Source organism: Achroia grisella, unplaced genomic scaffold (genome assembly GCF_030625045.1).
Source record: "Achroia grisella isolate CSIRO2021 unplaced genomic scaffold, CSIRO_AGI_Agris_v1 utg1173, whole genome shotgun sequence".
NCBI classification, from domain to species: domain Eukaryota; kingdom Metazoa; phylum Arthropoda; class Insecta; order Lepidoptera; family Pyralidae; genus Achroia; species Achroia grisella.
The window spans coordinates 1,828,522-1,937,735 of record NW_026712589.1 but is presented as its reverse complement, the minus strand read 5'-3'; the positions used below and the strand labels follow the sequence as shown (position 1 = coordinate 1,937,735).

Below are 109,214 nucleotides of genomic sequence, written 5' to 3'. Positions count from 1 at the left end.
TATAAAAATTTGAAAAAACATTCTATTCTTGTTACTTTATTTCTGTACCTACATAGCTTGTTGTAAATAAAATCTATCCGCATCCACATCAGGAGATGTGAACGCAAGAAAATCCGCATCCGCATTTGCATCCGCGGATGTGAATAAACTTCCCTCCGTAACATCCCTGATTCAGATGACAGTGCAGCCAAGGAGAATTGGAGTGAGTGACCCACCGTGAAATAACGTTGATAAATATAATGACGTTAGACAGTAATTTGTCTTCATTAGTGTTAATAATCACTCGTTGAAGCACCGACGAGGGTAGCTATTGTAGTTGACCCGGATTCACACGTTGACTCGATATCTGCAAGTAATTGTAATTATATTTGGCGTTTTATTGCATTATTTATATTGTTAACCGAGTTTTAATACGAATAATTTTATGGTAAATAAAGGTATTTACCTCTCTCGACGTTTCGACTAGGTTGCACTAGCCATCGTCAGCTGATTACCGAAAATCTCTCTCGAGGTAAATATATTTATTTACCAAAAAAATATTCCTGTTAAGACACGGTTAACTAATTAAATAATGTATGAAATACCTGTGCAATCGTGTAATAACCAGCCCCTGATTTTCATATTTATCGAGATGGTGAAAAACTGAATATTACCGCACCCTTTACTTCCCCCTCTGGCCAACATTTTTCCAATATACATATAAACATACAATGTGTCGAATTAGTATTGCTGTTAGTTTTAATTTTGTTTATAAAAACTATAGTTTGAAAAAATATTTTATTAATTTACTTGACGTCTCAGTGACCAAGTTGTTACAGATGCGTTAAGATGAGTTATGCATTCATCTGCTAATTTCGATTTTGCCGCCCTCAAAACTTGCCGCCGGGTTATGGGCCAGTGTTGTCTCCCTTCAGATCCGGGGCTGGAATAATTCTCTGAATATTACTCACCAATATTTTGAGAGAATCTTTTTATTTAATTCGTGATATTTACGTCTGTACGTATTGAATAAATATAGTAAGTTGCTACGTTGGTTTTTAATGAGGAATATTCTACCCTTTTTTTTGTTAAGAGAACAACGTATCAGTCGAGATTCCAATGTGTCAATTATAAAATTTTAATACGATTAAGTTAGTAGATTTGTTATCGAATGATAATGCTTGTGTGATTTGTTTCACTTAGTGCAAAAATGTACGTAATATTATGAAATAAAACGTGTTTAAGTTAATCGTTGTTGCTACGAGCAGTATCGCTATTGTTACATGCAGTGTCATTGTATTGTATAACATGACAAAAGTTAAAACCTATTGTCACACAGTTGTTGCACGTGTCCAGGGGTGAGTTAGACGCTTGTGATATTTTATTGTCATTTACCGGAATTACTTCTCCACTCTCGTGACTACTGTGATAGTTCTAGAAACTTTCTTATAAGACAAACAACGGAAGAAGTCAAAATCAACGGTGAAATATTATTAATTAGGGTGCATTTTGATATTGGTATTAAATGTTGTTTCTACTTGGATAATATATTTTTATTTAATTACACTTTTATATATATTACGTATATATTTGCTTATTATATGTAACACTAGTTTACTCGCGATTTCGTTCGCGTGGAATAGTGAAATATTTTGCTTTCATGCAATACCACAGTATTGGAAAGAAGGCTACGTTGAATATGATGGAAAATCGGTACCTTGCCTATATATCTCTGAACAGATCACACAGCGCCATCTAGGCCCAAGCTCAGCAGAGCTTGTGTTATTGATAAAGGACAAATAATGTAAATAAATAGATACATTATTTTGTAAATACATACAGGTAAATAGAAAACATACAGACCGATACAATCGAATCAAATCGAACCCGCGACCATTGAAAATAAGGCGGTACCTACTCACCGCTAGACAACCAAGGCCGTCAAATGTCAATATATTGCGGTTAGTTATTAAGTTTTTTCGGTTGATAATATGGTCTCGAATAAACAAAGTGTTTATGTTAATTACTTTATTATTTTGCTAACACTAGAATATAATAGAAATTTCTTGATTTGAATCAAGAAATTTCGAAGCTTAATTTAAGCACTTTTGAATTACAGTTTCTTTTTAACTTACCGCTCATTCGGTAAGCTTTCTCATAACAAGTAGAACGAGCAAGAAACTTGCTTGTTGCTCTTATAAATACCTGTTGTATAGTAATAGTATAAGTACAGGAGGCAACAGATTATCAGCGCTGTAGCTGTATGCTGAGTTGATTGCCTATTCACCTTTGCGGCACATAAAGTTATCTCTATCTGTTTTAATTGTTCATGTATTTTTTCTATACCTCATGTATGCAATATGTGTGTAACTGGTGAATAAGAAAGAAAAGATGAAAGAAAAAAATATGTTATTCGATACACATAAAATACAACATAAATATTTATATATATATATACGCTCAGCTTATGCTGTATCGGGCTGCCATGATGCTGGTATTCTGCGGATACCTTTATACATATAAATGAATGTATATATAACATTAAAATAAAAAAAATATAAATTAATAACGCTATAAAAAAATATAGGTTGGTGGTAGAAGGGTGAAAATTTAGGGTTGTATGTATTTTTAATGACGCATAATAAAAAAATATAAATAAAAAAATTGCCCAAATAATAAATAAGTAATGTTAGGGGTGGACAACCCTTATCACATAGGGGTATGAAGAATGGATAGTAGCCGATTTTCAGACCTGACCTGCTGAATATGCATATAAAATTTCATTAAAATCGGTCAACTCGTTTCGGAGAAGTATGGTAACTAACATTGTGACACGAGAATTTTACATATAAGAAAATCTTTATTCTATAAAGAGATTATCTATCTACAAATATTTATACAATTGTAAAATAACTTTACTCGAGTTCGCAATTGCATTTGAACTTGAACTAATATCAACAGAATCAGCGATACGCAAAAGTGTTAATCTCGTTATCAAGTTTACTGGAGATGTAATTTATTTTCTCCATAACTTTGCAAGCTTGCTGCAACTGCATTTGAATGGTAATTGGATGAAGTTAGTTGTATCGACGGCGTAACAGCTAGGCACCTAGAAAGTTAGTTTTTTACTCCTCGCGTACCGTTCGTTACATAGTTCAGTTGTTGGACCGAAGTTTGTAAAATGTCAACCCGTGGCGCTGTCAGTGAAATAACGTCGCAGTTTTAATGAAACAATATTTACAACATTTTTTTATTTCTTTTCTATTTGCACGCTGCCCTTTCAGATGGTGTTATGGCTATTAAGTACAATGCGTAATAGAAAGAAAGAAAGAATTTCTTTCTTTTTATATGATTTTATTCAGTGCTTTTCAATAATGTTACAATATAAAACACAAACGAAAAAAAAAGATTAAATAAATTGTATATATAAACTTAATTTACCATGTAGATAATTAAAATAAACATATAATAATATTTTTTTACATCCATATAGGCACTGAAATCTCAGCTTTAATGTATGTCCTATGTGAACATGCAGCTGATTTTCAGTAGTACCAAAACGAGGAAATATATATATATATATAAAAGGGGGAGAGAGAGAGGGCACTATTTAAAATATTAATGATAATTAACACAAAATTACAACTAATGTAACTTTTGTTCTTTCTAGTATATATACTGTACATATATACTAGAAAGAACAAAATAGAATAAAATAACATGAATAAATATAAACATTAAACATATACAATAGATAAAATATATACATGTTTTTTTTAGTCGAACTCCTTTTAAATGGACAGATTTTTGTATCCAGTAGCTTAAATGTTAGCTGTTTTATGGCAGGCTAATCTGCTTTTATACAATTTTTAGTAGCTATAACGTGCTCGAGTGGATTGAGTAGACATGCTTATTAGATATGTCCAGACATGTGGCAACGTGGTGGGCCATTGTATGATTGGGCTCCCTAAACTGTGGTCGAGCACTGTGAGGGCTGGCTCATACGTGATACTCGTGAACGAGTGCTGCTTGTAGGGACTGGTCTGATCTAATGACTTCGACTGATTTACTCTTATTGTGTATTTAATATCTGATCCTAATAAATGAGTAGTAGTTGATTTTTTTTTATAACACAGGGGACAAACGAGCATGCGGCTCACCTGATGGTAAGTGATTACCGCCGCCCATGAGCACCCGCAACACCAGGGGAATTGCAAGTACGTTGTCTGCCTTTTAAAAAGGAATAAGCTCTTTTCTTGAAGGTTTCAATATCGTAACGGTTCGGTAATACCATTGCTGGAAGGTGATTCCACAATGTTGATAGTTAATTGCTAGTTGATAGTTTGTATTCACACGTTTTGAATTAAAAATGTAATGTTACAATGATTATTTAAAAGAGCAACAGACCAGTTTCTTACTCATTCTTCTTGTGATGAGACAGCTTTCCGAATGAGAGATAGATTAAAAGAATGATAACTACGATTATTGAAAACTGCTTAAATTATGTTTATTTGAATAAATGATTTTCTATTCTATTATATATCAACATCAAGCGTTCGGTATTTATGTGTATGTATAAAATGTAATAACAATACTTTTTTTTCTGTATTTGCACAAAACCAAAATACATTAGGTAGGATCTTACATGTATATGACAAGACTCCACACTGATAATGCCGTTATGTTTCGAGAAACTTTACTTGGAAACAAGAAAATTAAATAAAGGGTTTTATATGAGGAAAATCTTTAACCTACCAACTTGAAGCCAAACTTTATATCAGGTTTAAGACGAGACAAAAGAATGATATAATGTGCTATATGGAGAAATTTATTTTTTTCTCGTCAATAACTAAATTACGTTACTTTTGTACAAAAATTAAATTATTTTAAAACTTTCGTGTTTAATTGTCCAGAGTTAATTGTTTGATTTATAGAATTTAATTATTTATATGAATTTTATCAATGATTATTTATTACTGATATCTCATTAGGAGTGAAACTAGAAATAAAAAAAGGATTGAAAATCCTTTATTAAAATAAACTTAATTTAAGAATTTTTAATAGTCCTAACAATTTTTTTTAATCTACCGCTCATTCGGAAAGTTGTCTCATCACAACAAGAAAGTGCAAGAAACTTGTGATTACAATTTAATAATAATTACAAGGATATTAATAGTAATTACAAGGATTATTTCAAAGAGCAACACACAAGTTTCTTGCTCGTTCTTCTTGTGATGAGACAAACTACAATGTGAATACAAACTACCAACCAGTCTTGTAGTAATAAGAGCAGAGCATATACATAAAAGTACTGTTATTTTGCTTATTCGGTTCTAAAAACTGGCATCATATGCACTAGTTGTAATACTTACCGACCAGCGACTACGTGGAGCAACCAGACATCCAAGGAAGAAATGGAATTAAATTTATTGATTCAAGAATTTGGATTGACGACCTCGGCTGTCTAGCGGTTTAGCACCGCTTTACGTCCGATGACCGCAGCTTCGATTCCACGGATAGCAGAAACATTTGTATTCATGAGTATGATTGTTCGTATCAGTCTGGTTGTTTTATATGTATAATATGTATGTATTTACGAAAAAAGAATATCTATGTATTTGTGTCACTAATCTAGTACACACCATAACACAAGCTTTAGATAGCTTAACTTGGGTCTAGATGGCGCTGTGTGAATTGTGCTGAGATTATTTTTTTTTTATCATATATTTTGTATTCTCGAATTTATTATGATTATTATAAGAAAGTCTACCTACCCTCTTTACTGTTTTTAATTATAATAGTATTACACAGTTATGTTTCCTATATTTTTAATTCATTTATTAGGAGGGGGGGGGGCAGTGGGGAAGGGAATTGTTTGTCATGTGGACTGATGACTCCACTGCTAGCATAGTACCATGTCAACTTGACTTAAAAAAAAAATCGTTATAAATTCCTGGTGAATTTGTTACGATGGGCTAACTGACCTGATCTCATGCTCATACAATCATCCTGGTGATGACACTGGTGCCCTGCCAGCGTAAATCGTTAGCGCAGGCGGGTGAACCATACCATTATCATCCATATAAAACATTTTAATATTAAAACCATTGTAACTTAGGTATCGGACCTCTCTTCTATGTAAGAGAGGTCCGATACCTACCACCAGTACCAGTGTAGGAGGAGTTCACCACTTTAGTAATCATAGACCCCACTCCTCTTTCTCTCACATACACTCAAACACACACATAGACACGCACAAACACATACGCATAATGCTTACACATATATATATCAAATACAGGCATAGGCTCCTTTTCTTCTATACTTTTTTATAGTTTCTTTTTCTTTATCAGTTAAATTTTCTTTGTTTTGGTAAATTTAAATATTTGGTAAATTTTATTAGACAATAAGTAAATTAGTACACATGTTTTTGTTTTAAGTAAATAAATAAAAAAAAAGTTCTCGGGGTTCTTGAATTCGATGCCTCCTTTAGACGTGGAGCGATGAAGCAGAGTTTGATCGTGACACTATTCAGACACTACCACTATAACCCATCCTGGGTTATAGTGGTGGTGTCTGAATCATTAACATATACCAGTTTAAGTCAGCGGAGAGATTATGAGAACCACTCTCGGGTATACGTTCTCACGAATTGTTCCAGTTGGCCATACTACATTGTACTTCGGTCCAGTCTGATATATACATAGTTATAGGAACCCGCCCCAAATGGGTGACAACCCAGTTACCCCCGGAGTTGATCTCGGGGTAAAAGGGTTCGTCCTGGGGAGGGGTTCAGACCTCACCTCTAGGAGAGTGCAGAAAACTAGTGTCAGTCAACATACATTTCATGATGTGACATTTATGCTTTTCTTTTTGTATTAATTGCTTTTCGTTTTACTAGAATCTATCTATTTTACCTTTAAAACCGACATCAAGACATCAACACTGACGATTCCTGGCTGCGCCTTATTGTACCTCCTTAACAGATCACGTTATCTTAAGACCAATTCTAAGCTTCTCTCGTCAAGACCTTTTATTTCTTTTAAATAAAATAGTGCAATTTTAAATACATTTTTTTGTTAAATATTATTTCTATTCGTACTATAAAATTATGTACTCAGGGGTACAAATTTTTTTATTTACAAAGATGTCGTCAAGGATAAAGAAAAGAAAAACATTAGGCCAGTTCAGATATAATTTATTTAAAACAGTTTCAACCGACTTCTCAAGGCTGTTAAACACAATTCCGCTAATTTTCATTCCAGTATCATTTACAGAAATATCGAGTCCTCTAAACAATTAAAAACAACCGTCGAAATAAAGTCCAATTTGCATTATGAAACTAGTGTTGCAGTATACACTATCTTCGCGGAGCTAGTTATGAAAGTCGGTTCTCATTAGTTAAGTTTGAATATTGTAAATCATAGCTCGGTTTCATTGTGAACGTGACAATCATTTACTCAAGCCACGATATTTTGACTAGAAACTGTTTTCACCTTTCTGAAACTAGCAACTATTGTAACTAGAGTCAGAGGGGTGTACAAGTAAAACTTTTAATTGAAGGTACGCAGTAGAAGTGTAGAACCGATATTTTAGTTTCATCATGTAATTGAACCTTTACGAAATATACAAGCGTAAATAATGTATGTTGAATGTATAATTTTGTATTAGTACTCAGTTATGCACCTACTTATGCTAAAGATACTTCTTTCTTTGCTTCTGCATTATCAATATTTCCGAGTTCTGTAGTGTTTATAATTTTCATCTGATTAGACAATTCTTTAATTTGAAACATAAACTCAATTTTCGTCTTCATTTCATTTTGAATAGGTTTAATTTCACAAATACTTAATTGACAAATCCAATACATTTCCCCAGCAAGTATACCTCGGTAGCCACTGTTAGTTTTTTTTTTTTTAATATTTAACAATAATTCATTCTACTCTACTACACTATATTGAATACAATTATAGATTACAAATCAATTCCTTCTTTACAAAGAATTTGAATATCATATACATAGAACTACATACTAATCCAGAATTTAAAAATTCCATATAAAAATCTCACCCTTGCGTCGTTTGCTCGTCCAATTCACGTTTATATACTTCCACTTCTTAAAGCCACTTTCCATTGACACTTGTTTTGTATACTTTATAGTATCATTATTTGAATAAATTAATATTACAGTTAAAGAGACTTAAATAAAATATATTTATCTGACTACAATGACTTACAATCATTATTATATTTGGTATTTGTGTAGTACTTAAATTAAAATTCTTCAATATTGGTTATTTGCCTCAAATCTTTTAAATAAATGTCCACTTTTATAAATATTACAAAGTAAATCGTGTACAACATGATTTTATTATAATTATAACAAATATTAACTCAGACTTGTATATCATACTTTATATATATATATTTGACAATAGTTCTGTACCTAAATATTCTGAACCTAAAATCTGCAAGTTAAGTAAAAATAATTGATTCCAATTTGTAATAATTCATTGAAATCATTAAGGATCAAGATCATCAACTGCATTCGTTGTAAGCCTGTTACATTAAGTGGAAGCCGTACAATGCACATTCCTAGCCTGTCATGATATCAGATCTACCTGAAAACTTGGCCCAATCGAGATAGACAATTCAGTGTGGAATTGTCTAATATGGAATTACATCGATACAGATTTTAATTTCTAATATTTATTAGGATTATAAATGACAATATTAATTTAACTGCTAACATATGAACATTCAAGAGAATACATTTATTCATTATAGACACTGAAACTGGTTAGAATCGAATATTATATCCATCGAGAACAATTAGTAAACTATTAGTTAATATGATAAATGTGAATATTTAATAACTACTATATCTGAATATTTGATGAATATACGTTTAATTAGTAGACACTGAAACTTTTCTAAAGTTGAATATTATAGAGATACAGATTCTAAATTTTAATAATACATTAAATGACAATATTAAACATCAATTCTTTAACTGTAGTCTGAAACTCAGCCCAATGAAGATACATTTATATAATAGACACTGAAACTCGTCTAAAATTGATTACATCATACAGATTCTAGTAATTCATGTCTTAAACTAAGATAATCATTTAACATCAAATGTTTAACTGGAATTAGGAAGTGATAATAATGCATAATCGAGACACTTATCTAGTGGATATTGAGACTTTTTTAGAATATTACATCAATATAAATTATAAATTTTCATAATATATTTGTTGACCGACAAATATTTTTAGGAAACTTGCGAAATGTTTTCTGAATAAATTTATAATCAGCGGTATTGCGTATTGGCAATTTGGAAGGCTCTGGAAATGTCAGTATTATATTTGGTTGCATTAAGCTGAAAATTGCACGTATTTATCACATTTTTTAAACATATAGGTACTATCTAAAAGGTCATTATCTATAATAAATTTTTGTATATTTTTAGAAAAAACTTTACCCATATAAGGATGTAGATATAAAAAGATTTATAGAGAATATATTCCACACATGTCTCCATTGCATTCTGTACTTTTTGAAGTTTTTATCAGACTTTGAATGTTTTGGCCCTATATATTTTTAATTTATTCAAATTCTGGTGGAATGAAAAATTTCAGGTTAGACATAACTATTACAAGGTACATGCAGAAAGTTTCACATTAAGCAGTAATGATGTGGTCGAAAGAGTTTTTATGAGTTGCTTTCCTTACAGCTATTGGAATCAATTCTATAAAACATTAAGTTCTATTGTATATATTATATAAAAGAAATCCATCCAGTTTAGAAAGAAAGTAGACTAGATTTACTTCCATAAAGAGAACATTACATCTATTGCACATCTACGTAATATTACTTAATTATAAATATAGGACTGAAGCGGCGTTAGGTAGAAGCATCAATGAACTGTTTTAAGCTGTTAGGAGGAAATAGCTCTATTAAATTTTATGTAAGATTTCTACTAATAAACCTGTAACTGAACGTAATTTTGAACAAAACAAATTAGTTTCACTAAATTCTCATCAATTTCATGTACTTTTAAAACAATTACTGTATTGTTACGTATAAATTATTTATTCGAAAACGTACTGAGAATGTTTGCTGTAACTATTTCGATTGTTATTTTTAGAAAAAAATCAAATATCAGTTAAAACAAATCTTCAATACGACCAATAAAATACTATCAAAAATAACTTTTGTAGACCTTTACAAATCATAAAATTTCAACACAATATTGGTATCGTCCTAAAACTCATTATTTTAGTGTTTTATACTTTTGTTCACTTTGAATCTTTGTCATTCTTTTTTATACGCAAAGACTTACTGCGTGGCTCTGGTGTAAGTTCTAGTAAACTTGGAGACCTTTCAACGCTAAGGGAATGTCCACGTTCTCGAATGGGGAATGGATTGCTATGGAGAAATATTGAATTATCCTGAATTGAGCTGAGATGTATTTCGCTATAGCCTGAAGCTTCACCGCACCTCGCTGCTTCGCTTCTAAGTTCTGATGCTTCCAGGGATGTAATGTCATCCGTATCAGTTGCTTCGCCTTCGTCTTCATCCAATACTCTAAAAAAGTTATTATTTATATTAAAAAAATAAACATTAATTTGTAGGAAAATTACATTCGCGTAAGCAAATTTTATGAATTACACAATACATAATATTAGATGTCGCAATTTGCGAAATATTGCGTCTAGTAAAATATATTAATTAACGCTTTTGTTTAGTTCCTAACCTGACTTCTATTTCGTTCATCCTTTGTTTCATTTTAGCTTGTTCCTCGCCAACATCTGTCAGTATTCCCTGCAAGCGATTATGTAACAAGTCTACATGATTTTCGAGCTTTTGTACGGTTTCTTCCAAGCTTTGTTGTGTACACTGTGCACTTTCAAATACATTCTCATCAAGTAAGCCATCCTGTCAAATATTAATATAACAAAATATTAGAAGAATGTAATACAAATGTGTAATATAATCATTGAAATGAAATGTATCGAATAAAACATACCTTTCTTAATAGTTGACAGCCTCGTTCAGTAAGTGTAGTTCTCGCATCGGGATAGTCAGCGAGAGCTTCCCAAAGGTCTCTTTTGGCCAAACAAAATAGATCTGAATAGCCTAAAGCACGGACATTAGCAGTTCGTCGGTTACCAGTACGATTTCCAGCTATTTCTAAAACACTTACTTCTCCAAATACAGAACCTGCACTTAATGTTGCCAAAACTGTTTTTCCATCATCAGCGACTACTTGGAGCCTTCCTCTTTTAACAATATACATTTCTTTTCCTACATCTCCTTTGCGGCAAATATAATCTCCCGGGCTGAAAACTTGAAGCCGAAGTTTTAACACAAGTGCCTCCAATAGACCTGGTTCGCAATCTTGAAATATTCTTACTTTACGCAACGTATCCAAATGAACTCTGATTGCAATTTCTGCTTTCAATTTATCGGGAAGCGAGGACAACACATTTTCTTCATCTAATGCCCCACTTTGAGCCCACGTGTATGCAAACCATCGAATAACCCTGGCTTCTAGTTCACCGCTAACTTTTCTGAATGCCATGTATTGTTTAACACCATCCATTTTATTTTGAAACTCCACTCGGGCTACATTCATATTTGAAATCATTGAACCAATATTTCCCACAATAGTAGCAAAAATTAAAACTCCGGCTAAAAAATCTGCGACCACAAACAGGTACTCGGCATCGATTTCTGGTTGTGGCGTTTCTCCGATAGTAGTGAGAGTTAAAGTAGACCAATAAAAGCTGTAAATGTATTGATGAGCGAGCGACTCATTACGGGCGCCAGTTAAATTGTAAACCCAATTGTCCGTGCCGAATCCTATTGCGTAGCTTATAGCAAAATAGAGACATGCGTTCCAGTGTATAAGTACAAGTATTGCCATAACGACCTAAAATAGAAGAAATATTATGTTAAAGATTATTAAATCATCTGAAATATGCATAATTGAGTGATAAATTTATACGTTTATAACCTTGCATATCCTGAAAGCGTTTGGATAGCTAGTGGCGGTCTCAGTCCGATCGAACCACACCCACATTCGAGGCAAGCGAAACAGCCGATTGAGACGTACAATAACAGGGCACGGCAAACGTTTCTGAAACACAACCAATATTGACGCTTGAGTAATAACAAAGTTAAATAATGTCCCGCTGGAATAATTCTTGTTGCTCTATTGGCATATAGATGTTACAATTACGGTTCTGGAAAAACTAAGAATACTAACATAGTCGCATGTTCCAGGTTTCCACCAGTAGTACGCGATATCTGTGGGTAGTAGAGATATGAAATCATATCTCCATGCATCAGATTTAAGATAGTGTCGCCTTAGCATTTTAGAATCCTTAACCATGAGCCCTTGTTCTAAATAACCTGCGAAAATAGAAAAGTTATCACTAGTAGCTATTATATTTATGATAGTTTTATATATGCATAAATAAAATTATACACAATAGATATTTATAGATTTTTTTAACAGCATCTATATTAGTAATATCGCACTTTTTTGGATATTATAGTATCCCGCACGAAAGCCCAAATTCTCGTTGTACAGACTTGTTTAAGAGCCATATCTAAAAACCTAAACTTATAGCACATAATTGACATGGCCTATAAAGAGGTTCCTAAAAAATAGATATACATGGAAACGATCAATCACACTATTCACGAGTTGTGAAGGATCGTATCAGAGCAGAGAGCCGCAGTGCAATATTTGTACGGAAAAAGCAACTAGGCAGGGTCGAATGTTTGTCTACACGTTAGCTAAATTTGATGACGCAGGGCGCGGCTTTGTGTGTGGGTGTCAAATTGTTGATTTGTGGTGTTCGCATCGTAGCCAATACCGTAACTCACATTGCTGTGAGTAATAACAGTTCCTGAGGATATACACCAGTTGATGGTGTCAGGAAACATTATTAGATTTTTAATTACCACCTATCTAATATCAAAATGTGTTTCTGCGATGAATATAAATTTACAAATGGATATACTTGTGTGATCAAACGAACAGCTCGTGTGCGTTTGATTTTGTTTTGTATGCATATTAATTTTAACTTCATTATCGTTTGTATTACATTTGGTGGCAATGTCATAGACCTATCCATGCGGAACTCCAGGGGGAGTTTCCGAATAATCTATTTTAATGAATGACGTATACTTAATTACATGTAGACTTTCTGTCCGTAGTAATGTTGTATTTCCGGAACTTACGTGATTACACAGCTCGTAGAATTACACAGAAATAAAAATGCATTCATTATCTGTATGTTATATTGATATATTTGTTTACATTATAATTAACGGATCGCTTACTTGATAGGTTAAAAGGTATTTTGCTATGATGTTGTGGGTATGTACATGCTTACAATTTTTTTGATAGATGCATTGCCGATGTTTAAATACAGGCACTTAATCAATGATGAAGTCATATCAATCGGCTTATCGTAGTAAATTCACCAGATATAAACCAACAAAGGTGGACAACCTTAGCTAGCAACCGTGACCCCGTTACTAATAATCCCTTTTTCCCCCGTTGTAAGGTTACTGTTGGTAAAACTAATAATTACTACGATACTCAAATATTGTGGACGCCAGTCAATAGACCGAGCCACGAGTAATTTGACAACAGCTAGAATGTACCTACTCTCTTACATAGAGTATAGACAGTAATAAAATTATATTGATTCAATAAAGAAAGGCATACAATAATGTAAGAAGAATTAATGTAAGGATATGGTATTATTAGAATGTAGTTGGTTTTATAAATTTATACTTTCACTTACTCATCTAACTTTACACATCGCTCTATAAAAATATATACTTACACATAAATGTAACTGATTTTATTACAAAACTAGCTGTTCCCGCGAGTTCGCCCGCGTGGAATTTATCTTTATTTTTTCTAAAATAAAAGTAGCCAATTTATGCCTTAACCGTCTGTTGGACGGATTTTGACGGGACTTCTTTTGGCTGGTAACGGATGTAACCAGCCAAAAGAAGTCCCGTCAAAATCCGCCCAACAGACGGTCAAAAATCGTAAAAGATGTTTTTTCGATGTACCTATGTACCGTATTCATATGCATGTAGTAAAAACTGTTATTTCAATATTACAAACAGACACTCCAATTTTATTAATGTGTTTCAGAGATTTCTTACCGAAATACAGCTTACTAAGCAATGGATTTTTGGTCACTTAAATAGTTGAGACTGAGGTACTGCGGCAGATGAGTTTGTATGTTTCCTACCTCTCTAGACTGTATCGCCTATATCTAATGATCACTGCAACTTGTCAAGGTTGAAAATAATTAGATTACTTTATCAGATCCTCGCATAGATTACAAAATTTGCATTTGAAATTCAAAGACATTCGCTCACTATGCGGGTGGGTCGTGCACATTCTTCATGTTTTACATATATACCGACGCTCAGCAAATGTTAAAGGACATATAGTTAATTCCCATAAAATATCAAATTATTCATTAATCGAATCGAAAAGAGCATTATAAAGAACAATAATTGTAATAGATGAGACAGTGCCACTTGTTATGTCCACTATTCGCTGAATATTTGAATTCAACCCGGGTGTAAACCTCACCGATTAATTCTTTTGTTTCTGCATTCAATTAACGAGCATTTTGTCCTTTACTTTAATTAGTATCATCTGTGAGTTAGTCAAAAATATGTAATTTTTATGTTGGCCTAATTTTGGGCAACGGGATTTCATATTTCATAACGGGATTGGGAATTGTAAATTAGGTCACGCCGCAAGAACTTAAATATTATATGATAACCTCTTACAAACCTTCGTGGATGTGTACGACGGTGTCGACCAGGTAGATGGTATCGCATAGGTAGTCCAGGATAAACCAGAATGAAGTAAGGTTGTCCAATTCCCAGAATACAGCGCGGCCAATGACAAACACCACATTGTACAATATAGCCAAAGAGACCACCGCCAGCCACTGTGAACAAGTAACAATTGATCTAATACTAATATTTTGTTTACTCCTTCTCATGATTCAGAACGCAATAGTTTACCAAGTACCTCCTTATTTACAATATTAACACGGATTAATTTTACATACGCTTTTTATGTGGGCATTTGCAGACAATGTTAATATTGAGTTATCATAAGTGGTTTTTAAACTGATGTTATATTGAATTTATTTACGTATTATGTATCTATACTTCGCAAGGTTTCGTCGTCGTTTGAACACAAGACTATGGAGAATTCATCAGTTAGCACAAAGACAAGTAAATAGTACAACTACAGACTCCACACAATACTTGCTAATATCTAAATACTGTTACAATACAATAAATTTTATTAAAAAAAATAAAACTTGTCATATAAAAGATGGATGTAAAAATGGTACTAAGCGGACATTACAATAAAGTATTATTGCATCTGTCCCAAGACTACAATAGACATAATCGTATACAAATACGTGAAACGAGAGTGACTATATTATGTAAGAACTAGTGACCCAGTACGGGAATAATGAATGCAATCTTTTCAAAGCGCCCGTGGAAGCGTGGGCTAGTTCAAACTGCTGCATTTATTGGGGAGATTTATAATAATGAAAATATTATGAAAAATTCTATGGAGGAAAATATTTCTAAATAAATCATTAACAACATTTAAAAATGATAAATCTGTATTGAACAACTTGATAGTTACAAAATTAAAATCTATGTAAAACTATAATATAATATATGTTTTTTTATGGATGATAATGGAATTGTGCACCCGCCCGCGCTAACGGTTTACGCTGGCGGGGCACCAGTGGAGGGTGATAATACGAATATGAGTTAGCTCATCGTGATAAATTCACCAGGAATTTATCACGATGGTTCCCAAGGGACGTGAAGGACAATTTGACATGGTACATTTACTATAATATATTGATGACGTATTCGAAACGAATCGGATTAAAAAGACTTTTATTTTATTCAATTGAGTCTGCATACGACATATTACTTAATATTACATACTGCATACTAAATTGGACGGTAGAGTAAAATGTCCAATGTCCAATGAATGATTTTAGATTATATTTTTTATTGATTTGCTGAACATAGCTTAATTGTGATGCTAATAAGAATAATTTGTATTTCTAAATTTTGTTAGCATGTATTATGAGAAAAGCTGAAATATTAAAAAAGAAAGACTGTGGAAAAACAAAACAGATACTACAAAAAAGCCAAGTGCATTCAAATACAAAATGAAACGAGTCACACTAATTATTACCCATGTATTATTAACAACGGTACTCAATGGTAACTTACGTGGTAGTGGGCCGGTAGAGTAGGATCGAAAGCCAACTTGAGGCCACATAGTAGCTTGGATCGTTTGGCTTGATACAGTGGTTCTTCAGGATCCGTGAAGGTCTGAGCAGCGAACTTGTCCAGGAACCAGTCGGGGGGTTTGGCGCGACCTTCTCCGTTGAAGCGGTACCGGAGGTTGCGAGTTAGTCGCGACAATTGCCGTTGCACCCAAGTGTTACCACTGTTAGCCTCACTCACTGCCTATAAAAAAATCGACGACACTATAATAAATTTCAGAGATGATAATAAAATGGTGCACCCGCCTGCCCAAATGGTTTACATTTGCGGGGCATCAATGATGGTGAGATGAAGACGAGGTCAGGTCAGTTAGCCCATCGTCATAAATTCACCAAGAATTTATCACTATGGTTTCTAGCAGAGATGCTAGGGTGCTCCGTAACTGTAACCAAAACTATCGGACATCCGATATAAAAAAATATTCGTAACCGTAACCGAATCCGAAATAAAAGTTTCGGATAATATCGGATAGAGGCGGAGCCTAATTGAGACACGTTATGTAACCATTTTATTAGCTATTTGTATTTTACTTTTGAAATTCCTTAAAAAATAATATCCGTAACCGAAATTATCCGAAACTAATGGATAATCCGAAATAATTTCATATCCGCATCCGTATCCGGTATAATAATCATTCCTATATCCAAAACCTATCCGTATCCGAAATTTCATATCCATAACATGCATGGTTACTAGAAGCGCGTGGAGGTTCACCAGACGTGGTAGGTTGCTGATCATGAGGTCATTAGTCCACATTACTAACAATTCCTTTCCTATGTGTCCAGTATGTTGTGCCAATGGCTTATTCGTCATACTCGTAAACGGGTGCTGTTTGTGGGTCAGGTCTGTTCGGCAGACCACAGATTGCATTATTTCCTATTGACAAAAATGCAATAGCATATGCAGACAGTTAATATATTCTCCCTAATTGAATTTAAAAATGAATCAGTATTTTGTAAGCATGTACAAACTTATTTCAAAAGTACAAGAGCTGAGTTTCTTCAGTTCTTCTCAGCTCTTTAGGGTCGGCGACGCGCATGTGACACCCCTGGTGTTCAGGCGTCTATAGGCTACAGTAACCGTTTAACATCAGATGGGCCATATACTTGTTTGCCACCTACGTGGTATAATAAAAAAAAAGCTCTAATGTATACCATACTGATGGTAAATATAACACATCATAGGACTCTGTAATAGACGTACAGAAATAAAGATAATTTGATTTGATTTTGTCCATTTGACTACATATAGATCTTTTTTTCTAAAACATTAGCAATGGATAGAAAAATAATAGTATCCTTATAAGACTACAGAACTGAATGTATGTCTATCTGCTATTGAAAAACGGGAGAAATAAAAAAAAACGATAACTGTAGGTTTCATTTGAACTGCTATAGCAAATCACAAATTACAGATATATCCCTTCATTGTTGAAATCGTTTAGACTTGCATGCCCCTCACCTGATGGTACGTGATTACCGCCGCCCATGAGCACCCGCAACACCAGGGGAATTGCAAGTACGTTGTCGGCCTTTTAAAAAGGAATAAGCTCTTTTCTTGAAGGTTTCAATATCGTATCGGTTCGGAAATACCATTGCTGGAAGGTGATTCCACAATGTGGTTGTGCGAGGCAAAAAGTTTCTATAAAACCGCACTATGTAAGACCGCCATTCATCCAGATGACCAGGATGGTATTTCAGTTTCTGGCGGGTGGTACGGTGATGAAGAAATAAATATAATGTTCTTTAGATGAATCTAAAAAAACATGGCGCGTGTAATTTTGAAAGCAATTTGGTAAGAAGTACAAGAGGTGCAAGCCACTTTAGTATTCACGATATAACATTCGGTAATAGTTTCCTTATTAAACGTACGTACTTTCCGTATATGAAACTGTTTCAAATAAAGGTTAGGGTCAACAGGTAGCCAGTATGGTGATACAAGTAATCGACTAAACGATGAACGATGAATTTAAAGCAGTTTTTATTATAATTTGTGGCATTGAAATTATTTCGAAATTATATTGTTGTTGTCTAATTATATTGTTAGTCATGCTCACTAAAATGTCCAGACATGTGACGGCGTGGTGGGCCGGGTCATTGGGCTCCCTAAAATATCATGGCTGGCTCATCCGTCATACTCGTGAACGAGTGCTGCTTGTAGGGACTGGTCTGCTCTTATCACTACGACTGATTTAATCATATTGTGTTTTTATATTTGAGCCTAAATAAATTAGTGCTGGTTGGTAGTTTGTATTCACACGTTTCGACTTGTAAAATGTGAACTTACAAGGATTGTTTAAAAGAGCAACACACAAGTTTCTAGCTTATTCTTCTTGTGATGAGACAGCTTTCCAAATAAGCGGTAGATTTAAAAAATGTTGACTATTCAAAAGTGTTAAGCACTTTTGAATAGTCAACATTTTTTAAATTAAGTTTATTTGAATAAATGATTTTCTATTCTATTCTATTCCATGGTAATGATTGCTTCTTTTGCTTGCGGGATAGTAATACGATGTTGTCGGTTCAGTCGATGTTTATTTTTTTCTTTTTTGATCTACCTTCCCACCTCTTTTCATTGGGCGGTCATCGTATAGCTATACGATGCTATTCCTAGCTAGGAATAGCATAGTCCCGGACATAAATTTACAAGTTTTTTTTAATTACTAGCTGTTTCCGCAACTTCGTCTGAGTGGAATTTGACTTTATTTTTCTAAAATCAAAGTAGTCTAAGTTACTCCTTATTATATCAGCTACCTGCCAAAAACAGTCCCGTCAAAATCGGTCCAGTCATTTCAGAGATTAGCCGGAATAAACAGACAGACAGAAAAAGTAAAAAATGTTATTTTGGTGTGGAATTTCAATATTACAAACACTCCAATTTTATTTATATGTTTAGATTTACATTGCTTTTATCAATCCTACCTAATAATTTTGAATGTGTATATAACATATGGTAGTGAATTTTTATATAAAAATATCGTCTTATATACTAAACTAGCTAATCCCGAAAATAACTTTATCTTTCTAGAATAAAAGATTTTTCATAAAAAAAAGTAGCCTAAGTTACTAAGTATTATTATATCAGCTACCTGCCAAAAAAAGTCCCGTTAAAATCGGTCCAGCCATTCCAGAGATTAGCCGGAACAAAGAGACTAACAGACAGACAGACAAAAATTGTAAAAAGTGTTTTTTTGGTATATGTACCTTATTTATATTCATATGCATGTAGTTATTTCAATATTACAAACTGACACTCCAATTTTATTTATATGTATTGATAACAATAAGAAAATGTAAGGTGGGGTGACACAGTTGAGATACGGCAGTCTAAGCACTGCCGTATCTCAACTGTGTCACTAGTATTATACTTCAACAATATTTAGTTTATCTTACTAGCCATAATTAATTTAAATTAATACATTGAAGTATTTACTTGACGGTCTAGTGGTGTACCACATCGCCTTATATCCAATGGTCGCGGGTTCGATCCTCCACGGAACAAACATTTGTATTCATGGTTATAATTGTTGGTGTCTGGGTTTCTATTTATAATAAGTATGTATTTATAAAAAAAATCCAAGTTAAGCTACTAAAGCTTGTGTTACACAAGCTTTAGATAGCTTAACTTGGGTCTAGATGGCCGTGTGAATTGTCCTGAGATTATTATCATAATAAATTTTTTTTAGTTAACAGTGTCCAATAATCCTTATGGTACTTGCTCGTTTATGTTTTAAGTGTATGAAATATTCTATTTCTGATTGTTGTTGTTTATGGATCAAGTAGTTATATAGTTAAATTTAACACTCTGTTTTTATAATGACTAGTTTGATTAACGGCTGTTAAAATATTTGTTAGAATATTAAATAATCGTTTATTAGTTTAATTAGTTCCAGTTACAGATTTGGAATTATTAAAGCTATTGCTTTAATTATTAATTTACAGTATTTACTACATCTATAGCGAAGCGATTTATTATAATAGCTGTGCCCGTGACTATGATCTAACTTTAAATAACTAAAATAAAAAAAAATCCAAAATAAAAGTAGCCTAAGTTACTCCTTATTACATCAGCTACATGCAAAAGTCCCGTCAAAATCGGTCCAGCCATTTCAGAAATTAGCCAGAACAAACAGACAGACAGAGAAAAATTATAAAAAATGTTATTTTGGTGTATGAACCGTATTTATATTAATAAAAAACGGTTATTTCAATATTACAAACAGACACTCCTATTTCATTTATATGTATAGATTATAAATAGATGGGTATAAGCTGCCAGCAATACAAAGTGACATATTAAAAAACAGAAAAGAAATACATGTACAAATAATAATAATAATAATAATCATCTCAAGACAATTCACACAGCGCCATCTAGACCCAAGTTAAGCTAGCTAAAACTTGTGTTATGGGTACTAGACAACTGATACAAATACATAGATATTTTTTTTCGTAAATACATACATATTATACATAGAAAACACCCAGACCGACACAATCATACTCATGAATATAAATGTTTGTGCCGTGCGAGGAATCGAACCTGCGACCATCGGACGTAAAGCGGTGTGCTAAACCACTAGACCACCGAGGCGTCAACATATATACGCTTACTTAAAGACTAGTATTATACTTTCAACAATCATCCATATTATTATACATATAATATAAATTAAAGAGACTATTGATTGACTAATGTTATTATAGTATATCGAATTTTTTAGATGATAAATTTGACGAAATGTTTTATTAGTTTTATACTATAGTGCATATACTTAAGTTGTAGTTTTTCTGTTATTACGACATCATTATCTTTTTATTATTGTTTGACATTTAAATTTAATATTTTTTTGTAGCATTTAAATATATTGTTATCCGACAAAGGATATTGTTTGTCCGACATAGGATATTGTTTCTGACAAATTCCTTCTATATGTATATGATCTCCTTATATAATCACGCATGTTGCTCTCTTTATATAATGTATCTCCTCATGAATCTTGAATCTATTATTTTTCTCCACCTTATTATACTTTTCTAAATTGTTTCTTAGAAAAATGTTACACAAACTACTGATTACACTAGTAATGAGTGCGTAGCGATTTCTATGTTGATTATCGAATGCCTCTTACTTGTTATACTGTAATTATTTATAGAAAAAAACATCTATTAAAAAGAGCAACACACAAGTTTCTCGCTCATTCTTCTTGTGATGAATCTGCATTCCGAATGAGTGGTAGAATCAAAATATGACTATTCAAAAGTGCTTTGAGTTTATTTGAATAAAGATTTTTTCTATTTCTATTTCTGTTACAAAATTTAAGATTCTCTATTTGAATAGGTTTCGGGTTAGAAGTTATGAGATTTGACGCGATTTTCGAGAGGTATGTCAAAATGCTGTTGTTGAATACAATAGATTAATGCTGTGTAAACAAACATTTTCATTGTGGACAAAAATATCCTAAAACGTCATCGACCGCCAGTCCTTTGTTATTAAAGTCTCTATTCTTCTATATTGAAAAGGTAAATTATATCGAGTAGATGCACTTATGTAGAGCCAACGAACTCGAATATATCTATAAGTAGGTATTTTAAAAATGCTTCAAAATACTTTCTAGAAAGTAAAATGGCATATTATGTACATTTTACAATTTAAAAGTGAAAAACTAAATACTGTTACAAAATATGTATGTTCTACTTCATTTCTTCATTTTTTTATTTATTTCCGCTACAATTAGCCCAAATATAAAAACATAATAAGATTAAATCAGTCGTAGTGATAAGAGCAGACCAGTCCCTACAAACAGCACTCGTTCACAAGTATGATGGATTTAACAATCGAATGAAAGAATTGATGTATCAAACAAAAATGGTATATAAAAGAATTATAAATTTTAATAAATTTAATACCAATTTAAGATTAAAAATACATATTTGATTTGCCAGTTACAACACTTATATAAAAAAGTTATGTAGTTACGGATAACTCGCCTGCTCGGCTAGTGTAATTAGTATGTCTGTATAATGAAATTCAAGTGCAATTAGTGTATTTTTATTAATGTGCGAAGAAAATCCCTCACGAAACTTTGGCGTTCTCATGCGAGATGAGCGCGTACTGTGTAACTCATTAAAATCTCCCACAGCGCAGTGAATTTCTGACTTCCTTCCCTTAATAATTAACACGTACTAAATATATTTATATATATATATGTATATAGTAAGTCTTAATTATTAAACTACTATATTTTATGACTAAGATATTCGGTCAGTTTAATACCTTCATTACATAGTATAAAACAAACCACTGTCGCTGTTTGTCCGTCCCTATGTATGTCTTTAAAGCTACTAAACGGATTTTGAAGAGGTTTTTTAATAGATAGAGTGATTCAAGAGGAAAGTTTATATATATAATACATGTATAACCGTGCGAAGCCGGGGCGAGTAGACAGCTAGCTATTCAAAAGTGCTTCTATGTAAATTTATTTGAATAAATTATTTTCTATTCTATTCAATCGAATGTATCTTTATAAGTATAAAGCAAAGTTGCCGTAGCTGTATCTTTTAAATTACGCAACGGATTTTAATGCTGTAAGAGATAGATCAAGAGAAAGGTTTTTGGAATGCCTATATGCGAAGTCGGGACGGGTTACTATTATTTTATAATATCTTAAGTATATTAAGTATATGATTTTATATCACGCAACAAATAAACGCTATCTCAGGACAATTCACACAGCGCCATCAAGACTCAAGTTAAACTAGCTGAAGCTTGTGCTATGGGTTTGGATAACTGACACAAATGCATGGTTTGTGCGTGCGAGGAATCGAACCCGCGGCCATTTGATGTAAGGTGGTGTCTTACACGGCTAGACCACAGAGGTCGTCAAATAACATATATATAAAGACATCGTGTCTGAAATATTCCAATCGTATCGAATGTATAATATATATATATATATATAACTCAAAGGTGACTGACTGACATAGTGATCTATCAACGCACAGCCCAAACCACTGGACGGATCGGGCTAAAATTTGGCATACAAGTAGATGTTATGACGTAGGCATCCGCGTTTTGATTCCACCCCAAGGGGATAAAATAGGGGATGAAAGTTTGTATGAAACTTTGTCAATTTTAAACCGATCCGACTGAAACTTTGCATTCATATAGCTACTATGACTTAGGCATTCTCTAGGAAAGGATTTTGATAAATTCCACCCCTAAGGGGATAAATTAATGCAAGCGAAGCCGCGGGTAAAATCTAGTATATATATATTATATTATGTATAATTATAGGTCTCGGTTTAAAACTAACCCGAGACCCTCAAAAATTATCCAAACGGACACAAATTTCCTACGATGAAAATTTTCCTTCTCCGAGGGTATACACGTTTCATGAAAAAATGTTGATAGCGCGTTTCAATTTTCACCCAATGCCCTCTAGCGAGGCGCTTGTACTTATGTATTTGTATCAACCCCAACTTACGCGAATTCGTTTAAGATGGGGTATCATTATTGGATAGTATAAAATAAAGTCACTGTCGCTGTCTGTCCCTATGTATGCTTAAATCTTGAAAACTACGCAACGGATTTTGAAGCGGTTTTTTTAATAGATAGTGATTCTAGAGGAAGGTTTATATATATAATATATATGTACACCCGTGCGAAGCCGGCGTTAGTAGCTAGTTACTCTATAAATGAAATAGAAATGTATTTAGTTAGTACTAAAAAAACTTCACTCGTCCGCGCTCGCGACATCGTTCACGCGTCAGAAGGACCTCGCATATCATGTTTAATTATTTAGGCTAACTATAAAAAGCTAAAGGAAAAGTTTCATCGTTGTAGCTTTAAAAATGTCAATATTTAATACAACTTTCATCCCTTATTTTATTTTACTAACTTTGAATGTTATATTTATTTATATAATTAATCACTAGCCTAAAAAATTGTAAGCTTTAAAAATTGCGATACTTCCATACAATCATTAATTTCTTCATTCAACCCCTTACAACCCTATTTTTGCATTTAAAAGTAGTCTATATCCTTTCCCTAGATATAGACTATGTGTGTGTACTAATTTTAATTCAAATATATACATCACGAAAAAATTACACAAAAGGTACGTTTAAAAACATCATATCTGGATATTCAAATTCAAATTCAAAATATCTTTATTCATGTAGATCTATTACAGACTCTTATGATATGTCAAATCTACCGTCGAATCGTAACGTATGTATAATATACATACGATAGCTATAATTGTAGTAATAATAGGTCTTCGGTTAAATCTAACCTGAGACCTTCAAAAATTATTCAATGGACGTGAAGCTAAATTTACCCAATGAAAATTTTTTCTTTTCCGAGGTACATGTTTCATGAAAAAATGTTGATAGCGCGTTTTAATTTTCACCCAATGCCCTCTAGTGAGACGATTGTACTTATGTATTTGTATCAACCCCAACTTACGCGATTTCGTTTAAGCCCGGGGTATAACTATTGTATAGTATAAAATAAAGTCATTGTCGCTGTCTGTCCCTATGTATGCTTCAATCTTGAAAACTACGCAATGGATTTTGAAGCGGTTTTTTTAATAGATAGTGATTCTAGAGGAAGGTTTATATATATAATACATACGTACACCCGTGCGAAGCCGGCGATAGTAGCTAGTTACTCTATAATTCCCCCCGCTACCCTCGCGGTGAGTAGACGGCTTAAAGAACGCTCCCTAGTTTTTAATTTTTATTCCTATTAAAAATGTCGAAATTGTCTATTTCGGACATTGAAGAAGTAGTGAGGCGATGTCTACGACCATTGGAGACGAAAGTGAGCGAGATGTCGGACAAATTGGATGAGCTACAAGCGAAAATTTGTGTCTTAGAAATGGTACAGTGCGCCATGACACCATCTGTACTGGAGGGTATACCACCTAAGAAAAACGGAATGGAGGTACATTTAAAACATTCTTCAGCTCCATCAACGTCTCGAGGTATAACATCAACAAATCAGCGACCAATGGCAGACATTGAGCGACCAATGATGACGCGCAAGCAGCGGGCAAAGACTCCGGCTACAGCGTCACTGTTACCCCCCAACAGCGCGCAGCCACCGCGGACGTCCTCTGACTCATTGCTCGTGCGCCCCACCACAGGTACCGATCACACGGCTAATGTACAACGCGTTGGGGAAACAATATCGGCGCAACGTATACTGGCCGTAGAAGCCGCTGTAGACGTCGAGTCAAATGAGTGGAACACGGTACAACGGCGACAACGCCGAAGGCGACCGGTGATCAGAGGCACTGGAGATGTAGATATGGAAGTATCTGCCGTAGAGAGATCGAGGCAAATACATTTATGGTCAATGAGATATAGCATAACGGTTGAGCAGATCAAAAACTATATGGATAAAAAAAATAAAATGCAGGATTTAAATGAATATAGGATGGAGAAACTCGAACTGAAACACAGGGATTACGCATCGTTTGTTGTCACTGTTCCAGAAAGCAAATTCGACTTTTTCATGTCTCCAGAAAATTGGCCTCCAAACACGGATTTCAATGAGTGGTTTCGACGGCGAGAGAGTAAACGGAAGGTACAAGCGGAAATATAAAATATTTCCAAAATTAAAGAATAATACAAGATTATTATCGTTTTATTACCCGAATGTTCGAGGATTACGTACCAAACTGCATGCTATTTCGTCAACCATGGTAGCAGTGATAGCGGATGTATTCCTGATCACCGAAACTTGGTTAACACCGAGCATTCACGACTCTGAAGTTGTGCCAATTGGTTTTACGTTATTGCGAGCGGATCGTGCAGATGGGCGGCGAGGCGGCGGAGTGGCCGTCGCGGCCGGACCACGGTACCTACTACGTAGAACCAACGTGACGACATCACTAACAGACTCGGGTTGTGAACTCGTTTGCGGCGGACTGTATAATGACAATAATTTATTATTAGTAGTTTTATGTGTATACATTCCACCCAATGCAAAGGACGAAATGTATGAAATGGTATTTCAACAAATAGAATGTGTGTTACCGAAATACGATAAGTTTTTAATATGTGGGGATTTTAACTTAAATTCTGCAAGTGTTAATACACGTATTAGATTTGAATGTTTATTGTCATTCTGTGATCTTCAGCAAATAAACTGTGTGGGTAATAGTGCAGGCGGGATATTGGATTTGGTACTTGTGAGTGCATCGTTGGGTGAGGTCTCGGTGCGGAGAGAGGACGACTGGTTGGTACCACCAGATAATTACCATCCACCATTGAACATACAGGTAAGTGACACATTTGTTCATAGTAATTGTATGGGTTCGAATATGGATGTTGATGTTTTTACCGGTTGAAATTTCAAAAAGGCAGACTTCTACAAGTTGTATCATTCTTTGGAGAATATAAACTGGGATCCGATATATAAATTAAGTGACCCCGATGCAGGCGTGTCTTTTTTGTATAAAGTTATTAATAAGTGTATAAATAATTGCGTGCCGATTAAATCGCGTTTATCAGAACCACCTCGATATGTATATCTTGTGTGGTACTCTGATCGTACAAAACGCAACATTAAGTTAAAGGCTTATCATCATTGTCGTTATAAAAAAAACGGTTCTGTAGACAATAGGCAAGAGTTTATGAGGCTTAGGGCATTGGTGAAATTGAACATCAAGGAGGATTTCGAACATTATAAAATAAAAATTGAACGCGACTTAAGACGGGATCCATCGCTTTTTGGAACCATATAACATCAAAACGTCAAGTAAAAAAGTCAGAAGTTTTATTGTCTAATGGAAAACCCATATCTAATACTGATGGAGCACAATTATTAGCTGAGTACTTCCGATCTGTTTACGCAAAGTATCCACCTATATTGAATGCGGATGAAGCGATTGCGGCGGCAGGATCGGAGAGCTTACGTATTCATATTGACGCTGTTACTCTCGATGATGTGGAGCTTGCATTCAGACGTCTCAAGCCAAAATGTTCAGCCGGTCCTGACGGCATTCCTCCTTACATCATAAAAGACTGCAGGTCGATTTTCTTAAAACCTATGCGTTATATTTTTAATTTGTGCCTCAATAAATCTGTTTACCCGGAAGTGTGGAAAATTTCACGCGTGGTTCCCATCCCTAAGGGTAATTCTAAGTCGGACGTAAGCGATTTTAGACCAGTGGCAGTATTGTCTGCCTTCGGTAAATTATTCGAGAGTATATTACATTTTCGAATAAGTAAGCAACTACAGAACCGACTTACTGACTGCCAACATGGTTTCCGGCCTGGCCGTTCCACGGCTACCAACTTACTGTCCTTTTGGACATATGTCACGGATGCAGTGGATTGTAGCAGCCAGGTTGACGCAGCATATTTCGACATAAAAAAAGCATTCGATAGTGTAGACAACGACGTACTTCTTCACAAACTTTCAGCTGCCGGATTTTCTCCATTGTTAATTAAATTCTTCTCCAACTACCTTCGCAATCGAAGGCAGTTTGTGCAGTATAATGGAAGCTATTCTGAGCCATATTACACGTACTCCGGGGTGAGTCAGGGAAGTAATTTAGGGCCCCTGGAATTTTTGATATTTATCAATGATTTGCCGGAGGTAGTCACTACGGCGTCCTGTCTGTTGTTTGCACACGACTTAAAATTATTTTTTAAAATTAATAATTTCTCTGATTGCGAGCTCCTTCAGAAAGATATAAACAATATCTATGAGTGGTGTAAAACAAACCGCTTGATGTTTAGTGACGCCAAATGTTCACTAGTAACTTTTAGTCGGAATGTGGACACCTATATGCATAATTACCAGTTAGGTAATACACCGATAAATAGGGTAAGGTCTATAAGAGATTTGGGGGTTTTGATGAGTGATGATCTGACTTTCCGAAGTCATATTATTACAATATGCACTCAGGCGTTCAGGACCCTTGGGTTTGTATTACGACAGGCAAACCAGTTAGATAATATACTGAGTATCAAAATACTATATAATGTCTTCGTACGCAGTAAATTAGAAAGCAACGCAATTATATGGAACCCTCATGAGTCAAAATACATACTCATGGTGGAGAAACTCCAAAAGAAATTTATACGATATATATATCAAAGGCAGTATGGTTATAGGGTAACATACCCTAATATATATCCTACTATATTTTTGTTGGGGATGGTGGGATATGACACACTCGAAGTAAGACGGAAGATTGCATTATTGGAATATGTAGTCAAAGTCATGAGAGGTGAAAAATGTAACCAAGCGGTATTAACATCGGTGTCCATAAGAGCGCCCAATAATTACGTACAAGCACGAAGACGAAACTTGTTTGATGTTCCATGGAGAAGGACGGAGCTGGCCAAACAGGCTCCTATTTCTCTGGCATTGAGTCTACTCAACGGTGTTGTTAGTCGTTTTCCGGATCTGGACATATTTACTAGTAATTTGCTGGAGTTTCGTAGGATGGCAGTAGATTATTTAAGTAGTATGGAAAAGTAAGATTATTATTATTGTTATTATTTTTATTTTATTTTTTTCTTGTGTAATTAGTGTATGTATTAGTAACTAGTATGTGTTTTATAAGTGTGTGTATATATATACAATCTTCCTAAGTGGGCATATTGGGAAACTGTAAAGCTCACTTAGTGTGACGTAAATAAATAAAAAAAAAATAAATAAATAAATGAAATAGAAATGTATTTAGTTAGTACTAAAAAAACTTCACTCGTCCGCGCTCGCGACTTCGTTCACGCGTCAGAAGGACCTCGCATATCATGTTTAATTATTTAGGCTAACTATAAAAAGCTAAAGGAAAAGTTTCACCGTTGTAGCTTTAAAAACGTCAAATTTTAATACAACTTTCATCCCTTATTTTATTTTACTAACTTTGAATGTTATATTTATTTATATAATTAATCACTAGCCTAAAAAATTGTAAGCTTTAAAAATTGCGATACTTCCATACAATCATTAATTTCTTCTTTCAACCCCTTACAACCCTATTTTTGCATTTAAAAGTAGTCTATATCCTTTCCCTAGATATAGACTATGTGTGTGTACTAAATTTAATTCAAATATATACATCACGAAACAAAAAATAATTACACAAAAGGTACGTTTAAAGACATCATATCTGGATATTCAAATTCAAATTCAAAATATCTTTATTCATGTAGATCTATTACAGACTCTTATGATATGTCAAATCTACCGTCGAATCGTAACGTATGTATAATATACATACGATAGCTATAATTGTAGTAATAATAGGTCTTCGGTTAAATCTAACCTGAGACCTTCAAAAATTATTCAATGGAAAATTATTTAATGAATGAAATTTTTTTCTTTTCCGAGGTAATATGTTTCATGAAAAAATGTTGATAGCGCGTTTTAATTTTCACCCAATGCCCTCTAGTGAGACGCTTGTACTTATGTATTTGTATCAACCCCAACTTACGCGAATTCGTTTAAGCCCGGGGTATCATCATTGCATAGTATAAAATAAAGTCATTGTCGCTGTCTGTCCCTATGTATGCTTAAATCTTCAAAATTACGCAATGGATTTTGAAGCGATTTTTTAATAGATAGTGATTCTAGAGGAAGGCTTATATATATAATACATATATTTAAATAAATACATAAAACAGTTGGCCATCTTAACCAGTATAGAAGTTTTCAACCGGGAGAAAAAATATTAGATAGACTTGTTGCTGACTGGCCATATGACCACATTTAATTAAATATATAAAACAGTTGGTCATCTTAACCATTATAGAAGTTTTCAACCGGGAGAAAAAATATTAGATAGACTTGTTGCTGACTGGCCATATGACCACATTTAATTAAATATATAAAACAGTTGGTCATCTTAACCATTATAGAAGTTTTCAACCGGGAGAAAAAATATTAGATAGACTTGTTGCTGACTGGCCATATGACCACATTTAATTAAATATATAAAACAGTTGGTCATCTTAACCGTTATAGAAGTTTTCAACCGGGAGAAAAAATATTAGATAGACTTGTTGCTGACTGGCCATATGACCACATTTAATTAAATATATAAAACAGTGGGCCATCTTAACCATTATAGAAGTATTCAACCGGGAGAAAAAATATTAGATAGACTTGTTGCTGACTGGCCATATGACCACATTTAATTAAATATATAAAACAGTTGGCCATCTTAACCATTATAGAAGTTTTCAACTGGGAGGAAAATTGTTAGATTGACCCGTTGCTCGCCTAATAAACTGATTGAATAAAATACATAAAACTGTCCGTTTGAACGTTTCTACTCTGTTGTGCTATATTTATTAATCCTGCCATTGAAGGGGGTGAGATGCTATTATGAGGTTTCATTATTTACCCACCAGACAAAGAGAGAACGTGCGGAGGAAATTATAGGCACTGTCTAACATTGATTATTGATTGATCAATCTATACGATAGATTGGTGCCTGGATCTAGCAAGTATTGGCCTATTGCAGAATGGCCATTCTGCAATAGGTCAATCTGACCAATTACATACATATACATATGGCCATATGACCACATTTAATTAAATAAATATAACAGTTCATCATCTTAATCATTATATAAGTTTTAAACCGAGGGAAAAAATATTAGATAGACCTGTTTCTGACTGGTTATATGACCAGATTTAATTACATATATAAAACAGTTGATCACCTTAATCATTATAGAAGTTTTCAACCGGGAGAAAAGTTGTTAGATATACCTATTACTGACTGGCTATATGACCACATTTAATTAAATACATAAAACAGTTGATCACCTTAATCATTATAGAAGTTTTCAACAGGGAGAAAAGTTGTTAGATATACCTATTATTGACTGGCCATATGAACACATTTAATTAAATACATAAAACTTATTTATTACAGAAGTTTTCAACATGGAGACAAATTGTTAGATTGACCCGTTGCTCGCCTTATAAACTGATTGAATAAAATACATAAAACTGTCCGTTTGAACGTTTCTACTCTGTTGTGCTATATTTATTAATCCTGCCATTGAAGGGGGTGAGATGCTATTATGAGGTTTCATTGTTTACCCACCAGACAAAGAGAGAACGTGCGGAGGAAATTACAGGTACTGTCTAACATTGATTATTGATTGATCAATCTATACGATAGATTGGTGTCTGGATCTAGAAAGTATATCATTGTTATGTACAGTTCTATGTATCTAGCGTACACGCGACTTCGTTCGCATGGAATTTATATAATATTTTAGAAAAAATACTCAATAGTCTGCCCAAAAAAGTTTCATCGTCCAAGATTCATAAATATCGATTTTCTATACATATTTTCATTCCCTATTTTATTGTACCCCTTTAAGAGTAAAATTTTTACAAACTTTGTATGTCATATTTATTTATATTTAATCCACAGTCTAAAAAGTTTGCTGGCTCATCCGTCATACTCGCGAACGAGTGCTGCTTGTAGGGACTGGTCTGCTCTTATCGCTACGACTGATTTAATCTTATTGTGTCTTTATATGTGAGCCTAAATAAATTAGTGCTGGTTAGTAGTTTGTATTCACACGTTTCGACTTGTAAAATGTGAACTTACAAGGATTGTTTAAAAGAGCAACACACAAGTTTATTTGAATAAATGATTTTCTATTTTATCTATTTAATAGATACATTTGCACCGTAAATTATATTCGAGTAGCGCCTACGGTTAAGTATTTTTGTTGTTTTCATTTTTAAGAATTTTTGTGAATACAAACTGTGAAATAGCAAAGTCTACATAAGTAAATAACTAGTTACTTAAGTTACAAAACAAATCTGTCGTAGCCATCATGCAGCACCCGTTCATGAGTAAATCTGTTTGTTGGATTATTAATCTGTATAAAGTATAAACAAAAACAGAGAGTGGACTGTATTTTTTTAAAAGAAAATAATGGAGAAATACTATTTCGCCCGGGAAGAACGCCTTCCACACTCCGAACACTCCAAACTATGTAATATTATGTTATTTGTGGTAATACCAAACCTACATTTGCTCAGGAACGTCTCGATGTGTAGTAAAGTTTACTGGCCACTCATTCTAGAGTGTATATTAAAAAAAAAATATATATATATTATACTAGCTGTACCCGCGACTTCGTCCGCGTAAAATAGTGACCTTGAGCAAATAATAAAAAATATATATTAATAATCTAACCCAATAAAAAAGTTTCATCGTTCTAGCTTCAAAAATGAAATTTCCATACATAATTCCATACAATTCAATCAACAGTCAAAAACTAAGTTTCAAACTACTATCTTTAAAATGAAGATACTTCCATACATACCATACATACATCACATCTCCCCTTTCAACCCCTTATAACCCTTTTTCTTGTTTTTTTTTAATGCTACTTATATTAGTGTCATCATGTACCAATGATAAGATGTCGCTATACTGTAACCATTTATGGCTGAGTCCTGTGGCGGTAGGTACTGATATTTTCTCAACAGCCTAAAAAATGGGTTTCTAGTTTCTAGCTTTAAAAAATGACAATACATGCATACAACATTTTAACTCCCCTATAATAATTAATTATATTTAATCAATACGCAAAAAAATAATTATATCTTTTTTAAATTGCTTTTTTCTTCTAAATTTAAAATTTAATGAATTTATTGGTGGCCAGTATTATCAAGTGCCCTTTGCTCTAGTATGCAAGCCGGTGCTTCAACCTACTTAAACTAAGAAAAAGTTCGCAATATGTGTTTTTTTCGATACATACGCTAGTCGTAAATGTTAAATAAGTATTACCCGGGATTTCGTTACCTTTTATTTTCAACATTTATGCTCCGCTTGTTTTAGTAGCTAGCATCCAGTCATATTTCAAATATAACAGGCCATTTAAATGCAAAAAGTCACAATTATGACATCAGGATTATAAGTTATATACCTGCGTTTGTATGAGTTATAACAATGTACTTAGCTATTGAAGATACGCTGCTTGTATGTTAAGTGCTTTATTAGCTGCTCTGAAGGTGGAACCTACGCACAGACCTCTCTAAGGCCACCGACCAGTAGCCACTTGAGTTGTAAGCATAAATAGATAATGTTTTTTAATCTATATATATAAATAAAATTGGAGTGTCTGTTTGTAATATTGAAATAGCCGTTTTTTTACTACATACATATGAATATAAATAGGGTACATACACCAAAATATTATTTTTTACAAATTTTGTCTGTCTGTCTGTTTGTTTCGGCTAATCTCTGAAATGGCTGGACCGGTTTTGACGGGACTACTTTTATTTTAGAAAAATTAAGTTAAATTCCACGCGAACAAAGTCGCGGGTGCAGCTAGTAGAAATATTTATTCTACCATGTACCTGTGTGTACTGTAGACCCATAATTTCTTTCTTCTTTCTTTTTCCTACTATTTCTTCTCTACTGGATAAAGAGATGAAAGTTAAGCAGAGTTCAGTAACATATGACTTTAATTAAAATAACATTATTTTAATATTGATTAATAAACCGTTTGATTAATTAAATTATATATCTGTGTATATAAAATGCTTCAGTAAAATTCACAATGTTCCGTTATTAAACGTCTCGGAAACGCATTAATCCATTTTGATGAAATTTTATTTATATACTCGATAGGTCTGAGAATAGTTTATCTATTATTGTGCAAATGGATTTTTCTCTAGATTATTGGATAATATTTTTATTTATTTACTACCTTGCCTGAGACTTCATCCGCGTGAAATTATATTAAATTTTTCTAAGATAAAAGATTTTTTCTAAAATAAAAGCAGCCTAAGTACTTATCTCCTTATTACATGAGCTACCTGCTAATAAGTGTCCCGTCAAAATCGGTCCAGCCATTTCAGAAATTAGCCGGAACAAACAGACAGACAAAAATTGTTAAAAATATTATTTTGGTGTATGTACCGTATTTATATTTATGTGCATGTAGTAAAAAACGGTTATTTCAGTATTACAAAAAGACACTCCAATTTTGTTTATATGTATACAGTATAGATGATGTGGCCGTTAACCAGAAGGGTGGTTGAAACCTCAACTCCTATTTTTTAATAGCGATATTAATTTATATGGCAAACCAGCGTTTGCAGGATCAGCTAGTAATCATATATATTTTTGGAGCACACTATAATAAATCCAGTAGTATTGTTCAGTACCTCAGGAGAAAGAACAAGCGACGAAAGATAGTTATCATTTTGAGGAAATAGGTCCTCAAGTTGTTTAACTATACTAATATTAAAAGGAGGAAAGATTCTAGTGTTTGGTTGCATTGAACGAGCTCCACAACTATATTAGAATAGATTTGAACAAAATATCTTACTATTAATATTATCAAATCACAAAAATAAATGACTATACTAATATTAAAAAGAGGAAAGATTTGACTGTTTGGTTGCATTGAACGAGCTCCAAAACTATATTAGAATAGATTTGAACAAAATATCTTACTATCAATATTATCAAATCACAAAAATAAATGACTATACTAATTTTATAAAGAGGAAAGATTTGACTGTTTGGTTGCATTGAACGAGCTCCACAACTATATTAGAATAGATTTGAACAAAATATCTTACCATTAATATTATAATATCACAAAAATAAATCAACAAATTGACAATATTTAAATTTTCATAATATATTTTAGTAACCTCTAATTCAAAAAGAAAATGTGTACGTCAAAATTGTAATTTTAAAATTCATTGTTAAATAACCATGCGAAGCCAACTGAAGAAATAGTTAATATGTATGTTGAACCAAATATAACATCGGTATGTAAATTACTTTTAGATAATAATAATATCCCGAGACAATTCACACAGCGCCATCTAGTCCCAAGGTAAGCAGAGCCTGGTTATCGGTACTAGACAACTGATATAAATACATTTTTTTTCAAAAATACATATTAAAACACCCAGACCGATACAAACAATCATACTCATGAATATAAATGTTTGTACCGTGTGAAGAATCGAACCCGCGACCATCGGATAGTAAAGCGGTATGCTAAACCACTAGACCACTGAGGCTGTCTATATATGTCTATGATAAATAATAGTTTATTATTCGCACACCGGTAATGATCATTACTACGGAAGTAATGTCAATGTTCAACCACAATTTTGTCACGCAACGTTTGATCGGGTTTTGATTAGACTTCCAGCTTAATTAAAATCGATTAATTGGTAACTTTAATATTTTAAATAATAAAAATCTATTAATTGTTAAGTTGAATATTTTAATTAACAAAAATCGATTAATTGTTAACTTAAACATTTTAAATAATAAAAATCGATTAATTGTTAACTTTAATATTTTAAATAATAAAAATCTATTAATTGTTAAGTTGAATATTTTAATTTTAAATTATTTTAAATAATAAAAATCTATTAATTGTTAAGTTGAATATTTTAATTAACAAAAATCGATTAAATGCTAACTTTAATATTTTAAATAATAAAAATCGATTAATTGTTAGCTTTAATATTTTAAATAATAAAAATCTATTAATTGTTAAGTTGAATATTTTAATTAACAAAAATCGATTAATTGTTATTTTAATATTTTACATATATACATACATGACGTACCTACAAAACATCTGGACCGATACAAACAATCATACTCATGAATTTTTACCGTACATTGTACCGTCGAGGATTCGAACCAGAGAACATGGGAAGCAAAACGGAGTGCTTAACCGCTAGATCACCAAGGCCGTCAAGCGTCAATAATTGAAATAAAGAAAATAGATTAATATTACTCACCGGACCTGTGGTGTTCAAACCAATCTTATGAATAGTGAAAACTGGACTCATATTATCCCTATTGTAACACCCGGCTCTCTCCCAGTCTTTAGACTTCAGTACACCTTCCTTCCGTTCACTCTTTTTCATCACAGTTATGTCTTTGAATTAAAAGTCTATTATATCGTATATAGTTATATAGTCTATATTAACTTGTCGTCAAATAATATAGATCGGTATCTGAGTAATTGTACGAATGTTGGGTCACGATCACCTTAACACGAACATCAATTACAGGAATCCACTGAACACAGCTAATAGTTATGAGAAGCGATGAGCCAATTACGCCGGGTGCTACAATAAAACTAGTTTTATTTCGTCTTAAACAACTGCCAATACGTTCCAACGTCCGTAGGATCAAGTGTCGTAACAGAAATGAACGAGTCCAAATTAATAGACAGTGCGTGCTCAAGGTGGCACCATCAAAACAATAGGGTCTGATACGCAACTAGAGACATGTCCCATGATTGTGACATGTCTCTAGGCTTCCACCATAAATACTGATTGCCCGGCCGCTATTGCGAACGTAATATGTCTAATTGCTGCTTTAAAAGTTAATACATTAACTTGATCATGTTCTGAAGCCTCCAACACAATTACCCTTGTGTATGTTTGCCGACTAAACGTTTTAACAAAATTAATATACCCTCCTTTGTACGAGTAAGTATTCAACAAATATTGTTGAATATTGTGTTGAAGCTTGCATACAAAATAAATGGTGTAGTAAGGGCGCAAGATTTTATTATTAGTTATAAATATATATATATATATATATATAATATAACATATTAATTGTAATTAAAAAAAAATATTTATTAAAGCCTAAGTGAACAAACAAATTTAAAGGTTCAGATTAAAAGTTAAGATAAGTAAAATTACGGTTCAGGAGAAAAAACGAAGTAAAAAAAATCTCTATAAAGAAGAACATAACGTCAAAATATAAATATATCTATTATTGCTCACTAGCTATATGTCCCGGTCTTCATACGGGTGTACATTTATTATATATATGAACCTTCCTCTTGAATCGCTCTATCAATTAAAAAAACCGCATCAAAATCCGTTGCGTAATTGTAAAGATTTAAGCATACATAGGGACGGACAGACAGTGACAGCGACTTTGTTTTATACTATGTAATGATAATGATAATGTATTGGTGTCTATATATACGCTGGATTATGATTTATGATCAGTTTTAGAGAGTATGGCTCGTTCTTCTATGTTGATTATCGCATGCCTCTTACTTGTTATACTGTAATTATTTATATAAAAAAAACATCTATTAAAAAGAGCAACACACTAGTTTCTTGCTCATTCTTCTTGTGATGAATCTGCATTCCGAATGAGTGGTAGAATCAAAATATGACTATTCAAAAGTGCTTGTAATGAGTTTATTTGAATAAAGATTATTTCTATTTGTATTTCTATTTCTAAATACAAATAATTAGCAGTGCCTATAGAAATCCATAACATTGGTAGTAAAGAATTTTCCCATGGAAACAGTGCGTGGTTCTATTTCTGGATGTTAACGTTTAAAGGACTGTATTAGATAGATAGATATTTATCTATCTATCTATCTATCTATCTAAGATAGATAGATAGATAAATCTGACTTTCTTCTTCTTCTTAAATTCTTTATTCACAATTTCAGGCACATAACATAACGTATAAAACAGAAAAAAACGTGATTTTATAAAAGAAATGTGGAATAAGTGTGTGAATAAAAAAGAATTATTACAGCCAATGGATATCACTTCAAATAAGCTTTATATATATTTTTAATGTTAACTAACATATATTAGAGTAATAAATGTTAGATATAGGCAATAGGAAAATAAAAGTTTTTCCTTGTAACAACATTTATGGCAAGACCAGTTATATAATGAAAACACGTAGTTTCTTATATGTTATTGCATATAGAGTTGCATTGTTAAAACATATTAATTGTAATTAAAAAAAAAATATTTATTAAAGCCTAAGTGAACAAACACAAATTTAAAGGTTCAGATTAAAAGTTAAGATAAGTAAAATAAAGTTCAGGAGAAAAAACGAAGTAAAAAAAAATCTCTATAAAGAAGAACATAACGTCAAAATATAAATACTACAAAAATATATTTAATTATAAATAAAAATAATTAATTATAAATAAAAAGTAAAAAAATATTAAAGTTAGTTGTGTGAAAAGAAATCATAAATTAAAGAAACAGTTAAATTATGATTTGTTTTGTTCTTTTTATATAACTTTTGTATATTATTTTGCATGCCGTGTTCTTATAAATAATTGTAAAATTAGACCATAATCCATTGCATGTAATTAAATTAATTGTATGATTGTAACAATTGTTGGTGATCCTAAATAAATATATGTATATATATAATTACATACAAAAAGTGATCAAAAGTGGTCAGCGTGGTGTTAGGTCCCTAACTATTCTGTACTAACTAATTTTATATGTAAATAACTTCAAAGTAATTCTATATCACAACGACTTATTATTCTCTATCCAGGACTATCGATTATGAATACATCCTATATTGTATAGATTTTTAAAACTATTATCTAATCTATATAAAACTCCTATAACATTGACAAATATTGTCAAACTGCTGAGTGTGACGTAGGTGTTTCGTTTACAACCAATTAATTTGTATTCTGCCATAACTTGCTGGACGCTTGTAGTCATATTGCTAGAATACATTCATGTCATTCGTCTATCTATGCTTCTAGAATGTTCGATCGACTGTCACGTAGGGATTTCCTTTACAAGCACTTAATCTGTGTTCTGGCATAACTTGTCGGATCGCTTGCTAGAATACATCGATGTAATTCGTCTGTCTATGCTTCTAGAACGATCGATACGCTGACGGAAACCAGAGAGCCATACATAATGTCACTGAAAATGATGTGGTGCGAGAAATAGGCTGTCGTAGGAGGCTGGGAACAGTTATGAATTTGTGACATACCTCATGTTTGGTTGTATTGCAAGAACATGATATTACACTAGCTGTAATCGTTTACTGTGAATGACAGAAGAATAATGTACATCGATTCGTATCCAAGAATATTCAATTTCATATTCTCGATTATTTTAGCAAACAATTAAGTGCGTATAATATTCAAGCACTTCAGTTGAGCCACCTCTGGATTATACTTATACAGCAGCAAATATAATTTACGTTACGATTACAGTTGCAGGTTACGTATCAATTGTTACTTAGCAACATGATTCCTTATTTTAAATGTGATGGATTAGTTTTTTCTTATTTATTTATTTAAACTTTATTGCATTGTACAATAGGCGGGCGTAAAGCTAGCATTCTCTACCAGCCAACGTTAGGGAGTATAGACATAGTCGATGGCGGTTTAAATTAATTAAAAATATATTAAATAGATATAAATATCATAAATAATGAAATATAACATATAAACATATAATATATAATATAAACAAACTACACATCTATATTAATAATTTCGTCAAGGGGTAAGGTAGACTCCAACGAAACCTTATGTGAATAACAAAACATATAAAAATATTGATTTCGAGTCGACAACATATATCCGCAAAATTCGGAGTATGGAGTATTTCGTTAAATTCTAATGACACTGACAAACAAACCGCAGTCGCCATCTTTTCATTTCACTAGCATTTTCTTCGGTCATTGACGTTTCGCGAAAATATTGTTTTTGACACTTTTTTATGATAAAAGAGTATGTGTTTTTTCTTTAAACCTGTAATTGCCTGATTGCGAGACAAATTTGCCAATTTTTTTAATTAATTTGTTTTACGACCTGGATACAAGCCAATTATAGTCTAACTTAAAGTTTTACAAAAAAATAAAATCTTTTGTACTTTTTATTTACTATATTTATTAAACACAATGAACGAAGCTTTACAAATCTATGCCTTGCTTACTTTTAATATTTCATGAGAACTGATGACTACAGAAATATCTACCCACATTTCACCCGAGCGAAGCCGGGTTTTCATCTAGTATAAATAAGATGATGATGCGCCTTATCACAGTCACTAAAGATGTAATTAAAATAGGGGATCAAAGTTTGTATGAAAACTCGTTATTGGCCTTCTATTCCACGAGATGTCGCGGGCATAGCTAGTACTGTTGTAACTGGTTAATCACAAATGAAATCAACAAAGCAATAGTCATAATATTAATACTAGATTTAAAGACAAACTTGATGTCCCCAAGTATCGTTTAGAAAAAGTCAATAGGTCTTTTATGGGAATAGGTATAAAATTTTACAATAAGATACCAAAGGATATATTGGAATTACCCTTAAATAAATTCAAAACATCTGTTAAATCATATTTACTGAGCAAGGCCTATACTCACTAAACGATTACTTGAATGACGAGCGTGCATGGCAATAGTTTTCATGTTCGGGATTTTCATTTAATGTTAGACATAGACACCTATATAAATACCTATGCATTGTAAATAAACTGGATTTTTAAAAAAAAGTAATTCAATTGAGTTTCTTGCTAGTTCTTCTCAATTGGATCTATATACCGAACTGGACGGTAGGGAAAAAAATTATTATGTAAAAATTTGAGGTTCATAAGCGGCTAAAATGTCCTACATGAATAAATGATTTTTGAATTTGAATGTATTTTGTATTCAAATACTGTAGTTCCTTTTATTGTACATTCTTCTTAGTTACTTCATTTTAGTCTTTATTCTTTTTTTTATAAAACAGGGGACAAACGAGCATGCGGCTCACCTGATGGTAAGTGATTATGCATGGAGAATTGCATGTACGTTGTCGGCCATTTAAAAAGAATAAAGCTCTTTTCTTGAAGGTTTCAATATCTTAACGGTTCGGAAATACCATTGCTGGATGGTGATTCCACAGTGTGGTAGTGCGTGGCAAAAAATCTTTTTACCTATATTTACAGATATAATAAAACTAGAACAAGTGATCTATAAATATACGCTATCATCGTCCCATATGAAAATTCTCTGGTAAACTCATCCCATCGTGACTCTATACAAAATCTACGAAATATAATATAATGTTGTCGTTATTTTTTATTATCCATCTGCTACGTTTACACTCAGCCCGAGTGGACAGGGAATGTAGTAATTAACGACTATTTCAGTATTACAAACAGACACTCCAATTTTATTTATATGAATAGATTAGACACTATCTGTTAATTTTAATATAATTATTATACTCTACTTTAGATATTGAAAATGTTTAATTAGAAGTCAATAACTTTGTATTGCATCTATGTGTTTCTATATATAGGCTGATATATAATAAATACATAAGTTTTATGGTATAATAATAATAATCTCTGGACAATTCACACAGCGCCATCTAGACCCAAATTAAGCTAGCTAAAGCTTGTATTATGGGTAGTAGATAACTAATACAAAAACATAGATTTTTTTTTCGTAAATACATAATATACATAGAAAACACCCAGACCGATACAAACAATCATACTCATGAATACAAACGTTTGTGGCGTGCGAGTAATCGAACCCGCGACCATCGGACGTAAAGCGGTGTGCTAGACCGCTAGAACACCGAGGTCGTCAAAATATAGTAGGTAAGTATAAAGCGGAAAATCTATACTTTAATCTCTGTTTGAGTACCTAACTACTCTATGATACTCGTAGACTAAGCGTACCAGTAATTCAAACATAAAGTAAAATTGCAATATATCGATCAGATTACGGAACGAGGACCTGTCTACGTTGCTGTTCGTACTTGGTCACGTCTATCAGAAAATTAATTAAAAGATTTAAAAATTTATAATACTGCAGTATAGAGTCTGTCGTGTTATAATTTTTTTAATCTGATAGACGTGGCCAAGTAAGAACAGCAACGTAGACAGGTCCTCGTTCCGTTCTATTTTACTTTATTAAGCTTTACTTATCTATTTCACAATTAGGTGAGTAGGTATATCAGAAACTTGTCAACAATCATTACATAGTAGAAAATAAAGTCGCTGTCGCTGTCCCTATGTATGCTTAAATCTTTAAAACTACGCAACGGATTTTGAAGCGGCTTTTTTAATACATAGAGTGATTCTAGACCTCGGTGGTATAGCGATCTAGCTCACCGCTTTATGTCCGATGGTCGCGGGTTCGATTACTCGCACGGTACAAACATTTGACTTCATGAATAGAATTGTTTCTATCTGTTTAGTTGTTTTATGCATAATAAGTATGTATTTACGAAAAAAAATGTATTTGTATCAGTTGTCTAGTACTCATAACACAGTAATTAACTTGGGTCTAGATGGCGCTGTGTGAATTGTCCTGAAATTATTATTATTGTTATGTTATAGGCGAGTATATAAACAGGTAAACGTTTTTGTAAAAAAAACAAATGAAAAACGTGGGTATCAATGGTTGTCCCTCTATAAGCATTATTCATAACACAAACTGGCTTTTCAAAAATTAAATTGAATTTCTTGCCAGTTCTTCTCAATTGAATCTGTATACTAAACTGGACGGTGGGGTAAAAATATTAATACAAAAGATTTAACGTTCATAAGTAGCTAAAAGGTCATATATGCATAAACGATTTTATTCGAAAATAACTACTACTTACTTCTTCATAAGCTTCAATTTCGATGCCGTCTTCCAGGTGATTTTTTCTGAATTCTGTATGCATATGCAACGAATCGGGGGTCGAGGACGACAGATGTTTCTTGTACGGGTACGTGGGACTCTTGGGCATATCCCTTGAGTTTAGGCCAGATGGACCCGGATTTGAACTCGTTGAACTGGACACCGTAAATACTTTGCCATCGCGGTATCTGTAACAGATAATCTTTGTTAACTAAACTATCTTCTTAATTTTATTTGCGACTAACTATACTCGCCACTTCATCCACGTGGCATTTAACTTTATTTTTCTAAAATAAAAGTTGCCTAAGTTACTCCTTATTACACTAGTTACTTGCCAAAAAAAGTCCCGTCAAAATCGGTCCAGTCATTTCAGAGTTCAGCCGGAACAAACAGGCAGACAAAATTTGTAAAAAAATGTTATTTTGGTGTACGTACCATATTTGTATTCATATGCATGTTACAAACAGACACTCCAATTTTATTTATATGTATAGATTATGGAGTAACCATTCAGAAGCGTTATGCGAAGTGGGCGTAGTTTCTTTAATAATATTTAAAAAATCTAAACTTATAATTCGTTGGAATTGTTTAGTCAATAATAGTGATAAACCAGGTTCATCTCTTTGTAAAAACACCGATAAAGGTCAACCTGTCCTTATTGATATGAGTGTATACAATAACACCTAAGGAAGGCACCATGGAAGGCCATGCACCTTTGAAGGCCAACTATAAAAAACTACTAGTACTAGTTATTGTAAGTACATAGACGCGGTGGCGAATCGCTAGAGTCGCTATTTTGTAAGTACGGTCCATGGATTTGCTACGTTTACATTCAGCCGCGCTACCGGAAATATTGCCGGCAACAACTGAGTGAGAAGGCTGAATGTAAACACACGCTGCTACTCGCGCCACTCTCGTGCACAAAAAACCGAGAATCGAGGGAGCGCCGGGCAGCGCGAGTGGCAGCGCCAATGGCATGGGAAGTATCGTGTTTACACTCTCGCGCTGCTCACTTCCGTGCTCAGCTCCCTGCCCACTCGGGCTGAGTGTAAACAGGGCCTCGATTAATAGACTTCGGTCGTCGACGAAAATTGTAATTCGCGCGCAAAGCCAAAGGTAAGTTTTCTTGAAAATAACATATTATTATTATATTTTTTAAATTTGTCATATATGGATTGGTTATACAAAATAAGAAAAATAAGAATTTTGCCTCGATTTCAGCTAAAATATCGGTGGGTTTCCTATGAATGCTGTTGGTTCCTTATAAGGCCCTACCCTAGCTTATACCCTAGCAAGGCCAATCGTCAAAATTAATCATTTTGACGATTGGCCTTGCTAGGGTATGTAGGCCTTACAGAGAACATTTACAAATCATAAAACTAAACATAGTTTTTAATTATAAATACAGTACGTATTTGTAATGTCTATTATTACATATATTAATTAAAAGAAAAAGTTATTTGAGATGATAAATATCAGTTTGGGATTTTAAGGAACATTTTGGCCTTACAAATTACGGACCCACAAGAAGGCCATTGTTGGCAAATATTTTTTTTACAATATCATTCTAAAACGCAAATTTGCTATTTATTTTTTATTGATATAATACTTATTTTTATAATTTTTAACTAATTTACATACATATATTCTTAGTTATCCGATGGTGTTTAAGGAATGTTTATTGAGTTATTTAAAGAAAATATGAATTTTTTGAACATTTAATTTTTCGTATCAATGAAAGATCTTTTCATATAGTATTAAAAAAAGCAGATATTTTGATTATTAGAACTCAAGTTTTAAGTTGAATGAGCGATTTATAATATTGGCCTTGTATGGAACGCTGTTCCTTGCAAGGCCGTTAGGACGAGTTTAATAAAAGTTAAGATTATTAAATAGTGATTCCATATGGAATAAAATGAAGTAGTAGATATGTTACACAATGAAACAAAGTATTAATTAATAATATGTTTCCAGTAAGTGAAGTGATAAAAACTAATTATTCGTTAAGGCAACCTTCCATGGGTCACCCACCATAATTAAACACATGAGTAACACTTTTATAGTAAGGTTATTACAGCAAAACAGAGTCAATCTTTAATTTTTAAAGATTATCAAGTTAAACATTGCCACTGCGGCCAACATTTGCGAAAGGCAGTGCCTATAAAAGTATGATATACAATAATAGCTATAAAATCTGTAGTAAGTAGTAATAACTCTTTGACGTGTGGTAAATTGAAAATAGATCTGTTATTGACAAAGCAATGCGGTTATTTAATTGTAGTTATAAAAATATAATAAATAACACTTTTATAGGTATACTAGTTGTCCCGGCAAACGTTGTTTTGATATATAAATTAATAATGCTATAAAAGAATAGGGGTAGGTGATAGGCGAGTGAAAATTTGTATTTTTTAATGACACATAATAAAAAAATATAAATAAAACTTTTGCCCCAAAAATAATGTCAGGGGTGGACAACCATTATTAGGGGTATGACTTAGGGGTATGAGAAATAGATACTAGCCGATTCTCAGACCTACTGAATATGCATATAAAATTTCATAAAAATCGGTCAAGCGTTCAGAGGAGTATGGTAACTACGGACGACCTCGGTGGTCTAGCGGATAAGCACACCGCTTTACGTCCGATGGTCGCGGGTTCGATTCCTCGCACGGCACAAACATTTGTATTCATGAGTATGATTGTTTATAAATATCGGTCTATGTATAAAATGTATGTATTTATGAAAAAAAATCTATGTATTCGTATCAGTTGTCTAGTACCCATAACACAAGCTTTAGCTAGCTTAGCTTAACTAGATGGCGCTGTGTGAATTATCCTGAGATTATTATTATTATTATACCAATAGATGAACAAAATATGACAAGTTTCACAATATACATATATATAAAAAATAGACGCTAAAATAACATTTTTTTAAATTTTTGTCTGTACCGTATTTATATTCATATGCATGTAGTAAAAAACGGTTATTTCAATATTACAAACAGACACTTCTATTTTATTTATATGTATAGATTCTTCATATGATATACTTTTAGAATATTAACTTTTATTATCTGTTGTGGACTGTAGCCTACTATATATATATGTAGCTGTGTACCTGTCTTTATTTACAAGTCCCCAATGTAATTTCAATATTATCACTCCAAACAATAGCAACATCAAAGACTGACGGATCTATCTAGAAACTGAAAGACACTAGACACCACACTAATGTTAGGTAATATATACTTTGATGTACTAACAATAAGGGTTATTTTTCTGTAACACGACACCGTAACTGAATGGATACTGTCGATCGTTCTATTTCTGAACACGCTTATAAACATCTTGACAGCATACATTATATTAGAAACTGAATCGCTGAGATACTTCTGATGCTTCGAAGCAGAAGCAATAATATTTTTATCATATATATTATGCTTCTATAAAGCTGTATGAACTACACTATGAGATTTAAAAAAATGACGCAATCCTATTTCGATATATAGTTAAAAATAACTTACTTAGTTAAATAATACACATGGTCTATAAAAATAGTAATATTATTTATTAACGGCCTCGGTGGTCGGTTACTTTTAATGAGCGCGGGATCGATTACCCGTTGCAAACATTTTATATTACAATAGAATAGAATAGAAAATCTTTTATTCAAATAAATTTACTTACTAACACTTTTGAATAGTCATACATTTTTTTTTAATCTGCCGCTCATTCGTAAAGCTGTCTCATCACAAGAAGGAGCAAGAAACTTGTGTGTTGCTCATTCAAATAATCCTTGTAAGTTTACATTTATAAGTCGAAACGTGTGAATACAAACTATCGACTAGCACTAATTTATTAGGGTCAAATATAAATCTATACATATAAATAAAATTGGAGTGTCTGTTTGTAATATTGAAATAACCGTTTTTTACTACATGCATATGAATATATATACGGTACATATACCAGAATAACATTTTTTATATTTTTTGTCTCTCTGTCTGTCGGTCTGTTTGTTCCGGCTAATCTCTGAAATGGCTGGACCGATTTTGACGGGACTTTTTTTGGAAGGTAGCTGATGTAATAAGGAGTAACTTAGGCTACTTTTATTTTCGAAAAAATCTTTTATTTTAGAAAAATAAAGTTAAATTCCACGCGGACGAAGTCGCGGGAACAGCTACTGTATACTAAGTTAGAATAAATCAGTCGTAGTTTTTATGGTTGTTTTGAGATAGATTATTAAATATTATTTCTTTATTTAGTCGACTAAGGCGCAAGCACGGCTAGAATACAATGATTGAAAGAAAATATAATAATATTAACCTAATATCATACTCGTGAACGGGTGCTGCTTGTAGGGACTGGTCTGCTCTAATCACTATGACAGATTTCCTCTTATTAATTGTTTCACCAGTTGGTTGTATATTAAATATTTTTTCTATTTGAGTATTTAATTGAATTAGTGCTAATTGGCAGTTTGTATTCACACACTTAAACATAAAAATGTAAATTAAGAATATAATTATTTAAAAGAGCAACACGCAAGTTTCTTGCTCGTTCTTCTTGTGATGAGACAGCATTCCGAATGAGCGGTAGATTAAAAAAATGTGATGAGTATTCAAAAGTGCTTCAATGTAGGTTTATTTGAATAAATTATTTTCTATTCTATTCTATTCAAAACAAGAGGCAAATAGTGGAAATACCAGAATGGATGTCGACACCGAATATTAGAGCCATACCATCACTCCAACGGTTCACCACAGGACTGAATTGTTGGAATGCAGCACACAGTCCAGCATCCCCAGCATCCAAGATCGCAAACGGAATCCAGATCTAAAATATAGCTATTTATGTCTATTGTTATATTTACTACTAGCTGTACTCGCGACTTCGTCCGCGTGAAATTTAACTTTATATTTCTAAAATAAAAGTAGCCTATGTTATTCCTTACTACATCAGTTATCTGCCAAATAAAGTCCCGTAAAAATCGGTCCAGACATTTCAGAGATTAGCGGGAACAAACAGACAGTCGGACAGATGGACAAAAATTGTAAAAAAATATTATTTTGGTGTATGTACCGTATTTATATTCATATGCATGTAGGAAAAACGGTTGTTTCAATATTACAAACAGACACTGCAATTTTATTTATATATAGATTTTGATATAAACACGATCGGTTATTTTGGTATACAAAAGATATTACGGAAGACTGTAATAACTAGTTAGTTAAAAATGAGATACGTTCCTTAGTAAATGTAAATATTATCTTATTATTAATTAATATTATAAATGCGAAAGTTCGTGAGTATGAATGGATGTTTGTTACTATTTCAGGCAAAAATTACTGAACAAATTTTGATGAAACTTTCCTGTAATATAGCTTATATATTAGAATAACATATAGGCTATAAATTTTATGCGTGTGAAACCACGGATATAGCTAGTAATAAATATATTCAAATCAGGTTAAAGATAAAAAAAATATAGTACAAAGACTGGCATTTTTTTATACTACTTAGGTAATAAACAAACATACAATCCATTTGATGGTAAACAATTATCGTAGCCTATAGACGCCTGAAACATCAGGAGAGTCACGTGCGCGTTGCCGATCCGTAAGAAACCATAATATACCATTCCTATAACAAAAACAATCTATAAATAAGAAACAACCTTTTTTATATTGAATACTATATAATAAACTTAAAAACTTCGGAGGACAGAATATAGGGAAGCGGATTGTTAGTAATATGAACTAATAAACTCTATTGCTGGTAATGTCATCATCATCATCATCATCGCAGCCCGGAAGACGTCCACTGCTAGACATTGGCCTCTCGCAAAGATCTCCACGACGATCGGTCCTGCGCTGCTCGCATTCAATCCCTTCCAGCGATCTTGACCAGATCGTCGGTCCACCTTGCTGGAGGCCTTCCCACGCTGTGTCTTCCAGTCCGTGGTCGCCACTCGAGGACTTTACTGCCCCAACAGTCTACGAGCTATGTGCCCTGCCCATTGCCACTTCAGAGTCGCAATTCTTCGGGCTATGTCGGTCACTCTGGTTCTTCGGCGGATCTCCTCATTTCTGATTCGATCACGCAGAGTAACTCCGAGCATAGCACTCTCCATTGCCCTCTGAGTGACTCTGAGCTTGTTCATGAGGCCCATAGTTAGCGACCACGTCTCTGTGCCGTAAGTCATCACTGGCAACACACATTGGTCGTAGACCTTCGTCTTGAGACACTGCGGAAATTTGGACGAAAATATATATCGAAGCTTCCCAAACGCTGCTTTATTTTGCTTGTAATGCACAATGTAAGATTGAATTCCATGTAGTTTGCCATGAAAATAATCGTTATAAATTCACGGAGAATTTACTACGATAGGAATAGAATAGAATAGAAAATCATTTATTCAACTAAACTTAATTTAAGCACTTTTGAATAGTCATAATAATTTGTTTTTTATCTACCACTCGTTCGGAAAGCTGTCTCATCACAAGAAGAACGAGCGAGAAACTTGTGTGTTGCACTTTTAAATAATCCTTGTAAGTTTACATTTACTAGTCGAAACGTTTTAATACAAACTACCAACCAGCACTAATTTTTTTGGGTTAAATATAAATATACAATAAGATTAAATCAGTCGTAATGATAAAAGCAGACCAGTCCCTACAAGCAGCACTCGTTCACGAGTATGACGGATGAACCAGCCATCACTGCGCTCGACCATATTTAAGGGAGCCCAATGACCCGGTCCACCACGCCGCCACATGTCTGGACATTTTAGTGAGCATGACTACTCATTCCACACGACCACGTCACAGCTACAAAAATTACTATATGGTAGTTACACTATTCCCACTTTATATGAGGATGCATGCGGCAATCAATACGAAAGCCGCTACGCTATCATATATCAAGAAATCAGTATGTAAAATAAATTATAACGTTGTCCCCAAATAAGCTTATTCTTGCTATATATTGTTATCATCTATAAATTCATCTATGCTTTTTTACATAACATTTGTTTAATATTAAATTTGAATTGCCTCTCTATCAGATTTAGCGTAGATTCTGGTAGTTTATTATAGAATCTTATGCAATTACCATAAAATTTATTACTAACTTTGTGTAGACGGCATTTAGGTAAAATTAGCTTATTTTTATTGCGTAAGTTTGGGCTAACTGACTCGACCTCACCCCGTATTCTATCATCAAACACTGGTGCCCCGCCAGCGTATACCGTTAGCACAGGCGGGTGCACCATTCCATTGTCATCAAAAAAAAAAAAGTTTGTAACAATACACGTATCCAAAAGTAGCAGCAAAACATTCGGTACACAGTTTCCCTCCCTAATTCGAAAGAATTAATTGACCCCTGTAGATTAGGGAATTATTTCAAGCACGCAATGTTTGATTTTGTAACCTCTACCTTGCGATGTTTTGTAATTATTACATTCTACTATATCATATGTTAACTAACTTTAAACCAGAATAACTATAAATAATACGTTTAGTACATTTACAGCTAGAGTATTTATTTAAGTTTTTTCCTAACATAATTAATCTAAAGCAACTATTTGTTCGGATTCCTACTAGCTGTTAAATTTCAGCATCCTGATTATTTGGTTGAAAGGCAGAATTTTTTTGGCACCTCTCATAACCACATTGTAGAGTCACCTTTCAGCGATGGTATTTCTGAACTGTTACGATAGGGAGGAATGGGGATTGTTAGTAATGTGGACTAATGATCTCATTGCTAGCAATGTACCATGTCAGGTTGACCTTCACGCGGCTCCCCCTGGAAGCCATCGTGATAAATTATTGTTGAATTTGTCACGATGAGCTAACTGACCTGATCGCATGCTCATCTTATCATCCTCCACTGGTGCCCCGCCAGTGTTAGCGCAGGTGGTACGATATTGAAACCTTCAAGAAAAGAGCTTATTCCCTCTCGAGAGGCAAAGCACTTGCTGGTGCGTTCTCCTGGTGTTGCGGGTGCTCATGGTCAGCGGTCACTCGCCATTAGGTGAGCCGCGAACAGTGTATCCTATTTTATATAAGTAAAAGTCAATGTTTCCATGGTAAAACCGCGTGTAATCACCATCAGGTGAGCCGCAAGCTAGTTTGACCCCTATGTTATAAAAAATTAGGGCAATATTTCCATGTTAAATTCGCTTAAATTATAATAAGTAAACGATTTATAAATCAAGTTTTTTCGCGTCTCTCTTGATAGATTTATTCATTAGGTTAAACTGAATTTATTTAAATAGAACTCACGAAAGCAAATTACCGTTTGAAGAACTGACAGTAGAATTTTTCCTTACAAAATCGGCTTTTTTTTTTATACTACTATGGTGGCAGTCAAGAGTAATCGTCTATCATGGTATGGACATGTAATGCGTAGGAACGAGGATAATATTTTAAGAAAGATGTTACAAATGAATGTGGATGGTTATAAGGGCAGAGGAAGGCCGAAAAAGAGATGGATGGACTGTGTGAAAGATGATATGGTAAGAAAGGAAGTAAATAACGCGATGACTGCAAACAGGGATGAATGGAAGCGAAAAACATATTACGCCGACCCCAAATAAATGGGATAAGGAAGAAGCAGATGATGGTGGCAATCAAGCATACGGCCCATCTGATGGTAAATGGTTACCTAGGCTATGAACGCCTGAAACACCAGGGGTTATCATTTGCGCGTTGCCGACCCTTAAGAAACCTTAATATACCCTTCTTGAAAAACCCCATGCTGTAGTCTCGTGGGAAAACCTCGGCAGGCATGATAAGTCGACTAGATTTTTATTACCCATCAAATAGTATTTACATAAATTTTGTTATATTAAACTTAACACACGCATATGTATGTATCTTCTGTGATGTTGGCAGAAGAATTACACTTTTAATACTCGATTTTTTCTTACAAATTCTGCTTAATAATTAGATTCTTTTGTTATTCATATCATCTGCTTCTTCCTTATCCCATTTATTTGGGTCAGTTTTCTCCTCCATTCATCTCTGTTCACAGTCATCTCGTTATTTACTCTCTTTTTTACCATATCAACTTTCACACAGTCCATCCATCTCTTTTTCGGTCTTCCTCTGCCCTTATAACCATCTACATTCATATGTAACACCTTCATTAAGATATGATCTTCATTCCTACGCATTACATGTCCATACCATGATAGATGATTATTTTGTTATTATTACCCTTAAAATATAATTTACATAGGTTTTATTGTATGAAATTAAACTCACGCATATACATGGTCCTCTGTGACGTTGGCAGAGGAATTACGCTTGTGTACAGAGTGTCGGGAATCTCCCCTGGCGGCAGCTATAATGTATGCCCACATGGCAATGGAGTGAAGCACCTTCCAACATGAGGGTCAACTGGAAAACAAAACGCACTAAGTAATTAACATTATAAGTTATAATAATAAAACTAACGCTACTAGTAAACACAAAATATTACAAGGATTTGATTTATTCTGACATTTCATATCTACTAGCTGTACACGCGACTTCGTCCGCATGGAATTTAACTTTATTTTTCGAAAATAAAAGCAGCCTAAATTACCTACTTCTTATTACATCAGCTACCTGCCAAGAAAAGTCCCGTCAAAATAGGTCCAGCCATTTCAGAGATTAGCCGGAACAATCAGAGAGTGAGACAAAAATTGTAAAAAAAAATATTTTGCTGTATGTACAGTATTTATATTCTTATGCATGTAGTAAAAATTGGTTATTTCAATATTGCACACAGATACTCCAATTTTATTTATATGTGTAGACTAGAGATCCGGGAGAAGCTCCTGCCAGGCTACTCTTGTAGTCTCCGCTCAACATGCTCAGCGGCCCAAATGAGAGGAAACAGAGTTAAACATATATGTATGTATGTATATACTTAACGACTCCCATCCCATCTTCTCATGGATGCACTACAAATCATTGAATTCTTCGGTTTGTTCTATAATTACTACTCTAGTACTACTCTAGGCTACTCTAGTAGTCTCGGCTCAACACGCATAACGGCCCATTTGAAAGGCTGAATGCGGAAAACAGAGTCTAATGTATATATATATATATTATTAGCTGTCCCGGCAAACGTTGTTTTGCCTTAAAATTAAAAAAAAATTTGTGGACTACCCCTAACATTTAGGGGGATGAAAAATAGATGTTGGCCGATTCTCAAACCTACTCAATACGCTCACAAAATACCATGAGAATCGGTCAAGCCGTTTCGGAGGAGTATGGGAACGAAAACTGTGACACTAGATTTTTATATATAAGATATAGCTGTGCCCGCTATATCGTTACATTTTCCGGAAAATTTGGGCGTCCAATAAAATTCCGTATTTATTTATATACGAAATCATTATGTAAATCTCTTAAACATGGTGTGTAATTAGATAAGATGTTTATGTAACAGAAAGAGTGATTCACGAGGAAGGTTTATATATATAATATATGTACACCCGTGAGAAGCCGGAACGAGTAGCCAGTATTTGTTTATTTATTTAAGCTTTGCATTCCATAATTTTACAGTAAATAGATAGACAGGTACATTTCAAAGTAGGTTAATTATGGACCCTGTTGGGCACAGCAAGCGGAAGAGAAGAGAGGAGGACGAGAGAGAGGGAGAGGATTTTTTATATAATAATAATAATAAAAATAGTAATCTTAATTAATAATTTGAAATTGTATATATTTGTTGCGGGTAAATAATAAGATGTTGCTGGTCGAGACGATGTATATTACAGATGATGATAAACTGACAATATGTACATAAAAATAATGATCTTATATACTAAATAAAAATAGGAAAATGTAAGATGGGGTGACACAGTTTAGATACAGCAGTGCCTAGTAGACAATATGGAATTTGTCTTACTAGACATTATTAAATGCAATTATTATTTTGATGTATCTAGGTGGCTGTGTCCCATAATATTTAATTACTAAAATTGTATAATATTTAATTCAATATGTCGTTTTTATATTCTAAAATTGTATAATAACATTTGTTATTTTTTTAATAAAAAAAGTGCTCAAAAAGATATAATGTTATTTACGAGTAGCGTGTGCTCATCGATTATTACATAAAGGCTTTATTTTACTGTGTTGCATTTTATGGGAGCGTCCACTGCTAACTTATAGGTGACATGTTATGACCTTTGTCGAGGGTCGCTAAATACAGTCTGTTGATAGTGGATACAAGAGGCAGTACCGGCTCTAGTTGATTTCACGAGTTATTTTCCTATAGTGGCCATGAGCGGTATTGATGTTTTTCCAAGTGGAATCATACTCTCTTATGGTTATTTCTAGGTATTCATCACGTGTTATGTATTGTTAGTGTTATGTACCTAACATAACACTATAATTTGTTTCATATTCTCAATGTTTGTATTATTTATTACTACATAGTATAAAACAAAGTCGCTGTTGTCTGTCTGTCCCCTGAAAGCTACACCGGATCACAAGTCCCGGGAACCGCTTGGAGTTTCCCTCTATACCACGCGATGGACCCGACACCAGCAGCGTGAATCCATGGAATTCTGAGAAGTTAGTTAATCTCTATAGGATAAAATACATGATATCTTAGATCCAGAATGGCAACCCAAAAGTGGTATAGGGGCGTCAAATGATAAGGTGAAATGCTGTTCATGTACATAAACGACTGGTCTCGATGGTAAATGGGTTACCATTTACATTGTCAACTTACTAGCAATTTCAATCAAATTAAAAAAATAGAATTTTCAAAAATTTCCTTCATACCTTTCATTTGTAATAAGAAATACTCGTCTCTCTATTTACAAAAGCATTTGAAATATTATATTAATATAAATTGTATAATAAATTATTAAGGAATTAAGTATGACTATAATAATATACAAAATTTACAAGATCACAGAGATTCATTCATGTAGGCCATTTTAGCCGCTTATGAATTTCAAATATTTTACATTTTAATGTTAATTTTTTCCCTACCGTCCAGTTCTGTATATAGATCCAATTGTGAAGAACTGGCAAGAAACTCAATTGAATTACTTTTTTTTTATTTACAATGTATATTCATATACCTGTCTATGTCTAACATTAAATGAAAGTCTCATGCATGAACAACTATTGCCATGCACGAACGTCATTCAAGTAATCGTTTAGTGTGTAATAGGCTTTGCTCAGTAATATGATTTCAGATGTTTTGAATTTATTTAAGGGTAATTCCAATACATCCTCTTATTTAAAGTCTACCTCGGTTAAAATGCGAGAGTATATTTATGCAATACAACATCATATTTGGCTCTGAAACGAGAGCCCCTCGTGGCTAGCATTCGAATGTAGCCAGATAATCTAATTGGAATGCTGAAAAGTTCATCTCTCTATAAGATAAACACAGACATGATGTCTTCCTTCGAGATACCAACCCATGAGTGGTATCACGGGTGACGGTTACCATTTACCATCAAGACTACCATCAGCTTAATAGCAATTTGAATTACATAAAACAAATTTATGTTCATAACTTTCATTCATAAAAAGAAATACTTGTCTCTCTATTTCCAAATGCATTTGGAAATGTTGAATTGTGTACTAATATAAATTGTGTAATAGAATATTATATCGATAATAATATACAGAATTTAGAAAATCACGTAGATGTTTTGTTTAAAATCAACCTCGGTTAAAATGCGAGAGTATATTTATACAGTACAACATATATAGCTCTGAATCGAGAGTCCTCGTGGCTAGCATTCGAATGCGGCCAGATAATCTAATTGATTGATTTCAGCCAACGTGTCATGATAACAGCCACTACACAATTGATAAAATTAACGTATAGCTGTTTATATCATTTGATAGGTAGTTTTGATTTGACTCGGATTTGATTTTCGCTATATCGCGATAATTGGGGAATACGTAAAGGCCGAAAATATACAAATACTTTTATATTTTGTATATTTCCGACCTTCACGCATTAGGCCACACATTATTATGATTATTATTATATTAAGGGTGAATGTATTAGCTTCGTAGAAACCAGATAAAAGAAGAGAAAAGAAAAGAAACAAAAATAATAATAATAATCATCATCGCCTTTATTTATCTCAAGTAATAAGCTGTGTTTTCTAATAAACCAGGTAAAAAAAAGATATCAAAGGAAACATAAGAATAATAATCGTCATCATTTTTATTTGTTTCAAATAAGGCACTATTACAATTGCTGCTGTGGGTATTGATGATCATCCTTATTTGTCTGAAATAAAACACTATTACAAACTGATATTACCTAAATGTCGTTTGGCTAAAGTTAGTAATTTGTTTTATGGCAATTGCGTAAGGTTTTAAAATAAAATACCAGAGTCTGTTATAAATCTGCCAGAAAAAAGATTTAAATGTCAAATAAAACAGTTCCTTTGCAAAAACGCTTACTATGAAATTGAAGAATTCGTTAACGATAATAATGTGTTTATAGAAAATCATTAAATCTATAGCACTGACAATATTATGTGATTACACTAATAATGAGTGCGTTGCTGTAATTGTTGGAAACTCCAACAAAAATAAGTGTTAAAACCTCTTTTATAATTTACTTATAATATTCAAATATAGAACGTTGTGTTCTCTATATTACTATTGTCATTTGTTTTTTAGTGTGCTTCAATATTTTGTTACACCGCTAATTATATCAACATTTTAATAAATATATATATAATTACGATTTAATTTACAATTTGGTGTTTTATAATTATTTACAACGAATACATCCACGCACCTCGTTGAGATTCACACGGTAATTATTTATATAAAAGACATCTATTAAAAAAAGCAACACACAAGTTTCTTGCTCATTCTTCTTGTGATGAACCTGCATTCCGAATAAGTGGTAGAATCAAAATATGACTATTCAAAAGTGCTTGTAAAGATTATTTCTATTCTATTACAATTGGTGCTGTGGGTAATTGGTATTGTTTATTACCTTCTTATAAACCAGAGTAAAGAAGGGAAAAGAAAAGAAATATAAGAATAATAATAATAATAATGATGATGATCATATTTATTTGTCTCCAATAAGAAATTATTACAATTCCTGCTGTGGGTATTACCTTCTTATAAACTAGAGAAAAGAAATATAATAGTAATAATAAAGATGATGAACATCTTTATTTGTCTCAAATAAGACACTATTACAATTGCTGCTTATAATAAGACGAGGTAGTAATTGAGACAAGAAAAAAAAATAGATCTCGGACGGCCTCGGTCTAACCACTGCCGTAGGCAACGCCAGATACTAAAATACCTAATCATCTAAAAGAAAAGTGTTCCTTCACCGTGAGTTATTTCAGAATTTTTTTGTCACCCACAACCACATTGTAGAATATTCCAACCTCGATTATTCGAGGTCGACAGTTTGCAGTAAACTTGAGAGCCCCATAAGGAATGATAGTCGTGTGTACAGGTGTATATGAAGGTGACATTTTAAGTTAAGTACATTTGGATCTACTTGACGTGCTCTAAATGCAAAGTGCATCGTAGGCAAGGTATCGCGTACAATACGAGCTCTATATTTGGCATTAAATTTGTCTGTCCCATACGATATTATAGTCATTAAGTTAGAGGTATATGAAGGTGTTTTCAGTTATTGCGTACTTGTTACATTCGTGCTTTTATATTCGCATTTAAAACTTTCCGTTGGACGGTGCGATATCGTTTTATCGGGAGCACAGAAAAGACATGCAAACTGTATGAAGTTGTATGAAAACTTCTGCAGACTGTAAACGAAATGTTATTAAATGAGGTTAATAAATGGTTAATTAAAAATAAATAATCCTGGACAATTAACACAGCGCCAGTTAGTGCTACGGTAAGCAGAGCTTATGTTACCGGTACTAAACAACTGATATAAATAATTACAGACATTTTTTTAAAAATACATACATAATATACATAGAAGACACCAAGACCGATACATACAATCATAAATAAGAAGAATACAATAGTTTCCACTGTGTGAGGAATCGAACCCGCGACCATAGGAAGTACAGCAGTGTGCTTAACCGCTAAACCACCGAGGCCATCAATTATGTACAAAAACTAGTTGAGCCGCCAAACGTTTTGCCGCATAACTTTATTTATTTATAAGATCACCAACAAGGTTTACCAACATAATAAATAACATTGTATAAAACACATTAAAATATATTTAACATATTTAATGCGATCTTATTTATATGTAATTACGACATTTATATGAAAAATTTGTGATTACAATTCATAAAATATGTGACGTAGAGAGCATAGCTCCTAAGAATCCTTCAATTCTTGACCCTAACAGGTCTAGGTATCGAACTCTGTAAAACGGCGAGCACAATAGAGCTATGTAGGTCGCAGTGCTACAGTTCCAAGCACCTGACAATAGCCCAAACAACCCAATAAAAAAATCCTATACACATATATAGACGAACTTCTTAGCATTCCATGGATTCACCGTACTGTTATCCATTGTAGAGAGGAAAACTCCGAGCAATTTGTGACCCTGTTTAAAAGCCCCCTTGCTGACGCACGTCAGACAAATCTGGTAGATGGCTACTAGTGCTATTTTAGATACAAGTTCTAGTATAATTCAAATTCAAATTCAAAAATCATTTATTCATGTAGGATATTTTAGACGCTTATGAACGTAATTTTTTTTTATTATAATTTTTTGCCTACCATCCAGTTCAGTATATAGATACAATTGAGAAGAACTGGCAAGAAATACAATTTAATTACATTTATAATGTATATTTATATAGGTCTAGGTCTAGCATTAAATGAAAATTCCGTGCATAAACAACTATAGCCATGCACGCTCGTCATTCAAGTAATCGTTTAGCGAGCAATAGGCCCTGCAAAGTAAATATGATTTATTAGATGTTTTGAATTTATTCAAGTATAATTTCAGTATATCCTTTGGTATCTTGTTGTATATTTTTATCCCTAATCCTATAAAAGTCCTATTGACTTTTTCTAAACAATACTTGGGGACAGAAAGTTTGTCGTTAAATATAGTATTAATATTATGAATATTGCTGTTTTTTAGAACTTACTGCACTTCCAGACAAGATCTTTAAGAAGATTGTAGAGACTTCGCTAATATACCTCTCGCTCCCACTCACTCGCTCTCGCTCGCTCAATCTACATATCTTATAAATTCAAATATAAATACTGAGCAGACCTTATAACTAAAATGAAGCTGAAATCGTTTATTTGTACGAAAAATTACGACGTTATTGTGTAAATATCGAGCAAAATTGGCAGAACATTAGTCGGCGTCGGCGCGTCACGGGATATTGAGCCTTGCGATAATCAACATAAGGTAGAATATCTCGTTGACACGAGTGATATTAAACTATTCTATGGCCGTTATCCGGAGTTTGACGGGAATATTAAGCACCTTTTAGGCGGTCCAACGACATCATCTTAAAGCGATTCCTATTAGCATGGTACGTGATTTCAACGGATTTTATTAATACTTCAATTAGTAATAATAAATCATGATCATCAATAACTCATATGTAGTACGGACAGTATTTGTTCTCAGGTTGTTGTATATATATATATGTGGGAATATCGGCAAGACTCATAGAATATTGTTTATTTTTGTATCACAATCCTAAATTTAGGTAAAAAGTATTGTCTTTTAAGTAAATAAAATGATTTAGTGAGAATATTGGTGAGACTTGAAGTATATTATTTAATTTTGTATCACAATCCTAAATTTAAGTAAAAAGTATTGTCTTTTAAGTAAATAAAATGATTTAGTGAGAATATTGGTGAGACTTGAAGTATATTATTTAATTTTGTATCACAATCCTAAATTTAAGTAAAAAGTATTGTCTTTTAAGTAAATAAAATGATTTAGTGAGAATAACGGCGAAATTCGAAGATTTATTTATTTTACAATCTTAAATTTAAGTACAAAGTTTTATGACTTAAGTAAATAAAACTAATTACCTAAATGACAAACATGTATGGCAATAGTTGTTCATGCACGTGATTTTCATTTAATGTTAGACATAGACAACTTCCTAAGATAATAACACCTATATAAGTACATAATGTAAATAAACTGTATTTTAAAAAACAAAGAAATGCAGTTTTTTGTCTTGCCAGTTGTAATTAGTTGAATCTGTCAACTGAACGAGATGGTAGGCAAAAATATTAATCCAAAAAACTTGGTGTTCATAAGCGGCTAAAATGTCCTACATAAATAATTGTTGATTTAATTATATTTAACAATATTATTCTTTACATCATCTTAAGACGTCTATTTGTCGTAACGTTATTAATTGTTCGTTTAAAAAGATAGGAACACTAAAAAGAAAATGTTATGCCTAATATCTTTTTCCACATATATTGTATTAAAAGTTAATTACAGATATTAAAAGGTAAACAATACACATTACATGTCTATACCACGACAGACGATTACTCTTCAACTTCTCCGACACCGGCGCCACTTTCATGTATATATGTTATTCTTTATCTTGTCCATTCTTGTCATCCAACCATTTCAGTTGCATGCAGTCATCTTCCATCCGAAGCCTTTAGTTTGTATATGTACCAATAGATGCTACAGACAATCCTCTTTGTCGGGACTGCTTTGACGTAGAAACGGCTGCTCACGTAATCCTGGAGTGCGTAGCAGTGGCCACACAACGTAAACAATTCCTCGGAACCGTAAGATCACTCGAAGCCAGTGAAGACACTAGGAGACTGCGCTTTTCGGAAGAGCTTAGCTGGCTACTTTAGTAGTTTATTTTATTTTATTTATTCATTTATTTCAGGCAACTAGGCCCATATTATAAATACCTTATAGACTAACATACATATAATATAATATTTAAAAACTATACAAAATTGATGCTACAGACAGCCCCCTTTGTCGGGGCTGTTTTGAAGCTGAAGAAACGGCGGCTCACGTAATCCTGGAGTGCACGGCAGTGGCCCAACAACGAAAACAAATCCTCGGAACGGTGAGGTCGCTCCGTGAAGCCTGCGAAGACACCAGGAGTCTTCTGCGCTTTTGGGAGGAGCTTGGCTGGCTACGTTAGTAGTCTGGCTCTACACGCACAACGGCCCGAATGTGAGGCTAATTGCGGAGAATGGAGTCCAACATACGATACGATACGATACGATTGTCTGTGTGATCACGGCACTGAAGACGGCAATCTGCCACGGTAGCGCCGATACACCACACCTTTCGGCCAGTAGTCCTCTTTCATGAAGGTGGGCAGCTTAGGCTCAACACGTACAACGGCTCAGATGAGAGGCTGTTTGTGGGAAATGGAGTCCAAGTTACATTGTCTATAAACAATAGTAAACAACCGCAAATGTTTACAATAAATCCATATAAACACATACTTGTGTCGCTTCTATTGCCATTCCAAGATGTAATATCAAACGACTAAGCAACGCAGCCTATAAATAAATCCCTGCTGGAGAAAGAAAATGCAATAGAAGTCAATATTAACTTGCCTGCATGAATAATAGATACGGGTTTTTTTTCTCCAGAGGAGAGTTCAAAGTGCAGTTGCATGTATGTAATATACATCGAGTAATTGTTAAGAGGAAACTAGTGTTGTCTGTTGGGGGGGAAATATACCCCCTCTATATCCAAAACCGACAAATATGGCAAGGGGTCTACGATTTTCTTAAATTCTTCTTCCTGAGTCTATTTTCCTTATACCGTCGCCTTACTATCTCTATAGTATTACTAACTATATAGATATTCTTACAATAATTAGGAAGAAAAAGTGTATCCCTAAGTATTTAATAATAATAATAATCTCAGGTCAATTCACACAGCGCCATCTAGACCCAAGTTAAGCTAGCTAAAGCTTGTGTTATGGGTACTAAATTACTGATACAAAAACATAGATAATTTTTTTTCGTAAATACATACATATTATACATAGAAAATACCCAGACCGATACAAACAATTATACTCATGAATACAAATGTTTGTGCCGTGCGAGGAATCGAACCCGCGACCATCGGACGTAAAGCGGTGTGCTAGACCGCTAGACCACCGAGGTCGTCATTTGTTGGGCGAGTGGGGTTTTAGTGAAACCAAATGGTAGAAAAGGGATAATCTGTAAGTATGGTTACAAAAATACAGCCTTTTATCTACAAGGACTTATCTTTAAATTGTATACAATATATCTCCCGCTGTCTATTTGTTCTCATCTTTTAAACTACGCAACGGATATTAATGCAGTTTTAGACGTCCTTGACGGCCTCGATGGTCTATCGATCTAGCACACTACTTTACGTCCGATGGTCGCTAGTTCGATTCCTCGCACGGCATAAACTTTTGCTCGTGTAACAGGTTTCATGTTGATACACCTCCTTTTCAACCTTCCTCTTGAATCACTATATCTATAAAAAGAACCTCTTCAAAATCCGTTGTGTATTTTTAAAGACTTAAGACGGACGGACAGACAGCGACAGCGACTTTGTATTATACTATGTAATGATTATATTTGTATAGAGCAATCCTATTACTCACTAAACGATTACTTGAATGACGAGCGTGCATAGCAATAGTTGTACATGCACGGCATTTTCATTTACCTAATGTTAGACATAGACATCTATATAAATACAAAAAGTAAATAAACTGACTTTAAAAAAAGTAAGTAATTCTATTGAGTTTTTGCCAGTTCTTCTCAATTGGATCTCTGTATATATTGAACTGGTAGGTAGGGAAACAATTATACTCATGAATACAAATGCCTCGTTGGTCTATCGATCTAGCACACTACTTTACGTCCGATGGTCGCGAGTTCGATTCCTCGCACGGCATAAACATTTGCTCGGGTAACAGGTTTCATGTTGATACACCTCCTTTTCACCCTTCGATAATCAACCTCTATTTTTTAATAGCGATTTTAATTTACATGTCAAAACAACGTATGCAAGACAGCTAGTATGTATAAATCAAACTCGCCGCGGTTGTCTGTCCGCTTATATCTTTTAAATTACTCTGATTTTAATACAGTTCAGAAATAGATCGAGTGATTTAACAGGAAGGTTTATATGTATAAAACACGCGTGTTATAATATAAAACAAGTTGAGATATTTCAACATTTGTAATATAACATATATCCTTAACTATATAGTTACCTGGCGTCAATATACAAGATAGACAACAAGCAATTACCCGAAGTTGCATTTTTCTCTCCATTGTCTTGAGAGATTATAGAGAAAGGAAACAATAAAGATGTTTATTTTCGTATCGCAAGCTTTGTAGAATTCCTTATTACGTCTCACTCTTATACTTGCTACATAAAGTATAAATTTTCCTTTACTAATAGAAACGAAATCGCTGTCCTTTGTACTGAAGTTGTGTGGTAAAGACTCTGTATTATCGTAAATATGTCCAAGCTCATTTAGAAAAGAATAAGTGGTGAGTTTTTATAAATCTCTACAAGCTTATTTGAGAAGAATAAGAGCTGAGTTTCTTGTCAGTTCATTTTAGGTTGGTGGTATATTTGATATAGCACGAGAGTATACATTACATACATATATACATTGTAAATTAACATGCTTTAAAAAAACAATTGAGTTTCTTGCCAGTTCTTCTCAATTGGATCTACATACGAACTGGACGGTATTACGAGTCTATTTTAGATCTACATGGATATATATATATATAACGGCCTTGGAAGTGTAGCTATTTAACACATCGCCTTTCTTCTGATAATCACGGGTTGAATTCCCAAGGAATATAAACATTTATGTTCCCAAGTATGATTGTTTGTATCGGTCTAGATGTTTTCTATGTATATTATGTATGTATTTAGAAAAACAAAACTATTTATTCATTCATATTAGTTGTCTAATAACCATAACAAGAGCAAGCCATCTGAGTTGTACTGTGTAACTATTATTTTTTTATTCATTTTATATTCTCGAAATTCTTCGATACTATGTATAAGTTGAGTTATTAAACCTTTCTTCAGAAATGTGGTGTTGATTTAATGCATTGGATTATACACTGTTGGTCTTCTAATAAATAAATTATATATGAGGTCTGATTATAGTCTACATATACACGAATATGGGAATGAAGTAGAAATAGAAATAGAAATAGAAATAATCTTTATTCAAATAAACTCATTACACTTTTGAATAGTCATATTTTGATTCTACCACTCATTCGGAATGCAGATTCATCACAAGAAGAATGAGTAAGAAACTTGTGTGTTGCTCTTTTTAATAGATGTTTTTATATATAAATAATTACAGTGTAACAAGTAAGAGGCATGCGATAATCAATATAGAAATCGCTACGCTCTCATTATTAGTGTAATCAGATAATATTGTCAGTGCTATAGATTTTAAGTTTTTCTATAAAAACATTATTATCGTTAACGAATTCTTTAATTTTATAGTAAGCTTTTTTGCAAAGGAACTGTTTTATTTGACATTTAAATCTTTTTTCTGGCACATTTATAACAGACTCTGGTATTTTATTGTAAAACCTTACGCAATTGCCATAAAACGAATTACTAACTTTAGCCAAACGACAATTAGGTAAAATCAGTTTGTTATTGTTACGTAAGCTTTTATTGATGCAATCACTAACTCTTTTGAAACTGACTATATTCCTTCTGGCATAGATGATATTTTCATAAATGTATTGAGAAGCAACGGTGAGGATATTTGTTTCCTTAAAACACTCTCGCAATGACTCCCTGGAACCCATACCATAAATGGAGCGAATGGCCCTCTTTTGTAAAGTAAATATTGATTAAGTCGCTAGTATCACTAGTCTTTAGTCCAACTCATATATAAATGTGATAAGAATGTAATATGTGGAGGAAACGAGATCAAGTTATGTACCCACGCCGTTTTATTACGCATTCTAAACCCGACATGTGTAAATACATAAGTGCAATATCGCAAGCAATTTCAGTCCTTTAAAACAGAATTTAATATACTTAAAGCACAAGTTACAAACACGTGTAACATCTTGATTCTGAGCGGCGTATCCTAGTTTACATCGACTTACAAAGGTTATAAGTTCAAACATGACGAAATTGTTAATTTCTGTCTTTATGACATACTAATAACATTATATAAAAAAACATCTATTCAAAAGAGCAACACACAAGTTTCTTGATCATTCTTCTTGTGATGAATCTGTATTCCGAATGAGTGGTAGAATCAATATATGACTATTCAAAAGCGCTTGTAATGAGTTTATTTGAATAAAGATTAACGTATAAGTTATATTACTGTAAAGTTTCATCAAATTCTGTTTAGTAGTTTTTGCGTGAAAGAGTTATAAACATCCATCCATATATCCATCCATACTCACAAACTTTCACTTTTATAATATTACTACATAAGAAGATACTCTTAGTGAATGTATTTTATTAATTAAGTTATATTCTAGAGAGACTATAGTACGAGATTTTTTAAGAAGATAATATAAACGTTTCTTAGGGGCAACTCGCACGTGACAGCCAGTGTTTACCATCAGATTGGCCGTATGTTTTTTAGTCACCATAGTAGCTTATAAAAATATCTCGCAGTAGAGAGTGCCAAAGGCCTCCTCTTATTTCTACTTCCTCTTAATTTATTCCAGAGTACTTTATTTCGGGCTGTACTTCACCAGTTCTTAACATTATATAGTTATCGTTTAATACTGCTATCTAGAGTATAGTATTGCTGCATCTCATAAAAATAGGTATGCTCAATTGTTCGTAGCTTCAATAAATTTTGATAGTCGTTTGGCGATAAAGGTACTCGTTTTCACGACACTAACTTTTCCAACGGAATGTTTTAGTATACTCCATGTCGTGTTTCAAAAGAATTACCATACGTTGAGTTACATGAAGGGACCAGATATTCTTAGCTATCCATGGATAAACATTTCTTCGTCCATGGATTGGTAGAGGGAAACTCCGAACAGTTCCCGAAACTTGTGACCCGGGTGTAGCTTTTAGGGGTACCCTTTTCCAACATACGTCAACACTCACCTTCTGGGTGAATAGGATTATTAGTAGTATGAAATAGTACCATCGCTAGCAATGTACCAAGTCAGGTTGACATCCACGCGGTTCCCCCTGGAAACTATCGTGATACATTCTTGGTGAATTTGTCATGATGAGCCAACTGACCTGACCTCATGCTATATTATCATCCTTCACTGGTGCCACGCCAGCGTAAACTGTTAGCGCAGGCGAGTGCATCACTTCATAATCATTCCATAATCATTCATATAAATCTTCTGACCAGCAAATCTGATAGGTGCCTGCTAGTGCAGCTTTAAATGCTCTAGTACAGAACTTACTCCAGTTCTAGACTGGCCAAGAACTAACTCGCCTTCATAGGTCGTGTTTCTCTCCCTGTCCAAACAAATTTATAGATGCCTGCTAGTGCATCTTTAGACACGCATTCTATTACAGAACTTACTCCAGTTCTAGACTGGCCAAGAACTAACTCGCCTTCATAGCTCGTGTTTCTCTCCCTGTCCAACCAAATTTATAGATGCCTGCTAGTCATCTTTAGACACGCATTCTATTACAGAACTTACTCCAGTTCTAGACTGGCCAAGAACTAACTCGCCTTCATAGCTCGTGTTTCTCTCCCTGTCCAACCAAATTTATAGATGCCTGCTAGTCATCTTTAGACACGCATTCTATTACAGAACTTACTCCAGTTCTAGACTGGCCAAGAACTAACTCGCCTTTATAGCTCGTGTTTCTCTCCCTGTCCAACCAAATTTATAGATGCCTGCTAGTCATCTTTAGACACGCATTCTAGTACAGAACTTACTCCAGTTCTAGACTGGCCAAGAACTAACTTGCCTTCATAGCTCGTGTTTCTCTCCCTGTCCAACCAAATTTATAGATGCCTGCTAGTGCATCTTTAGACACGCATTCTAGTACAGAACTTACTGCAATACGAGTCAGGTTAAGATATTTTAGAAGATTGTAGAAATATTTCGCTGGTAAATGTACCGCTTCCACTTCGACCGTGTATAAAATTTTATATTTAACGTAAAAGATTTTGTCCTTAACAGATGATAAGGCAACGGTGGTGATTAGACGAAAATATATTATTTGCGAGAAGATATACTGACGGGATGCGAGTGGGAGGATCTTAAAATAAGTATGATGTTTGATTAAGCAATAGATCAAACGTGATTTGCAAGAGGTCAACTAATCTCGATTGGATATAATCCTTCCTTCACCGATGGAAAAAATATCTTTAAGAAATATTCCACTATTATCTGAGATTCGCCACAGATTATTCATGACAGTTTCATAATGTTAGATTTGATATCTTTGTCGAAGGGTTTCTAATCCAGGATTAAACTTTGAAGAAAGTTGTCTTTTGGGGTTATCTCTCTCACTTATTGACGTCAGCCCTAAAGCAGCAATTTTGAACACTGTATAGAATAGAATAGAAAATCATTTATCAATTTTTTTATCTACCGCTCATTCGGAAAGCTGTCTCATCACAAGAAGAACGAGCAAGAAACTTGTGTGTTGGCCTTTTAAATAATCCTTGTAAGTTCCCATTTACAAGTCGAAACGTGTGAATACAAACTACTAACCAGCACTAATTTATTTAGGCTCACATATAAAGACACAATAAGATTAAATCAGTCGTAGCTATAAGAGCAGACCAGTCCCTACAAGCAGCACTCGTTCGCGAGTATGACGGATGAGACAGCAAACTTTTTAGACTGTGGATTAAATATAAATAAATATGACATACAAAGTTTGTAAAAATTTTACTCTTAAAGGGATACAATAAAATAGGGAATGAAAATATGTATAGAAAATCGATATTTATGAATCTTGGACGATGAAACTTTTTTGGGCAGACTATTGAGTATTTTTTCTAAAATATTATATAAACGGAGTCGCGTGTACGCTAGATAAATAGAACTGTACATAACAATGATATACTTTCTAGATCCAGGCACCAATCTATCGTATAGATTGATCAATCAATAATCAATGTTAGATACAATACCAACCAGCTACCAATACAAACTACCAACCAGCACTAATTTATTAGGGTCAAATATAAATACAGAATAATATTAAATCAGTCGTAGTGATAAGAGCAGACCAGTCCCTACAAGCAGCACTCGTTCACGAGTATGACAGCTGAGCCAGACATCACTGCGCTCGACCATACTTTAGGGAGCCCAATGGCCCGGTCCACCACGCCGCCACATGTCTGGACTTTTAGTGAGACTTTTTTAAGGGACTCATCTCACTCGCCCACGTCATAGCCACGCATAGTCATCAAAATTACTATATGGTAGTTGGTAGTGGTACTATATGGTAAGCTGTGTTATAGAAGGTACGGTATAATAGAGAAATTATGTAGTATCAGATAGACTATCAGTTTGTCTGCTGTTTTATCTAATTAGTTCATATTTAAATTAATTAATTAATTATTTTATCTAATAAGTATTATTTTTCGGAAGTCCATTTCACGTTTGAATGGATTTATTTTACTTTGTTTAAGTCTGCTACCATTAACATGCCATGCCAAACTGAAGAGGAAACGCCATTACACATCCTATGTGGTTATAGCCCACTCATGCACAAACGAAATATCTCCTTTGGAAAGTTTACACTCTTTCCCGAGGAGATAAAAACCATCGGTCCTAAGAAAATTCTTCAATTCTTATCCCTGATGGGTCTAGGTAACGAACTCTGAAAAAGGGTGAGCACAATAGATTTAAGTAGGTCGCAGTCGCAGTTACAGGTGCTATAAGCACCTGATATAAGTCCAAACAACCCAATAAAAAAAAAACATTTGCATGTGTGACCAGAAATACAATAGTTGCTTAACAGTGAACACTAGGTCAAAGTTTCATCCAACCACTATTCAATACCTCCAGTAAAAATGGTCAAGTTTCCGCACAGAATATTTGTGGTCTCACACATGCTAATTGTAATGGAATTAAATAAAATAATATAAGTCTATTAGCTGTCGAGGCAAATGTTGTTTTGCCTTAAAATAAAAAAAAAAATTAGGGGTGGACTGCCCCTAACATTTAGGGTGATGAAAAATAGATATTGGCCGATTCTCAGACCTACTCAATATGCTCACAAAATTTCATGAGAATCGGTCAAGCCGTTTCGGAGGAGTATGGGAACGAAAACTGTGACACGAGAACTTTATATATAAGATTAATAGTCGGAGTTTGTTCACCAATATAGAAAGTCGTAACGTTTCCAGTAACAATGGTCAAGATTCCACACTGAATATTTGTAGTCTCACACATGCTAATAGAATAGAATAGAATAGAATAGAAAATCATTTATTCAAATAAACTTAATTTAAGCACTTTTGAATAGTCAACATTTTTTTAAATCTACCGCTTATTCGGAAAGCTGTCTCATCACAAGAAGAATAAGCAAGAAACTTGTGTGTTGCTCTTTTAAACAATCCTTGTAAGTTCACATTTTACAAGTCGAAACGTGTGAATACAAACCACCAACCAGCACTAATTTATTTAGGGTCAAATATAAAAACACAATAAGATTAAATCATGATAAGAACTAATTGTAGCGGAATTAAATAAAATAATATAAATCTATGAATAGTAGGAGTTTGTTCACCAATATAGAAAGTCGTAACGTTTCCAGTAACAATGCTCAAGATTCCACACTGAATATTTGTGGTCTCACACATGCTAATTGTAGCGGAATTCAATTAAATTATATAACTCTATTAATTAATATATGTACCTGTCTGCCATAGGCTCTGTTTACCTCGTGTACAGTTATCATACACTGTATTATATTTTATCTAATCAAATTCCAACTGAATCATCAAATACGTTATCAGCACAAAGCTCTTACGATTTATTAATATGGATTAGAAGTAAATAGAGTTCAATGAAGTAATTAAACTGTTATAATTTAAACAAACTGCAAATCAATTTGTTGGATTAACTGTACCGTAATGCAAATATTCTTAGTGGAAGTAATTTTTTCGTTGGACAAGTTTGCTCGCTGAAGTTGTAATGGAGTGGCGTTGAATGAACTTGAGTTTATTTTTTATTTACGCTGACTGAGAATTACAGTCTTTACAAACGATTCGAATAAACATTATTATTATTTCTTGACGACCGCGGTGGTCTAGCGGTCTAGCACATAGCTTTACGTCCGATGGTCGCAGGTTCGATTCCTCGCACGGCACAAACATTTGTATTCATGAGTATGATTGTTTGTATCGGTCTGGGTATTTTCTATATGTATGTATTTACGAAAAAAAAAATATCTATGTATTTGTGTCAGTTATCTAGTACCCATAATACAAGCTTTAGTTAGCTTAACTTGGGTCTAGATGGCGCTGTGTGAATTGTCTTGAGATTATTATTATTGTTTCTTTAGTAATATTATTAATAATGTTTTATTACACTATTTTTCTTGAGTAATAATATTTTAATACGTTATTTAAAAAAAATTAACTCGCTATCGGTCGCTAACTATGGGCCCCATCAACAAGCTCAGAGTCACTCAGAGGGGGAGGCCTATGTCCAGCAGTGGACGTCTTCCGGGCTGCGATGATGATGATGAAGATGATGATTTAAAAAAAAATTCTATTAAAAAGAGCAACACACAAATTTCGTGCTCATTCTTTTTGTGATGAGTCTGCATTCCGAATGAGTGGTAGAATAAAAATATGACTATTCAATAGTGCTTGTATTGAGTTGATTTGAATAAAGATTATTTCTATTTCTATTGTTTTTAACATTGATTCCAGTCAATAATCATAAGCAAGTACAATTCATACACACACACACACACACACACACATTTAATGTAATAAATAATCACTGTACAAGTTATAATTGTAAATGTAGACTTTTTTTAAGCCCAAGCAAGCCCTTTAAGTAAAGAGGTATTTAAAGGTTGACGTCTGTGTGTCAGGAACATTATTATTATTATTTATTCATCCAAAACAATACAAATTGTGTAGGATAACATAATTGCAACATTACAGTAAATTTTTGTCAACAACATAATAGCAACTTAAAATATTAAATCTAGGTATGTCAGCCAGCATAGTGCAGTAGGTCCTCATAAGTCTTTATGTCCATCATTATAATAGTCATCTACGGAATAGTAACACTTATTCAATAAATATGACCTCAATCTGGACTTAAACAATGTGAAACTATAAACAGTTTTTAGATGTATTGGTAAATTATTAAACAATTTTACAGATTGATATTTCGTACTGTGTGTAACTATTATGAAATTATAACTTATAAATGAACGCATCGATAACGATGATTCTTTTTAAAGCAAACGTGACTGAGATGTTTATACCTACAACTAATTAGAGCTGTATTTAAGATGAAAATTTCAATGAACTATTATGTCCTATGTATGTTTTCAAAAATGTATATCAGTTATCTAGTACCCAGAACATAAGTTCTACTTACTTGAGACTAGATGGCGCTCCGTGAATTGTTCAAGGATATTATTGTATTAGAAATACTTTAAGAAAACGAAGGATTAATGAAGGACGGGACGATATTATTTTGTAGCAAAAATAATATCTATTTTGTTTAATTATTCAACCTGTCACATCGTGTTTAATGTGCACTGACGTGAGCAACATCAGGGTCGATGCGTGCGCGCTGTTCTTGAAGGAATACCGTGATACCTTTTTGAATAATCGCCAATTATTACAGTCTACTGCTTCTAACGTCTACCCACTAGCAGTTGTACCTCATGTCAGTGCACAATATACATGAATTATAAATCTGATAAGTTGGAAAGTGTAGGTAGAAGATCTAGGTATGACGTCAAATGAGTCTGGCTAAAAATTGAAATGACAAGCAAGGTGTAACGGCGAAAATACACCTTATTTATATATTTTTGGAGTTTCTTTTTGTTTTTTGGAATATACTAGCTACCAGATTCGGCTTCGCACGGGTGTACATGTATTATACATAAAAAGATTCCTCTTGATTCGCTCTATCTATTGCTCAAACTGCATTAAAATCCGTTGTGTATTTTAAAAGGCGAATAGCCAGCGGATACGACTTTATTTTATACTATGTTAAGATTCTCGCTCGTACTTCTTGCGATGAGAAAGCTTTCCTAATGAGCGATAGATTAAAAAAATAAGCAATGATTTTTTTTTAATGTAAGTTTGTTTTAATTAAGTATTTTCTATTCTATTCTATAATGATGAGAAAAGGACGCTACTTTAATAAGTTAATGCGTTTTTATGTACAATCATGAGCAAGGTAATAAAAACATGCAAACACTTTGCTATTTTGTTTCAGCGACATTATTGACAACTCCATTTTCATATTGGGCATCAATAAATTGTTTTTGTACCAAGCTCCCACTGTTTGCATATTATAACCCTCAAAGTCTGTTTGGGCAATATGTTTTATGGATGATAATGAAATGGTACTCGCCCACACCGAGTACACGCTGGTACTCCGATCGATCCCCTGTCGAATTCAGATGGGGATCGAAAAGCCGAGGTTCGAACCCTTAGCTGTGCCCTCAGACTAAAGTCGTATCCGTCAGGCAGGAGTTGGCCTTCAGTCGCTCCATAAGTCCTTCCTTTGGTTTGGTGTACCATCTGTACTCAGCCCTTATCGCCCGGTGAAGCTGTAAAGGCCAGCTGCGGTCAAAGCATTAGAGTAGTTCGAGAAAAAAACATCTACAAGAGATGATAGTGAAATCGGAAAGTCGATCATGGGTTACTCATCAATAATTAATATCGAATTGTTTATTGCATAGAGGACAAAGGAGCTTGCGGGTCATCTGATGGTAAGTGATAACCGATCGACAAACACTCAAACCTATACAAATAGTGGCACTCACAAATATATTTTTTGTACCGTGCAAGGAATCGAGCCCACGACTTACAAAAGCAAACCGGTGTTCTAAACCACTGGACCACGGAGAGCGTCGAATTATTTTAGATTCTTATACGGTAAAAAGAATTTGACAGTTGACAGTCGTGGCAGCGGTTATGTTAATGTTTACATTTTTCCACAAAATTTTCAAATTGGATGATGATGACGTATTTTCGTAGACTACTAGCTGTGTCCACGATTTCGTCTGCGAGTTAATGAAGACAAATGACGAATTTCTGTACAACCATTCATCTCCTATTTTATTTACGCCTTTAGGGATACAATATTTACAACCTTTGTATGTCATATGTACATATGTATCAATCAGTAGCCTAAAAAATAGCTTCCAGCTTTATAAATTACGATACTTTCACACCATCATCAAAAAGGGTTGAAAGATGGGATCAAAGACCAACTTTCAACCCTTTTTTGCATTGAAAAGTAGCATATATTCTATCTCAAGTCTGGACTATCTGTCTACCAAATTTCATTTAAAGCGTTTAGTAGTTAAGCGCGACAGATAGACTTATAATATTAGTAAAGATAATATAAATTATATACTGTACTACTTGTATGTATGTTTGTTTCATTTTTTATAAAGTAAAATAGCCTTCGAGACATTGTCTTCACGCCAATCCATCAATTATTATAATCCATACAGAAGTTTTTTCGTCACATGTTCTTGTAACAAATATTTAGGGAGAAAAGGTTTTTGTATTTTTTGTTTCATAATTTGGAGTTCGTAGTATCTATTTTAAGAATGTGCTCCTTCTAATTTACTACATATTACTACAGTGTATTCATTGATTATTTAACATTTATATAGTAGAACTATTACATTATTATTTACTATCTGATCTTTAACTTCGTCTGCACCATATGTAACATTTACATGCATTATCATTACATAGTATAAAACAAAGTCGCTGTCGCTGTCTGTCCGTCCCTATGTATCTTAAATCTTTAAAACTACGCAACGGATTTTGAAGCGTTTTTTTTAAATAGATAGAGTGATTCAAAAGGATGGTTTATATGTATAATACATGTACACCCGTGCGAAGCCGATGCGAGTAGCTAGTACATTATATTTTGCCCAATTTACAGATTTGCTTGTTTATTACAAAAGTAAAAGAGTAAAAGAGTAACAAACATCCGTCCATACTCACAAACTATCTCATTTATAATATTATTAATAAGATTAAGGTTGCTATACCTCGAACAGATGCAATTCTAGTCACTCGCGACTATCCTAAACTTATTACTACTTTGCGATTAGGTCGGTGCCGTAATGCAGACACTGACAGTACGACTGGATCTCCAATTCATAGTCACTCAACGAGTTATGTAAAGAGGTATGCTTGGAATTTCTCTAAGGGATCAAATCCGAAACTAAGTCGACAGATAACAAAATTCACCGATATAGCGCTACGAATTTGCAAGAGGTAGTGGGCTAGTCATATCTGTCGCAAAACCGATGGTAATTGGATTGCATGTGTTATAGAGTGTAGACTGAATTGCGAAACGTAGCGTAGCTCAGCGGTGGAGCGACATACGCAGGGTTGCAGGTAATAAGTTTACGAGGAGGGTTGAAGATGGTACCCAATTGCGTGCCTTGGGAAAGACCAATATCAAAATTTATTGATGATGATGATATGGTTGAAAATAAATTAATGTTTATAAGTCAAATTAAAAAATCATTTATTCATGTCGGACATTTTAGCCGCTTATGAACGTCAAGTTTTTACATTATAATTTTAATTTTTTTCCCTACCATCCAGTTTGGTATATAGATCCAATTGAGAAGAACTGGCAAGAAACTCAATTGAATTACTTTTTTTTAAAAGCCAGTTTATTTACTATGTATATTTATATAGGTGTTTATGTCTAACATTAAAAGAAAATCCTTTGCATGAACAACTATTGCCATGCAAGCTCGTCATTCAAGTAATCGTTTAGTGAGCAATAGGCTTTATATAAATAGGTATCAAGTTATATAACTATATTTCTGCGACAATACATCCCCTTTCGCAGAAAATATGCTCGTTTTCATTTCATTACATCAACAGTTAAGCTTAATTGATATTGAAAGAACGAGCGGTTGTATAAAGCGATTGTTGCGCTTTCGTAATAATGAAATAACTGTCACATAGTATGCAATAAGTCGATGCGGCAAGGTGAATCGGAAAATAAATTTAATTGATATTGAAAGAACGAGCGGTTGTATAAAGCGATTATTGCGCTTTCGTAATAATGAAATAACTGTCACATAGTATGCAATAAGTCGATGCGGCAAGGTGAATCGGAAAATAAATTTAATTGATATTGAAAGAACGAGCGGTTGTATAAAGCGATTGTTGCGCTTTCGTAATAATGAAATAACTGTCACATAGTATGCAATAAGTCGATGCGGCAAGGTGAATCGGAAAATAAATTTAATTCTGCTAGAATCCCCAGCTGAGTTAATTTCCATTTATTGCCAACTTGAATTCTTTAGTGAAGGACAAGGACGGCAATAGACGGCTTGAAGGACTATTAACTAATTAACCGAGCGCAATAGATAAGCTTTCTTTCTTAGTGACGGAGGTAGAGATAAATTCATTATATTTTCATCTACTGGGAGTTATCTCAGCGTGTGATGTCCCTTCATTTCTTGTATGCCTCTATTTTGTTAGCGTAATAGTATTTCATCATTTTGGTATGTTATGTATAGATCTAAATGAGTGGGCGATAAATGGTAAATATGTATTTCGGAACGTCGGTATTTCAGCGGGCTACATACGCTAACCGTTACAAGTTCATATTCGAAATTTGTCAACGATCATATATGCATTATCATACGCAACCATTGTAAACTACTATCAAGTAAATTAAAAAACTAACCTGAAATCTCCGAGTTTAATTACACCATCAAAACCCTCTTCTCATTAAAAGGCGTAAACACTATATAAAGTTCTCGTGTCACAATGTTAGTTAGCATACTCCACCGAAAATGGTCTGACCGATTTTTTATGAAATTTTGTATGCATATTCGGAGAATCGACTACTATCTATGTTTCATACCCCTAAGTGATAAGTGTTGTGCACCCCTTACATTTTTTTTATTATTTTAGAATGTGGCAATAAACTTACATACAAACCTAAATTTTCACTCTTCTGTCAGCAACTTCTTTAGTAGCGATATTAATTTATAAGGCAAAACAACGTTTGCGGTACAGCCAGTATATATATAAAAAAAATTTCGTGTCGCGGTTTTTATTACCAAACTCCTCCAAAACCGTATTACTGACTTTTATGAAATTTTGTGTGCATACCGGCCAGGTATGAGAATAGGCCAACATCAATTTTTTATACCCCTCAATGTTAGGAGTAACCCTAAATATTTTTTCCCAGCCCTAAATATTTTTTTTCGTCCTTTCAATGTGAACTAGAGTTGTAAGGGATTGAAAGGGATGAAAGGTTGTATGGAAGTATATTATTAAAGCTATAAACTTGAAACTTATTTTTCAGGCTGGTGATTCTATTCTATTCTATTCTAAAGTTGTAAAAAATTTACCCTTAAGGGGTAAAATAAAATACGGGATGAAACTTTGTATGGAAATTAAAACATTGCAAATAGCTTATTAAAGTATTTATACGTTTGTGTCTTGTAAAATAATCTATGGTTAGCACGCGGAAGGGTATTTATAATAGGTAGGTATGAACAACATAAATGTATGCGAATAGAGTTATAGTGTAGATGTAGATGAAGTAAATATAAAGTGTGAGCGATAAACAAAACCATTTACCATCAGATTGGCCGTATACCTGTATGCCAGCATGGTAGTATAAAAAAAAAAACCAAGAAATTATCGTCAGAATAGGAATCATCTGCTTCTTCTTTATCCCATTTACTTGTGGTCGGCGTAATATGTTTTTCTCTTCCATTCATCACTGTTCGTAATCTCGTTATTCACTCCCTTTCTTACCATATCTTTCACACAGTCCATCCATCTCTTTTTCGGTCTTCCTCTGCCCTTATAACCATCCACATTCATATGTAACACCTGCCTTAGGTACAGATCTTTATATCTATACCTTAAAGAACCCAATATGCCATTAATTCATATAATATTATAGACTTTCTATACTATATTGACTATATTGATGCAATGAAGAATGCATTACATCAATATTCGTAATTTATGTATGTCTGTTTGTCATCGGAAGCCTTTCGGAATACTTTTTTTTAAGTTGAATTTTTTCTCTTCTTTCGGCTCCGGCGTAAGTTGAATCTTGAAGGAAGGACTCGAAAATTGAAAAAGTTTCGCTACCTATTCGGCATGGTCGCGGTTTTTTACTCTTACAAGTTTAAGTATGGACTTACTCTACGGACGGACGTACGGACTCTTACTTCGAGTTTTTAATGTACAATATAGTTTTACAAATAAACAGATTAGCAACATAAAATACGTCTAAGTCTGTAACTGAAAATGTATAATATTTTGTTTATGTACACGGAATTACAAGCGAGGTGGCGATACCCAAATCAATACAAATAAATATACTCATAAACAAAATTGTATTGCACGGATATCGAACCGGCGATCTTCGAACATTAATTTGTAACTCGAGGCAAATAACAACTATATGGAAATTCTATTCTTATAATGTAATTGAAATATTCATTTAATCTATTTGAAATTGCAAACAAATGAACAGCACTACGGATATCACGTTATCATGTGACAACCGTGATAATCACGCTGACATTTTAGTAGACAAAGATATCATGCTCCTTATAATGTTTTATCATATAACCGAAAAATACGAAGCAAAATGTTAGGCTGCTGAAATAGGAAAGAAAAACCCGGCTAGACGTATACAAACTCTACTTCAGGATAAATGATAAATTCACGATAAATCTGTTATTTTAGTGATTAAGTGCATAGTGATTTCTATGTTGATTGTCGCATGCCTAATACTTGTTAATGTAAATCTACTTAAATCAATATTTATTTAAAAGAACACACAACACACAAGTTTCATGCTTATACTTCTTGTGATGAGTCTGAATTCCGAAGTGGTAGAATAAAAAAAATGTGACTATTCAAAAGTTCTTGTATTAAGTTTGTTTGAATTAAGATTATTTGTTTTACTATTTAAACCTACATACTTTATATTTAATATTTGTACGTTATAAACCTGGAAAAGATTTTAACATTCGACCCTATAACCCATGATATAAAAACGTTTTTTTATTATGCTTGATATAACGCACCGAATAAAATGTACTGTACCGCTACTCTAACGTTCATATAGCGACAGGCCTATTAAACTTGGTCGGTTATACAAATCAAATTCTACTAGAATTCGTGTAAAACAGTTCTTTTAGACTCTCAGATACGTATGTGTTTATAATTGTCGATGATAGATAGATCGATAGAATTTTTGTTTTTTTAGACTCAGATATCTACGTGTATGAAAGTGGATGATTATAAGGGCAGAGGAAGGCCGAAAAAGAGATGGATGAACTGTGTGAAAGATAATATGGTAAGGCTGGAGTAAATAACGAGAGTGCGAAAACGGATGAATGTAGAAAAACATACGCCGATCTCAAATGAATGGGATAAGGTAGAAACAGATGATAACAAATATATACGTGTAGTGTACACAATGCTGCATATAACTACTTGATGGGCAATACTTATCCGTCGCTTCGTTGAATCTTTATTGCCATCTTTTTATTATCGCATGCTTTTATTGAAACTGTCAAGAAATGCCAAACTAATATTAAAGTGTACGTACCTCGGCACGGTGAGAATCCCGTTCAAGTCCAAAAATCACGCATCAGTTTGGCACTTTATATGTTTAGTTAGTAAGTAATAAACGCGAAGTCGCGTTACGTATCGCAGAACGCGGCGGAGTGGTAGTACAGGAGGTAGCACGACAGCTACGCACGACGCGCGGTAAGCTTCTGAGAACTGTCGCCCGCTACGAGCTTTATACCCAGAGCTTGTTCTACTCATGTCTAGTCGGCTATCGCCACGAATTATCAAGTTTATAAGCTATTCACTTGTTTATTTCAGATTAAAGACAGACTAAATAGAAGCACTACCCACATTTAGGAATTAATGATGTAGAAAAGATACATGTAACCGTTTTAGACAGTTCACAGTGACTTGTATTAAGAATTTCTAGCGATATATACTTAGATGAAAATAAGATAGACGTTGTCGTAGAATATTTATGAAGGTTTATGTTTAAACGTGTAAAAATGTAAAAATTATATAAGTAGATAGGTACTAATTATTCCTAGATGAGTTGAATAAGAAATTGTTGAATAATTACAATTTTACGTTTAAATTGTAGAAATTTAAAAACTAAATAAGTAGTTACTTATTATTACACAGGAAGGAATCTATAACAATAATTCTGGAGAGTATAATATACTTAATATACTAAATAATAAGAATTAAGTATATATAAGGAGCACATATTTGACACTAATTTTCTTGCAAGTTAGATCAGTATTATTACTATAGCGAGATTACTAAAAATATTAGTAAACCATAATAGAATAGAATAGAAAATCGTTTATTCAAATAAACTTACATTGAACTATTTTTGAATAGATTCAAAAATTTTTTTTCAATTTACCGCTCATTCGGAAAACTGTCTTATCATAAGAAGAATGAGTGAGAAACTTGTGTGTTGCTCATTTAAATAATTTTATTGTTACTTCAAGTTTTTGTGTATGTTTTTCAAGGTTGATGTGTGAATACAATACAAACTAGAACGAATTCAATTAAATACTCAAATAGAGAAAACATTAATATTAAACATTAACTGAATAAAAGTAAATCACTCGTAGTGACTATAAATAGTTTTTCGTATATGTTAATAATTTCTTTCTTTCTTTCCTAATGGAACGTACTAACAGGAATTATACGAATATATTTCCCAAGAGATATGAGATATGTATATACTAGCGACCCGCCCGGCACTTCACACGGGTGCAATGCTAAATATAACTAAATATATCAGTGTTTCTCTACAATATTATACATGTATTATACATATAAACCTCCCTCTGAATCACTCTATGTAGTCGTGTAGTTTTAAAGATTTAAGCATACATAGGGACATGCAGCGACAGTTTTGTTTTATACTATGTAAAGATGAGATAATCAAAAGTGGCATATAAAAAAGAGGTATCAAAATAATATAAATATTTATAAAAGGAATAGTAGGTAAGCTAGCAATAATTATTATATTTAAAAATATTGCACTTATTGCTTCAGTCCCGTGCTCTACGAAACAATGAGTTGTTGTTATTAAATTACTTTATTATTATTTATATTGAATAATTTGCATTTTATTAGGAATGACTGGAGCAGTCAGAGCAGTTTTAACTTGATGACCTCGGTAGTCTAGCGATCTAGCACATTGCTTTACGTCCGATGATCGCGGGTTCGATTCCTCGCACGGCACAAACATTTGTATTTATGAGTATGATTGTTTGTGTCTGTCTGGGTGTTTTCTATATATAATAATTATGTATTTACAAAATAAATATCTATGTATTTGTATCAGTTGTCTAGTATACATAACACAAGCTTTAGCTAGCTTAACTTGGGTCTAGATGGCGCTGTGTGAATTGTTCTGAGATTATTATTGTTATCTTTAAGTATCTCTCCGCTCCGACATCGCATGGGTATCGTATTATAGATGTAAACCTTCTTCTACAATCACTCATCATCAATCATTTATTTCTAAAACTGCATTAAAATCCGTTAAGTAGATTGAAAGATCTAAGCGAACAGAAAGCGGAAGCGACATTATTTTATACTACGTAAAGATATATATAATTAAAAATACACATAACAAAAATATATATAACTACCTTTTGGCCGCGGCTTCGCTCGCGTTAAATTATCCCCTTACGGGTGGAATTTATCAAAATCCTTTCTTAGGGAATGCCTACGTCATAGTAGCTTTATACATGCAAAGTCTCAGCCCGATTGGTTTAAAATTGACAAAGTTTCATACAAACTTTAGTCCCCTATTTTATCCCCTTGGGGGTAGAATTAATCAGAATTCATTCTTAACGGATGCCTACGTCATAACATCTACCTGCATGCCAAATTTCAGCCCGATCCGTCCAATGGTTTGGGCTGTGCGTTGATAGATCACTATGTCAGTCACCTTCATTCAGATGATCAGGATGGTATTTCAGTTTCTGTAATAATCCGAACAATTCCTGAGACACTCCCCGTGATATATGCGGTAGAAAATGCACAGAGGCGTTGATTACCAATGATTCTGGCTGCTCGGTTCTGAATGCGGTCAAATGGAAGTAGCTGGTATTGTGGTTCTCCCGCCCAGAGATGAGAACAGTATTCCATATGCGGCCTTGTATAATTGCAAGCGATGGGCCGCCGTGAAATACCGTCTCACTCTACTGAGCACACCAAGCTTTTTTGAGGCTATTTTAGCCTTGTCCTCCAAATGACCGCAAAACTGAACGTCACTGGATATATCAACGCCAAGGATCTCGAGATTTGGCGTCACATCAAGGAGAGTGTCTTGAAACGATAAATGGAATCTTTAGCGGTAAACGCGCAAACTTGTGTCTTCTTGGGGTTATATAAGATAAACGTGAATAAAAAACAATGCATTAAATTAGAGATGAAATCATTATATACAGAAAAATAAATAAATAAAAGAACAAAATAGTAACAAACAAATAAATAATAATAATAATAAACCAATAATAATAATAATAAAGTAAAATCATTTCCTATCCACCACTGCATCGTCACTGTCATTGTATTTAGTAAGTATACATCTACGTGTGTTGAACGTAGCTTGTCTACGAGGTGCTACGAAACGCATTACCTGTAGTGTATTTGCGAGTACTAGTCTCTTCATTTGATTTAATTTATTAAAAAGGTTTAGGGTGTTTTAATGAGCGGCGTTATCGTATCTAGTTATAGATATACAATTTGGCCCATTTAACCTCTTATTATCTCATTGCACTATTATATTTTATGATTCAGACTATCTATTAGTTCATGTTGTCCTGGCAATTTGACTGTAATATCGTAGTACATTTCCTACTACACAATACGTTTACCTGCATGATGGTAAGTGGTAACCGTCGTCATTCCAGAGGACTAAGGTCATGCCTCTTATCCTGTAATTGCACTATTATAATTTATGATTCAGACTATCTATTAGTTCATGTTGTCCTGGTAATTTGACTGTAATATCGTAGTACATTTCCTACTACACAATACGTTTACCTGCATGATGGTAAGTGGTAAACGTCGTCATTCCAGAGGACTAAGGTCATGCCTCTTATCCTGTAATTGCACTATTATATTTTATGATTCAGACTATCTATTAGTTCATGTTGTCCTGGTAATTTGACTGTAATATCGTAGTACATTTCCTACTACACAATACGTTTACCTGCATGATGGTAAGTGGTAACCGTCGTCATTCCAGAGGACTAAGGTCATGCCTCTTATCCTGTAATTGCATTATTATATTTCATGATTCAGACTATCTAGTAGTTCATGTTGTCCTGGTACTTTGACTGTAACATCACAGTATATGTCTATTTTTAATACTTGATGACTGGGGCGAAAGGGAATGTTAGTAATGTCTCATAACCTTATTGCTAGCAATATACGTCAGGTTAACCTTCAGACGGTTCCCCCTGGAAACCATCACGATGAATTCCTGGTAAATTTATCACGATTTTTTTTTTCTCAGGACTATTCACACAACGCCATCTAGACCCCAGTTTTGCTAGCTAAAACTTGTGTTTTGGGTACTAGACAACTGATGTAAATACATGGATGCATTTTTTTTGTTGTGAATTAATACATATTATGCATAGAAAACATCCAGACTGATACCAACAATCATACTCATCATTACAAATACTTGTACCGTGCGAGGAATCGAACCCGCGACCATGGGATAGTAAAGCGGTATGTTAAACCACTAGACCACTAAGGTTGTCACACTGAGGGTGTCATGATGGGCTAACGAACCTGACTTCATTCTCATGTTATCATCCTCCACTGGTGCACCATGCCATTATCATCCATAGAAAAAAACTTGTCGATTGTAATGTATGCAGTGCACACTTAAAATAATTGAGATCTAGGCCAATAGTATTGAAATTGATTGCTTTTTTAATTCAATACCATTGCTATTTCTGCCTTGCTTCCAGGTCTAGAATAATTAGATTTATTGAGAGACGGAAAATGAACAAATCAAGCTGTTCACATTGCTTTGCAGACTTAGCCTTATTTCTTGATCTCTGTATTACATTAATTTGTAGCGAGTTGTGTTGACGTAAATTGTTAGTTAGTTCTTATAAATGGTACATTTTTTCATTTCATTTCATTTATTCATAACAATTTACATTGTGTTGAATTTTATTACAATTTCAATTAATTAATTATATGTCTATAAGGTGGACCCACGATCTGGTCAAGATCGCGGGAAGGCATTGGATGCGAGCAGCGCAGGACCGATCGTCGTGGAGATCTTTGGGGGAGGCCTATGTCCAGCAGTGGACGTCTTCCGGGCTGCGATGATGATGATGAATTATATGTCTAAAATAATTTTTTTTTTCTTTGCGATATCATATGCTGGTGGTCACTCTATTCTTCCAATTTTGAATTTTAATGACTGTCTATTATTATTAACATGTTCCACTATTATTTAAAAAAAATACGAGCTGAGTTTCTTGTCAGTTCTTCTCTTCTCGATATCATTCCGCAGTAACGGTAGATTTGACAGATCATAAGAGTCTGTGACGAATTTACTATTATCGTGCGGCAACACCGTTGCCTAGCTACGACAGAGCAATAAAATAACAGACCTGTCATTCGAGACCGAATCACTTTCTTGTACATACATATATATATATTGTAAATATCTCTATATTATAAATATGTACATAGCCACAATCTGGACTCATCATTTCATATCCTCCTTTCCTGCTGCTGCCACAATAAATGGAACACATTACAAATACAAATAATAGTAGCCCCAACATAGCCACTAAAAGTCTGTAATAGACCTACATGAATAAAGATATTTTGAATTGAATTGAATTTGAATACATGTCTAATAAGGAAAAATGTCAATGTTATAATAATTTACATATCATATTCGATATTACACTTATTTTACAATTCATTAATTGTATAACACTTCTTTAATAGAAAATCCTTTAGTTTGCGTTTAGAATCATCCTTAAAAACTTTTTAAATCTATAGCCTGATTATATAATTGTATAGACTGGTAGTGTGAACTCTGCTTCATCACCTCCAGTGTAGTTCACAGCTGGCTGACTCACAAAATGTTGTCTCCTTGTGCTCTCTCTGGTTTATCTCTCCTCGTCAGTTTCATATTCTGGTATATATTTAGCGAACTGTGTCAATGTTACCAGAATATAGAGAGATGGTACAGTAAGTATGCTCAATATTCCGAAGTAGTCTCGACAGGATTCCTGTTGCTTAATTCGAAAAATTCTTCTGATGGTGTTTATGTCGGTGCACTCAAGGAAAGGAGAATGGATTTTTACATCAATTTTAGTAGCACATCCTATGTGTAATACTGGTAGAGCTGACTGTACCATTGGAATCAAATACATATACCTAAAGACTATGTTCATGTTCTTTCTAGGAATCACACTTGATAATAAAACACAATGGGGTGCTCAAATTCAAAGCTTTGCAGCGAAACTGAGTTAAGCAGCTTTTGCCGTGTGTAAGGTTAGACAGTACACTGCTACTGATACTGCTAGATTGGTCTATTTTAGTTATTTTCATAGTTTACTCTCTTATGGAATATTATTATGTGGAAAAGCGGCGGATATTAAAAATATATTCATATTACAAAAACGTGCCATTCGAGCGATTTACTGTATGAAGAGTCGTGAGTAATTCAGAGAGAAATTCAAAGAGGCAAATATTCTCACCGTTGCTTCTCAATTTATATATTCAAGTATCCTATATGTTCATAAAACTTTTGACTTATTTAAAAAAAACAGCAATATTGTTCCCGCACGGGATTTTCATTTAGACATAGACACCTATATAAATATCTATTATTATACATTGTAAATAAACTGGCTTTAAAAAAAAAGTGTGTTGACGTACCAACCTTGAACCTACATCCTGGGTTACAAGTCCCGGTAGTTCCCGAGCTTAACTTCAAGCAGTTCCTCGGAGTTTCCCTCTCTCGGTATCAGGAAGGTGAATCCATACAACGTGTTCTTTATCTTTTGTGTCTCTTTATTTTGGCAAGTAGGTCCTCCTTCAATTCTCCTAAATTGTGAAGGCTAGTTGACCTTAGTGGTTCAGCGGTGTAACACGTCTCCTTGGTTTTAAAGGTAAGGGGTATGATTCTCAATTCTCAACTTCCACAGCCTACGAATATAACTAATAAATATTCAAAAGAGCTTTAATGTAAATTTATTTGAATAATTAATTTACTATTCTATTCTATTATTATTATTTTTTGTATATTAAACTTTATTTTTCTAAAATAAAAGTAGCCTAAGTTACTCATTATTAAATCAGCTACCTGATTGTAAAAGTCCCGTCAGAATAAGTCCAGCCATTTCAGAGATTAGCCGGAACAAACAGGCAGACAGACAAAAATTGTAAAAAATGTTATTTTGGCGTATGTACCGTATTTATTTTCATATGCACGCAGTAAAAATCGGTTATTTCAATATAACAAATAGACACTCCAATTTTATTAAATATGTAAAATAGTATTAATCTTTATACAAATAAACCCATTACAAGCACTTTTGAATAGTCATATTTTGATTCGACCACTCATTCGAAATGCAGATACAGCACAAAAAGAACGAGTAAGAAACTTGTGTGTTGCTCTTTTGAATAGATGTTTTTTTATATAAATAATTACAGTATAACAAGTAAGAGGCATGCAATACTCAACATAGATATCGCTACGCGCTCATTATTAGTGCAATCAGATAATATTGTCAGTGCTATGGATTTTAATTTTTCTATAAAAACATTATTATCGTTAACGAATTCTTCAATATTATAATAAGCTTTTTGTTAAGGAAGTATTTTATATTTTATGAAGTATTTTTATGAAATTTAAATATTTTTCATGCAGATTTATAATAGAATGTACATGTAAATTCAAAATACAACAATGTTTTTCATTTTGCATTCACATACAAAGTTTTTCAGTAATTTCATTGCGTCATTTAGCTCGCAATTCACTATTAATATTTGTCGAATACAATTTACAAAGTGAATACAATCGTTACAGCCCTAATATTATTCAGGGGATTCGGTAAATGTATTACCGTTTACATTTAGTGAGTGCTTATATGATAATTTTAAATATAAAATGTTTGTTTACAGTTTCTGTAAGTTTATACAAACGGAGCGTATATAAAACCTAAGTATAGTGCAGGTAAATAAGAATGGTTATGTATAACCGAGTACCTATTAAGTTTTTTTCGGACTACTCTAATGCTGATGGCCGCAGCTGGCCTTTACAGCTTCACCGGACGATAGGAGGCGAGTGCAGCAATCAAAATTCGCGGAAGGACTTATGGAGTGGCTGAAGGCCAAATCCCGCCTGACGGATAAGAGTTTAGTGTGATGGCACCGCTAGGGGTTCGAACCTCGGCTCAGGCCGTCGTAATTTCGATTGGATTGGATGGGGGATCGATCGAAGGGGAAGTACAATTCACACAGCGCCATCTAGACCTAAGTTAAGCCAGCTAAAGCTTGTGTTGTGAGTACTAGATAACTGATACAAATACATAGATTTTTTTTTTCTTAAATAAATACATATTATACATAGAAAACACCCAGACCGATACAAACAATCATACTCATGAATACAAATTTGTGCCGTGCGAGGAATCAAACCCGCAACAACAGCACACCGCTTTACGTCCCATCGGACGTAAAGCGGTGTACTAGATCGCTAGACCACCGAGGTTGTCAACAGCAATGTTATACTTATGAGGATTTGTAATGACATTGCCCAGTAGACGAAATTCCACCATATGTAGTTTAAATTATAAGTCTGAGCATTAGTAAAGTTCTAATTCGGATTACTACAATTATTGCTGTTTAATGAAAATATTATACATAATACATTAATAGAAACAATCATTGTACTCCAACGCGGCACATCGAGGCAGCGTACCCAAGATACTGGTAGCGTTGCCTCTTTGAATGGCCATACTTAGCCTTTGGACAAAGAAGAAGAGAACCTTGTGACACGAGAGCTGGTAGCTAACCAGCTCTCGTGTCACAAGTAACCTCGATGAGCCGCGCTGTAGTATATGTCAAAAACAATTTGGCTTCCGGCCTCCATGGGCCCAAGGTCTCCACGGCAAATGGTAAAAAAAAACCGACCCTTTTCGTCTTTTTAAAATTGCCGCTTGTGTTGCTGCTGTACCAGGACGAGAGGACGATCCAGAATTCCAGACACATAACTTGGTGCCAATGTATCCACACACGTGGTATCCAATACTAAACATTTTCCGAGTTTCCACGGGACCAGGGTCATACCGTCAGGCCGTCCCGCCTTCGCGGACAATGCCACTAGGCTCTAGCACTGCCGGTATTTGTGCCGTCGCCAATGTCTGTTTATTAATATTTGTATATTGAGCGAGCTTGTCACATTAGTGACTTATTAGTTATTAAACTAATATATCTATATACATACATTGTAATAAATTAGTCATATATATACATATACATCTGTCGATAGAAAGAGTGTGTGTTTAAACTGATAACAGAATAACTGGACTCAACGATTAAAGGACTGTATTACAGCCATTGGAAATCGTTTCGAGTAAGCTCAATGTTATATGCAATAGAAAAAACAAAGATTTTTTCTTGTAAAAATATTTATGGTAAGACTAAGTAAGGAATAACACTTTATATTAAAAAAACATGCATAACAGAATATATGTAACAATACATAGGTATTTTTTTTTTTGATAGATGAAGATGGAATGGTGCATCCTCCTGCGCTAACGGTTTACGCTGTCGGAGAACCAGTGAAAGATGATAAGATGAGTATGAGGTCAGGTCAGTTAGCCCATCGTGACAAATTCACAAAGAATTAACACGATGGTTTCCAGGGGGAACCGCGTGGAGTTCAACCTGACATGGTACATTGCTAGGAATAAGATCACCTGTCCACATTACTAACAATTCCCTTTCCCCCCATATATATTAAAAAGTTGTGTAAATTTCACACCACAGAGGAAAAAGGATGCGACAATATTGTATTTTTTACTTCGAAGGCTTTCTGTTTGTGTAAACATTTGCTACAATAAACTTAATATAAGCACTTCTATGTGCTATTAATGTGAAATTTAAAGCAAGCAAAACCCAAAGTGTAAATGTGCTAAAAGTTTACAACAATATTTGATAGATGGCGTTGTATCTGGTTTTTAAATAGCTCGATAGTTTCTTATGGTTTATGTAGAGTAATCAGGGATGTTATGGATATGGAATTTCGGATACGGATAGGTTTCGGATACAGAAATGATTATTATACCAGATACGGATACGAATGCAGATATGAAATTATTTCGGATTATCCGTTAGTTTCGGATAATTTCGGTTACAGAAATTATTTTAGATACATTTTATACAGTTATTTTTCAAATTCATTACATAGGTAGGTACTAACATAAGAAAGGTGTTACATATGAATGTGGATGGTTATAAGGGCAGATGAAGGCCGAAAAAGAGATGGATGGACTGTGTGAAAGATGATATGGTAAGAAAGGAAGTAAATAACGCGATGACTGCGAACAGGGATGAATGGAAGCGAAAAACATATTACGCCGACCACAAATAAATGGGATAAGGAAGAAGCAGATGATGATATGTACTAACATTATCTAATACTATTATTATATCTAATAATATTATAAAGAACAAATGTCTTTTTGTATATTATTTAAAAAAAAGGCAGTATTGCACTATATGTGGCTACAGAAATAAGTATATATTAGTACAGATTTCTCTAACCTATGGGGTACCTATGATAACCTATGGTAATACACCTACCCGGAAGAAGAGGATTGTTAGTAATGGGAACTCGTAATCCCCATTACCAGCAATGTACTATGTTAGGTCGACCTCCACGCGGTTCCTCCCGAAAACCATCGTGGTAAATTGTTAGTGAATTTCTCACGATGGGCTAACTGACCTGACCTCATGTTCATCTTATCATCCTCCACTGGTGCCCCGCCAGCGTAAACCGTTAGCACAGGCTGGTGCACCATTTCATTATCATACACAAAAAAAAAACTTACCACAAAGTAAAACGGTCTGTGATGAATTTCGATCGCCATGTTTATTTTGCCCCGCGATGCGCCATCGTTTAGTAAAAGCGGACCAGTCTCCTTGAACTTGGTAAATATCTAATTACTCGAATAACAGCCTCACAGTTACCTTGATTCGCTACTGTTTACCAAGTACCTATCAATATACGTAGTATTTGCAATATTTTTAACAGAATTCCGAAACGAAGTCTTATTTTTTATTTTTTTTTATTGGGTTGTTTGGGCTATTATCAGATGTGTAGCACCTGTAGCACTGCGACCTACATAGATCTATTGTGCTCGCCCTTTTCAAAGTTCGCTACCTAGACCCGTCAGGGACAAGAATTGAAGGATATTCTTAGGAGCGATGGTTTTTATCTCCTCGGGAAAGAGTGTAAACTTTCCAAAGGAGATATTTAGTTTATGCATGAGTGAGCTATAACCACATAGGATGTGAAGCGGCGTTTCCTCTTCAGTTTGGCAGAATCTGCAGATACTTGTCGTGCATAGGCCTAGTTTAGCCATATGCTTGTTTAATTTGCAGTGTCCTGTGAGGGCTCTAGTCATCATGCATATGTTGTTTTTACTCAATAGCAGTAGTCTATTGGAGTATTTGATCGAGTAGCCCGATAAACGAAGTCTTCATGACATATTGTTCATAGAAACAATCTTACTGATATTACAAACGCCAAAGTTTGTAAGTACAGATGTATAGATGTATGGATGTTTGTTACACTTTGATATAAAACTATTTTTTTTTATGGATGATAATGAAATGGTGCTCCGTCTGTGCTAACGGTTTACGCTGGCGGGGCACCAGTGGAGGATGATAAGATGAGCATGAGGTCAGGTCAGTTAGCCCAACGTGACAAATTCACCAGGAATTTATCACGATGGTTACCGGGGGTAACCGCGTGGAGGTCAACCTGACATGGTACATTGCTAGTAATTGGGGGATGAGTCCACATTACTAACAATCCCCTTCACCCCAATATAAAACTATTAGGTACTGATCAGATGTTGATAAAACTTTACAGTAATATAGTTTATATATCAGAATAACACATGTTATTATACATTTGATGCCGGTGAAAAAACTCAAAGGTGACTGACATAGTGATCTATCAACGCACAGCCCAAACCACTGAACGGATCGGGCTGAACTTTGGCATGCAGGTAGATGTTATGACGTAGGCATCCGCTAAGAAAGGATTTTAATTAATTCTTCACACAAGGGGATAAAATAGGGGATGAAAGTTTGTAAGAATCTTTGTCAATTTTAAACCGATCGGGCTGAGATATTGCATTCATAAAGCTACTATGACGTAGGCATTCCCTAAAAAAAGATTTTGATAAATTCCACCCCTAAGGGGATAAATTAACGCGAGCGGCGCCGCGGGCAGAAGCTAGTACATATCAATCAATATTTATTTAAAAGAGCAACACACATGTTATTGCACATTCTTCTTGTGATGAGTCTGCACTCCGAATGAGCGGTAGAATAAAAAAACTTGACTATTCAAAAGTGCTTATATTAAGTTTATTTCAATAATGATTAATATATTATATATTCTATATGTTTACATATACAGAGTGAGCAAAGGTGGACTTATCTCTAAGAGAGATCTCTACCAGTCAACCCAACAGTGTGGCATAGCTAGTTATTTCTATTATATTACAAATCAGACATATATAGAAATACTTGAGATAGTTATTTGCAGTGTTTCAATTCGAACGCACATCCACTATTTTATGTAACCCCCTTAAGGCATACAATATTCATCCCTTATTTTGTTACCCCCTTATACAGTTCCCCTGATGTTGCATTGATGGCGGTAATCACTTACCTTACCTTGCTCATTTGTCTCGTATGCTATAAAAAAATCACTGCAACGATTTTAGACTGTATGTAACATAATAAAACTCGTATGTAGAAAAACATTCTTTTTATTCAATAATCTTACATAATAGGATATTATTATATTAATTAAGGAATGATTTTGATATCACTTGAGTTTATTTTATCATAAAACACTCGTGTAATCTGATAACTAATTTCTTTCACTAGTTCTCCAGAGTGGAGAAGAAGGTTGTTTGTTCTTTATTGTTCATATTACAATATTAAACATTATTCTTACATATAATAGTAAAACATATAAGACCTAAATGTGACCTTAAATTATTAATAGAGACGATTCATAATACTTTGAATTAAAAATTGACAAAATGGTTTATTCTACACTAGCTACTGGCCCCGGCTTCGCTGGGGTGTACTACTATATGTATTGTACATATAAACTTACTTCACACTATCTATTGCTAAAAATGCAAATGAGTTGCGTAGTTTAAAAGATCTAAGCGAACAGACAGTCGAGCGATTATTTTATACAATGTAAAGATTTCTTGCCAATTAAAAATTATATTAATATAGTCATGTTGTACCATAGACACTGAATTTATATTTTTCTTTGTATTTGCAGACAAGTAGGCAAAGAACCACATTTTTTTTTAATTATTTTTGCTTGCATAAGTAACAAAATATATTGTTAATTATTATATTACTACAATATTTATAAGCCTTTATTAGTAAGTAGTGGTATGGTATGCTATGTATTGTACATATATTTTACTTTTTGTAAATCAGCTAAATATTTTAAACAGTTCCATGTAATTCAGATGGTATTCAGGTCATTTAATTTATAAAAGAGTAACGTTTTTTATAAAAGAGACAGTTAGTAATTATTTTAGTGAAATATATGTCCATTAAATTCTATTTTGATACAACAACACACTATTTCTTAATACATACTTTATTAATTTTATATTTTGCGTTTTAAGTAAACGCATATTATATTTAATGTTTAAGTAGATAATTAATATTAATTCCAATTGCTACAACACTATTTAAGTATCGTAAAAAGATGGCAACACTGGTAATGTCAAATTTGTGTTTTAGAGACAAAAACAAACTGTGAAAAATTAAGTAACTTAAGTTTAGATGTTAGTGCCTTATTTGGAGGATTATGAAAATAAAAAGAGAATAAAAAGTTACAAAAATGAAAATAAAATCACAAAAAACAATCCACGTGCAGCACTAATTCTTAAGTTAGACTAAGTTTTAAAATTGGAAAAAGATATTTTATATTGTTTGTTCCTAGCATAAGTTAGTATTAGTTATATAAATATATATACATTATTAAGAAGCTTAAATTCCGGGTGCAAAGGGGCCCCGAGGTCCCTACTTTCATCCCTCCAGGGAATTTGATGACCAGTGTCATATTCTGTTTTCGTAAAATATCACTTAGATTAAAATACCTAGAGTATTGTATCAGACTGCTCTGAAACATTAAAATAACAGGTGAAACATAGCGATACAAGCTACGCTTAGTGCAAAAACCGTTGTAATTATACACAAGTGATGTTTTTTCTTTTTGACTACTCTCAGACATTTACAGCTCTACCGGACGATAAGAACTAAGAAAGGACTTATGGACCGGCTGAAGGCCAGCTCCCGCCTGACAGATACGACTGTCTGAGGGCACCGTTAAGGGTTCGAACCTCCATTAGGCCGTCATAGTTTCGATCCCCGTTTGAATTGGACGGGGAATCGATCGAATGGGACAAATCACTTTGTTCACTATCTCTAATACATTAAGATCTATTTTTGTAAAGTATATACTTAATATAAATTGTTTTTCTTAAAATAAATATTATTATAAACATACCACATGTAAACTTATATAATTAAGGGGAGTCTATCCGCGCTATAAAATTATTATATAGGTATTCATCAGTAATCGTTCTATCTCTATTCAGAAACCTTGCGACTCCCCACACCCAAGCGAGATAGCAATACTTTCAATCAAAATTTTGCCGCAAATATATAAGTTTCTCTCTATTCGTGTTACTCAATTTTTACAATATATTATATATAATGGTATTTTTTTTATTATTCATAAAATTAACTATAATCTACATGTTTAAAAACCTGCATATTTAAAAAAATCGGATTACTCAAGCGAATGAGCTAAACATAGGTCTTTTTTCATGTGAATGAGCTAAATTTAGGCCTATTTCATGTGAATGAGCTAAATAAAGGTTTTATTTCATGTGAATGAACTAAACATAGGTCTTTTTTCATGCGAATGAGCTAAACATAGGTCTTTTTTCATGTGAATGAGCTAAACATAGATCTTTTTTCATGTGAATGAGCTAAATTTAGTCTTTTTTTCAGGCGAATTAGCTAAACATAGGACTTTTTTCATGTGAATGAGCTAAACATAGGTCTTTTTTCATGTGAATGAGCTAAACATAGGTCTTTTTTCATGTGAATGAGCTAAACATAGGTCTTTTTCCATGTGAATGAGCTAAATTTAGGCTATTTTTCATGCGAATGAGCTAAACATAGGTCATTCTTCATGTGAATGAGCTAAACATAGGTATTTTTTAGAAGAAATAGATTTTTTCAATTGCGTGTAATTCTAAAACATTCTAAAGAAAATCTGAGGAGTGTGAAATATTGATATTGCATGCATTATCCTACGGACAAAAATTAATTATAATTTTAATCTCTTGGACATATTTAATAATTCTCATATTTATTGTTAAACATAGCTCTTCTTTCGGTGAAAATTTAGTTTTTAAAACAGAATGTAATTTTAAAACAGATTTGTTTAAAGAAAATCTTAGTAATGTGAAACTTAATACCTTATCCTATGGACAAAATTTCAATGATTACTTATTGTATACAATTTTTATAATAACACGTTTTGTTTGGTTCTGTGAATTTTTTTTTAATATTCTGATGGTGCACATATTCGTGTCTGCAGCCTTAATATTGTTGTGATGATGCTATGTACAGTTAGAAGCCCGTTGCTGCCTCCACGCTGCGTGGAATCCAGCAGCTGAATCCGAATCAGAGTCACCGTCTTCGCTAGTGCCAATTTGAGCTCGTGGCTGAAAGAAAATTGCACACTTATAACTCCAGATGGAACGGTCAGAAATTAGTTTACGCCCTCGGCGGTCTAGGGTCCGTTCAAGTATTACGTAAGTAGATTTATTACAATTATTTACCCCCCATCCCTCTTGTCAGCAAAAGTAAGCAAAGCTTACCAACTCGCCCCATGATTACGTATTTTTCAATTAATGTATGGAAATGGAGATCTTTGGGGGAGGCCTATGTCCAGCAGTGGACGTCTTCCGGGCTGCGATGATGATGATGATGATGATATTGTTTTTTTAGGAAAGACAAGTGGGGGTTGCAATTTGCGTAAAAAAGTAAATAACCACCGATGACGTAATCATAATCTAGACTCCCCATGACATATGACATGGGGGTTGTCATCCATAATAAGCAAATCAAAGCAAAAAAAAAAAATAAAAAAATAAATGGGTCATTAAAACAATTTCAAAATTAAACTTATAAAATATTTATTAAAAAAAATTCTTTTACTCCGTAGACGAACTTTTTGATGACTGACTGTTACTGTGACTGTTATGTGTGTGTAATTTGGACATTATTACCATTTAGTGATTTTATTGTTAATTTTGACATTGTTGTTTTAGATTTAGATTTAATTTTGTATTTTGAAATTAGACACAATAATTATTCTTATGAAAAAAAAAAATAAAAAAAAAAAGTTTGTATAAATTTGACTCTTAATTTACACCATTTGAATTTACACCCAAATTGTCAAAATTCCACACGGACAAAGTCGCGGGTACAGCTTGTGCATTTATATCTTTATACATATCTGTATTGAGTTGCAACATCGATTTCGACAGTCTGTTATGGTATTGTAATATTGAAATATATATACTTAATTAGAAAATAATATTATAAAGAAAAAGTCGGAGTCGTATCGTATCAACAGCTAGGACTGATAATATGCATGTAATAAAAAACGGTTATTTCAATATTACAAACAGACACTCCAATTTTATTTATATGTATAGATAAAAAAATAATTTCACAGTTTTACAGGTCTCAAGGACCGCAGGACCTATCGTCGTGGAGATCTTTGGGGGAGGCCTATCTCCAGCAGTGGACGTCTTCCGGGCTGCGATGATGATGATGATGATGATGATGACAGGTCTCAAGCACAAGTAATAGCCCTTAATAAAATTAAAAAGAAGGCTATAACAAACCTGATCGGGAGTTGAAGGCGTACTCCTACTGTGTGATGCGACTCCCCTACGTCCGCTGGCGGCCCGGCGCCGTACTTTACTGCTCATCGGCGGTGGCATCAGTTTATCATCATTCTGAAATAACATCGATATAATTTATACTAATATTATTAAACGGAAGAGTTTGTGTGTATGTTTGAACGTGCTAATCTAAGGAACTACCTGTTCAAATTGAAAAATTCTTTTTGTATTGCATAGTTCATTTGTCGAGGCTTTAAACTATATATCCGTCATACTCGTGAACGGGTGCTGCTTGTAGGGACTGGTCTGCTCTAATCACTATGACTGATTTCCTCTTATTCATTGTTTAACCAGTTGGTTATGTATTCAATATTTTTTCTTTTTGAGTATTTAATTGAATTAGTGCTAATCGGTGGTTTGTATTCACACACTTAAACTTAAATTGTAAGTAAGAATAAATTATTTAAAAGAGCAACACACAAGTTTCTTGCTTGTTCTTCTTGTGATGAGACAGCATTCCGAATGAGCGGTAGATTAAAAAAAAAATGTTATGACTATTCAAAAGTGCTTCAATGTAAGTTTATTTGAATAAATGATTTTCTATTCTATTCTATTCTATTCTATATAAAATTACGCTACGATCAATAGGAGTGGAGCTGCAGTGAAAACTATTGCAAAAGGTGGGGAAACGCAGGCGAAGTTGGGCGGGTCAGCTAGTATAACAATATAGAAGGGATTGCGACTGTTAGTAATGAGGGTAGTCTTATTGCTAACAATATAGCATGTCAGATCGAAACAGGCCACTGTCCTTTAAACAAACATTTGTGCAAAATAGGTGCTACTGAAATTCCCCTTTGTCGGAGCTGCTTTGAAGCCGAAGAAACGGCTGCTCACGTAATCCTGGAGTGCTTGCAGTGGCCACACAACGAAAACAAACCCTCGGAACGGTGAGGTCGCTCCGTGAAGCTCCGTGAAGACATCAGGCGACTTCTGCTCTTTTAGGAGGAGCTTGGCCCAGATGAGAGACTAATCGCGGAGTATAGAGTCCAACTTACATTACAGGTCGACCTCCACGCGGTTCCCCCAGAAAACCATCATGGTAAATTCAAATTCAAAATATCTTTATTCATGTAGGTCTATTACAGACTCTTATGTTATGTCAAATCTACGAATCTATCTGTCGAAATTTCCGTACAATGCGGCATGTGTTGAGAATGACGACTTTTTGTATCAGGTCTATTGTAGAGGAGGGGATCTGCAACGTGTCTACGTGTTTGATAAGACTTTTTTTTATATATATATCTCCCTTTGATGGAGTATCAAACTTGTCATTGCGGGTGAATAACAAACAATGACAATTATAAAAAAAATGATTATTATGACAAAAATTTGCGGACTATTCTACAGGTGTTAAGAATTACAGCTTTTTGGAGAAGTATGAAAGTAAGTGGGTGAAGCTGTAATATTTTGAGGCTAGAGTGTAAGGATGCTGGAAGGACATCTGTGGGCGAGATAATAATTGGGAGAGATTTCACTGTTTCTACCTGCCATTGCAGTTTTTGTTCTTTTGCTAGATCAGTATACTTAATATTTTTTTCTGTATGTGTTGATAGAAGATTATGTGTATTTGGTATTGCAATATCTATAAGGTAAACTATTTCATATTATTATTATTATTGTAGTATAAATAAATGATCTTTTAATTTGAATATTATATGATACTTCATACTATATTATATTCTTATATACTTGGTTTGTGAACTGTCGACAACAACGAAACCTACTGGTTTCGTTGTTGTCGATCGTTCACAAACCAAGTTTATAATATTTATATTATAGACTTATAAATTACATTTCAAATAACCTGTATATTGTCTGCAGAGCCCCACGTCTTGTGTAGTTCGCCATCGTCCGATCGTCTGTCCTCTCGATCTTTACCCGACTTGGCCACGTATGCTGAAGACCTGGGTGTGCCGACGCCCAGGAAATTGCTGAACGCTTCTGTAGTTCTCTTGACTCGTACATTCAGCGAGCCGATACGCAGAAAGCTTTCTTTTTCTAAAAAATCAATGTAATTATTTATTAAAACATAGATATATAAAATGATATACCTTCCGATGTCTGTACGTTTAGATTTTAAACTACTGAACAACTGTTGTTAAATTTGATTCTATGGGAAGGTTTATATATATAATACATGTAAACACGTGCGAAGGCAGGGCGTGTAACTAACTATTAAGTATTATAAATTATTTTGATTTATAAGAGATTATAATATATATATTGTTTATTTATAAATCTTTAATTACAGAAACCAATTGTATATTCATAATATTAGCTGATATCAATAGCTTAGGGGCTGTTCAAGTATTACGTAAGCAGATTTATCACAATTATTTACCCCCCATCCCCCGTTGTCAGCAAAAGTAAGCAAAGCACTTACCCCCTCCACCCATGCTTACGTAAACATTTCTTAATTAATGTATTGTTTTTTTAGCAAAGACAATGTGAGGGTTGCCATTCGTGTAAAAAAGTAAATTACGACCGATGACGTAATCATCATACAGACTCCCCCACCCCCATGTCATCCAAAATAAGCAAAGAAAATACCCCCCGCCCCCCTATAGTGCTTACGTAATACTTGAACGGCCCCTTATACGAATTGATCTGATCTGATAACTATGTATGATTTATTTTGTGCATTCAAGTAACTTATATATCCAATAATAGAATAGAATAGAAGTTATGTATTATACAAGTAACTGTTTATTTATTTGTCAACTTTGCTATTTGACAGTTTGTATTCATACGGAATTCTGAAAAATGTAATTCTGAACAACATTTCTCTCTCTCATTCTTCTTGTGATGATTTGCGTTCCGAATGAGTGGTAGATTGTATACAATAAAATTGGAGTGTCTGTTTGTAATATTGAAATAACCGTTTTTTGCTACATGCATATGTATATAAATACGGTATACACACCAAAATAACATTTTTTACAATCTTTGTCTGTCTGTCTGTTTGTTCCGGCTAATCTCTGAAATGACTGGACCGATTTTGACGGGACTTTTTTGGCAGGTATCTGATGTAATATATTTAACAAATATCCAATCTGAATACTGAACTGGACGGTAGGGAAAAATACGTTACGTTCATAAGCGGCTAAAATGACCTGCATGAATAAATGATTATTGAATTTTAATTTGAATAAGTTGAATTGCTATTTGCCACGATGTGCTAACTGATCTGACTTTATACTCATCTTATAATCCTCCACTGGAGCCCTGCCACCGTAAACTGTTAGCACAGGTGCGTGCATCATTTCATTTAGACGTAACATGATAAAAGATATGTCTCACATTCCTGTAACTTCACAGGCCTATCGATCAATCGAAACACAACATACAAAGCAATCTTCAAATGACACCAAGGTTGTGAGTATGTATGTAACATTTTTTTATGCAACGTTGGTGGCATATAGTCATACGGGCCATCTGATAAACGTTTATCCTACAAACTCATGAAACACCAGGGCTGTCACGTTTGTGTTGAAACTTAAGAAACTTTCCAGAAGAAATCTTGTTGTTTTGAAAATTGTTTCTTTATACTACGATGGTGGTAAACAAGCATACGTCCCATCTGATGGTAAATGGTTACATAGTCTATGGACGTCTGAGATACCAGGTACATGTTGCCAACCCTTAAGAAACCTTAATATATCCTGTTTGAAAAACCCCATGCTGTAGTCTCTCGAGAAAACCTCGACAGGTAGTTCATTTTACAATCTAAGTGTACGCGGGAGGAAGCTCCTCTGAAACCGCACTGTCCGAGACCACTTACAACATGTAATATTAATTAGAATATGACAATAAACAATAAGCACATATTTAAATGACGAGCTCGATGGTTTAGCGGTTTAGAACACCGCTTTACAACCGATGGTCGCGGGTTCGATTCCTCGCACGTTGCAAACATTTATATTCGTGAGTATGAGTGTTTGTATCGGTCTGAGTGTTTTTTATGTATATTATGTATGTATTGACAAAAAAAGTATTTCTATTAATTGTCTAGTACCCATAAGATAAGCTCTGCTTACTGTGGGACTAGATGGCGCTATGTTAATAGTCTAATAGTTAAAAAAAATCCTATTCGCCTATCGGGTACTGCTTTTATATGGCAATCCCGGACGGCGCAGTGTTAATTGTCCAGGGTTATTTAAAAAAAATATCTGTATTAGCTTATTGCATATATATATATTTATATGGCAACACTGGTATGCCTTATAAAATAAACACATTGGCAACATTTTTTAAAATCTATCCTAAGGTCATGAATAATGCATTATTAAAAAAAATCCCAATAAAATAACAATACAAGACATACACAAGTGACAACACCATACGCACCCCTCATTTGCCATGAGCTGCACCGCCATCCAACATCCGTGTTTATTGGCTACGGTGTTGCTAGTAAGAAAATCAGTTTTCCGATGCGATTCGACAAAGTCCTTTTTTCTAAAGGACATTACATCACCACTAGATCTTTGTATGCGTCTTCACTTTGTATGATCATCATCATCTCTTACGTGCATGTGCAATTTTATTCAAGTGCTACTATATTCCTGAAGTCCTTATACCAGAGGTGAGCAACTTTCTACATCAACGGGCCAATTTAATTTTTTATTTCTTTTAGCGGGCCGTACATAAAGTGACTATTATAAATTACAATACTTATAATGAATATTTTACAAAACTTTATTTATAATAAACATTACAATAAAAATATAAAAACTAATGATTTCATATACAAATTTTGATGCAAAATGAAATCTCGCGCAAACGCGGCGAGTTCGTATTACGTTGTGAACAAGACACGTGATGAAAGAAAATGAAATTAAGGAAATTGTATCGGTTTAGTATGTACTACCATTTATTATATTATATTGACGGCCTCGGTGGTCTAGCGGTTTACCACACCGCTTTACGTCCGATGGTCGCGGGTTCGATTCCTCGCACGGCACAAACATTTGTATTCATGAGTATGATTGTTTGTATCGCTCTGGGTATTTTCTATGTATAATATGTATGTATTTACGAAAAAAAAAACTATGTATTTGTATCAGTTGTCTAGTACCCATAACACAAGCTTTAGCTAGCTTAACTTGAGTCTAGATGGCGCTGTGTGAATTGTCCTGAGATTATTATTATTATTATTCTTTATTTTTTCTCAGCTATTGCTGGTTTTCTCCACACTTACGGGCCGAAACCAAGTAAGTGCAGAGTGTGTGTATGTGTGTGTGCGCGTGTATGTATGTGTGAGTGTGTGTGTACTTATTGTGTGCCTGGTGTGACTGGTGTTATATCATTTTCATCGATTTATTATTATTATTATTATTATTATATTTAATTTAGAACAATATATTGATGGTAAAAAGCCGAAAAATGAATTCAATTTTAGAAACGCGTGGCTGGCCACATGTACTAGTTTAATGGGCCGCATGCGGCCCGCGGGCCGCGTGTTGCTCATCTCTGCCTTAAACTATTATACATTCTATAATTTTACAAACACATGTTAATACACAAAAACAAAGTGTGTGATTTTGTAACAACTGTGTAATACTAAATATTATACACTGGTGTTATATATATACTAGCTGTGCTCGCGACTTTGTCCGCGTGGAATAGACGACGAAATATGAATTTTCATACAAACTTTCATCCCCTGTTTTATTTCACCCCTTTAAGGGTAAAGTTTGTACAAAATTATATATATATACTAGCTGTGCCTGCGACTTTGTCCGCGTGGAATAGGCGACGAAATATGAATTTTCATACAAACTTTCATCCCCTGTTTTATTTCACCCCTTTAAGGGTAAAGTTTGTACAAAATTATATATATATACTAGCTGTGCCCGCGACTTTGTCCGCGTGGAATAGACGACGAATTATGAATTTTCATACAAACTTTCATCCCCTGTTTTATTTCACCCCCTTAAGGATAAAGTTTGTACAAAATTCTATATATATACCAGCTGTGCCCGCGACTTTGTCCGCGTGGAATAGACGACGAATCATGAATTTTCATACAAACTTTCATCCCCTGTTTTATTTCACCCCCTTAAGGATAAAGTTTGTACAAAATTATATATATTTACTAGCTGTGCCCGCGACTTTGTCCGCGTGGAATAGACGACGAATCATGAATTTTCATACAAACTTTCATCCCCTGTTTTATTTCACCGGGTAAAGTTTGTACAAAATTTGATTGTTATATTTATTTCTATTTAATCAACGGCTTAAAAAATAAAGCCCTAACTTGTAGCTTTAAAAATGACAATATTTCCAACGAAACATTGGTCTCTCCTTTCAACCCATTAAAACCCTTTTTTCGGATTAAAAAGTAGTCTATGTCCTTTCTCAGTATCTAGAGTATTTGTGTACCAAATTTCATTTAAATCATTTCAGTATTATAGTATTAGTAAAGATATATATTTATGTATATAATAGTAGTATGATACAGTGCGATATGTACAGTCATTTATATTTTTTATATTACTTCATAAACATATCTATTACTTTACATATATATTTACATAGTAGAAAATGAACTTCAGCTGTTCACTTAGATATATTAAAATACGCAACACAGTTCAATGCAATTGTTAGCAATAGATAGTGATTTAAGAGAAAGGTTTATATGTATAATACGTGTACAGTCGTGTGAAACTGCGTGGGTGGCTAGTCCTAAATATAATAAATAAACTATATATAAAGATCCTAATACTAAATAAATATAGCAAATGCAACTTAGCTGGAGACAGAAGTTGTACTAGTTTAAATATTGCATGAAAATCATATTTTCTCAATTCATCTTTATTGATTTGAATATATACCTACAAAGACCAAATTCTTTATAATATACATAAAATAGTAATATATATATCTATAGTACAGCCTCGGTGGTCCAGTGGTTTAGCACACCGCTTTACTATCCGAGGGTCGTGGGTTCGATTCCTCGCACGGTACAAACATTTGTATTCATGACTATGTTTGTATCGGTCTGGGTGTTTTCGATGTATAATATGTATTTATTAACAAAAAAAAAATGTATCCATGTATTTATCAGTTGTCTAGTACCCATAACACAAGCTCTACTTAGCTTAGGACTAGATGGCGCTGTGTGAATTGTCCTGAGATATTATTATTACATTATTATAGTACGTAATGAAAATTCATTAAAAATAAACAGTTATATAAATACATTATAGTGAGTTTTAGAAATTAGCTACCACCTAATTAATTAATTTATTGACATCAAAACTATGCGAGCCTTACAGCTTCCCAATATGCTCAATTAGCAAAAATTATACAAAAATATGATATATTAATAATTAAAAAAAAAAAATATATATATATTAAAACAATAACAACCTACAATGTTACAGATTACATAGGTAATCCTTTGCCATTCTGTCAAACTTCAACAAGTCAAATAAATATATCCAGCTCTGGATATCGGTTACCGACACCGTTGAGTAGACTCAATGCAAGAGTAATGAGCTGTCTGTTCTTATGTATGCTTAAATCTTTAAAATCCGCAACGGATTTTGAATCGGTTTTTTTAATAGATAGAGTGATTCAAGAGGAATGTTTAATATATAATACATGTACACTCGGGCGAAGCCGGGGCGAGGAGCTAGTATATATATGAATACAATATATTAATATACAACCAATAAGCTTACAAGTGTGAAATCAAATAAGAGTGCACGTGTGGGAAGAATTATTACTTTCAGATACAAGACAGGTGATTTTTTTGTAATATCTTACTTGTTACATTATTCATTGTTATTGGAGATATTCGTATATCCGGTGGGGCTGTATCGGGACGCTGATTGTCAATATTATCAGCCTCTGTAATATAATCTCATTTAAAGTAATAACCTTAATACAACGAATCCCAAAATAACGATTAATCGATGTAACGAACCCCAAAATAACGATTTCCTCGATTTAACAAAGCCCCTTGAATTGCTTAGTAATTAATTGGGGAAAAGATTTAATGTTCAATATATCTTTACATTGTGATCTTTTTTGTTAACAACATTTTAAAGACTGTAAATTTGATATAACGAAACCCAAAACAACGATTTTCTCGATTTAATAAATCCCCTTGAATTGGTCATAAGAGTCAATATTAAATATAACCTTACATTGTGATCTTTTTAGCAAACAACATTTTAAAAACTGTAAATTTGATATAACGAAACCTAAAACAACGATTTACTCCATTTAACAAATCCCCTTGAATTGCTTTGTAATCCCCTTGAATCGATCATAGCACTTAATGTTAGATATACCTTCACATTGTGAACTGTTTTTTGTGAGCAACCTCTTCAATAAAGTGCAAACTTAACATAACCAACCCCAAAATAACGATTTTGTCGATTTAACAAACTCTTCGTAATCCCCTTTAATTGTTCATAATAGTTAATATTATAAACGCGAAAGTTTGTGAGTAAGAATGAATGTTTGTTAATCTTTCACGCAAAAACTACTGAACGGGTGTTGATGTAAGTTTACAGTAATATAGTTTATAATTTCACGCGAATAAAACCGCGGGTACAGCTAGTGTTAAATATACCTTTACCTTCATATAACGAACCCGAAAATAACGATTTTCTCGATTTAACGAACTCTGCGTAATCCCTTTGAATCGGTCATAATAGTTAATTTTAAATATTACTTTACAACTTTTTTCGAGAACAACAACAAATACAGCGCAACCTTGAAGTAACGAACCCCAAAATAACGATTTCCTCGATTTAACTAATCTTCATAATCCCCTTGAATTGCCAAAGATTTATGTTAAAATTTCCTTTACATTGTGAACTCTTTTCGCGATTAACCTCTTAAATACAACGCAACCTTGATATAACAAACCCCAAATTAATGATTGTACGAGTCAAATCTTTCGATCTTTTTATAATGAATTTTCAACTATACAAAAAATGTAATATTTTATAATTATTCAATGTAATCAACCCTTTATATAACGTTCCTACCAATAAACGACCGTTAAACCTAAGTATGATTATTCACATAGTTATTAAGGGTCATTTATTACAAGTTCTAGTTTTTAAATAAGGTTAGTCGACATCACAGAAGACCGAAGAGCTGGCAGCTACCTCGGATAACGAATTATACTAGCTATTCAAAGAGGGAACGCTGCCAGTATCTCCGGAACCTTGCCTAAAGGGCCTTTTAATAACATATTTTAATTATTATATTATATTTTCTAAAGTTTTTAAATTTAGATATTTAGTTGTACAATTAAGATATGTAAATACATTATCTAAATAAATACAGTAATTTAACAAAAATGTGATTTTATTTATTAGTAGAAGTTATTTTTTAATAAAGTGAGTACTTAATGTTGAAGTAAATAAAACTACAGAGCAACCACGTTATAACAAATAATAGACTAACCTTTTAGTGTAATTACATTACCTTTCTAAACACATTGACAAAAATATATAACTCGATCCGACCAAATAGGGTTACCATAGTAATACAATATATATATAAATGCTATATATTTAATAAAAATTAAAAGTAAAATACAAACAAGAATAAATACATGAATAAATTATTTTTGACTTGATTTGATTTGAATAGTATAGTAGAATTATAGGTAATAATACATAATTAATACATTTGTATGTAAAAAAAAACAAATAATACATAATCTTTACTAAAACTAGTTAAGTTAAAATATTAAAACATTCGATTGACTAGTTTTATGATCCAATTACAGAATATAGATTTGAAACCGATCTTAACACCTCCCAAAAAAAAATTTGTTCATTAGATAAGATGGATATTATAAATGTCCACATATATATGTCTGAAATTGCGACCACAATTAGTTTTACTATAATTATAAGTAATCTTTATGTAAAAAAAAAACACGTCGCCGCTGTCCATTCGTTTATATCTTTTAAATTTCTCAACGGATTTTAATGCAGTTCTCAGCAATAGATAGAGTGATTCAAGAGGAAGTTTTATATGTATAATACATGCGTGTTATAGTATAGAACAAGCCGAAAACTTCAAAGATTTGCAATGCACCCGTGCGACGCCGGGATGGCTCGCAAATACATTATAAAATATATCTAATGAAAAGAGCTGCCAATATAATATATATATAATAATAATTATCAAGAAACTTGATATTATTGCGACTGGACTTAAAAATTAATTATTTAAAATTATAATTTATATATTTATGGCGACTGGGAATTACAAATTAATTATATTAAATTGTGATTTATATATCATATATATAAACATATATACATGTATTATATATGTAAACCTTCCTCTTGAATTACTCTATCTATTAAATAAACCGCTTCAAAATCCGTTGCGTAGTTTTAAAGATTTAAGCTTACGTAGATACAGACAGCGACAGCGACTTTGTTTTATACTATAATAATGATGTTAATTTGCTATAAATTTAAGAATCCACTTATATATTATGTTTTGTAATTATTTTTCTGGTTTACACATATGCTGTGAACATTTAATTTAAAAATTTAATTATTTTTAGGCTATGATATCTGATAAGTTTAAGACTTTCCAGAAAGCGATTATATTAGACTTATTATTTAAAATATAATTATGTACATTATTTAATAAGTTACATACTGCGGTAAGAGCCAGGTGACAAACATGTGTCCATATGTCCTGAATATTGCTTGGGTTTTCTTCCTGACCAATCACGAATATTTGGGTCAGCATCTGAAATCATCATATGACAGTAAAATTAACAAAAGATTAATAAACAAAAGAGCCGAGTGTGTTTTTAATACACTTGAGAGTGAACAGAATAAATAATTACGATACTATAGTTTGGTCAAATAGTGCAGTGTAATATAACTTCAGTATTTGCGTTTATAACGCATGCGTATTTGAAGTGCTGCTTTAAATGGAGCAATCCAGTCAAATAGATGCAGCCTGGAAAACTATATTTCTGATTATGCGCCATCTGTTGGTGTAGATAGAAATTATTAAGCATTGACTAATCATGTTAATTTTTATATTAAAGATTGTGCAATCGAGATAACCTATCAGCAATTATAAACAAACACAGTCAGCTCTAGAAATTATTACATAAAATTCCAGTACTAAAGTGTAAATAATATCTGAAAATCAAATTTAAAATATCGTTATTCATGTAGGTCTACTACAGACTCTCACAACATATCAAATCTACCGTCAGTTCGGAATGATTTCGAGACGAGAAGAACTGACAAGAAACCTAACTCGTATATTTTACAAATAAATGTTGTACATGTTTACAATAACACAGATTCATTAGCATCCAATTTGACTGACCACCAGCATGTGCTATTGCAAAAGCAAAGTCAAATTAGTGTCCGTAAACTGAACAGAGCAGTTCCCACGAGCAGCAAATGTCTCTTCAACTTGATAGATTTAATATTTATCGAGGGGTGGTGCTACTGTATTGGCCATAAACTTAAACCGAACTCCTACAGAGGGCGGTAGTGTATGATTAAGAACTTTTAACAGTTGGTAACGAGTTTTAAGTGACTAGTGACTGCTGGCGACTCTGTCCATGCGAGCCGCTAATTCCTTCCGGGAATACGCTGTCTAGAACCTAACTTTTACATATGAGTACTTTCTAGAAGTTTCCCTGCAAAAGATTGCATGGGAACTGTGAAGTTATCGCTTTTGTAATGCATTTTTAACTTACGTAGTTTCCGCACTGTTCTCTTTGCGATATATACGTATTGATAAAGTATTGAGATATAAAATATTATTATTTTATTTATTTTATCCTTTATTGCACTATTTAAAATTATGCACAATTGGCGAGCTTAATGCCATATGAATAGAATAGAATAGAAAATCATTTATTCAAATAAACTTAATTTAAGCACTTTTGAATAGTCATAACAATTTGTTTTTTATCTACCACTCGTTCGGAAAGGTGTCTCATCACAAGAAGAACGAGCAAGAAACTAAACTAAGCTAACCATTGGTATGGGTAGAAATAGAAAGCGGATGGGTAGTAATGGGAAAAGTCATACTATACGGCAGCATAGTGGATATGCGGAAGTATATAACCGTACAATACTTGAGCGACTCCAAAATATGTCCATACGATTCATATTTGGTCTCCGTAAGTATGACCACATTTCCAATTTTCGCAATCAACTCAAGTGGCTTCCTATTCGTCTTCGCAGGAATTTTCACATACTATGCCTTCTTTACACCATTCTTTTCCATCCCTCTACTCTAGAATATCTAAAAACTATTTTTTTATTTCACTCTAAATCCCCCGGTTCTGCTTTGCGTAGCACCAGAAGCCTTTGTCTGACGATCCCTGCTCACTCCTCTACTTATTATTCCAACTCTTTCACTGTCCAAGCCATTCGCCTTTGGAACTCTCTACCACTCTCCATTCGATCGGCTCAATCTCTTGCAATATTTAAAAATCGTCTAAGGCCTCATTATCTGTCCCTATAGCAAATTTTTTTTTTTCCTATGTAACTCTGAAATCTTCCAATATGTTGAATATATGTATGTATGTCTATTAATTCGTTTGATAATTATAGTGTCTTGTGTGTGCCATGTACCTCTTCTGTGTATGTTAGTCCTATTTTGCAGGTTGTCTGTAAGAAATTGCTTATAGCGATACGACCGCCTTTTGATCTTAAATTTCTATTTGTTTTTTTTTTTTGTTGTATTTTTTCTATGTGCACAATAAAGAGTTTATTATTATTACAATAAGTAATTTAATGGAAGAAGAGAGAAAGAATTTAAATCGATGAAGAGCACGCAGAATGCCTGTAACCCTGAAACCTCAACCATATGGAAATGCCAATTAAGTGTTGAATCAATTGACCGGCCCAGATTATTTATATAAGTTAATGCACAAAATACCAAGGTAAATACCAATAGTACATATAGCGGACATAATTTAGTATGATGCAGGCAAAGATGCGCGGGTTAGTTAGTATGTTATACATTTCACGAGTGTGAATCCGCGGGCAAAGGTAGTAAGATATGAAAAAAATATTTACCATATGTGTCAACTAGGAGAGTATAGACGTTTTCATGACGAAACTGCTTCGCGATGTGTAAAGGAGTATATCCCTGAAATAATAGATTTTTTAATTAATATAATAGAATAGTAAAATATCAAATTAAACCATGATGCGACCAGTTTACATGAAAATAAGAACGCAAATACGTGAATAATGATATTCAGAAAGAAATCTTGATTTAAGTTGACGGCAAACAGAGGAAAAAATTAAAAATAGAGTTTGACACACGCCTTCTTTTAAAATATCTCAATAACGGTAAGTAATAAGAAAAATTGTTTTAAATAAAAGTTGTAGAGAAAAAAATTCCGCACAAAAAAGGTCTTCTTCATTTTTTCATTATCTGCTGTTGTTTAGCCACAAAAGATGAAATCTGATGGACGCAGCCACTTGCAATGGCTTTACTTTGTACTGACTTATAATATTTTTCTACGCATAGATTTATTACTTATAATATATTCTACGTATATATAATGCCTTTATTATATACAAAATATCTGTCAAATATTCACTGATATTATAATAAAAAAATTATAAAAGTTTTTTAAGTTCTGTATTAATATTTTATCTTCTTTTTATTCATATGTTCCGGTAGTTTGTTATATACATATATATATATATATACCCCAAACTAAGTTTGGAGTTGGAACCATCTGATATATAATCTATTCTATAGAATAATTTAGTTTTACATCTTGTTTTTTTTATTATAATTAGGATATTTGCGAACAAATTTACATACTTCCAATATATAAGCACATAGAAGAGCTGGAACTTTATTATTGATAAAATAATCATAGTATCCTATT

General features: G+C 33.5%; 2 protein-coding genes across 2 annotated transcripts in view; both read right to left on the bottom strand.

Annotated features, from left to right (window-relative positions):
* Positions 1–10,248: 10,248 nt before the first annotated feature.
* Positions 10,249–78,688, bottom strand: LOC131851112 (cyclic nucleotide-gated cation channel subunit A). The gene is made up of 10 exons (XM_059201547.1): positions 78,550–78,688; positions 52,096–52,230; positions 42,798–43,005; positions 16,318–16,557; positions 14,831–14,990; positions 12,257–12,402; positions 12,005–12,127; positions 11,015–11,920; positions 10,742–10,923; positions 10,249–10,572 (listed from the first exon to the last, which is right to left on the bottom strand). Exons 2-10 carry the CDS (start codon positions 52,191–52,193, stop codon positions 10,284–10,286), a joined length of 2,352 nt encoding a protein of 783 aa, XP_059057530.1. The 5' UTR covers positions 52,194–52,230; positions 78,550–78,688; the 3' UTR covers positions 10,249–10,283.
* A 15,113-nt stretch (positions 78,689–93,801) lies between these two features.
* Positions 93,802–109,214, bottom strand: part of LOC131851249 (uncharacterized) — an 18,786-nt gene continuing 3,373 nt past the window's right edge. Inside the window, exons 2-6 of the mRNA XM_059201720.1 lie at positions 108,385–108,457; positions 105,983–106,075; positions 97,137–97,330; positions 95,273–95,386; positions 93,802–94,081 (exon numbers count right to left, since the gene is read on the bottom strand). Coding sequence (XP_059057703.1) covers positions 93,977–94,081; positions 95,273–95,386; positions 97,137–97,330; positions 105,983–106,075; positions 108,385–108,457 — 579 coding nt within the window. The 3' untranslated portion in view covers positions 93,802–93,976. The remainder of the gene's footprint in view (positions 94,082–95,272; positions 95,387–97,136; positions 97,331–105,982; positions 106,076–108,384; positions 108,458–109,214) is intronic.

Excerpts from the sequence above, each read along its gene's own strand:
- LOC131851112 (XM_059201547.1), bottom strand. The coding sequence starts at position 52,193 with ATGTGGGCATACATTATAGCTGCCGCCAGGGGAGATTCCCGACACTCT. Across the intron at positions 14,991-16,317 it reads CTCTACCGGCCCACTACCAC|TGGCTGGCGGTGGTCTCTTT; the intron begins GTAAGTTACCAT and ends ACTTGTTCACAG. Across the intron at positions 10,924-11,014 it reads GCTGTCAACTATTAAGAAAG|GATGGCTTACTTGATGAGAA; the intron begins GTATGTTTTATT and ends AATATTTGACAG.